We start from the raw sequence: 144179 nt of genomic DNA, 5'->3' as shown, positions 1-144179 counted from the left end.
CCCTCCGGGGCCAGATCGCCCTGCGCCCCCCCCAGGACCCCGGAGCCCGCCCGCGCCGCCTTGTCCCGCCGGTAAGGTAGGTGGTTTAATCTACGCCGGCGGGACAGGCATTTTAGCGGCAGGACTTCGGCCCATCCGGGGCAGAGAATCGCGGGGGGGGGGGGCCCGCCAACCGGCGCGGCGCGATTCCCGCCCCCGCCGAATATCCGGTGGTGGAGAATTCGGCAACCAGGCGGGGGCGGGATTCACGCCAGCCCCCGGCGATTCTCCAACCCAGCGGGGGGTCGGAGAATCTCGCCCCTGGTTTCTGTTCCTGTCGCATCAAAATGGATCCTTATCAAATCATACCTCTGTAACAGCGACACAATGGAGTGTCTCTTCTTGCCCTGTTTTACCTCTCTGCAGTCTGTAACACAGTCAAAACCATAATTTTCCACCATGGTTTAGCTCTGTGAGACTGTGCTCATTTTAGTTCCACTCTTGCCTGTCCACTTACAGACAGAACATCTCGGGTAATGCTTTCTGAATCCACCCTGTTACCTCTGAAGATCCCAAGCATTTACCCTCCCATTCTTCATGTGCACACTTCATCTTGATAACAAGTATCCAAAGTTATGGCTGTGGTGATATGCATCACTGTAAATACACAGGGGGTTAATGTAAATACACTACAACTAAGTAAACACTAGAGGGAGCACCAGAGACGTCATGACATGCAGACATACAGCTAATGAACACATAGAATAGGACACGACCAATGGACAGTCAAGATACCCAGAGGTGACTACACCACAAGGGGGCATTACACAACCCATATGTAAGGACAGGGCACACATGTTCTGGCTCCTTCCACAGGCGACACTTAGAGAGTAGGACAGGGGCAGATCAAAAGCATCACACCCACCACGTGGCTTAGAGCAGACTGATTAGTTAGACTGAGTTACTATAGCAAGATTAGCAGGAGAGTCGAACTCATAGAGAACTGTGCTAATGGTTCAATGAATCACATTGAACTTACTTCAAGGTCTGGAGTATTGTTTGGTCAAAGCTGCATCGAGTTGCAGCCTGCATTATCCCAGAGTACATAACACAACAGCGACTTCAGGTTCCACATGAAAGCTCACCTCACCCAGCTCATCACTTGTCTCAAACTCTCTACTACCACATCGTTGGCAACCTACTTGTCTGATAGCTAATCCCAACTCTGTAGCAGTTCTATCCAGTTATGCAAGACTGAAAACATAGGACAGGATTTTCCAACCCTTCCCGTTGGCAGGCACTTCCAGTATCCCCAAAGGCGATTCCCCACAGCAGGTTCCCAGGCGAGTCATGTGAATTAGCGTAGACTTCGGTGGGACTGGAAGATCATCGGCGGCCAATGGTGAGCCGCCTCTGCTACAAGAAAACACAACGAGATGGTGGGGTGAGTAGTGGAAAATCCCACCCAAGCTGCAATCCACAGGGTAATTCTCTACTCTTGTCAACTCACTCCCTTGCCACTTGAAGTCATCTGTTCACACTGAGCTGAGCTTCAGGCCCTAGGTCTTCTCCATCAAATGAACTGCCTATTTCCACCTCTATAACTTCACCCATCTCCATCCATACCTCCACCAATCTACTGCTAAAGTCTTTTAATTTATCCAAATTTGCCTATTTCAATATTTTCCTGGTTCAATCCCATTCTCTAATGTCCATTAACTTCAAAACTTTAAAAACAAACTTGCTTCACTGATGCATCACTTTTTGTGTTAGCTGACCAACATGAGCTTCTGGTCCTTATACCTACTCCTCTTCCTTCCATCCTCACAGAACTTCCCCTCTCTGCCTTCTCCATTCCAATTCCTGTTCATGCTACAGACCTAGAGGTAGTGCAACAACTGCCCTCATGCCTGGATCAGGTAGCCCTCTTTTTTTTGCCTGCATTCAGAAACTGGCAAAAAGCACCTCCAAGTACCCAGTATGTTGCTTCCACCAACTCTGCCTCAGCAAATGTTACTCAAAAAAAAAATCCCTCACCTATAACTTGTTGGATTGGCCATGGTTAGGTGGATTGGCCATGATAAATTACCCTTGTTAGGTGGAGCTACTGAATTATGGGGATAGGGGTGGAGGTGCGGGCTTAAATGGGGTGCTCTTTCCGGTGCAGACACAATGGGCCGAATGGCCTCCTTCTGCACTGCAAATTCTATGAATGGTACTCCGGTTAGCACTGGTCCAAATGTCACCTTGCGGCAGAAGGCCTGTTATTTGATGAATGATATACAAATTTGTTGCCCAAATTAGGGATCCTGAGAGCGATGATAGGAATCGGCCGCCTCACATGTTTTCAGCGGCCTCTGTAGACACCTGTCTGTACCCGGTCTGAGGAGGCCTCGCCCACAGACCATGCCAGAAGATTCTGGTGGTTGCAGTGAGCAGCCACAAGTGGCGCCAGACTTCAGTAGCTTCACTGGAGCTGGTGGTATGCAAGGCCATTTTGTATGCTTTATCTTTTGTTTGTATTCCTTGATTTTTTTATGGTGTGCGCATTAATTAGGTGAAAACTATTTCATTTTTTCTAGCACTTTATTACTGAACAACCCCATGATGCCACGCTGTTACTTTTTGTGTGCGCATTAATTAGGTGAAAGCAATTTCATTTTTTCTAGCACTTTATTACCCCATAATGACCACACTGTTACTTTTTTAATCATTATTTTTTCATTTACAATGTCACCCCTATTATGCAACAATACCCAACTCCTGATATCTGTGACTTGCCCATAATATATTCCTATAGTGTATCGAAATAGTGTGTGTTTATGCACATGCAGTAATCCAGTAGGATGGGGTGCAATAATATGGAAAAATATCTGTTTGCTGCAAGTCAACTTTCGGTCATGTACCCTTAGGTGTCTGAGAGTAACAGACTAAGTAAGTACAATATTGCAAAGTGTTACGGTTGATTTGTTGAAATCTAATCCAGAAATCTAAAAGTACATCACATTTTAAAAAAGCAATTTTCATTTCTTCGAAAAATTCCATTAATAATTAAAATGTTATTTCCTCAGACGTTCTTAAACTTGGATGGGGTCAAAAGTAGTGGTCAGGAATCTCAAAAATACATTGCGACACAGGTTCCAGATCAATCAATACATTATCCCCGAAAATTTCCGATTATCTGTGGAAAGCCAACGGCAACCGGTTCCGGGATAGAAAACAGCGCACTTACGTGCCCTCAGCGCGACAAACTTTCCCTCTCCAGCAGCAGCCTTGGGCCTCCAGCGAGACGGTCTGGACAGGCTGCAGCGCGGTACAGCGTCAATGCACCCAAAGGAAATGGCAGCAGCGCAGTGGTTAGCACTGTTGCCTCACAGCACCTGGGTTCAATTCCGGCCTTGGGTAGCTGTCTGTATGGGGTTCGTATGTTCTACCCATGTGTGTGTGGGTTTCCTCTGGGTGCTTTGGTTTCCCCCCACAGTCCAAAGATGTGCAGGTGAGGTGCATTGGCCATGCCCCTGAATGTCCAGGGATATGTAAGTTAGGAGATAGGGCGGGGTGAAGTCTAGGCAGGCTGCTCTACAAGACGGTCAGTGCAGACTCTTTGGGCCGAATGGCCTCCTTCTGCACTGTAGGAATTCAAAGGTTCTATTCTGTTTCTAGGAAATCCATACAGAAACAGGGAGAATATGCAAACACCATTTAGTCACCCAAGGTCCAAATTGAACATGGGCCCCAGTATGCGCCATGTTCTTCGTATTATTATGTTTAAGCCTTGTTTACTTCACATTTATTCATTCACAATTATCTCAGAATTAAATGTTGTGTTTTGATGTTTCAGTAAGACATTTGTAGAAGCTTGTAAAGTTTAATGGAAAACATTTATTGACAAAAATAATTTTATAAATACCAATCTTTGAAACCAGTTAACCTTTAACTTCATGTTTCACTTTATCAGCTGAACAATGGTCTGAACCGACCACAATCTTTGATAATTTCTTGCAACAAAATATATTTTCTCACTGAACACAACAGTTCTGTTTATTTGAAAAGGGAAGGGAAAAGGGGCTAACAGGAGGGGAGGGGAGGGAAGAGGGAGTTAGTGTTTTGACATATCAATTGTCAATTTTATAAGCTCAGTATCCAAAAGTAGCAGCTGCCAGGCAATGTCGAACAGCCCTTGCATCACCTTGAGCCTGGGCTTGCACACCTACACCAGGTGGTATGCCTGCATCAGGCTCCATATTACCTTCCTTCAGCTCATCCATTTCTGGTAGCAAGACATCTTCTGACTGCTCAGTCCATGCTGAATGGCAAAGTTTGCAATGCACAACACATTATAACAATCTCAATCTCTGGTGCATAGTGTAACGTGCCCCCTGACCTCTCCAGATATCGAAAACCTCCACTACCTGACGTGTTTCTACATGTGCACAATAGTATTTTCCTGTGCTTCATTGCTGGTCCTCTGGAATGGTGACATAAATCATGTTCTCAATGGGTATCGTTTATCGCCCAGTAACCATTGTTTCATTCCTCATGTTGTCATGGACCGATGTAATATTGAACTTTCAAGGACAAATGGGTCATGCGCATTTTTCTGGTTGTTTGCATTTACATAATGAGGACACTCATTTGTGTATCACATATTATCATCACATTTATGAAACCCCTTCCTGTTGACGAATGAAACAGTGTTGTTTCTTGATGCCTTCAATGCAATATCGGATTGGATTGGATTTGTTTATTGTCACGTGTACCGAGGTACAATGAAAAGTATTTTTCTGCGAGCAGCTCAACAGATCATTAAGTACATGGGAAGAAAAGGGAATAAAAGAAAATAGGGCAACACAACATATACAATGTAACTACATAAGCACTGGCATCGGATGAAGCATACAGGGTTAGTGTTAATGAGGTTAGTCCATAAGAGGGTCATTTAGGAGTTTGGTGACAGTGGGAAAGAAGCTGTTTTTGAGTCTGTCCGTGTGTGTTCTCAGAGTTCTGTATCTCCTGCCTGATGGAAGAAGTTGGAAGAGTGAGTAAGCCGGGTGGGAGGGGTCTTTGATTATGCTGCCCGCTTTCCCCAGGCAGCGGGAGGTGTAGATGGAGTCAATGGATGGGAGGCAGGTTCATGTGATGGACTGGATGGTGTTCACGACTCTCTGACATTTCTTGCGGTCCTGGGCCGAGCAGTTGCCATACCAGGCTGTGATGCAGCCTGATAGGATGCTTTCTATGATGCATCTGTAAAAGTTGGTCAGGGTAATATGGACATGCCGAATTTCCTTAGTTTCCTGAGGAAGTATAGGCGCTGTTGTGCTTTCTTGGTGGTAGCGTCGACGTGGGTGGACCAGGACAGATTTTTGGAGATGTGTACCCCTAGAAATTTGAAACTGCTAACCATCGTCACCTCGGCCCCGTTGGTGCTGACAGGAGTGTGTACAGTACTTTGCTTCCTGTAGTCAATGACCAGCTCTTTAGTTTTGCTGGCATTGAGGGAGGGATTGTTGTCGCTACACCACTCCACAAGGTTCTCTATCTCCCTCCTGTATTCGGACTCATCGTTACTCGAGATCCGGCTCACGATGGTATCGTCAGCAAACTTGTAGATGGAGTTGGAACCAAGTTTTGCCACGCAGTCGTGTGTGTACAGGGAGTAGAGTAGGGGGTTAAGTACGCAGCCTTGTGGGGTCCGGTGTTGAGGACTATTGTGGAGGAGGTGTTGTTGTTCATTCTTACTGATTGTGGTCTGTTGGTCAGAAAATCGAGGATCCAGTTGCAGAGTGGGGAGCCAAGTCCTAGGTTTTAGAGCTTTGATATGAGCTTGGCTGGGATTATGGTGTTGAAGGCGGAGCTGTAGTCAATAAATAGGAGTCTGATGTAGGAGTCCTTGTTTTCAAGATGCTCCAGGGATGAGTGTAGGACCAGGGAAATGGTGTCTGATGTGGACTGGTTGCAACGGTATGCGAATTGCAGTGGATCAAGGCATTCTGGGAGTATGGAGGTGATGCGCTTCATGATCAACCTCTCGAAGCACATCAACAACCCTGATTACATTTGGGAAACCAGTAATCCTGTAGAATGGGATGGATCTGTCCTTCATCTTCACAGGAGATGTGTCAAAGATATTAGGCGCCAAAGCCTGAGGATAAATTGCATGAAATACTTGGTGAATGCAGGTACTCGGCGCATTCTGTGAAATGTTACATATTGATTGACTGATATTTATTGGCACGTGTACCGAAGTATAGTGAAAGTATTTTTCTGCAGCCAATGGAACGTACATAGTACGTACATCAGAGGCAAAAAAATAATCGACATTGAGTACATTGAAAAATCGTACATCAACAAATAGTGATTGGTTACTGGTTGCAACGGTATGCGAATTGCAGTGGATCAAGGCATTCTGGGAGTATGGAGGTGATGCGCTTCATGATCAACCTCTCGAAGCACATATGTGTTCCATCAACAACCCTGATTACATTTGGGAAACCAGTAATCCTGTAGAATGGGATGGATCTGCGGAACAAGGACCAAATATGTAAATAAGTATAAAAAGTTACCTAACATCGAAGGCAGTTAACCAAGTTAGCACTCTCCCAGGATTTCTAATACAGGCAGTTCAGCGCAGCGCATGCAGTCAAGCCGGTTAAAAACAATAGGCATGGGGCGGGATTCTCTGACCCCGCGCCGGGTGGGAGAACCGCCAGGGTTGGGGGGGGCAGGAGGGGGGGGGGGGGATCACGCCGTTTCGCAATTCTCTGAGGAAGCGAAAACGGAGTGGTTGTGAACGGCGCCGCACGGCCCAGAGAATCGCCTGAAGGGGTCCACTGAGCGTTTCTCCTCGGTCTTGCTGGCTGACGATGCGGCAGCAGGAGGTGAGTGGTCGGTGTGGGGGTGACCTAGGGCTGGCGGGGCGGGCATGAACGTGGCTGGGGGGCGGGGGGTGCGAGGGAGAGAGGACTTCCATGTTGAGGGGGTTGGTGCCTGGGGAGGACCGCTCCACCGGCTGGGAACGGCCCACCATGGCAGGGCGTGCCAAAGCCACGGCCGCCATTATGGCAGCCAGGCTGATGGGCACCGAACCCGGGCGCTGGCTGAGTGCGAGCCCCCGGCCGTGCGGATGGGTGCCGGACCATCCAGGGGCGGCCCTCCCAGTCGGCAGCACCCACTGGCGGGTAGGTCCAGGGCCGCACCCACATAAGCCCCCAATGCGGGCAGTGCCATCCAACGTTGGCACGAGCAGGAGGTACAGGCAACAGGAGTCAGAGCACCGAGGGTGCGGGCAGTGGTGGGGGGCATGCATGGCCGGGGCACAAGCTGGCAAGCAGGGCGGCAATGTAGCCCATTGCAGCTGGTTGTGGAGAGGGGTCATGCAACATGGTTAAACCTGTAACCTACCCCTCCACCCCCTGCAGATCACAATGTTTGGGCACCAGCCAGCGATGTTGGTGGGGGTCGCTGCCCTTCATGCAGCCCTGTGGCAACGTCAGCTCAGGCGGCTCAGAGAGGCAGCGGAGGCTGCAGCAGAGGGACGGGCTGCAGGCGGCCAGGTGGCACCCGCTCAGGCTGGATGGCCGCCCGCCAGGCGCAGGAGGAGGAGGAGGACACTAACGAGGGCGAAGCACAGGGTGATGATACCGATGAGGATGAGGGGGTGAGTGGGGAAGAGGAGGGGGTGGTGGTGGTGCCACGGCACCTGAGGCGCCCGATGAGGCCTCGTGTCTACCGGCGCCGCATGTCCTTCCAGGACCTCCCGGATAGAGCATGCAAGAGGAGACTCCGGATGAGCCGGGAAACTGTCACCCATATCTGCCACCTGATGGCACACCTGGCACCGCGTGGAATTGGGGGGGGGGGGGGGACATGCTCTCCTGGTGGCCGTCAAGGTGATGGTGGCCCTGAACGTTTAAGCCACGGGATCGTTCCAGTCGCCGAGTGGGGACCTGTCCGGCATCTCCCAGGCATCGGCGCACCGGTTCATCCGTGCAGTGAAGGACGCCATGTATGATATCGCGGACCGCGACATCCAGTTCCCTGTGGACCGCGCCCACCAGGATGCCCAGGCAGCGGACTTCCCTGCCGTAGCCAGGATACCCATGGTCCAGGGGGCGATCGATGGGGTGCACGTCGCCATGTGGCCACCAGCGGATAACAGGGCCGTGTTCATGAACAGGAAGGGGACCTACTCCATGAACATTCAGGTGGTCTGTGACCACCAGATGAAGATCCTGCTCGTCTGCACCCGGTACCCGGGTACTGTGCATGACACATTTATCCTGGCACAATCATTCATCCCCGCCATGTTCGAGGGACCCCCCCCCCTCTCCCAGCTACAGGGCTGGTTGCTGGGCAACAGGGGTTACCCATTGCGTTTGTGGCTGATGACGCCTATACGGAGGCCACAGACCGACGCGGAGACCCGCTACAACGATGCCCATGAAGCGACCAAGGGTGAGGTCGAGAGGTGCTTTGGGCTGCTGAAGACGTGATTCAGGTACCTGGACCACTCTGGAGGGGACCTCCAGTACCCGTCAGATAAGGTCGGCCGCATCGTTGTGGTTTGCTGCGTCCTGCACAAAATAGCCCAGCAGAGGGACGAGGTACTGGAGGAGAAGGAGGGGGAGGCAGAGGGGCAGAGGAGCATGAGGAAAGGCACGCCTACCCAGATGAGGAGGATGGGGAGGGAGGGGTCAATCGATGGGACATGGGGGCTGGATATGGACGGGAGGCTGCACAGCGCCACCGGCAGGGCCAGCGAGCATGGGAGGCATTGATCGCCGCACGTTTCACCAACTAGGGGGGTGGGGGGGTTCGCTGAACAGGGACAATGACACCACTGATTTGCACCTCCCCCACCACCCTTAGCTCCCACATGACCGCATGCACAACACCTCTCCATTGCAAATCCACCTGCGGCACAACGGGCTGGGCTTGTGGAAGTGGGTGTGGTCCATGCCATGGAGGATGATGACAACCGGCTCTGCGATGGGCTCTGAGCTCCAAATCGTGAGACAATGGCTGACTTATGGCCACAGTTACACCCTCCACCTGGGTGGTCCCTACATGCAGGCTGGACATTCCATCACATGGCCCTGTTGAATCGCTGGGGGCGGAGTAGCGTGGACGTCCGGGGGGGCACATTACACCCACCGGGGTTCAACGTTCCATCACCCCTCGACCACTCAGTCCCCTATCTGACCCTGCAGGCATTGGACATATCACAGAGGCAGCTTGCATTGGTGTAACAGTGAGTTTAACTGGAAAGGTTACATACACGTGCCCTAGCCCCTATAACTAAACTGTGCCTTGCACCCGTGCCAACTTACTAGGTATATGACTTCCTGGCCTTACGGGCCCTACCACTATGTCTCAGTGCTTCCCCAGATGGTACAGCAGGAGTGGAGGCGGACTGCTGAGGCTCCTGCCCTGCGACTTGGCTCCCTGTTGGCACTCGTTTCCTGGGGCAGCCCAACCTAGATGGGCCAGGCTGCTCCTCAGGCATCCTGGATTGCGTGGTGCCACCCTGTTCTGCTCGCTGTCCACCAGATGCACCAGGGACGGAATGGGGGGAGTCCGAGGTGCTGCGGTGTTCCGGGACCTCCCTGTAGGAGTCACCGGCACGGGCCTCAGCACCTCCTTCCCCTCGGGGTGCCTGGTGGCCCCCGACCTCTGCATGGGATGGGGGTGCGAGCGGAGACAAGCCCCGAGGCACCACCAACACCTGGCGCTGCCAGTCCTGGAGACCCGCTGTGGTATCGACCAGGGTCCTAACATCAGCTGCGATGGAGCTCAGGGAGTGGGCCATCCATGTCTGGGGCTGCGCCACCTCCCTCAGGGCTTGTGCGACGCCATCCAGCACCTGGGCAATGCCACCGATGCTCTCAGTGATGGTCTGCTGTGACTGGGCCATCACCGGGCAATGCTGGGGATGCTCTCAGCGATAGTCTGCTGAGACTGGGCCATCACCTGGGCAATGCTGGGGATGCTCTCAGCGATGGCCTGCTGAGACTCCGCCACACTGTGGAGCGCCACTGCAATCTCCAGCTGGCTCAGGCACATGGCTGCCGTTGAGAGGGCAGCCCTGTCCTGGGCTATGGATGATGCATGCATATGAACCCCATGCCTTGCATGACCTGACCCATGGCCGACACCATTGCCCCCATTGCCTCCACGTGGACGCCACCCGTGCAGTGTCGGCCTGGGTGGCAGCCATGACCGGCACCACTCCCTGCTCCTGGATGCGTATTGATTCCTCCACCTGCATCTTTAGCTACTGGAAGCCGGCCGTCATCCCGTTGTCTAGTCCCTGGGTGTCTGACTGCATCGGGTCTCTGGGTGGGTCTGGTAAGTCCAGGAACCTGTGAACCGTCTGGGCGGCAGCTGGTTGCTGGGGCCGGTCTGCCCTCCGGCTGTCCGGCCCCTCGGCTGCTCCTACCTCCACCTGCTGTACCGGTACAGCTGTGTGGTGCGCACCAGTGAGTGTCCCAGGAGCCTCATCACTAAAATGCCGAACCGAGGTGAGAGTCAAGTTCGTCATCGGAGCCAAAGTCCGGGGTCTCCTGCGTCGACCCTTGGCCCAAATGGTCCATGTGTGTCGACCCCTCTGCATGTCACTGTCCGGTCTGTCAGTCCTCTATGTGTCCGTTCTCTGCGTGTCCATCCTCTGTGTGTCCGTCCTCTGTGTGTCCGTCCTCTGTGTGTCCTCCGCTGGGTGGCAGTCCTCTGTGTGTCAGTGTCCTGGGTGTCAGTGTCCTGGGTGTCAGTGTCCTGGGTGTCCGTCCTCTGGGTGTCAGTGTCCTGGGTGTCAGTGTCCTGGGTGTCCGTGTCTTGGATGTCAGTGTCCTGGGGGTCAGTGTCCTGGGTGTCAGTGTCCTGGATGTCAGTGTCAAGAACAAAGAACAAAGAACAAAGAAATGTACAGCACAGGAACAGGCCCTTCGGCCCTCCAAGCCCGTGCCGACCATACTGCCCGACTAAACTACAATCTTCTACACTTCCTGGGTCCGTATCCTTCTATTCCCATCCTATTCATATATTTGTCAAGATGCCCCTTAAATGTCCCTATCGTCCCTGCTTCCACTACCTCCTCCGGTAGTGAGTTCCAGGCACCCACTACCCTCTGCGTAAAAAACTTGCCTCGTACATCTACTCTAAACCTTGCCCCTCTCACCTTAAACCTATGCCACCTAGTAATTGACCCCTCTACCCTGGGGAAAAGCCTCTGACTATCCACTCTGTCTATGCCCCTCATAATTTTGTATACCTCTATCAGGTCGCCCCTCAACCTCCTTCGTTCCAGTGAGAACAAACCGAGTTTATTCAATCGCTCCTCATAGCTTATGCCCTCCATACCAGGCAACATTCTGGTAAATCTCTTCTGCACCCTCTCTAAAGCCTCCACATCCTTCTGGTAGTGTGGCGACCAGAATTGAACACTATACTCCAATTGTGGCCTAACTATGGTTCTATACAGCTGCAACATGACTTGCCAATTCCTGGGTGTCCTGGGTGTCCGTCCTCTGGGTGCCAGTGTCCTGGGTGTCAATGTCCTGGGTGTTAGTGTCCTGGGTGTCCGTCCTCTGGGTGTCAGTGTCCTGGGTGTCAGTGTCCTGGGTGTCAGTGTCCTGGGTGTCCATCCTCTGGGTGTCAGTGTCCTGGGTGTCAGTGTCCTGGGTGTCAGTGTCCTGGGTGTCCGTCCTCTGGGTGCCAGTGTCGTGGGCTGGGTGTCAGTGTCCTGGGTGTCAGTGTCCTGGGTGTCAGTGTCCTGGGTGTCAGTGTCCTGGGTGTCCGTCCACTGGGTGTCAGTGTCCTGGGTGTCAGTGTCAAGTATAACTTTGCATAAAGGCCTAAATTGCATATGAATCTGCTTGTTGGAGCAACAATCCATGAATAAAGATGGGATTTTTTTTTTACATCACTAAGATGTACAGGAACATCCTTGAATTAACCTTATTGGGAACAGGAAATCCTTTGGTAGAGTCAGAGAGGTTTACAACATGTAAACAGGCCCTTCGGCCCAACTTATCCATGCCTCCCAGTTTTTACCACTAAGCTAGTCCCAATTGTCCGCATTTGGCCTATATCCCTCTATACCCATCTTTCCCATATAACTGTCGAATGCTTTTTAAAAGACACAATTGTAATCGTATTTACTACTGCCTCTGGCAGCTCATTCCAGACACTTACCACCTTCTGTGTGCATCCCACTGTTTCTCAGATATGTATCAATTAATCATATTTCCGATGTGCATCAACAAAACTCCATAATACTGATTTCTGCAACAAAGTTTTGAATCCAAATTCAGTAACTCCAAGTACTCGCCTGTCATCAACATCAAATATTTGCCAGCGCAGTTCCCTCTGGGTCAGGGTATTGAGGTCACAGGGTTCATACAAAAGGTTTTGTGAAATGGCCTGAGGTAACATGAAAGTCCAAAACTGATCGATTTTAGCAATGTCAAAAGGGCCATCCTTCAGATAAGACATTGAAGCAAGCTCTTCCAAGAACGGTTCCAGATTTTGGGGGCCAGGTGTGAGAGTGAAGTTAAGGCCATGATAACACTGAGTCGGCTCAAGGGGCTAAATGGTGTATTCCTGCTCCTATTTCCTACCATCGTATGGAGGTTGGCTAACATTCAGGATTTCAAAAATGTCAACAAGAACTTTTAATTTACATTTTTCCAATTCCTACCTTATTCAAAATTGTTCACCTTTTCATAGCAATTGTAGGAGAGGCAAAGGTGTTGTTTTTCTAATTAGATTTTCCTGACATTTCACAACCTTCAGTGGTGCTGCAGGTGTGAACATTAAGAGATTTGAGTCTACTAATCATTAGGGTGGCTATGTCTACTAAGATTAATTGGGAGAGCGTGCATGTGAAAGTTAATCTATTCTAGCTACCGACAGTACTAAATTGTTTCAAAGTTGAAAGATTAAATTCCAGCCAGAGAGAGAGCGGATCATTGTACCCGCAGATAACAAAAGACAGTCAGCGCTCAAACAGAGCTTTGCATTTATATACTGGCTTTTAAGTCCTCGTGAATTCACAAAGTGATTTACTGCCAAAGAAATACTTTGTAAAACTGGAGTTATTACTGTTGCATGGATTAGCAGAGCAAGCAGTGAATGCAAAGCAAGATCCACAAATAGCAATGTCACAAATAAACTGGCAGCATTTACAACTGGAGAAGATGGTGTCATCAATGAAATGACTCTGCTGAAGCTTCCATTACTTTTTGGAGATTTCTCGGGGGGGGGGGGGTGGTGGGGGGGGGGGGGGGGGGGGGGGCTATTGTGTTGGGCACTCTGGATCCATGGAACACATACAGGTCACCAACACTTGAAATAGTGCAACACTATGTTATTGAGTCATTAACAGTTTAACATACTCTCACTGTGGGTTAACACGATACTAGCTTGAACAAAAGACCTTTGCCTTGTCCTAGCCAGTCAATGCACTCAGCACATGGTGAATGTCTGTGCTGCAGGCTGTGAGCTCTGTCCTACTAAGAAGCTGCAGCTTGAATGAGCAGGAACTCTGATGCCCGTGTCTCTATAATGTGTGTGCTCTAACTGGTGATTGGCTGTGGTGTTGTGTGTGTTGATTGGTCCCACTGTGTGTCCATCAGTGTGTGTCTGCACCATGATATACTGGTGCATATTGTGACATCCCCCTTTTATAAATGAATGTATATGTGTGGCAATAAATAGTGTATGGTGAGAATGTCCCTAACTATGTGTGTGCGAAAGACATATTTACAGGACTATGTACATGAGAACTAAGCTATTTACATGGGAAGGTGCCTGGTGCCGAAAAACAGTGTGTCACAAGAATAACGAGATGAACACTATATACAAACCAGGGAAACGATCAATTAAAATGAAAAATGAAAATCGCTTATTGTCACAAGTAGGCTTCAATTAAGTTGCTGTGAAAAGCCCCTAGTCGCCACATTCCAGCGCCTGTTCGGGGTGGCTGTTATGGGAATTGAACCGTGCTGCTGGCCTGCCTTGGTCTGATTTCAAAGCCAACGATTTAGCCCAGTGTGCTAAACAGCCCCTCAAACGATCAAACGGAAGAACAGAACAATTCAGAAAGTCTATAAGTTCACAAAGTTCACAAATTAAGTCTCTGAGGTGGACGACGCATTCTGGTTGACCGCCTCAAGGGTGGGTCGGGAGCCGCCGGCTGAGGAGCGGGCTGGACTGCGTCAGAGAGAGGAGGATGCATAGTGACAGGGATCTCTGCATAGTCCAAGGCAGAGTCAGCAGGAGGGCGAGGCGACAGTGGAGGATCACGTAGCGAGCGTGGAACGAGACGAAGGGTGCGTCGATTGCGGCGCAGAATGGAGCCATCCGGTAGACGAACCAGGAACGAGCGGGGGGGCCACCTGCCGAAGGACAACAGCGGTTGCAGACCAGCCACCATCCGGAAGATGGATGCGGACGTTGTCATCTGGAGCCAGAGCAGGGAGATCAGCTGCATGGGAGTCATGAGCCGCCTTGTGCTGTGCACGAGGCAGCTGCATCCGTCGAAGGACCGGAACGTGGTCGAGGTCTAGGACATGAATGGACGGCACCGTCATCCTCAGGGTACGACCCATGAGCAATTGGGCTGGCGACAGGCCAGTGGACAGTGGGGCAGAGCGATAGGCCAGCAAGGAGAGGTAGAAATCGGACCCAGCATCGGCAGCCTTGCAGAGGAGCCGTTTGACGATATGTACTCCCTTCTCCGCTTTGCCGTTGGGTTGGGGGTACAGGGGACTGGATGTCACATGGGCAAAATTGTACCGCCTGGCAAAGTTGGATCATTCCTGGCTTGCGAAGCAGGGGCCATTGTCCAACATAACCGTGAGTGGGATGCCGTGTCAAGCAAAGGTGTCCTTACAGGCACGGATGACTGCAGACGATGTGATATCTGTTGTGTTGGGTGTTCCGATGCACAAATGATCCAACACAGTTGTAGATGGTACAACTCTGTTTTATTGTCTTAAACAATGACAGCTACTAACTGCTGGTTTAGGTTCGTGCTTCACCAGCTAACCTGTGGACCCAGCCCTATGACTATCTTGGTGAGGCACTCAGCACATGGTCCATGTCTGAGTGGCACGCTGTGAGCTCTGTGCTCTGAGCTATCTCCTGGTAGAATGAGCGGGAATTGTGATGTTCCCTGTATTAGAGTGCATGTGCTCTCACTGGTGATTGGCTGCGATGTTGTGTGTGCATTGGTTGGTCCAATTACCTGTCAATCAGTGTGTGTGTGATTGCACCATGATATGCTGATGTGGATATCATGACAATATTGTGCAACCGTATCACCTCCGGATAAGTTGAAAAGTCGTCCACGATCAGGACATAACCTCTACCCAGCGCGTGGAACAGGTCGATGCCCACCTTGGTCCAAGGTGACGTGACCAACTCATGGGGCTGCAGGGTCTCACGTGGTTGGGCCGGCTGGAAGTGCTGAAAAAATAGGGCAGTTGAGCACCGTGTTGGCTATGTCTTCATGAATGCCGGGCTAGTACACTGCCTCTCAGGCCCGTCGGTGACACTTTTCCATGCCAAGATGGCCCTCGTGTAGCTGTTCCAGGACGAGCTGGCGCATGCTATGCAGGATGACAATGCGGTCCAGTTTCAGGAGAACCCCATCTGCTACCACCAGATCATCTCTGACATTATAGAACTGAGGGCATCGGCCCTTGAGCCACCCTTCTGTTAGTTGGCGCATGACACGCTGTAGCAAAGGGTCAGCCACCGTCTCGCGGCGAATTTGGACGAGACGTTCATCCGTGGCAGGTAGATTGGAGGCCACAAAGGCCACATGGGCGTCAACCTGGCAGACCAATCCCACTGGGTCACATAGAGTGTTGACTGCCCTGGAGAGAGCGTCAGCAATGATGAGGTCTTTGCTTGGGGTGTATACCAGCTGGAAGTCATATCGCCGGAGCTTGAGAAGAATACTCTGGAGGCGAGGCGTCATGTCGTTCAAGTCTTTCTGTATTATATTGACCAGCAGGCGATGGTTTGTCTCGACGGTGAATTGAGGAAGTCTGTACACATAATTGTGAAACTTAACCACACCGGTCAGAAGGCCCAGGCACTCCTTTTCTATATGCGCATAGCGCTGCTCCGTGGGGGTCATGGCGCGTGACGCATACGCAACAGGGGCCCATGATGAGGCCTCATTGTGTTGCAGGAGCACTGCCCCAGTGCCGGATTGGCTGGCATTGGTCGAAATTTTGGTCTCTTTTGCTGGATCAAAGAAAGCTAAGACCGGGGCCGTGGTGAGTTTGGTTTTGAGTTCTCTCCATTCGGGCTCGTGGGCAGGGAGCCATTGGAAGTCTGTCGTCTTCCTGACCAGGTTCCTGAGAGCCGTGGTATGAGAGGCGAGGTTAGGGATGAACTTCCCTAAAAAGTTGACCATGCCCAGAAATCGGAGGACCGCTTTCTTGTCCTCTGGCTTTTTCATAGCTGTGATGGTAGCTACCTTGTCCGTGTCCAGCCGCACACCCAACTGGGAGATGTGGTCCCCGAGGAACTTGAGTCCCGTCTGCCAAAAGAGCATTTGGCCCTGTTGAGGTGGAGGCCCTGCTTATGTATACGTTTGAATAACTGCGGGGTGGTGGACCAAATGTTTATGTCATCGACATAGACGGGAACACCTTCAATGCCTTCCATCATTTGTTCCATAATCCTATGGAACACTTCTGAAGCAGATATGACCCCAAACGGCATGCTGTTGTAACAATATCTGCCAAAGGGGGTATTAAATGTACAAGTTTCCTGCTGGATTTGTCGAGCTGGATTTGCCAGAATCCTTTTGAGGCGCCGAGTTTGGTGAAGAGCTTGGCACGAGCCATCTCACATGTGATCTCTTCGCGCTTGGGAATTGGATAATGCTCCCTCATGATATTGCGATTTAGATCCTTGGGATCAATGCAAATTCTTAATTCGCCGGAAGGCTTGTTTACACATACCATGGAACTGACCCAGTCGGTTGGTTCCGTGACTCTGGAAATCACTCCTTGGTCCTGGAGGTCCTGCAGCTGCTGCTTGAGGCGGTCCTTAAGGGGTGCTGGGACACTGCGAGGTGCGTGCACCACAGGCGTGGCATTCTGTTTCAATAAGATCTTGTAGGTGTATGGGAGCGTGCCCATGCCTTCGAAGACGTCGTGGTGCTGGTTGATGATGGCGTCAAGTTGCGCCCAGAAGTTGGTGTCCTGAAAGGCAGACGTGTCATCTGGAGAGAGAGAGTGAACTCTCTGAACTAGGTTCAACAGCTTGCATGCCTGCGCGCCAAGCAGGGAGGCTTTCGAGGAGCCCACGATTTCAAAAGGAAGGATGGCTTTGCATGACCTGTGCGTCACTTCAAGTTGGTATGAGCCGCTGGCAGCAATGGCATTGCCAATGTAATCCAATAGCTGGCAGGCTGATGGAAGGATGGCTGGTTTGACACGAAGGCTTTGGAAGTCAGACTGGGCAATGAGATTGGCGGAGGCACCAGTGTCCAGGTGGAATCGTATTTGGGATCGGTTGACCGTCAGGGTGGCACACCACTCATCGTCTGGATCGATGCTGTATACCAACAGCGGCAGGTGGCTTTGCTTTGGGGACCCCTGTTTTTTGTCACGATACTGACTCGAAAAGGCGCCTTCGGGTCCTCGGTGTCACTGCTATGTGGGAGGTCCGCATCGGACTCAGTGACCGTGGGCTGAATTGCCCGGACATTCCTGTGAGGCTGGCTGAAGCGATATGAATTGGCAGGCTGAGCTGCTTGGCATAAGGCAGCATAGTGGCCAAGTCTGCCACATCTTAGGCATTGTCGAGATTTGGCAGGGCATTGCCGTTTTAAATGGGCAGAGCCACAGTTGCCGCACGTCGTAGCGTCAGCACGTTCACTGCGCTACCGCACATGCGCGGTGAGGTCGTGCGTGCCTGCGCATTACGTTCTTCGACGTCAACGTCCCTCGTTTGATGCGCGCAAGCGCGGGAGTCCGCGAAAAGTGCGCGAAATGGCCGCCCTCATCCAGGCTGCGGCCCTGGAGTTGCTCAATTGCTTGGACCCGTTCCGCCTCGTGGGGACCTTGCCGCGCCGTTTCAGCCGCTTGGATGTGGGAATACCGACTCGTGGCGTTTTCGTGTAGGACACAGGTCTCAATGGCGGTCGCTAGGCTGAGCTGCTTTACTTTGAGGAGCTGCTGTCGTAGGGGGTCCGACTGAACACCAAAAACTATCTGGTCGCGTATCATGGAGTCGGAGGTGGGCCCGCAGCTGCAAGACTACGCAAGGATGCGGAGGTGAGTGAGAAAGGATTGGAAAGGTTCATCCTTACCCTGCAAACGCTGTTGGAACATGTAGCGCTCGAAACTTTCATTCACCTCTACGCTGCGGTGAGTGTCAAACTTGAGGAGGACCGTCTTGAACTTTGTTTTACCTACATCATCCGCAAAGGTGAGAGAATTGAAAATGTGGATGGCATGGTCCCCGGCCGTGGATAGGAGGAGAGCAATCTTCCTGCTGTCCGAGGCATCCTCCCTGTCTGTGGCCTCAAGGAAGAGCTGGAAGCGCTGTTTGAAAATCTTCCAGTTGGCCCCGAGGTTACCGGTGATGTGGAGCGGCGGCGGCGGGCTGATGTTATCCATGTTGCAGGATGACGGAATGCTGGCGGAAGGCAGATCACTTGCAGGTAGGTCTAAGAAGTACTAATATCCCTCAACTCCTGGTATCATGTTGTGTTGGGCGCTCTGGATCCGTGGAACACATAGAGGTCACCAACACTTGAAATAGTGCAACACTATTTTATTGAGTCATTATCAGTTTAACATACTCTCATTTTGGGTTAACACAATACTAGCTTTAACTAAAGACCTTGGCCTTGTCCTAACCAGTCGATGCACTCAGCACAGGGTGAATGTCTGTGCTGCAGGCTGTGAGCTCTGTCCTACTAGGAAGCTGCAGCTCCAATGAACGGGAACTCTGATACTCCCTGTCTTTATAGTGCATGTGCTCTAACTGGTGATTGGCTGCGGTGTTGTGTGTGTTGATTGGTCCCACTGTGTGTCCATCAGTGTGTATGTCTGCACCATGATATACTGGTGTGTATTATGACAGGGGCTAAATTTATTCATCCTGAAAATGGGAAGTTAGGGGGTTTTGATGCACAATTAACCCGTGCCCATTCCTTCCGATGCAAGGCAGCACCTAGTCTTCCTGCTGCCTGTTCATTCAAAGGATAATAGCGGCACCCCTGCAGTAAATGTGCTGTGAGTAACTGCATGCTTAGAACACCAAGGTTTGTGCAAGGCTACAGCTTCCCCTAAAGCGAAACTGTACCTCTCAAATAGGAGGTGCATTCTGGCTAGAGCAGATTTTGGAATTGACTGGGAAGATGTTTTGAACAATAAGACTAATGGCAGAACAGGGCAGAGAACATTCGCCAAGATTCCCTGATGCAGCACTGGAGCACTTGGTGCAGGAGGTAGTCGGGAAGACAAGGTAGTGGGGACAGATAATTGTTGTGCGCAATGCTAAGATTGCACCACCAATATCGAGATGCAGTGCAGTAAGAATTCTAATGACTGTACACAAATGGTTATGGTCAGAGAATTCATCTTCTAAGTACCATATCCTTCCATCTGAACCACTAGGCTCATATGCTGTTTTCTTCTCCCCCAGCACCCACACACCTACCAAAATCTCTATCAATCATGACTCAGATTTATAGCTTCCCAATGTGGTGCATAATTGGAGCTGGCAGCACATGACTGATGGGCAACTGCATGGCTGTATGTCCTTACTCCCAAGGAGACCGTGCTTGCTATCATTGGTACAACCCTGGCCAAAGGCAGAACTGAAACTATCAAAGTTGACTGTGTACTTAATCCTGTTCTCACATCCTACTCACCCTATATTCCACAATCTCTTCTGGTTTACAAACTGCACATGATATAAGCATGCACCACTGGATTTCTCCTCCATCCTCACCACAAGCCTATCTTTGTACCTTTTATCCTTTCAGAGACCCAAGAACCCTCGCCCGGCCAGAGAGTGGTGAAAGAGCAAGAGATGAAAGAGCAGGAAAACAATGCTGAAGAATAAATGCCATCATTGACTTCCACACTCTCAACCATGAGATTAGGTCCTGGTCCTTTTTGATGGTGGCTGAGAGGTGCAATCTGCACACGGTGAGAGAATGGAAATGATCAATGTTACAAAATATAACCCATGTGGCTGTGACAAAGGTGAGCTATCCCTCCTTATGCTTCTCAACCTGTCTGCCACCTTCAGCACAGTTGACCATGCCCTCTTCCTTCAATGCCTCTCCACTATCACTTGTTTCCCTTCTTATCTTCCAAATGTAACCAGGATGAAAGCAAAATACTATGGATGCTGGAAATCCAAAATATGGGCAGAAAATGCTGGAAAGACTGGGCAGGTCTGGCAGCATCTGTGAAGAGAGAAATAGAGTCAATGTTTTGAGTCTGAATGCCCCTTCTTCAGAGAAAAATTGCTTACCCAACCATGATGAAAGGTTTGATGGCTGATGTCTCAGTTTTAGTGCTACACCCCCATAGAAATGGCGCAGGGTCCATTGAGCATGAACCTCTGTCTAGCCTCAGGAAGACAGCAGTTGTCCTCGCACTGTTGTCATTTATCCACTGCCCTTGCTGTTGTATGTCAGCCAGAGAGTGTGGACTGCTGCTGTCCAGCTGAGGTACTGCAGTCAGAGAAATGCATGAGGCCTTACGACAAGGCCATCTGCTGTCTCCCCCTTTGAAAGTTAGCCTTCCACTAGCTATGAAAAAGTGACTGGGATAGCAATGGATAGGAGGAATAGGACAGGTAAAGACACATGGAAGATATGTACCAAGGGAATGCACACTTTTAGATGGAATATTGAATGGCTTGACTGATAAAGTTGGTGTGGAAAGGTTGTTTTATAGAACATAGAAAATAAAACATACAGTGCAGAAGGCAGCCATTCGGCCCATCGAGTCTGCACCGACCTACTTTAAGCCCTCACTTCCACTCTACCCATGTCACCCAATAACCCTTCCTAACCTTTTTGGACATAAGGGGCAATTTAGCATGTTCAATCCACTTAACCTGCACATCTTTGGACTATGTGAGGAAACCGGAGCACCCGGAGGAAACCCACGCACACACGGGGAGAATATGCAGACTCCGCACAGTCAGTGACCCAGCAGGGAATCGCACCTGGGACCCTGGCGCTGTGATGCTACAGTGCTAACCACTGTGCTACCGTGCTGCCCATGGTGACTTTTATTTCAGGTATGTGACCAAGAGGATGCTGTGATGGCCAGCACCATAGGGAAGGGAAGCTATGGAATATCCATGAACTTAAAATTGAGGTTCCACTCATTGGTCTGTTGGATGCATTGGTCATGAATGGCCCATTTAGAAAGTGTTGTCTCATCCCTTTCTTCTACATATCTTCTTTCTCCTTTATCCTCTTCAACTACTTACCATACACCTAATGGAAATGACTGGTGGCAGGTAGCTAGCCATAGTAAACCTTAGCATGCCGAGTACTTCAGGGCTCCTCCAGAACAGTCAGGAAAGTTGAAGCTTGTTCAAGTATATGACAAATACCCAGTTTATGGTTCATGTTAATATTTTGGAGGGAATGTTTAGTTCTGGGAAGAAATGAAATGAAATGATTAACGTTTCACTGTAGAAAATGGGATAAATGCAACTAAAGGAATTAGAAGTCTATTTTACTTGAAAGGTTGGAGCCATTTTAACTTCAAGGTGTCAACAGCTAGAAAAATAGCCATAAAACAGCAGATGAGCTTACTTAGCTATAGAAATTTTAAAGTAAGGACAATTGGTTTGGAGGTCAGTTTAAGAACAGATACATCAATGCATGATCATGGAGATGGGTGAGCTTAAGAAGGTTCTCTGGTTTCAATTTATCTTGTCTGTTGGATGAGAGAGTGATTGTTCTGCAGTAAGGGAAGTAGCTCCTGACCAAAAGGGTGCTGCTGTTTGTAGGCTCCAGGCAATTAGGGCTCAGAAAAAGCTCTGGGAGCTGTTTGATGCATACTTTAAAGAACTATTGGTCCAAAACTAAATTGTTAAGTACCACAATGAATTTCTCAGTCACATTTTTTTGTGGCATATGGCTTTCATTATTTGCCACTTGTACCGGACCTAATCATGAACCAACTGGTTAGCAGAATGCCCTTGTCATCCAGTATTCACCCTTTGGTTTGTTGAGCTGAATCTAAGGCTGGTGGTGTCATGGACTATGATAGAATCATGGAATCTACAGTGCTGAAGGAGGCCATTCGGCCAGCGAGTCTGCACCTGCCCTTGGAAAGAGCACTATGACATTATACAAATATACAGCTTGTGAAGAGTTAATGTCATGTTAAGCCTAGCCACTAGAGGGAGCTAAGGGACAGTACTATAAATAGCACTGGCTCTTGGGCTCAGGGAGGAGACAAGATCTGGAGCTGACAACGATAAGATTCATAGCGTATTGCAGAGTAAGTTCAAATATAATTGTTATAGTAGTAGATAGAGATAGTGTTAGTGAGTGTAGTTTAATTCTTACATATATGTTTGCTATTCAGAATAAGTGTCAAACTCAAATTTAGTAGCGTTAATAAAATTAATTTAGGTCTTCAAAAGAGTTTTGTGTATCTTTGTGATCACTATGCCTTTCAAAGAGAAAATGCTGGAAAATCTCAGCAGGTCTGGCAGCATCTGTAGGGAGAGAAAAGAGCTAACGTTTCGAGTCCGATGACTTTGTCAAAGCTAACAGACAGAGAAAGTGGGAAATATTTATACGATGGAGTGAGAATGAAAGATGAGTCATAGCCACAGAAACCCAGGGAAACCGGGTGCTATTGGCCCCAGAAATCAAGGGCAAAGAGTGCTAATGGCAGTACCCAGAGAGAACAAAAGATGTAAAAGGTCAAACAGCAGAGAAACTAACATCAGAGGATGAACTGTAGATGTGGGTGAAGGGGAAGGAGGAAGCAAAGAGGAGAAAGGTTAAGGAAAGGTGGAAAAGATTGGGGTTAAATATATATTAAGAAAGAAAGAAATGGTAAAAGTCAGTAAGAATGAAATGGGATGAAACCAAATGGGTCGAGGTGGGGTAGAGCTGATCATCTTAAGTTGTTGAATTCGATGTTGAGACAGGAAGGCTGTAGCGTGCCTAACCGGAAGATGAGATATTGTTCCTCCAGTTTGCACTGAGCTTCACTGGAACACTGCAGCAGGCCAAGAACAGACATGTGGGCATGGAAGCAGGGTATTTTGTTACAATGGCAAGCAACGGGAAGGTCAGGGTCCTGAATGCGGACAGACCGAAGATGCTCAGCAAAGTGGTCACCCAGTCTGCGTTTGGTCTCTCCGATATAGAGGAGACCACATAGAGGACAATATCGAGGTCAATTTCCCTGGGTTTCTGTGCTATGACTCATCTTTCATTCTCACTCCACAGTATAAATATTTCCCACTTTCTCTGTCTGTTAGCTTTGACAAAGAGTCATCGGACTCGAAATGTTAGCTCTTTTCTCTCCCTACAGATGCTGACAGACCTGCTGAGATTTTCCAGCATTTTCTCTTTGGTTTCAGATTCCAGCATCCACGGTAATTAGCTTTTATACACTGCCTTCCAACCTGGAAACCCCTCACAAAGATCAGCACAAGCACTCCACTTAAGCCCACGCCTCCACCCTCAACCCGTAACCTAGTAACACCACTTTACCTCTTGGACACTAAGGGGCAATTTAGCATGGTCAATCCACCTAACCTGAACACCTTTGGACAGTGGGAGGAAACCGGAGCACCCGGAGGAAACCCACGCAGACACGGGGAGAAAGTGCAAACTCCACACAGACAGTCACCCGAGGCCGGAATGATGCCAGGATAACTGGCAATGGTAGACACGATGTGCGGAGTAGATTTGCTCACACATATGGTGTTGAGGGAACATCTGAATCTACCTACAGCACAAAACTGTGTACTTGCTCGAATTGCTTCTCCCTGGCAATGAAATGAAACTGAAAATATATCTAACTTTTCTTTTTGCATTAGGGAATGAGCCTCCAATTATGGGACAGCTTGTTTTGCAAGAGAGATGGAAGTATGTCAGTGCAATGTCTGGGCGTTATGCCTGTCATGGTTGAATAGCTGACTGTGTGAAAACTGTGTGATGCGAGAGTGGGGATTGCAGCAGTTGAGTGTGTGTGCGTGAGGTGAAGTAAATTAATGTTGGACGTGAATTGTGCTTGCTAAAAGCTGTGGTAGGTCTGTGAAGTGGGAGATGGTGAATGGTGGACTGTGTGCGTCTCGTGATTCACTAGTAAGAATGTGGATACGTGGCAGGTTGTTGAATTATATGTGGGGCTGAATCCAGCTTTTCAGAGTGAGACTGCTGGCTGGTACTGCCACGGTTATCTGATCCCACCTCCTTCATAATTCCCGTTTGGAGTATATCCTGGCCCCATGAAGGAAGAGGTCTTTCCCCTTCTGTCCTGCACCAAGATCTCAAGACCTTCGAGAACCTTGGAGCTTTTTCAATACTTTTCCTGATCTTCTTTAATCCATTTCAGCAGCTGTTGAAATCAAAATGCAATTTGCATTTAAGAGGTTCAGGTAGACTTTAAATCATTCAAGCCAGCTTGAAGTGATGCTAGCCTGCCATAATAAACTTGGGTGTCTTGTGGAGGCACGTAGCCACTCAGCACCATGCCTAACACTGGACTGCATGCTATTATCATTTAAATTAACAGACAGCAAAGGTTTGTGCGCTACCTCCATCATTAATATTGGGCAGAGTTTAATTACTATCCCCATATCGATTAGCAATCTTTCTCCTACAACTTGAGAGGAGTCTAATCACAGTTTATTCGTTGATTTGGCCTTTCACGTGGAGTTAGAGTTCTCAAGCTGAAAGTCTTGTTTGCCTCCATAACCTGTTCATTAGAAACATGCACAGGACTCTCCTCTATTTCTGACAAAAATTAAGGGACACTTAATGGCCTGAAACCTCTTGGATCAGACTTGTTTAATTCCACCAGCTAATCACTAAAATAATAGAGAAATGTACCATGACATTTGTCGTGTTATGTACTCTGGGATAACACAGGCTGCAACTGGATGCAGTTCTAACCAAAAGATACTCCAGACCTTGAAGTTAGTTCAATCTGATTTATTGAACCAGTAGCACAGTTAGCACAGTTCTCTATGACTTTGACTCTCTGCTAACCTAGGTTAATCTGTCTGACTGAACCAGACTAGTTCTTAGCCACGTGCTGGAGGTGTGATACTGTACAAACACCCTGGCTCACTCTATAGATGTTCATCAGTGGAAAGAGGCGGAGTGTGAGTGTCTCGTGCCTTTTATAGTGAGATACCACACCTGAGTGTCCTGCCTGCTCATTGGTCATTATTGTTCTCTGTGTTCATTAGTTGCCTGTCTGTGCCTGTCTGTATATCATTGTCTGCACATCATGACAAAATTCAACATAAAGAACTGGATGTTAAAAGGCGCCTGCATATACTGCTATCTGATTAAGAGCTACTTCACAATGTTTGGCTACCCATGATTTTGTGTTGGGAGAAATATATTAGCAAAAGGAATAAACCATCTTGCGAGTAAGAGACACTCTATACTGATCAACATCTTCAAAGGAGCTTTCCATTCTTTATAGATTTTATCCAATCAGTATCCTCACTCAAAGGATGAATAGATAGCGTGAGATCAGCTGTTTTTTCTGACTGATCATGCCAGCGGGATCCTCCAGTCTTGCTGATGGCATACCTCACTGTGGGTTCCCTTGCAGCGTGGATTCAATGGGAAATCCCATTGACAGCAGCGGGCCTAGAAGATCTCATCACCGGTGTTATGGGCGAGGCGTTTCAGAACCCCAAAATGTATCATGGAGTTCAACCAACCTCCCCTTTACTGGATTTGTTGCTTTTCCGAGCACACGGCTTTTTCCCAAGGTGTGGGATTACAATTATGGACACGTGGGTTTTTTTAAACACAAAACACTGTTTACTCCATGAAGTCAACTTAACATCTTAAATAAACATTGGATCTCTTAACACCCCTGAATTCAAAGATAACTCAGAAAATATTGCAACAGTAAATACTTCCTTAAAATGTTCCTTCAAACTTCCAAGAGACTTAACACCTTTAAACAGTATCACATCAGGTTAAAGGATATATATATTTTCTGTAGAATGGCAGAGATATATTAGCTTGGTTGATTTCAGCTCCAGCACCTTGCTTTTCTTCATGCAGCTCTCTGGAAACCCACAGACACACCCAAACTGCTTTCTCAAACCTGGCTTTCTACTTTTGAATCAGCTCACAGCAAAACAGCCAGGCACTTTTTAAACTGCTCTCAGCAAAACCAGCCAGGTTATTTTTTTAGCTGCTCTTAGCAAAACCAGCCAGGTTCTTTTCAAAACTGAAAGTAAATACCTGCAAAACACAGACTGTAAAATGGCTGAACTGAGCTGAGCCCCACCCACCCTCTGACATCACTGTTTTCTTAAAGGTACATTGCTTAAACATCCATGTCTTAAAAGTACTCTCACATGACACCTACCCAAAAGAAAAAAAAATAAACCATCAACTTCAAGATGGTTTCATTTTTCACTTTTGCACCATCCATGAAGAAATGTACACAGTAAATATACCTTTTCGTTTTTAAAAAAAAACAACACATGCAAACAGCTATAATAATATCGTCCATTTTTCTTTGTTCTTCTTCCTCCAACCGAAATCCTTCTCGATTGACAGTCTCTTTGATCAAAGTCTCTGCACGATCCATCCATTCCTCTACTCCTCGGCATTTCTCTTCAGAATCAGATACTTTAGTTCAATCTGACCACAGAGTCCCTTGCAATTCTCCAATACAGGAGCATTGGTGATCACAGTTTTCAGGTGGACTAATGCCTGTTGAAAGTCGGCTGTCCATTGAATTGTTTTATGTTTCTTCAGCAATTCCATCAGTGGAGTAATCACGTCACAAAACGTTTGCAAAACTGTTCGATCAAATTAATTGATGCTAAGAAATTGCATTATTTCCCTTCGTCTTAAAGGTATCGAAAACTCCGCAAGGAAAGTGATTTGGGCTTCTCCAAATTCACTTTCAGCTGGGTTCATCACCAAACCCGCCACCTGAAGTCGATTGACGAATTCCATACGATGGTTTAAATGTTCTTCCCATGTCTGGAAGTTGGAAATAAAAGTAGATTGTCCCACTTTCTCCATGCAATCCTTCAATGGTGGGACAGGATAAGAGTCTGTTCTTGTACCTGCATTCACCTTTCTATAGTCCACACACAACCGTTGGGTACCATCTGGTTTAGGTACTATCACTATGGGTGAGCTCCATTGGCTACAACCCACTTCAATTATGCCATTCTTCAGCATACTCTCAATCTCTCTGTTAACCTGTGCCAATTTTAAAGGATTAAGTCTATATGGATGTTGTTTGATAGGAACAGCATTTCCCACATCTACATCATGTATAGCCATTTTAGTGCTTCCCAATTTATCTCTACAAACTTGCCCATGTGATATCAATAACTCTTTCAGGTGAGTTTGTTTTTCCTCTGGAAAGTAACTGAACAATTCATCCCAGTTTTTAAGAACAGCCTCATTTTCCAATTTAATTTTAAATATGTCAAATTCACAGTCATCTGGGGCGAAATTCTCCGACCCGCCCCGCCACATTTCTGCGCCGACCGGCCGGCGGGAGTCTCCGTAACACCGTCCGGTCAATGGGGTTTCCCATTGTGGGGCAGCCCCACGCCGTCGGGAAACCCCCGGGCGCCGGCAGAACGGAGACTCCCGCCGGCGGAGAATGACGCCCCTGGATTTGGTTTGTCACTTTGAGTTAGAATCAGTAAAACCTCCTTTTTCTCTCCTTCCCTTTCAAAGTACCTTTTAAGCATATTCACATGACACACTCGGTGAGTCTTCCTTCTATCTGGTGTTTTTACCATATAATTCACCTCACTTAATTTCCTTTCAATCTGATACGGTCCACAAAACCTAGCTTTTAAAGTCTCCCCTACCACTGGGAACAACACTAAACGTTATCCCCACTGGCAAAACTACAAACTTTGGATTTCTTGTCCGCTACCCGTTTCATCATATTTTGTGCAACTTTTAAATGTTGTCTGGACAATTCACCTGCTCTATTTAATCGTTCCCTAAAATTTGACACATAATCCAATGGTGTAATTTCCGATTTCTCACCCACTCCTTAATCAATTTAAGTGGTCCTCTTGCCTCATGACCAAAAATTAGTTCAAAAGTACTAAATTTGGTAGACTCATTAGGTGCATCCCTAATTGCAAACAATACGAATGGAATTCCTTTATCCCAATCCTCTGGGTAATCTTGACAATACGCCTTCAACATTGTCTTTAATGTCTAATGCCACCTTTTTAATGCTTCCTGCGATTCTGGATGGTACGCAGTTGATTTAAATTGTTTTATTCCTAAGCTATCCACAACTTCTTTGAATAACTTTGAAGTAAAATTTGTTCCTTGATCCGATTGAATTTCTGTGGGTAGTCCATATCTAGTAAAGAATTTAAGTAACTCCTCCACAATCCTTTTAGCTGTAATATTACATACTGGAATGGCCTCTGGAAACCTAATAGACACATCCATTATAGTCAAAAGATATTGATTCCCACTTTTTGATTTGGGAAGCGGTCCTACACAATCAATTAGGACCCTTGTAAAAGGTTCCTCAAATGCTGGAATGGGTATTAAGGGTGCTGGTTTTATCACTGCTTGAGGTTTCCCTATCACTTGACATGTGTGACATGATTGACAAAATTTAATTACACCCTTATGTAGTCCAGGCCAATAAAAATGTTTCTGGATTTTAGCTTGAGTTTTCCTTATTCCCAAATGACTTCCCACTGGTACCTCATGTGCAACTCGCAACACCTCCTTTCTATACCCTACCGGCAATACTACTTGATGAACTTCTGCCCACTTTTCACCCGCTTGCATATGTACAGGTCTCCATTTTCTCACCAAGACATTATTTTTACGGTAATAACACTCTGGTATACTCTCAGATTTCTCTTCCATATATGCTTTCTGATATATCCGTTTTATTTCTACATCTTTCTGTTGTAACTCCACCAATTTTCCTGAACTAAAAATATCTGCCTCATCCTCCACCTGTTCTTGTTCTTTTTCAACCATCTGATCAAAATCCTTTCTGATAATGACACTTCAACTTCATCTTCACTCTTTGATTTCTCCTCTTGTCTTAACCTGTGACTTTGCGACCTTGTTACTACACAATCCAGAAAAATCCCAGGATATTCGTCCTTCAACACTTCAGTTGTCTGATTTCCCACTGGCTTATCCACAACAGTAGGCATCACTCCCACCTGTGATCCAGCTATGTCATTACCCCAGATAAACTGTATTCCTGGACAAGATAGTTTATCTATTACTCCTACTACCACTACACCACTCTTCACTGGACTTTCCAACCTTACCTTATATAATGGAACGCTACTCCTCTCACCCTTAATTCCACATATCACCACCTTTTCTGGCAACATTCTTCCCAAACTACATAATTCCTCATCTCTTACCATTAAAGATTGACTAGCCCCTGTATCTCTTAAATTTGTGACTTCTTTACCTGTTCCTTCTGATACACATGAGTACACTTTACCCACACAAGTAAATTCTTTAAAGACATCTGGCACCTTCTTAACAATTACTTCTTGAACAGGCTGTACAATCATTTGCACCTCCTTTGCTTCCCTTGGGCTTTCCTTTACCACTCCAACAAACCCCACTGTCTTATCCTGTTTTACCACATCAGCCTTCCCAGTGCTTTTCTTCAACCACCAAGACTATGACTTTACATGGCCTTGTTTATTACAGTGAAAACATTTGAAACTTTTCATTTCTTTTCCACCCTCCTGGATTTCTTTTTTAATCTGAGGTACACTCTCTTTATTGTCTCCCATCAGATCACCTTTACCTTTACCACTTGAGTATTTCTCATGTCCCCAGTTTCTATCCCTCACCGGCTGAAACTGATGTCGGAAACCAATCTTTGATTTATGAACAAATTCATAATCATCTGCCATTTCCGCTGCTAATCTCGCAGTTTTAACCCTCTGTTCTTCCACGTGAGTTCTCACTACATCAGGAATTGAATTTTTAAACTTCTCCAAAAGTATAATTTCTCTGAGAGCTTCATACGTTTGGTCTAGTTTCAAAGCCCTTACCCACCTATCAAAATTACTCTGTTTGAGCCTTTCAAACTCCATGTATGTTTGACCAAATTCTTTCCTTAAATTTCTAAACCTTTGTCTGTAAGCTTCAGGCACTAGCTCATATGCACTTAAGATGGATTTCTTCACCTCCTCATACGTTCCAGATACGTCCTCCGGTAGTGATGCAAAAACTTCACTAGCTCTACCTACCAGCTGTGTTTGAATCAGTAACACCCACATGTCCTGTGCCATTTCATTTGTTTAGCTACCTTCTCAAATGAAATGAAAAAAGCTTCCACTTCCTTCTCGTCAAACCTCGGCAATGCTTGGACATATTTAAATAGATCCTCATCACGTCTTCGACTGTGACGCTCTGTCTCATTATCCTCATCCATCTCCTCCAACAGTACGTTTCCCTTTATGTCAGCCAATTTTAACTGATTGTCATATTTCATGGCCATTTTCTGAAGTTCAAACTCCCTCTCTTTATCTTTTCGCTCTGCTAGGGCTATTCTTTCTTTTCTCCTTTCTTCTCTCTCCTTTTCTTTTTCCTCTCTCTCTCTTTCTCTTTCTTTTTCCTCTCTCTCACTCTTGTATTCCAGCCGCTTTAATTCTTTCTGATGTTCCATTTGTTTAATTTGCAACTGAATTTTTGCCATTTCCAATGAGTCAAAATTTATCTCAGGCAACTTTAAATGCTTAACCACCGCCATAATTACCTCATCTTTTCGCATTTTGTCAGGTAATGTTAACTGCAATATTCTTGCCAAATCTAACAGTCTGCTTTTCGTTTCTGTCCGTAAGGTACTACGTGTAACATTCTCCACCCCCAAAAACTTTTGAGCCTCTGAAAGAGCCATTGTTCACAACACTCTCCTCACTTAAACTAAAATACCACAACGGAAAAGCAACAATCTTTCACTGTCTTTAAGTTCACAAAAGCTAATCGAATAGATAGACTTTTATCCCGGACGAGCCCCCAATTGTTATGGGTGACGCGTTTCAGCACCCCAAAATGTATCATGGAGTTCAACTAACCTCTCCTTTTAATGGATTTGTTGCTTTTCCGAGCACTCAGCTTTTTCCCTAGGTGTGGGATTACAATTATGGACACGTGGGTTTTTTAAAACACAAAACACTGTTTACTCCATGAACTCAACTTAACATCTTAAATAAACATTGGATCTCTTAACACCCCTTAATTCAAAGATAACTCAGAAAATATTGCAACAGTAAATATTTCTTTAAAATGTTCCTTCAAAATTCCAAGAGACTTAACACCTTTAAACAGCATCACATCAGGTTAAAGGATATATATATTTTCTGTAGAATGGCAGAGATATATTAGCTTGGTTGATTTCAGCTCCAGCACCTTGCTTTTCTTCATGCAGCTCTCTGGAAACCCACAGGCACACCCAAACTGCTTTCTCAAACCTGGCTTTCTACTTTCTAATCAGCTCACAGCAAAACAGCCAGGCACTTTTTAAACTGCTCTCAGCAAAACCAGCCAGGTTCTTTGCAAAACTGAAACTAAAAACCACTAGTGGAAATAGATCCTTTGACCAGTGTGGCGATGTACCTGTGCACAGTTTTGTATATAGTTGCCCATCAATATCTATAGTTATTGATGCAACCTCCAACCAGCTGGTGGCGATAGAGATCTACAATGTGACTTGAGATATCCAGCATTTGGTAATAGGCTGTACTAGATGATAGTCGCACTGGACTTTACAGGGGCTGGTTTAGCACACTGGGCTAAATCACTGGCTTTTAAGGCAGGCTAGCAGCACGGTTCGATTCCCGTACCAGCCTCCCCGAACCGGTGCCGGAATGTGGCGACTAGGGGCTTTTCACAGTAACTTAATTGAAGCCTACTTGTGACAATAAGTGATTTTCATTCATTTCAAGTAACAGGCTTCATAGAACGAAACATCAGGAGGAAGATAAATTATAAATATAATAAATGTGTTCATCATGTTCACTGTGTAAGGGTCCTTCATGTTTGGAGTCTGCACATCCTCCCCGTGTGTGCGTGGGTTTCCTCCGGGTGCTCCGGTTTCCTCCCACAGTCCAAAGATGTGCGGGTTAGGTGGATTGGCCATGCTAAATTGCCCATAGTGTCCAAAATTGCCCTTAGTGTCCAAAATTGCCCTTAGTGTTGGGAGGGGTTACTGGGTTATGGGAATAGGTGGAGGTGTTGACCTTGGGTAGGGTGCTCTTTCCAAGAGCCGGTGCAGACTCGATGGGCCGAATGGCCTCCTTCTGCACTGTAAATTCTATGGAAGTAGCTGCAGGAGAATTCACTGAATTCATTTATTTTGTTACCGTTTATGTCACAATTCATTAATTATCTTTCCATGTGTTCATCTTGTTAATAAAACTATCTTCCTAGTCAAAGAACTAGATGTCCTGTGCACATCATTACCATGGCCATACACGTGACATAACAACCAGAACTGTACATTGTACCCTAGTTGTGATTTGATCTAACTCGTGTTTTATTCAGTTTGGGCATAACTTCCTTGCTCTTATTCGCCGGGCCTCCGTAGGTCATCAACCTGACAAGCTAACTGTTTCTTGCTGAACAGATGCTGGATGATCTAATAAGTATTTCCAGTACAAAAACAGAAAATGCTGTAATATATCAGCAGGTTTGACAACATCTGTAGAGAGAGAAGAGAGTTAATATTTTGAGTCCCAGTGACTAATCGTCAGAGTAGGAGAGAACTAGGAATAGGATGAAAAGTCATCCAGACTTGAAACATTAGCTATGTTCTCTCTCCACAGATGCTGTCAGACCCATTGAGATTTTCCAGCATTTTCAGTTTTTGTTTCAGATTCCAGCATCCACAGTAATTTGCGTTTATCTGAGCATTTCCAGTATTTTTGCTTTCATTTCGGACTCCCAGTATCCTTAGTATTTTATAGGAACATAAGTACGTACAAAACAGGATTAAGTCATTCAGCGCGTCAGGCCTGCTTCGATATGATCATGGCTGATATGAATGTGGCCTAAGTCCACTTCCCTACCTGCTCCCATAACGTAGACTCCACATATTTCTCCAGCTCAACCTTGAATATATTGCTCAAGAATCCTTGAGACCATCTTTTTCTACCAGTCCGGCTGCCTTCTGGGATCTGTAGACATGGAATTCAAGTCCACATGTCCTTCTACACTTGTCTCATACCTACCATGTGTTGTGTATTTCCTCGCATGGTCGATCCGCCTCAAATGTATTACCTCGCAGATTGTATTTAATCTGCCACTTTTCTGCCCACCAGACCAGTACATTGATGCTTATCATCAGTCTATATATTTCTTCCCCATTATCAACCAAATAAATTCAGAACAAACTGAACTGGTTGCCTTTTCGCAGCTCCAGGAAACCCAAGAGGGAATCACCTGTGAATTCCCTCTCCACAGACTCTGGCTATCATTTGAAGACTTTTCAATGTTTCTCAGAACGCTCTACTGAACATATGCAGGTGAAAAAATTAATTGTGGAGAATCTGCTAGATGCAGGTGTGGCATGTTTGGAGTCCTGTCCAAAATTGAAGAATCTGAGAGGATTCTGAAACACGTAAATTCTTACATAATTGGTAGTAATTTCGGGTTCGTTACATCTAAAAATGTTTCATTTATTTACACATTGGCATGTGAACTGTTCTGCATTCATGTTCTGTAAATTCAGGTGTGCAGCGCATGTTTGTTGAGCGTAAACCAGTCAATATAGCATGCAGGAAGAGCTCAAATATTTGCAGCCGTAAGTTCACCGCCCGCTGGGCAGGATTTGGAAAAAAAAAAATTGTTCGACAGAGCCGAAAGCCTGTTTTGATGTGCCCAACGAAGAATGATATTCCCTGAGTCAGCCAGCAGTAAAAGCAAAGATCTTAGGGTTGCCTGCTACCAAAAATATAAAGGAAATTTATTGACTGGAATGTGGCACCTCAGTGAGTGGGGATGAGGATAATGAGGAGAAAGTGGTTCAAATTTCAGTGTTGCCTCATACATTTTTATCCACATTAATATTCAGAAATGTTATACTCTATTTCACAAAATAAATTATCAAGTATGATAAAAAACATAACTTCAGGCGGTTGACTGGTTAATATTTTATAAGCATTTAATGTTTTACTGCTTGTGAAGTAATGATGAAAGGGAAATTAATGTAATTTTTGTAGCAGACATCTGCCATTTCTTCCTTTTATTCAATTTATGCATTTCCATTATATTAACACGATTTTTTTTCGATGAACAAAAAACCAATCGAGTTCCATTAAATAATCATGCTTTCTGTCTATTTTATAAAGGTTGAGTAGAAACCCATTGCAGTAAAGGATTGTAATTTCTAATTAATGAATCAATTTGCATGGTACAATTCAACACTTCCGGCTTCCCAATAGCAGCAGAGTGGATGCCATTGGTTTCTACGTCAGATCTCTCTGTGCATCTGGTGTCTGTACACAGGTGGGTTGCAGTGGTTCAAGAAGGTTGCTCACCACCACCTTCTTGAGGGAAATTAGGGATGGACAACTGTAGTAGGGAAAATGGAGGATCTGAGGTCAATATGGGACAGCAGGGAAGGGAATGCCTGGAAAGGGTTAACCTGACAATCTCTGAAACCCAAAATGTGGACAAATGTAAATTAGCATACTAAATGTAGGCATATCTCAGGTAACACATTTCATAGCCTACAAATGTAAAACGCTCAGCCTGCCTCCTGAATGTCTGGAAGGGGCATTGTGGACCCACCCACATACATGTATCAGGTAAACAGGGCACTCACCACCTCATTATGGACTGACTGTATAAAGGACTTTACTTTGTATTGCAAAGCAGTTGGACAAGATGTGTCCACTGAACAATTAAAGATAGAGTATGCCAGACAATGTACCCACGTCATTTAATCAGGGAAGTGACTGTAACCTAATCAAACTGCCGGTACCGATAATCGGTTGTATTGTAGTACTTTGAATCGCTTTTGTATTCCTTTGAATTAGTCTGTACTATCCAAAACTGTATAAGATGTGTAAAGACAGCTTTATGGGCCAGAACGACTTGGACCAAGCTGCAGTTACAGCAGACGAGTTCCGTTCTCCCGCATGCGTATGGCATTAAAAGACGTTTTGTTAAAGTTTCATACGGTCTGAAGAACTCGACTCATTTAATTCCGCTAACAACAACAAATGCTGCCCCTGCCTATCTTGCCAAAATCCATAGGTGTGGCAGGTACCAAGAACACCAGGTGAGGGAAGAGGGATAACGAGCGCCTGAAAGTCACCTGCCCTTCTGCACGAGAATTTGTGGAGCCAAATCAGCTTGTAAGTCAGACGATTGTGAAGAACAGGTGGGCAGATTGATTGGGGGGTCCAAACGGATTGGTGCTGCACAAAACTATATGTCAGTTTTCTCAGTGTCAGAAAGGTCCTAACTGAGGAAATGCTCAATGATTCCCCTCCCATCCGGCCCTCCTGTTGGGATGAGCAAGCATTAATCATTCTCCAATCCTATTAGTGTTCATGCTGGGAAATTCTGTAAACTGCAATATCAGTTTACACAGATGTTTTGAAAGCTCTTGCAATTTAGATATAGTTAAGAGATGTTAAACATGTTGGATACCTTAATTAAACCACAGTAAAAATATTGCATTCAGTTATGGGGTATTTTATTGTAGGAAAGATTAAAAGTCTGCATCAATAATAATAATCCTTATTGTCACAAGTAGGTTTACATTAACACTGCAATGAAGTTACTGTGAAAAGCCTCTAGTCGCCACATTCCGCCGCCTGTTCGGATACACGGAGGGAGAATTCAGAATGTCCAATTCACCTAACAAGCATCTTTCGGGACTTGTGGGAGGAAACCCGAACACCCGGAGGAAACCCACAGGGAGAACGTGCAAACTCCATAGAGACAGTGACCCAAGCCGGGAATCGAACCTGGGACCCTGGCACTGTGAAGCAACAGTACTAACCACTACATTCAATATTTAATCCCTTTTCTGTTGTAACTGTGTGGTAAAGGAGATGAAACTATTTTGGACTTGTGTTGGGTTTGGGAAACATGAGTCTGCCCATTTCCTGACTTCAGAAAGTTGAGGCCGTCATGTCTGCCTATCACCACCACACTCCATCTCCTGAAGATGTGGGTAGACAGAGTTCAGATTTTCTGACTCGTGGAGGTGTGTGGGTACTAGGTAATACCGGTTAGAAGGCCGATCATGGTTTGTGGTAACATCGGCCCAGTTCTCCAACAACGTTCTTATGCCCGCTTACCTTTGTTATGTACAGGAAAGACAGTGAGCAACTGTACTTCTTTCCTGTCATCAGAAGTCCATCAACAGAAGGTGATTTGAATTAGTGTCAAACAATGTTATGGTGTGCTTTCCCAAGTCCTTAGTTTGTGTGATCCAACTCACTTTTGAAATAATTTTTTTTTTTTAGCTTTTCCAATTAAGGGGCAATTTAGCGTGGCTAATCCACCTACCCTGCACATCTTTGGGTTGTGGGGGTGAGACCCACGCAGACACGGGGAGAATGTGCACACTCCACGTGAACAGTTGTGGCCATCTAAAATGGCCGCCCTCAAAGGATAAAGGGAATTGTGGTCAAGTTGGAACACAGACAGTTCACAGCCCCTGTGTATTGTGCAAAGGAAAACCAGAGTGAACTGAAACTTGCACCTGTTGAAGGTCAATCACTGATTTCCCCAGGACAATAGACTCAAATTAAGGAATAGCAACAATAGCAGACTCCCCGGCTCCACCTCCCCTTATTTGGAAATGCCCACATACTTGGAAAAATGGTGACTGGGACCCGACCAGCCATCGAGGTACCCGCCCCTAATTGGCCAGTATCGATGAGAGTGATCGAGACCCTATCGATCCATTGGATCCTGAGTTAACCCCACCCAAAAGGACGCGAAGAGGAGAAGGATAAGAGGCCCTGCGCATTAGGGATTGATCTCTTTTGGGACCGGCCTGTGCCCATAACAATCGCAGCATAACGACCAGCCAAGTTCAAGACCCACGATCGCTACCTGAGAGAGACGAGCCACAGCCGAGACGAACCTGACGATTTTCAGCCGACACACGTGGAGACTCAGATAAAGGCCTTATCTACCTGCACAGAGCCGGTCATCCAGAAGTTAAATAAAGGTCATCTTAGTTGAAAGGTGTAGTTTAGTGCGTAGCCGCGTGCATCATTGCACAGAGAGATAAGTCTTGTCTTTAATAATAAACTGTCTTTTGAACTAACATACTGGATGTGTGGTCATTTGGTCAATACAAGAAACATACCCGCTGCTTGTGGTTTTTAAATAAAGATAACAAGACGGTGACCCGGGGCTGGGAGTGAACCCGGGTCCTCAGCGCAGCTAACCACTGCGCCATCCTGTAGCCTGTGATCTAATTTACTACAAACTCACAGCAAACCCGTGTTATGGTAAACTCAGAGAGATAATTTATTCCACATTCAAAACCCAGGGGAGGAGTGTTCATAACTTCCCACTCCACCATAAGCACATATCGATGGAGGGGAGGTGTGTGGCGGGGTGGGGGGGCAGAGAATAGAAAAATAGTTTTACAAATATGGATAATAATAATACAAGAACCACAGAAATGAATATTGATTTGTATGATTTCCAGAGACCGAAAAGTTCAAGTCCAAAGGTGCTTCAGTTTCAATGAGTTGGAGATGACAAGAAAATCCTTGAAACCAATGACGGTGCAACATGCTGGACTTTCTGCACTTAGACCACCTGGCAGGCATTGATTAGAGACTTTTAAAATCAAGCTTACTGCACGGAGTTGAAAGGTGGTAACCAACAGCCTAGACAATGGTAACCAACTGCCGGTTAAGCTGGACTGCTGGAGGCCTTTCCAGTTGACATTAAAATAGCAGATGAAGGATTTTTTTGACCTCAAAGGAACATAGAGATTTCAAAATGATCACTCAAGTCACGTGGGCTTCATTGTCCTCAACAATTTCAAAAAGGCATGCTTATCCACTGTCTGTTATTGTTTGATGACAGGACTGATGATTTCCCACTCATTAGCTGTTGTAAGATAATTAGGATCAGGAAGCTATTGTCTGGGCATTGTTCTCTGACTCCACTAGAGTTAAGCTTGTCAAGATGCAATGTCCTTTTGTCTCCCTAATGGTCCCCTTTTGAAATTAACCTGGACAGTCCCAGATGTGACGTGAGTCTGCTCACAGCTCTGCAGGCATAATGAGCTTTAATCTGTAATTCCGCTGTTTTGCGGTTACAAGGGGTCTTAAAAATGAGGCGTGAGACTTCACAGACTGAGAAAGGAATCACTTTCTTGCACATCCCAGGCAGACACTTATTGGCAGATGAGAGAGATGAGCCGCAGCCGAGACGAACCTCACGATTTTCAGCCGACACACGTGGAGACTCAGATAAAGGCCTTATCTACCTGCACAGAGCCGGTCATCCAGAAGTCCTGATTGAAGTCCTGATCCACCTGGAATTCTTCAGTTTCCTCTTTTACTGCCAATGAAAGGCAACTTGTTGAAAAAACAATGTTTAAAGAAAAGTAGCTCGGAGGAACAGAACTGTGTTGCATCCAATTGCTTCTGCTCACTATTTTATCTTGGCATATTTTCTATGCTAGATTCAAACTTTGGCCCAGATTTTTCTCTGGTGTCACCCACCCATGTGACACTATGTTTTGGGCATGTCAATGTCAGAGGTTCAAGAACACATGTACAATTCCTGCAAGCTAGCAAACACTGACCCCGCGGGGACAGTGTCTACCCAGCAATGATCCTTAAAACAACTCAATGACTTGCACAACAAATAGTTGCATAAAAGTTGCAGATAACATTATTTATCTCAACAAATGTTCTCCCATACTGAGCTTTCTGCTGCAGTTCACTCCAGAATTTCACTCAGAGAAAATACTGTCAGGTCTGAAAAATTAGTTGGGATTCACCGGCATAGATTGTGATAGATTAGGGAGCAAGAATATTAAGCGGAAATGTGCCTCAAATGGTAATAATTCTAGATAAAATGGAGAAGCAAGGGATCAGATTGAGTATAGATATAGTTAAGAGATGTTAAACATGTTGGATATCTTAATTAAGTCATAGTAAAAATATCAAATTCAGTTTTGGGTATTTTATTATAGGAAGGATTAGAATTTTTCATCAATAATAATAATCTTTATTGTCACAAGTAGGCTTACGTTAACACTGCAATGAAGAATGATGGATATTGGATTTCCAATGAGTTGTATTGTTACAGGGGAACAAGCAGATCATCATCAAGATAGGATTGTTGATTTCAAACTATTTCAGACCTACACTACTTAATATCTAAACAAACAAATTAAAAATTCTTGCAAGTCTGACTCCCAATTTTAAATTCTACTCTGATCTTAATAATACATTTCTCAAATTACCCACTACCACCACAGAAGAAACCATGAACACGCACATCAGAAAATAAAATTACAGTATCTGCTTTTACTTAAAATAAAGTGATTTTCTGATAAACAGTTCTCACCAAAAAGGACCTAACCTTGGAAACATAATTTAGGCCTAGATTTCCCAAACTATGGGTCATAACCTCCCATGATGGCCATGAGCTGACCATTTGGGACTGCGATCTCCAAGGTAACAATGGTGATTGCTGATTGGAAACTCCAGCTAGGATGCAAATTTACTTCTCCAATTGGTTTGTCAATGGGGCAGCCCTGAATGGTTATTCTTTCAGTGTCCTGATTGGCTGTTTAATTGAGCACTCTGGTTAATCAGGGCTTCTTTGGATGTGCATGTAATGGAAGACATACTTTGAATACGTGCTATGGAGAATTGTGGGATATTCCTGGGAATGGCACAGAAGCTCCATTACACACGCAAGCATGATTCTTACTTCCAGGGCCCCATTACAGTCATAGGGGGCGCGATTCTCTGCAAACGGCGCAATGTCCGCTACCCGGCGCCAAAAACGGCGCGGATCAGTCCGGCATCGGGCTGCCCCAAAAGGTGCGGAGACCCGCACCTTTAGGGGCCAAGCCCTCACCTTGAAGGGCTAGGCCCGCGCCGGAGTGATTTTCGCCCCGCCGGCTGACGGGAAAGGCCATGGCGCCACGCCAGCCGGCGCTGAAAGGACTTCGCCAGGCGACGCATGCGCGGGATCGTCAGCGGCCGCTCACGGCATCCCCGCACATGCGCAGGGGAGAGGTTCTTTTCCGCCTCCGCCATAGTGAAGACCATGGCGAAGATGGAAGAAAAAGAGTGCCCCCACAGCACAGGCCCGCCCGTGGATCGGTGGGCCCCGATCGCAGGCCAGGCCACCGTGGGGGACCCCTTGGGGCCAGATCGCCCCGCACCCCCCCCCCAGGACCCCGGAGCCTGCCCGCGCCACCTTGTCCCGCCGTTGAAAAGGAGGTCTAATCCACTCCGGCTGGCGAGGGTTGACAGTGGCGGGACTTCGGCCCATCGCGGGCCGCAGAATCACCAGGGGTGGGCCCGCCGACCGGCGTGATTCCCGCCGACCGGCACGGCGCGATTCCCGCCCCCACCGAATCTCTGGTGGCGGAGTATTCGGGACATGGCGAGGGCGGGATTCACGCCAGCCGCCGGCGATTCTCCGACCCGGTGGGGGGGGTTCGGAGAATCGCGCCCAGGGTCTCCAAAATTATTGGGGACTAAACATTTTTGCTGCTGCTCAACCAACCCCACCCCCACAACACTCAACAGCGCCCCCCACCCACACTCATACTCTGGGATTGCTCCAATTTTCAAACATTAAAACAGGGTTAGAGTGGAACCGTTTGCGAAGCAATGGCTTAGCCTATAGACTCAGTTGTTGAATTCCCATAGTTTTCCTTCTGCATCTACAACATCTTTAGGTGGTTTCTCTCTGAGAAATATCACCCAGCAGACATGTGGCTTTTATGTTGATTGATCTCACATGGTCACGTGGATTTTAAAGGTTACCTTTCCAGCTGTGGGACAGTCCACTCTAATATCTGTATCACCCAGTCACTCTTCAAAATTCTGAGAAACTAGCCTTTTCTTCAGTACAAATCCAATCATACAGTCCATTATCTGATATCTCAAAATAAAGCCCAAACTCTCTGTAACTATTCAATTTCCTTTGTCTTTCATCTTATTAGTTTATCTTGAAGTGGATTGGCAGCACCTAAAATGTCACAATTACGAGGACTTCTGTTTCTTGTTTTGTTTTATTGGGTAATATAGTCTATTAGCATTTAACTGGTATTTACCTATAAAAAAAGTTAAGGATCTAAAGTGAATTTCTTCCAGCCTTAGGCAGGGATGAACAAACCTATTGGAGAGCAGCTGATTAGTCATTGGCTTATTAGTCTGATGCACTAAGCGTCAAGAACCACAAAGACATGTGAGACTTTAACCAAGGCTTTAATACACTACATAGGAAGCTTACCCGACACAGACGACCCCAGACAAAATGGGTCCGGTCTCAGAAGCTGGGTCTTATACCTAACTCCAGGGGGAGTGGCCAAGGCGGAGCTCTCCGTGGCCAGGTCAGGTTACATACAGGTGACCGAACCTCTACAGAGCTACAGTACAATACACAGTACAATACACAGGATTACAGGGCCACGTTACACACAACTATTACATAACTATGTACAATGCTAGGGAAGTACAGTGGTGTATCACCACATAGTCCAAGTTAGTTGCTGTAGACTCAGCTTCAAAGACTATTGTAGAATCCCTAGAGTGCAGAAAGGGCCATTTGGCCCATTGCGTCTGTATCAACCATCTGAAAGAGCACTCTATGTAGGCCCACTTCCCCCCGCCCCCCAACCTCGTATCCTGACCTAATCTTTGGACACTAAGGGACGATTTAGCACAGCCAATCCACCTAACCTGCACGTCTTAGGACTGTGCACACGGAAGAAACCCACGCAGACACGGGAGAGACCATGCAAATTCCACATAGGCAGTCACCCAGGGTCAAAATCCAACCCGGTCCCCGGTGCTGTGAGACAGCAGTGCTAACCACTGTGCCATCCTGGCCAGAACTTTCCGGTTGCTTATGCCAGTTGGATCTTTTGGTCCTGTTGACGGTGTGCACCCTGCAGGTTTCATTGCAGTGAGGGGTGCATTCAGCAGGAAACCATGCGGTGCACGCATGGCGAGTTGTATGGAAAATCCTGCTTCTTAAATATAGGGGTCTGGGGGCAGCTTTGCGAATGAAGTGCAAATACAAGCTGAGTGAGCTGATATAAGTTTGGTGAGTGGGGAAGTTTGGGGTGGAGGGGGGAGGACTGTTGATCTTAACTTTTTCTTACTTATTGAATGGCGGAGCAGGCTCGAGGGCCCAAGTGACCGACTCTTGCTCCTAATTGATATGTTCATATGCTGTCAACCTATGACCTCCTCTTACACTTTTGGTAGTGTCTGGAATTCTACTGCATGCTAGCCCTCTTATGCTATCAGGGGGCGAAATTCTCCGGAAACGGTGCGATGTCCGCCACTGGCGCCCAATACGGCGCCGATCAGACGGGCATCGCGCCGCCCCAAAGGTGCAGAATGCTCCTCATCTTTGGGGGCCGAGCCCCAACATTGAGGGGCTAGGTCGGCGCCAGACGAATTTCCGCCCCGCCAGCTGGCGGAAAAGGCCTTTGGTGCCCCGCCAGCTGGCGCGGAAATGACATCTCCGGGCGGCGCATGCGCGGGAGCGTCAGCGGCCGCTGACGGCATTCCCATGCATGCGCATTGGAGGGAGTCTCTTCCGCCTCCGCCATGGTGGAGACCGTGGCGGAGGCGGAAGGGAAAGAATGCCCCCACGGCACAGGCCTGCCCGCGGATTGGTGGGCCCTGATCGCGGGCCAGGCCACCGTGGGGTCACCCCCCGGGGCCAGATCGGCCCGCGCCCCCCCCCCCAGGACCCCGGAGCCCGCCCGCGCCGCCTTGTCCCGCCGGTAAGGTAGGTGGTTTAATTTACGCCGGCGGGACAGGCATTTTAGCGGCGGGACTTCGGCCCATCCGGGCCGGAGAATCGAGCGGGGCGGCCCGCCAACCGGCACGGCGCGATTCACGCCCCCACCGAATATCTGGTGCCGGAGACTTCGGCAACCGGCGGGGGTGGGATTCACACCAGCCCCCGGCGATTCTCCGACCCGGCGGGGGGTCGGAGAATCTCGCCCTCTTTTTCTCCAGGCGTGATCACTTTCTGATGAAAGAGTCACTTCTGAACTCACTCTCAGTACTTGCATTGTGTTTTTTTACTCTCCACTCTTATACACCATTCGACCAATCCAAGGACCTCACTGCTTAGCCTCGCCCTAACCATTGAATCAATATTTGTGCTTTTTAGTACCTTTGCCTACATGTTCCACAATTGTCACATACCTCTTCCTTGGAATATTCGTCCCATTATTCTTTTTTTTTTAATTCTTGGGAGGTAGACATCATTGGCAAGGCCAAAATTTATTGTCCTTCCCTAAATGCCCTTGAGAAGGAGATGATGAGCCATCTTCTCGAACATCCACAGTCCAGAAGGTACTCCCAAGGTGCTTTAGGAAGGGAGTTCCAAGCTGTTGGCTCTGCAATAGTAAAGGAATGGCAAAAGAGTTCTAACTCCAGATAGTGTGCTACTTAAATGGGAACTTGCAGGTGGTGATGTTCCATGCGCCTGCTGCTGCCTTTGTCAGTCTAGGTGTTGAGGTTGTGGGCTTGGAAGGTGCTGTGTTGGTGAGCTGTTGCAGTATTGCTTGCGTGGTGGTACACATGACAGCCATGGTGCACTAGTGGCGGAGGAATGGGTGTTTAATGTGATGGATACCTGAACAGACAATCGGCTGCTTTGTCTGGATACTGCTGAGCTTTTTGTGTGATACTGGAGTTGCACTTATCCAGGCAAGTGGAGAGGATCGCTTGACATTCCTGACCTGTGCCTTGTTGATGGGTGGAGAGACATTTTGGGAGTTGGGAGGTGAGTTACTCTCTGGAGAGCACCCAACCTTTGATCTGCTCTTGTAACCACAGTTTACATACAATTGATCCAGTGCATTGCTGGTAAAGATGTTGATGGTAATGCCTTTGAACATCAAAGGGAGATGGTTAGATTCTCTCTTGTTAGAGGTGGTCATTGTCTGACACTTGCACACCATGAGTCTTATTTGCCACTTATCAGCCCAAGCCTTAATATTGTTCAGATCTTGAAGCATGCGGGCACAGCCATTATCTGAGACATTGAGAATGGGACCAAACACTGTGCAATCGGCAATGTGCATCCCTACCTCTAAATTTATGATGGAGGATAATTCATTGGTGAAACAATTTAAGGTGGTTGGGCTTAGAACACATAAGGAGCTTGAGCAGTGATGTCTGAGGTTGAGATAATTTTCCTCCAACAACTACAAGCATTTTCCTTTTTGCCTGGTATGACTCCAATCATTGGAGAGTTTCCTCTACTACATCTGGCCGCCACCCTAATTTCTTTTGAGTTCAATTTTCTAGAGATTCTTTTTGCTGTCAAATGCTGCCCTGATATAAAGATGGTCCTGCTCACTCTGTCTTGGAATTCAGCTTTGGACTAAGATTGTCAGAATGCCTGGAGCCAATTGTAATGATACAAAACCAAAATATTGCAGACACTGAAAATCTTAAGCAAAAACATATAGAAACAAGGTTGGGAGGAAAATTGTGTGATCATGTGCTGTGGTGTTCGGGCACCTCCCATGCGGGAGTCACCGGCACGGGCCCCAACACCTCCTCCTCCCTCGGGGTGCCCGATGGCCCCTGGGCTACTCCATGGGATTGGGGTGTGAGTAGAGCTATCTCCTGAAATTCACCCACCACTTGGCACTGCCAATCCTGGAGGCCCACTCTGGTCTCAACCAGGGTCTGCATGCTCGCGGATATGGAGCACAGGGAGCGGGCAATCGCCATCTGGGACAGCGCCACATCATGCCAAGACTGTGCCACATCCTTCTGGGTTTGAAGCACATCAGCCAGTGACTGCACAATCTCCCTCTGGGACTGGGCCACTTCCCTCTGTGTCTGCACCATATTGGCCAGTGCCAGCCCCGAGCGACATGGCGGTCCCACACAGCGGTCTGGCGCCGAAGAAGTAGGCACCCTCCCTCCCAGACCATGCGCACCCGCCAATCAGTGGCTCCCGATCGCGGACCTGGCCATCGTGGAGGCCCCCCTGGTGAAAGATCCCCCTGCCTCCCCACCAGGACGGCCACCGTAGCTGCGACCATGTTAGAACCACGCTAGGGCGGCACGTGGTGCAGTGGTTAGCACTGGGACTACAGCGCTGAGTACTCGGGTTCGAATCCCAGCACTGGGTCACTGTCCATGTGGAGTTTGCACATTTCCACCGTGTCTGCATGGATTTCACCCTCACAACCCAAAGATGTGCAGGTTAGGTGGATTGGCCGTGCTAAATTGCCCCTTAATTGGAAAACAAAAATAATAATTGGGACTCTAAATCTAAAAAAAATAAATGCTAGAACCACGCTGGCGGGAACTCGGCCGATTGTCCGAGGAGAATCGCCGCGGGGGCCTCTTTCAACGGCCCCCGATCGGCGCCGCGTCGACCACACCCACGCGACTGCCGGCAGTTCTCCAGTCGCCGGAGAATCGCGCGAAGGTGTCACGGGTCCAACGCCCCATTCTTCGCCCCCGCGCCGAACACGATTTTCGTTCGGAGGCTCGGAAAATCCCTGCCCATGTGTCGAACATCCCCTTGAACAGGATTGCTGTCTGCAAACAAATTTGGAAGGAGATTCTATTTTCATGCAGTGAATTGTTACAATTTGGAATGCATTGCAGATTCAGTAGTAGTTTTTGAAAGGGAATTGGATAAATACTTGAAAGGGAAAAATAAATTGCAGTGTGGAGAAAGACTGGGATGAGACTAATTAGATGTTTTTTTCAAAGTGCTGCCACAGTCCAGGTGGGCATAAACAGTAACTTTCTCAGCTGTATTGTTTCATGACTCTCGGTGTCAAAGGAAGGCAGATTAAAGCTGAGAATAATTCAGCAGTTGGTCAAAACGTAATTGGAAATGATACGTCAAGAATTGTTTTGTATCGACAATTTTATTTGAATAATTAATTCCGTTAGAAACACGAGTGGGTCTTGAACAAAGATTGTAGCCATCTGGGATGGCCACGTCCCGATTACAAAATGGACACTTGCAAAGAATGCAGGGAAAATTGGACAATACTGAAAAGCAAGCAGGTGCAAGGTCTGTCTGTTGATTAGAGCATTGGCTCTCAGACAGGACCGGTACTGCTAAATCATCTACATACTAATGAGCCATCTCCGGGGACAAAACGGAAACATTTAGATAAATAATGTTAAGGCAGACACCCCGGCGCCAGAGGAGACTCAAACAAAGCAGACCACCGGCCACCTAGGACACGCCCAGCAACCAGGGAACCCACTCCTCTATTGGACGAAGATCGATAAGAATGATTGGGAAAGGCCCAATTAGTTGAGGCCAAGTTCAAGGCCCGCCAAAAAGCACACGAAGCCCTTTCGGGTATAAAAAGTATTCCCCAAGAGAGAATCTTTCTTCTTAGCCTTGGCTCTCAGCGAGGAGAGACCTGCAACTACGCCAGACCAAGTAAGTTCCAAGTCAACGCACGCTATGAGATAGACGCTCCTAGTTGCTATCCTGTAAACAGCTCAACCCAGCAGCCTCAGAACCGAGCAACGGCCTTTGTTCCTCTGACTGAGTGGGCATCTGAAGCTAAGTATAGGCTTTTAGTAATAGTGATAGTTTAGGTTGTAGAGTTTTATGCATGAGTAGATTTGACTGTGTGTAAATAAATGAGCATTGCTTTTGAACTTAGTAACTGGTGTATCGAGTCTTTGATCAGGATTCGGTTTTGAACCTTGTGACGGTATTGAAAGATACCTGGCGACTCTTGAGCAAACGTAATTAAGCAGAACCAAATTAAGAGACAACAGCAAAGAGAGCAACAAGATGCCTCCCCAATGAATGGCATGAAACTTTCCTCTATTTGTAAATTGTGTGGGTTCTACCATCTCTGCGACCAGAGTCATTTTGCTGGGGGTGGGGGGGATACACTTCAGCTTTACTCTGCCTCTAATTATGTTATATGTGATCAAGGCTGTCGTTCTCCGAATGAGGTGGTGGATAAAATAACGGTGGAGGGTGAAGAGGCAGGATTTTTAACTGTCTGTGTGTGGTTCCCATGTGAAGAATGGCCAATAGACAGAAAGAAACTCTGGTGAGGTCCTTGCACATTCAAATGCCTGCCTGATAGAACTTCCTACAATTAATGGTTCCAGAACTTTCCACTATATTTGCTGATTGATGATTTAACAAAACAATTAATGGTTTTCAATTGCGTGGCACATTATCAAATTGTTTCAATCCTTTCTTCAACACCAGAAGGTAATGACATATATGTCTAATGTGTCAGCTCCAGGAAAATAGATATGATGAAATAACAAAAAAGGCAGTGTTTCTCATCACTTTCTAAACAAGAACACATTCTTTCCAGTTCTACTGGTGCTCCAGCACCTGTAAAAGAAAAGTCAAGTTTTCTAATCTTCTTCCATAGTAGCCAGATGAAATCAGAAGAATATTGCTATGAGCACAGCAGATGTTGTTCGCTGAACAAGCCAGACCCCAGAGGGGAACCTGTCTTCCTGACCATGACATTTGTTTGCATTGTGAAAATGAGGAGGAGAAGCTACTAATCCCAGAGGGAATTCCAGCATTTGCAACACAGTCAAAATGCAAAATAATGCAAAGTCCATAATAAGTAAGAAAAGGCCATTCAGTCCTTCGAGCCTGCCCTGCCATTTAGTAAGACCATGGCTAATGTAATACTCACTAAGTGCACTTTCCTACTTAATCACTGGAACCATTAATTCCACTACTCATTAAAAACCTATCGATCTCAACCTTGAAAATATTCGAGGACACGGCCTCCACAGCTTCCTGGGGTAAAGAGTTAAAAAGGTTCCCACACTTTGAAGAAGAAATTCTACATCAACTCCATCTTAAATGAGCACTCAAGAACCCTTGAAATAAAACCCAGAATTCCCTATGCCTTTCCTGTTACATTCTGCACCGCACCTATATGTTATCTTTTTATGTTTCATAAACAAGGACCCCCCCAAGCCCCTTTCTGCTCGAGCTTTCTGCAGTCACTTGTCATTTAAATAATAATCCGCCTTCTCATTCTTTCTTCCAAAATTAAAATCACACATTTTCCCACATTGAGGGGAGGGGGAGGAGGAGGGGGTTGAGGGTCTTCTCATCGTTGAGCTCTTAAAGCCATCTTTAAATATTGTGCATATCCATAACAGGGACAACTACAGATGCTTCCTATCTTTCCTACCAAACACTTTTTGGTTATATACTGAAAGTCACTTTATCAAAGAATTTTACAGTGCAGAAGTAGGCTATTTAACCCATCGAGTTTGCACAGGTCCTTGGAAAGAGCACTCTACTTAAGTCCACACCTCCACCCCAACTCCACAATTCAGTAACCCCACCTAACTTTTTTTGGACACTGAGGACAATTTAGCATGGCCAATCCACCTGACCTGTACATCTTTGGGCTGTGGGAGGAAATCGGAGCACCTGGAGGAATTTCACGCAGACACAGGAAGAACGTGCAGACTCCGCACAGTCAGTGACCCAAGCCGGGAATCGAACCTGGGACCCTGGAGCTGTGAAGCAACAGTGCTAATCACTGTGCTACCCTGCCACCCATTTAACTCCCCTTGACTGTGAGAAGCCTCTAGCTTCACATTTACAGGTTATTGCTAATGAGGAATTGGCCTTGTTAGTTGTAACAGCAGTTTACAGCTGCAGGTTGTGTTTGCTGTTTGCTCCTGTTGGTGCTGCAAATGCCTGGATGCTGCTGTTGCTGTTACCTTCCTTTTCTGGAGCCAGAAAGAAGGACATTTGTCTCTAAGATACCTGGGTCCTGGAACACTGGACTCAGGGGTACATATGAGCCCAGAAGTCAATCCGGTTGAAGCAAGAAGACGCTGTGGGACCTAATTCACAAAACATTTCCAAATGGGCCACCTGATGACACCAATAAAGGAATGATTTTGTAGATTGCTGATGCTTTTGACGCTGGTGTGGTGAGTGCTGCATGTAACCGCAGATGTGAGCGCCAGTGGAATATGTGGATGCCAGGATTTGATTCCGGTGTGATTGGGCCTCGTGGGAGAGGCCTGCACAACTGTGTCTCCTGGACAGCGAACGGTACAGACATGTGGAACAAGTCACACATTGATGGACACATCATTTCTGTGACAAAGTTCTGGACATGATAACACATTCTCAGGTTTATCCTTCATTTCTGTTGAGGCACCTGCGAGAGGTGATACCATGTGTTTTATATCTTTTATGAAAATGAGCTGATATAGCTTTGCATTGGTACCAGTATGGAACGTTCACGTTTCCTTGTTGTTTAATGGATCGTGTGATATGCAATATGTTACATTGTTGATTTTAAAATCTTTGTTACTGTTGACCATTTAATAAACAAAATAGTCTCAGTCCATTCTTGTGGGTACACATGCTATGTTTCAGACAATGATTATTGCATTGCATTTCAATCAATCGTGAAGCCTGAACAGTTTGCCTGACCTTGAGAAGCATCAACACCATCAAGGCAGCAGCCAAGAATCAAATACTCAAGAGCTGGGCTTCAGCACTGGGGTTATACTTGCAATCAAAGTGTGAGAGTGTGGATCAAGGGAGGGCACCTGAGCACAGTCTCCCTAATGTTCCCGGCAGGAGTCTGGGGACTAGGGGCTCCTGCTGTGGCTGGGGGTGAGTGTGCAGAGTGAGGTTTTTCAACTCAGATGGCTCAGTTGATGGCATTCTGAGAAGGTGGGACATGTAAGGCTCGGGGTAGCATGGGGGATTTGAGGGTCCTGGGGGGAGGCCCTAACTGATTGTCAGTCTCTGTCCTTCTTCAATGCCTTACAGAAACCAAAATGGATGGTGGTATCAATCCTGCAGAGGACATCCTCACAGTGCTGATGACAGCCCAGGTAGCCAGACACTAGTGAAGGCAGCAGCATCGATGCAAGCTGGAGGCGGCACCCCATGTGCTGCACACCCTGAAGACCCAGCCACCCATCAGGCTGAGGAGGAACCCAGAGAGGGACACCAGTCACAACCCAAGATGTACAAGCGTCATTGGTCTTTCAAGGAGATGAAGGACAGCATGTGCCACAGGAGAGGTTGTCTCAATAAAAAGGCAGTGTGGCACCTGTGCCATGTCCTCACGGACTTAACACCCACTGGAGGAGAAGGGCACCTGCTCCCGGTGACGTGAAGGTCACCACAGCCCTGAACCTTTATGCAATTGTTCATTCGGGGGCTCAAGCGGGACTTGTGTGACATTTCCCAAGCTACAGCCCACTGTCCCCAGCCCGGGTCCTCAGCGCCATAGTCCCAGTGCTAACCACCGTACCACATGGCATGCATGTCACCTTGCACTACCGGGGCATCAGGAAGTGTCCTTCATTAACAGGAATGTGTTCTACAGCCCACAAGTACATCGGTGAGATCACGGATACCCTGCATGCCCGGGCATCAGACTGTACCAACTTTGAGCTGGACCAAGCCCATCAAGATGCCTGTGCTGCAGGATTCTTCGCCATTGCCGGGATGCCCCAGGTCCGGGGTCATTTTTTGCATAAATTTAGAGTACCCAATTATTTTTTTTCCAAATAAGGGGCAATTTAGCGTGGACAATCCATCTAACCTGCACATCTTTGAGTTATGGGGGTGAAACCCACGCAAACATTGGGAGAATGTGCAAACTCCACATGGACAGTGACCCAGGGCCGGGATTCAAATCTGGGTCCTCAGCGCCGTAGTCCCTGTGCTAACCACTGCACCACATGCTGCCCTGGTGGTAATTTATGGCATGCATGTCACCTTGCACTCACCGGGGCATCAGGAAGTGTCCTTCATTAACAGGAATGTATTCTACTGCCCTAATCTTCAACTCATGTGCGACCACCGCCTTTGGATCATGCACATGTGCAAATGCTTCCCAGGGATCAGACATGACAGCTATATCCTTGGGCACTCGAAGATCCCTGGCATCTTTGACGATAACCCAAAGATGGCAGATTGGCTCTTGGGGATAAGGGGTGCCCGCTGATATCCTGGCTGATGGCGCTAGTGTGGAGACCGGAGACTGAGGCGGATACCTGAAGTAACCAGACCCTTGTTGCCACCCGTGCTGTCATTGAGCAGTGCACCAGACTGCTCAAAATGCAGTTCCGATGCCTGGACCTCACTGGTGGTGCCTTCAGTACATGCCCCAGAGGGTCTCCTGCTTTGTGGTGGTCTGCTGTGCCCGGAGTTGGGGACAGCGATCTCTTCGGAGCTCTCCTCTGAAGTGTTCTCTTGGGTGGCGGGGGTGGTAGGGGGGGTGAGGGGTTGTGGAGGGGGAACGACTCCGGATGCCTTGGCCTCATTGGATGGAGATCCTGCGAGCGAATGGACATGTGTTCAGTTTGGATCATTTTGGCTGACATGAACAACTCACTTGAGGCAAGCCATCTGTGTGAAGGTGCAGTGGACCCACACCTCTGTGACACAGGCGAACCTTGCTGTCGGTAATCACACTCTCATTTATCAACCTCGCAATCTCCATGGCCTGTTCCTCATAGGGGGTGAGGATCTGGAGCTCAGATACCCCGGCCCCAACTTGGCCCTTTCACGCCTATTATGGGCTATCTTCTCCTGTGGGGACAAGAGGAGGCCGTTCTGAACCACACGCTTTATGGATCAGAGGAATCAATGGCAGGTGACATGTCTGGGCACCGCAACTGGACATGAAGAGGTTGTGCTGTTATGGGCCTGGGTTTAGAGAACCCCAATGTGTATCATGGAGTTCACCTGACCCACAACTTTTAATAGATTGTGGCATGGGAAGCCCACGGCCCACTCTACAGGTGTGGTACAGCAGAAATGGAAAAGTATTTTTTAAAGAAAACAATGTTTATTCTATGTACTCAAGTTAACCTTTTTGAAACTGAAGTAGGCCATTTTCCAAGATCATATTTTTATCTCATCTCATCAAACATTCTTCATTCATTGGACTGTTTTATTGGACCGATTGGCACCGTTTATAATGTGCCCACAATGCAGAAGGGGACACCCGATGGACATTCGTTTAAATCCCCTTCTGCACAGCTGAGAGACCTTTAATTCGAAATTGATGGAAGACCCTTGTTCTGCCCAGCAACAGCACGAGGCTGCATCTTAAAACGGCCCCCTGGCCAGGAGATCGGGATATCTGTGAGTCAAGACCCTGGCAGTGGGATACATGGCACAACTGTATTGCAAAGACGTATGAAAGAATGAAATAATATATTAATAAAATGGCCAAGGCAGGCAAAGAAACCAGAATAGGAGGAATAAAAGAAATGTATAAATTAGATTAGCGTCCCCCACACACACAGCAGGACAAAGATGACATTAACACCTCATCTAGCAAACACAGAAATAAACGCATAGCACAGCCACAGACATCGGAGGTCGATTTAGTTAAGGAGACACATCAGGGGGATAATGGGAAACACATTAAAGAAGGGAAGGACACTCGGAGCAAGCACAGATAATCTCATCAACACGAACACACTCCATACAGATGCAAATTGACAAGGGTGGGACACTCGGAGCAAGCACAGATAATCTCATCAACACGGGGACACACCATACAGATGCAAATTGACAAAGATGCATATTCTCAGTTTAAACCTGTCTGAGATATCTAAATCAAAACTACCCTTTGACTATTATGTATGAGCAAATGTTCCCGTTCGAATTTTGATTCCTATAAAAATCCAGAGCGAATGAGTAATTGTTGAGATAAACGTGGACCAAGCCACTGTTTCTGAGCTGGCTGCATGGGTCTCCCTGAAGGCTTCAGTAATTGTACAATAAAGAACAACGCTTTGAACCTTGCCTTGAGACTCGGCCTCTTGACTGCACTGGTACAAGGGATTTTTCCCTACAACAAAACATACAGTGAACCTCTTAGCAACCATGAATTCAAATACAACCCCCAAAGAATACAATACTAAGTAATCCTTAATAACATCCTTTTAACATCCATAAGACTTAAAACACCTTTTACCAGAAGCACATCAGGTTAAAGTCACTACTGTTATTAGTTTTAAATCACCAGGATCGATTTACAGTCTTTAGATTACAGAGAGAGATTCATAAACCTTCTAGCTGTGACACACCCTGCAGCAAACAACCTAAAACAAAAGTAAAAAGCTGATAGACAGCCCAGCTCCACCCACTCTCTGACATCACTGCAGTAACAAACACCCATTTCTTAAAGGTACTCTCACTACAGATATTTATATACACACCCATTTATAAACACCCATTTCTTAAACGTACTCTCACATGACAGCTTGTGGGTGCCAGGGGATGCTGAGGAATATGCATGAAGATCAGATATGGGGAAGGTGCGAGTTGGCAGCCAGTGATTTGGGGGGTTGGGAATTTGAGGGGCGGCAGGTGGAACTGTTGCCTGGTGACAGGTGGTAATTTACCCTTGGAGCTCAGTGCAGTGGAGGTTGTTGATCTTCTTCCTACATTATACGGCGGTCCTCCTACTCATGCTGCCCGCACTGACAGCCACTGCCTTCGGGCGGCATTGGTGGCCCTCCGACCCCCTCGGGGAGACAGGGGGCGCGATTCTCCGAGGCCGCGCCGATTGGGAGAATCGCCGGCCGCGCCATTATATCGCGCAACGCCGGTCCGACGCCGTCCCGCCATTCTCCCAACCGGCGAGAACGGCCCCGTCGGGTTCTGCGCCGCGCCAGCTGGAGAATCGCCCGAGACACTCACAACGGCGATTCTCCGGTACCCCCGCTATTCTCCAGCCTAGATGCCGCTCCGACACGACAGGTTCCCGCCGGCACCGTCCACACCTGGTCGCTGCCGGCGGGAACTGTGTGGGAATGCTGGGGGGGTGATCTGTGGGGGTGGGAGTGGGGTTTCTTCCCCGGGGGGTCCTCCGATGGGGTCTGGCCCGCGATCGGGGCCCACCGATCGGCGGGCCGACCTCTCTAAAGGTGGACCTCCTTTCCTCCGCCATCTTCTTGCGGGGTGGCCTCGGGGAGGACGGCAACCACGCATGCGCGGGTGACTTCATTTATGCCGGCCGCGTCATTTATGCAGCGCCGCTTTTTACGTGGCGTCAAGGCCCAGCGTGAGTAAAATACTCGACCCCGCTCCTAGCCCCCCGGGGGCGGGAGAATAGTGGGCTGGGAGCGGGCTCCGACGCCGGAGTGAAACACTCCGGTTTTCACTCCGGCGTTGGGACTTTTTCTCCCTTTGGAAGAATCGTGCCCAGGATGTCCCGTTTCGCCTCCACAGCATCCGGAAGCCTGACCAGGATCATCAAAGTGGTGCAGGTCTGTGCGGTGCCATTCTTGTGTGTTCACTGAGTGAGTGTTGAGGGAGCATTTAAAAGCAGAGTGACGCTGAGGCATGATTCTAGTGAATCAAACGGTGAGACAGCCAGTAATGGCGAAAAGCTTGTGGGGGCTCATTTCTGGCAGTAAGTGATGTTAAATACAGGCTGCGATCTCGTCAAGGCTGCCGTCAGGAAACACCCCGTCAATTGCACACAAAATGACACCCAAACCGCGTGCAATATGAATGCCAAATTTCTTGTTACTTCCTTTTTAAACCTGAAGGGTAAAAAATTGGTCTGTAGCTGTATTCGGGTGTGAGTGGTCGCCACCTACCACCACCCAGCCCCATTTGAGACAGGGAGCTGCGGAATTTCATGCTCACTCCTCATGTCCCTGGCTGGAGCATGCAAACAAGCGAGATTCATGATGCTGGCTGACTGTAGGCTCATCTCGGTCCCTGACTGCCTCTGAGAATAGCAGCTGTTCCTGCTGGCCTCCACTTCAAATGGAAATCTATCAGTGCAGGTAAGAGAGTAATTAAGGTCATGAGCACAGTGCTGGAGGCTTTAGCCATGGTGGTAGACAGGAGCCAAGTGTTCCTATTTCTGTAGAAATAGAAAATAAAAAACACAAGAGGAGGCCAATCAACCGATTAAGCTGGGACTTTTTGCAGAGACTGGACCCGGAACCAGGTCCCATTTCCCTTTCTCCCAATAGCGATTGTTCATGAGAAAGGGATGGGCAATAAATGCTGGTAGACATCCACATCCCGAAAGTGAATTTTAAAAAAAAGTTCTGAAGCAGTCTAAACATTAACCCTCACATGTTTGTGTTTTTTAATAATGATTAAAGTCCTGTCCATTCGAAACAAAGGTCACATTTTTTTTAAAGCAGCAAATAAAAGTCCGAGTGAAGTGAACTCTTACTTTTTCTCAACTCCGAGAACCAGAGATGGAGTCATCGATGAAATCCCTCTCCTCAGACTTTGCTCTGTACTGTAAGTCACTTGAAGTTGCCTGTGAACAATCCAATGAACATCAGTGCCTGAAAAGGTTCATTGACGAGACTCTGCCACATGTAATAGCCAGGTATGGTGTGTTTGGTTTGCTGAAAAGTGAGGAATCTTGAAGAAATATAATAGCTATACAGCCTCTTACATGTTCAGTAGGAACCGAGATTTAAATTATGTTAAGTTACTGGTAAATGTTTTTGTTTTGGCTTGCAACATGTAATTTCTTGGAAAACAGCTGACCACCAAGTAGATTAACAAATAAACGGTTTATAATGCAATAATTATTGACAGAGAGTGAAATCAAGTGTACTATACTCCATCACTCCTAACTAACAGTAATACCCACACTCAACTCCAGGCTTCGCACACTTCGGTCCCCTTGGCCCTACGTGTCACATTTAATTTAATTTTCATAATCTTTATTGTCACAAGTAGGCTTACATTAACACTGCAATGAAGTTACTGTGAAAAGCCCCGAGTCGCCACATTCCGGCGTCTTTTCGGGTACATGGAGAATTCAGAATGTCCTAACAAGCATCTTTCGGGACTTGTCGAGAATGAAGCTACCAAATTCCTTCCCCTTTACAACAACAGTGGAACTATTTACAATATTGTACAACTAATTGATCTCAGCACAGTCCCTTATAAGGTAAGTCGGTTCAGGGAATTCCAGATTATTTGGTAGCTTTGTAATTCACTGGTGGCTATTCCCGCAGGAGAGAAAACTTTGGTTTGAACCTCAACTTGGAAATGTGCGTCCATGTAGATAACTTCTCCAGTTCCCCCTGGAACATTACTGGGCCCTTCCTCGGGCTAGCTAGCTGCAGCATCACTTTATCATTTCTGCCAGGCATATTAGAGGTGAGCTGCCCCACTGATTCGGTGTGCGATTCTCTCCTCAAATGTGTTTCTTCAACCGTTCTCCTTGGAGATCTATCTCATTTCACACTGGACCTGTTCTGGCCATGACTGTTCCAGGGATCCAATTGGGACCAGCACTAAAATGTTTACATATTCCAAGTTATCCACCTCAAATGTTCTCTCAAGTTTTCTTCAGCGGTGATGTTTCTTCTGTGCGTTCTGTTTTTCCTCCACCCACCCTGCTAATTTGGAAATATCGGGTCCAGCCATGTTCTAATGCACCTGCCCATTCGCAGCTTGGCGGGTGTAACAGGTGGTGACATGAGGTGATGTTCTATAGGTGAGCAGGAAATGGGCCAGTCTGATTTGTAGAGAGGCTGATGACTGTTTATTCACGGCTGCTTTGAATGTTTGAAAGGCTCTCTTGGCAGGTCCATTGCAGGGAGCAGTTTGAATATGTTGATTCTCATGAAATGTTGGCACTTTTGACATGCAAATGCAGTGCCGTTTTCAGGGACCAGCACCTCGGGCAACCCCTGGGGGCGAACGCCTGTCGTGATTTTTCTATCGTTGCATATGAGGCCGTGGACTTGCAACCACTTGTATGTCCAACCACTTGGAGTGTGCATCTATGATGAGCAAGAACATGGGGTCCATGAATGGTTGACCTAGCCACTATTTGTTTTTATTCATTCATGGGATGTGGGCACGCAGGCTGTGCCAACATTTATTGCCCATCCCTAATTGCCCATGAGTATGTAGTTAAGAGTCAACGACATTGCTGTGGGTCTGGAGTGAAACATAGGCCAGACTAGGTAAGTTTGGCAGATTTCCTTCCCTTAAGGACATTAGTGAACCAGATGGGTTTTTAAATAATAATAATCTTTATTGTCACAAGTAGGCTTACATTAACACTGCAATGAAGTTACTGTGAAAAGCCCCTAGTCGCCACATTCCGGCGCCTGTTCAGATACACAGAGGGAGAATTCAGAATGTCCAATTTACCTAACAGCATGTCTTTTGGGACTTTTGGGAGGAAACCTGAGCACCCGGAGGAATAATAATCGCTTAGTGTCACAAGTAGGCTCAATGAAGTTACTGTGAAGAGCCCCTAGTCGCCACATTCCGGCGCCTGAAACCCACGCAGACACGGGGAGAACATGCAGACTCAACATATACAGTGACCCAAGCCAGGAATCGAACCTAAGACCCTGGCGCTGTGAAGCAACAGTGTTACCCACTGTGCTACCATGCTGCCCCAGACAGCATTGTCATTTTACGACAATCAGCAACAGTTTCATGGTCATCATTAGACTTTTAATTCCAGATATTTTAGTGAGTCAGGCCACTACACATGTCCATGTAGTTTTTCGAGTCATAGAGGTCTGTGTCTAGTGGGATCACTCACAGATCAGTGTTGGGGCCCTTGCTGTTTGTGATTTATATCAGTGATTTAGACTTGAATGCTGGAGGGTTACTCAGTAAGTTTGCAATGACACGTAATTTGGTGGGGTGGTAAATAGTGTGGAAGAAAGCCTTAGATTCAAGATAGATTACAATATATTTTAGAGTCATAGAGGACCACTGCACTGAAAGGGCCCTTCGGTCCATCATGTCTGCGCCGGTCAAAAACAACCACTAAACTATTCTAATCCCATGTTCCTGCACTTGGCCCATAGTGTTGTATGACAAGTGCACATCTAAATACTTCTTCAATGTTATGAGGGTTTCTGGCTCCACCACCCTTTCAGGCAACGAGTTCCAGACTCCCAGCACCCTCTGGGTGAAAATGTTTTTCCTCACATCCCCTCTAAACCTCCTGCCCCTTACCTTAAATCTATATACCCTTGTCATTGGTCTTTCCATTCAAGGGGAAAGTTTCTTCCTGTTTACTTTATCTATGCCCCTTATAATTTAATACATTTCAATCATGTCTCCTCTCAGTCTCCTCTGCTTCAAGGAAAACAATCCCAATCTATCCAATCTCTCAATTTAACTAAAACTCTCCAGCCCAGGCCATACCCTGGTAAATCTCCTCACTACCCTTTCCACTGCTATCACATCTCTCCGATAATGCAGATTCCAGAACTGCACACAAATACTCTAGCTGTGGCCTAGCCAACATTCCAATATAACCTCCCGTCTCTTAAACTCTATGCCTTGGCTAAGAAAGGCAAGCATACCTTATACCTTGTTAACCACCTTTTTACACCTGTCGAGCTATCTTAAGGGACCGATGTACATGCACACTAAAGTCACTCTGATCCTCGATGCTTCCCAGGATCCTGTCATTCATCATGAATTCCTTTGCCTTGTTTGTTCTCCCCAAGTGCACCATCTCACACTTATCTGATTGAATTCTATTTTTCACTGATCAGTCGATCTGACCAGCCTATCTATATCTTCCTATAATATAAGGCTTTCCTCCACCCCTCCAAACTTCGTGTCATCCGTAAACTTACTGAACAACCCTCCTGCATTCATGTCTAAATCATTGATGGAAACCACAAACAGCTAGGGCCCCAACACTGATCTTTGAGTAATCCTACTGGACACACACTTTGCTTCCTCCAACACTGGACTTTGCTTCCTGCCACACAGCCAACTCTGGATCCAATTTGGCAAATTTCCTTGTATTGCATGAGCTCTTGGGCGAAATTCTCCGCAAACGGCGCGATGTCCGCCGACTGGCGCCCAAAACGGCGCCAATCAGATGGGCATCGCGCCGCCCCAAAGGTGCGGAATGCTCCGCATCTTTGGGGGCCGAGCCCCAACATTGAGGGGCTAGGCCGATGCCGGAGGAATTTCCACCCCGCCAGCTGGCAGAAACGGCCTTTGTTGCCCCGCCAGCTGGCGCGGAAATGACATCTCCGGGCGGCGCATGCGCGGGAGCGTCAGCGGCCGCTGACAGTTTCCCACGCATGCGCAGTGGAGGGAGTCTCTTCCACCTCCGCCATGGTGGAGACCATGGCAGAGGCGGAAGGGAAAGAGTGCCCCCACGGCACAGGCCCGCCCGCGGATCGGTGGGCCCCGATCGCGGGCCAGGCCACCGTGGGGGCACCCCCTGGGGTCAGATCGCCCAGCGCCCCCCCCCCAGGACCCCGGAGCCCGCCCACGCCGCCTTGTCCCGCCGGTAAGGTAGGTGATTTAATTTACGCCGGCGGGACAGGCAATTTATCGGCGGGACTTCGGCCCATCCGGGCCAGAGAATCGAGCGGGGGGGCCCGCCAACAGGCGCGGCGCGATTCCTGCCCCAGCCGAATCTCAGGTGCTGGAGACTTCGGCAACCGGCGGGGCCGGGATTCACGCCAGCCCCCGGCGATTCTCCGACCCGGCGGGGGGTCGGAGAATGTCGCCCCTTATCTTTGCTATCAGTCTCCCATGTGGGACCTTATCAAAAGCCTTGCTAAAGTCCAAGTAGTCTACGTCAAATGTATTTCCCTCCTCTACATACCTCTTCGAAAAATTCAATCAAGTTGATCAGGCATGACCACCCCTTAACAAAACCATGCTGACTATTCGAGATTAATCCCTGCCTCTCCAAATGCAAATTAAAACTGTCTCGGAATTGTTTTAGATAGTTCCCGCACCACTGAGGTTAGACTGACTGGCCTGTAGTTTCCTGGTTTATTCTTTCCTCCATTGTTGAATAATGGTGCCACATTGGCTGTCCTCCAGTCCTGCAGCACCTCTCCTGTGGCCAGAGAGGAATTGAAAATTATCCCTCCCTTGCCCCACTCAACAGCCTGCGATACATTTAATCCGTCTATGTTAATTTATTTAACTGTAATACTCTCCTCCCTGATTTCTATCCCCATATTGTCCCTCTCATTCGCGAGCACGAACACAAAGTATTAATTCAGAATCCTATCTACATTCTCCAGCTCCACACACAAATTACCAACTTGGTCCTTAATGGGCCCTACTCTTTCTCTAGTTATCATTTTACCCTTAATGTACTAATAAAACAATATAGGATTTTTCTTTATTTTACCTGCCAGTATCCTTTCATGTCCCTTTTTTTCTCTCCTAATTTCCTTTTTACATTCCCTCTTGCACAGTCTATATTCCTCAAAGGCATCCCCTGTTTTGAGCCCGCAATATCTGCCATAAGCTTCCCCTTTTCTCTTTAACCAATACTGTATACCCTCTATATCCAAGGTTCACTCGAACTGTTGGTCCCACCCTTTTTCTTTTTTGGAACATGTTGGCCCTGTACTCTCCCTATTTCCTTCAGGAAGTCGTCCCACTGTTTTGTCACACATTTACCTAAACGTGTCTGCACCCAGCCCACCCTCGGAAAATCAAATCTGATCTTATTAAAATCTGCTTTCCCCCAGTTTAGAGTTTTGATTTCAGGCCCATCCTTGTTCTTTTCCATAACAATCTTGAATCTAATGGAGTTATGATCACTGTCTGCAAAATGCTCCCCTGTTGATACTTTAACCACCGGCCCGGCTTCATTACCTAATTTTAAGTCCAGGACTGCCACCTCTCTTGTCGGATTTTCTAGGTACTGACTTAAAATGTTCTTCTGGATGCATTTTAAGAATTCCGCTCCCTTTAAACCTTTCACACTATGACCACCCCAGTTAATGTGGGGGAAGTTGAAATCCCCCACTATCACTACCCTATTACTTTTACTGAAACTTGCCTGCATATAACAAAGAACAAAGAACAATACAGCACAGGAACAGACCCTGCAGCCTCCAAGCCTGCGCTGATCACGTGTCCTATCTAGACCAACCGCCTGTATCCTTTGTCTGTTACCCCGTCTGTTCATGTGCCGTTCCAGATAAGTCTTAAAGGTCGCTAAAGTATCTGCCTCAACCACCCCACTTGGCAGGGCATTCCAGGCCACCACCACCTTCTGTGTAAAAAACCTCCCCCGCACATCTCCACTGAACCTGTCCCCCCTCACCTTGAACTTGTGCACCCTTATAATTGTCATTTCCGCACTGGGAAAAGCCTCCAACTGTTCACCCTATCTATACCCTAATAATTTTATAAACTTCTATCAGGTTGCCCCTCAGCCTCCATCTCTCGAGGGAGAACAATCCTAGTTTATTCAATCTCTCCTCATAGTTAATACCCTCCATATCAGGCAACATCCTGGTAAACCTTTTCTGTACTCTCTCCAAAGCCTCCACGTCCTTCTGGTAGTGCGGTGACCAGAATTGGACACAATATTCCAAATGTGGCCTAACCAATGTTCTATATATTTGTAACATCATTTTCGAGCTTTTATACTCGATACCCCGTCCTATGAAGGCAAGCATGCCATATGCTTTCTTTACCACCACTTCCACATATACTGCCACTTTTAAGGATCTGTGGACCTTCACGCCCAGATCTCCCTGTGTCTCTATGCTCCTGATGGTTCTGCCATTTATTTTATAGCTCCCACCTGAATTGGATCAACCAAAATGCATCACCTCGCATTTGTCCGGGTTAAATTCCATCTGCTATTTTTCTATCAATTTTGTAGCCTATCTATATCCTGTTGCATTCTCTGACAATCTTCATCACTATCCGCAACTCATGCAATCTTAGTATCATCCGCAAACTTGCTAATCAACCCCACTACGTTTTCTTCCAAGTCATTTATATATATTACAAAGAGCAGAGCTCCCAGTGCTGATCCCTGTGGAACACCACTAGTTACAGACCTCCATTCGGAAAAACACCCTTCCACTGCTACCATCTGTCTTCTTTGGCCAAGCCAGTCCTGAATCCATCCTGCATGTTCACCCCTGACCCCATGTGATCTAATCTTTTGTACCAGCCTGCCATGAGGGACCTTATCAAATGCTTTACTAAAGTCCATGTAGACAACGAGCACAGCCCTACCCTCGTCAATCATTTTTGTCACCTCCTCAAAAAATTCAATCAAATTAGTAAGACATAACCTCCCTCGTACAAAATCATGCTGTCTGTCACTAATCAGACCATTCACTTCCAAATGTCCTATCACTGAGAATCTTTTCCAACAATTTCACTATCATTGACGTCAAGCTCACTGGCCTATAATTACCCAGATTATCCTTGCAACCCTTCTTAAATAACGGTACAACATTGGCTATCCTCCAATCCTCTGGGATCTCACCTGTGGCCAATGAGGACACAAAGATTTCTGTCAGAGGCCCAGCCATTTCATCTGTTGCCTCCCTCATTAATCTGGGATAGATGGCATCTGACCTTGGGGATTTGTCTACCTTAATGCTTTTTAACACACCTAATACTTCCTCCCTCATAATAACGACCTGTTCTAAAGTGTTTACACAACCCTCTGACACACCACCAATCAACATGTCCCTCGCCTTTGTGAATACCGATGCAAAATACTTATTAAGGACCTCATTTACTTCCTCTGGTTCGATACATAATTTCCCTCCTTTGTCCTTGAGTGGGCCAATTCTTTTTCTAGCTACCCTCTTGTTCCTAATATACGTATAAAATGCCTTGGGATTCTCCTTAATCCTGCCTGCCAAGGACATTTTGTGACCCTTTTTGCTCTCCTTACCCCCTGCTTGAGCTCTTTTCTACTTTCCTTGTATGCCTCAAGTGCTTTATCTGTTTTTAGTTGCTATACCTCACATATGCATCTTTTTTCTTATTGACAATATTCTCAATTTCCCTGGTCATCCATGATTCCCATATCCTGCCTTTCCTTTTTACCGGCACATGCCTGTCCTGCACTCCCATCAACTGCTCCTTAAAAGACTCCCACATGCCAAATGTAGATTGATCCTTAAACAGCCTCTCCCAAACAACAGCCTTCAAATCCTGCCTAATCTGGTTGTAGTTAGCCTTCCCCAATTTAGCACCTTAACCCGAGGACAACACTTGTCCTTTTCCATGAGTATCCGAAAGCTGATGGAATTGTGATCACTGTTCGCCACATGTTCTCCCACTGCAACCTTGATGACCTGGCTGGGCTCGTTCCCTGGTACTAGGTCCAATATAGCTCCCTCTCTAGTCGGACTATCCACATATTGTTCCAAAAAACCTTCCTGGACACACTTAACAAATTCCTCACCATCCAACCCCCCCCGCCCTCAGGGATTTCCAGTCAATATGAGGAAAATTAAACTCTCCCACTATAACAATCCTATTATTTCTACATCTATCCAGAATCTGCTTACATATCTGTTCCTCAACTTCCTGTGGGGTGTTGGGAGGCCAGTAGTACACCCCCATCACAGTGACTGCCCCCTTCCTGTTTCTGATCACTACCCACAGTGCCTCGTTACTTGATTTTTCCATGGTGTTCTCCTTCTATACAGATGTAATATGTTCTCTAACCATATTGCCACTCCCCCATCTCTTTTACCTTCCTCCCTGTCTCGTTTTAAACATCTTTTTCCTGGAATATTTAGCTGCCAGTCCTGTCCTTTTTTAACCAAGTCTCCGTTACAGCAACCACATCCATGTTCCATGCATGAATCAAGGCTTTAAGTTCATCAGTCTTACCTGTTATAGTCCGTGCATTGAAGCAAATACACTCCAGACATCCGATCCCACTGAGTTCGACATCCTCCAGCCTACCCTTCCTCTTAGCCAGCCTGACCCTGGTACCATGCTCATCCCAGCTCTACACTTGCTGACTTACTATCCTGATTCCCACCCCCCTGCCAAATTAGTTGAAACCCACCCGAACCATATTAGCAAACCTCCCAGCCTGTCCTTCTATTTTTCCTGGATTGGTAGGGAGCCTATAGAACACTCCTAGATATATGATTGCTCCCTTTAGTTTTTAAGTTCTCCCCATATCACTTAAGTTGAAGAGCCTTCTAAGATGTTGTCTTCTTTACTGCTGTAATTCATTCCCTGAACAAAATTGTGACATAGCCTCAAAATAAGGGGAGGTAGATTTAGGACGGAGTGTAGGAGGAACTTCTTCACCCAAAGGGTTGTGAATCTCTGGAATTCTTTGCCCAGTGAAGCAATTGAGGCTCCTTCTTTAAACGTTTTTAAGAAAAAGATAGATGCCTTTCTAAAGAATAAAGGGATTCGGGGATATGGTGTACGGGCCGGAGACTGGAGCTGAGTCCATAAAGATCAGCCATGATCTCATTAATTGGCGGAGCAGGCTCGAGGGGCCAGATGGCCTACTCCTGTTCCTAGTTCTTATGTTCTTATGTTCTTATGTTCTTATGACATCTTCGCTTTTACCTCTTTCCCTGTCACAGCTGAAGATCCTAGATCCTGGAATATTGAACATAGAACATACAGTGCAGAAGGAGGCCGTTCGGCCCATCGAGTTTGCACTGACCCATTTAAGCCCTCACTACCACCCTATCCCCATAACCCAATAACCCCTCCTAACCTTTTTGGACCCAAGGGCAATTTATCATGGCCAATCCACCTAACCTGCACACCTTTGGACTGTGGGAGGAAACCCGAGCACTCCTCACAGACTCCGCACAGACAGTGACCCAGCATGGAATTGAACCTGGGACCATGGTGCTGTGAAGCCACAGTGCTAGCCACGTATGCTACCGTGCTGCCTACGGTATTGAGCTGTTAATCCTGCCCCTCTCTCAACCATGTCTCAGTGACAGCAATAACATCGTACCCCCATGTTTTAATTTGTGCCCTCAACTCATCTGCCTTGTTCGGCTGACTCCTTGTACTAAAATAAATACCATCCAATCTTGCAAAACTCTCTTGTGCTTTAACTGGCCTATAATCTTATGCCTTCCTGACTCACTTGTTGTTTCTTCTAATTTTGGCTATGCATCGCTCCCTGCAGAAACTCCTCTCAGGATCCCACCTCCCTGCAAAGATAGTTTAAAGTAAAACTAAATTCACCAGTCCCAGATGACCATAGGTTGCTGTCCCCTTTGAGGGGAGAGAGCTGACTTGTGGTGATTTAACCTGAGGATCACCACACCTCTGGCAAGAACAAGGTTGAGAAGACAGGTCTTCATGAATAACCTCGGCTGGTACGAAATCTTCAGAGACCACTGAAATTTCCATGATTTGCCACATAGCCCAGGAAGAGCCTAAACGGGCGCAATTCTCCTGCTAAATATTAAGCCCTCATTTACTCACTTTATGCTTCTGTAGGAATACTATTTACTTGCCTCCCTTATGTTAACTTTACTTATTCTACTTTGCTTACTTGTGTTATATTGCAATGACCCTAACGTTCACTTATTATGTGTTGTTCCTCACTGGATCCTCCTTCTAAAAAAACACACTTTTAAAAATCGCAACTGCTTCTCTGCAAGCTGGAGCGAGGACACTGTTCCCAGACTGCTTCATTGCAATGCTGACTGTAAGGACACTGTTCACAGACCACATCACTGCGCTGGTGGCTGAGAGGATGCTGGACCCATACAGTTTCACTGCGACGATGACTGCAAGGACTTCATTCCTGGACCGCTTCATTACAATGCTGAGTGTGAGGACACCGTTTCCAGACCCTTTTCATTCTTGTCATCCCAAGATGGGAACAGTCCGGCTCTTGCAATGACAGCTGTCTAGCGAAAGTGGGCATGACCATTCTTGCTCCCCATAATAATACCCACCCTCTTGCCCCACCGCTTGGAGTGCAAGCCACAAGATCCCTGTTTCTCAGGATTTTCACCAATTTATCACAGCAGGCCTCCAAGCTGTGAATCGCTTTGCATCCCAGGAGCTGGGTGAATCGGGCGTCCTTCCTGATAATAATATTTAAATCAGGTTCAATGAGGTGTCTTCATGTTCCTGGCAGTTCTGGACGGGGAATCTTACTGGGGCTCGTGGGAACCTCGTTGGGGCCAGTGGGGCCGGCTGGGAGATCTTCAATGACATTGATGCTCAGCGTCAATCCCGCTTTTGGCCTTGCATCCAATTCACCGGGCCATCGTGATTCCCTTTGCTGGCTGGTGGCCCCCGGGAAACCCTTCCCCACTTCAGAGATTTCTGTCAGTTTCAGAGATGCTACAACCACAGCAGATGTTATTGCTGAACAAGACTGAGGGAAGCTTGTCTGATTATAACTTGGTTTGTATTCTGAAAGCAAGGAGGAAGATTGACTGACCTCAGAAGCACAAGCTCCAGTAAAAACTGTAAAACTAAAAATTTTTTCCAGGTAATTAATGTATATTGTAAAAAGTTGTGGTCCCAGCACAGACCCCTGAGGCACACCACTAGTCACCGGCTGCCATCCTGAAAGATTGATTGAGAAGAAACAATACATACGCAGATAAGATTTTAGCCACACAATTAAAACATTGCTGCAGAACAACCTCCAAAAACACATGCTTGGTCAAAAATGCACAGGTCAACTTCCTTCTTGGCAACAGCTCATGTACACATTTTTGACGGGAAATTATAGGCCGGTTAGTTTAACTTCGGTCATTGGTAAAATTTTAGAGTCCATTATTAAATATGGGATTGTGGAATACTTGGAAGTGCATGATAAAATAGGACTGAGTCAGCACAGCTTTGTCGAAGAGAGGTCATGTCTGACAAACCTGCTTGAGTTATTTGAGGAGGTAACAAGGAGGTTAGACAAAGGAGAACCAGTGGACATGATTTATTTAGATTTCCAGAAGGCCTTTGACAAAGTGCCGCATAGGAGTTTGTTAAATAAGTTAAGAGCCCATTGTGTTAAAGGTAAGATCCTTGCATGGATAGAAGATTGGCTGATTGGCAGAAGGCAGAGAGTGGGGATAAAGGTTTTTTTTCAGGATGGCAGCCGGTGACTAGTGGTGTGCCTCAGGGGTCTGTGCTGGGACCACAACTTTTTACAATATACATTAATTACCTGGAAAAAGGAACTGAAGGCACTGTTGCTCAGTTTGCAGATGATACAAACATATGTAGAGGGACAGGTAGTATTGAGGAAGTAAGGAGGCTGCAGAAGGGTTTGTACAGGCTAGGAGAGTGGGCAATGAAATGGCAGGTGAAATACAATGTAGAAAAGCATGAGGTTATGCACTTTGGAAGGAGGAATTTAGGAATAGACTATTTTCTAAATGGGAAGATGCTTAGGAAATCAGAAGCACAAAGGGACTTGGGAGTCCTTGTTCATGATTCTCTTAAGGCTCAAGTGCAGGTTCAGTCAGCAGTTAAGAAGGCAAATGCAATGTTAGCATTCAAGTCAAGAGGGCTAGAATACAAGACCAGGGATGTACTTCTGAGGCTGTAGAAGGCTTTGGTCAGACCTCATTTGGAGCATTGTGAGCAGTTTTGGGCCCCATATCTAAGGAATAATGTGCTGGCCTTGGAAAGGATCCAGAGGAGATTCACAAGAATGATCCCTGGAATGAACAGCTTGTCGTATGAGGAACGATTGAGGACTCTCGGTCTCTACTCGTTGGAGTTTAGAAGGAGGAGGGGGGATCTTATTGATCTTACAGGATATCTTACAGGATACTTCGAGGCCTGGATCGAGTGGACGTGGAGAGGATGTTTCCACATGGAGGAAAAACTAGAAACAGAGGACACAATCTCAGACTAAAGGGACGATCCTTTAAAACTGAGATGAGGAGGAATGTCTTCAGCCAGAGGGTGGTGAATCTGTGGAACTCTTTGCCACAGAAGCCTGCGGAGGTCAAATCACTGAGTGTCTTTAAGATCGGGTTAGATAGGTTCTTGATTAATAAGAGGATCAGGGGTTATGGGGAGAAGGCAGGAGAATTCTAACATTGTATTTGCCTTCCCAACTGTCGTCTGAACTTGCACATTAACCTTAAGAGAATCCTGAACAAGGACTCCCAAGTCTCATAGAATTTAATTCTCATAGAATTTACAGTGCGGAAGGAGGCCATTCGGCCCATCGATTCTGCACCGGCTCTTAGAAAGAGCACCCTACCCAAGCCCACACCTCCACCCTATCCCCATAACCCAGTAACCCCACCCAACACTAAGGGCCATTTTGGACACTAAGGGCAATTTATCATGGCCAATCCACCTAACCTGCACATCTTTGGACTGTGGGAGGAAACCGGAGCACCCGGCGGAAACCCACGCACACATGGGGAGGATGTGCAGACTCCACACAGACAGTGACCCAAGCCAGGAATCAAACCTGGGACCCTGGAGCTGTGAAGCAATTGTGCTATCCACAATGCTACCGTGCTGCCCTTTGTGTCTTTGTCCCTTTGTGCTTCTGATTTCCTCAGCAGTTCCCATTTAGAAAATAGTCTTTGCTTCCATTCCTCCTCCCAAAGTGCATAACCTCACATTTTTCCACATTGCATTCCATCTGCCACTTCTTTGCCCACGCTCCTAGCCAAGTCGTTCTGCAGCCCCCTGCTTCTTCAATATTACCTGTCCCTCTACAGATCTTTGTATCATCTGCTAGATCTGTACATAACTCGCATCTGTGTCGTTTTACCTTTGCGATTCCTCAACTCTATCCACAGAGATTCTGTGCCTTCTGCTTCTATATTACTCCATGCTATCGATTTAACTTCATTCCTTACTAACAATGCAACCATGCCCCCTTGCCCATCTGCCTGTCCTTTCGAGAGGAAACATATCCTTGTATATTTAGATCCCAGCCCTGATCCTCTTGCAGCCACGTCTCTGCGATGCCCAGAACATCATATCGGTCAATTTCAATGTGCGTAACAAGCTCATTTACCTTGTTCTGTATACTGCGCGCATTTAGGTACAACACCCTCAATCCTGCATTGACCACCTCCCTTCTCACACTTCTCAACTTTTTTGCTCTGCCTGAGGGTGATGTTGTTCTCTTAATTTTGTTCTGTATTTCCCATCTGTTATGACATCTTCTAAGAAAACGCCCTGGTCCCCACCCCCCGCCATACTCGTTTAAATCCAAACTCCCCAGCCAGGATATATGTGCCCCTCCAGTTTAGATGCAACCCATCCTTCTTGTACAGGTTCCACCTGCCCTGCAAGAGACCCCAATGATCCAGAAATCTGAAACCCTCCCTCCTACACCACCAGTTTAGTCACATGTTTAGCTGCACTATACTCCTATTTCTAGCCTCACTGGCACATGGCACAGGAAGTAGTCCTGAGTTTACAACCCTAGAGATGTTGCTTTTTAACTTACTGCCTAACTCCCTGAACTCCTTCTGTAGGACCTCATCATTCTTCCTGCCTATATCGTAAGTATCTATGTGTACTATGACATCTGGCTGTTCACCCTCCCCCCTCAGGGCGTCCTGTGTAGCGCCAGAGACAAATGGGGGGAGGGGGGGTGTCCGTGGTGCTGCCGTGTTCCGACACCTCCCTTACCGGAGTCACCAGCATGGGCCTCATCACCTCCTCCTCCCTTGGGGTACCTGATGGCCCCCTGGCTACTCCATGGGATGAGGGTGCGTGCAGAGCTAAGCCCTGAAGTTCCTCCTCCACCTGGCGCTGCCAGTCCTGGAGGCCCACTCTCACCTCGACCAGGGTTTGCTTGCTGGTGCCATGGAGTATAGGAAGTGGACCAACTCCATCTGGGACTGACTCACATCACGCTGCAACTTTCTGGGTCTGTGACAATTTTACCAGTGACTGCACCATCTACCTTTGGGACTGGGCCGCCTCTATCTGGGTCTGTGCCACATCAGCCAGCACCTGGGCAATGCCGTTGACGCTCTCAGCCATGGCCCGCTGTGCTTGGGCCATGCTCAGGAGCACCGCTGCCATGTCCAGTTAGCTCTGGCTCATGGCTGCAGAGATAAGGCAGCCCTCTTCTGGCCTCGGCCACCATCTGCACAGTTTGCCCCAGGCCTTGGACATCTTGACCCATGTCCAAAACCTTTGCCAACAAGGCCTCCATTGCGGACGCCACCCGTGCAGTGTTGGTCTGGGTGGCACACATGGTCGGCACCACGTCCTGCTCATGAACGAGGTTGGACCTGCAGGTACTGGATGCTCACCGACAACCCCTCATGTAGTCCCCGGCTCTGCGATAGCATCTCCCCAATCGATGGGACTGTCCGTTCAAGAAGCCAGAAACCCGTCTGGATGGCAGCTAGTTCCTGGTGTCAGCCCGCCCCTCCTACCATCCGCCCCCTCAGGAGTTCCTATCTCCACCTGCTGTACCAGAGATCATGTGTTCTGCACACTGGATAGTGTCCCAGGAGCCTCTTCACTAAAGTGCCTAATCGAGGAGAGTGTCTCTGGGATGGTAGATGGCAGTGAAGACAACTGTGATGGGAAGTCCGTGTCATTCTAGACTCGAGCACTGGGGTGTCTTGGGATGCGGATGACACAGACGTCTTTCTCGCTGGTCAACACACCGGGTTCTGGCTGTGCCTGGAGTCAGGGATGGGGGACTCCTAAAGGGCCCACCCCATCACCAGCAACACCTGCAAAACAAGACACATGATTACATCACGGGTCTGGGTAGGAGTAGGTATGTATGGGGAGAGGGCGTTGGGTGGCGGTAGTGGAGTGGGGCTTGGGGGTAGTGTGGTGGAGAGGGGTGTGGTGGTGGTGGTTGCAGGGGTGCTGGTGAGTGTGTGGGTGGGTGACACACGTGCCATGGGGAACCACAACTCACCAGGGTTTCACTTCCTCGCCCGATGCCAACCTAAGCCCCGATGACTGCCCTTTCCTCGGGCCCTCCGACCACATCTATGTCCTCTGCTTTGCTATGGAGAGGGGCCACAGATTTGGCGGCCCCCTCCAGTCTTCTCCCACTCATGGCGGTTGTGTACGGCCATTTCCTGTGGGGTGGGGGGAACAGAAAACGCACAGTGTTAAATATTCTGACGCATTCAGCCGTGGGGGTGGGTAGCTGGTGGCTTCAGTGGCCAGGGCACCTGGTCGTGAATACAGCCCTGTCCATCACACAAACCTGCCTCCCATCCATTGACTCCATCTACATCTCCCGCTGCCTGGGGAAAGCGGGCAGAATAATCAAAGACCCCTCCCACCCGGCTTACTCACTCGTCCAACTTCTCCCATGGGGCAGGAGATACAAAAGTCTGAGAACACGCACAAACAGACTCAAAAACAGCTTCTTCCCCGCTGTTACCAGACTCCTAAATGACCCTCTGATGACTGACCTGATTAACACAACGCGCCTGCATGCTTCACCCGATGCCGGTGTTTATGTAGTTCCATTGTGTACCTTGTGTTGCCCTATTATGTATTTTCTTTTCTTTTCATGTACTTAATGATCTGTTGAGCTGCTCGCAGAAAAATACTTTTCACTGTACCTCGGTACACGTGACAATAAACAAAATCCAAATTCAAATCCAAATCCATGGCAGCCAGTCTGGGTGCTGGATGTGGTGCAGGGTGGGGGTTCGGCCGGCCACCAGGTGGTGGTGGTGGTGGGGGGGGGTGCGGTGGTGGGGGGGTAATGGGTGTGTGGGACGACGGTTGGTGCTCGGGCACAGTGCTGCCTACTTACCCTGGCCACCCTGAGGAGGTTGTGCAGTTTCTTCTGGCACTGCTGACCAGTCCGGACGATGTTGCCCAAGGTGCCGATGACCTCTGCCACCTGCAAACGGTACAGCATATGATGGCAGCTGGCAGCCTCCTTTCCACCCCAGGGAACAGGGTGGCCTGGCTCTCTCCACGGCATCCAGCATGGTCTGCAGGTAAGCGTCAGTGAATCTCAGGTTGCGCTGCCATCTTGTTGGCTGGGATGGTGTGCGTGGGGAGTGAAGAGTGTGAATATGCGGCTGCATCTTGTCAGCCTCCTGAGTGTCAATCCCGGACCCGGCGAATCCAGCACCGTTTCTCATTGGAATTGACTGTGTTCCACTTGGCGCCGGTTCTAGCCCCTTAACGGATGTTGAATTGGTCCAGTTGCGGTGCCAGTTTTGTTGTCGTAAAAGTCCGCTAAACCTGCCCCGGATCAACACTTCATCTCAGGAATGGAGAAGATGACCGTATGAGTTTTGCCTTCACTTCTATTGCAAAATTGAAGCAATTTCTTCTTGATTATGAGCTAAAATACTTCAAATGCTTTGGTAACAGTTGCTTTTCAGAAGCTCAGATGAACCATTGGGTTTTTTCATGTTAAAATTAAAATTTGAAAGCCTGTTGGAGAATGAAGCTGTTTGTTACTAATGTCATTGTAGGTTGGTAAAGGTCAGTTCAAAATAAAACTCTTCTTACTTTGCAGAATTGGCAAAAACGGAGGATCCAGTCTTGAGGTCCTGGGAATAGGAAGTGGTTCAGGTAGGCCCTGCAGTGTCCATTGTTGAGTATCTAATGATTAAACAATGTATTCTTGATGCATTTGTTTTAACATCTTATTCAATCAAATGCACATTTACCACAACATTCTAAGAAAAGTGATTATGTATAGAATGTTGATGGATCTTTCCATGTTATCCTGTAGTTAATATTAAAACATTGTACCTGGATTTCCAATTTATAGTGAGCAGAAAATTACAAATGGAACATAGTTTTTTCACTACAACCTTTACTCTAACATTGTCTGCCATTATCTTCAGGCTGACTTTGTCAAGCAAAATTATTAAGTTACATTCTGTAGTGGTCACACAGAGGAGTCAGGTATGAGAGTACAACAAAAATGATGGTGGATTGGCCATGATAAATTGCTCTTAGTGTCCAAAATTGCCCTTAGTGTTGGGTGGAGGTGTTGACTTTGGGTAGGGTGCCCTTTCCAAGAGCCGGTGCAGACTCAATGGGCTGAATGGCCTCCTTCTGCACTGTAAATTCAATGATAATCTATGATTAATCTAGGACAAAGGTTCGGCACAACATCGTGGGCCGAAGGGCCTGTTCTGTGCTGTATTTTCTATGTTCTATGTTCTATTTATTGTTAAAGCAAACTGTGTACACGTCACAATCCAGGTCCCAGCCGGGACCTCTCTGCCTTGGCTCCATCTGGGCTAATTTTTATGTCCGTAATCAATTAGCACACTATTAAGCCCCTGCCCCTCAGCGTGGGAGCTCGGTATTCCATGAGGCTTGGGGGGAGGGGAGGGGTAATCAGTTCCTCCCCGTAGGTCTCGTGAGGGTTATAGCACCTTCCTTTGACAAAGTTATCCTGTATATGGAACAAAGAGTGGATATAAATTGTTAAAACTTATCTGTCGGTTTTATAAAATCTTGAATAGATATTACACACACGAGCCAAATTGAACAAATTAATTTTTGTGTTCCAGGGAGAAATATTGAAAAGGCACAGTAGGTGAAATATTCATATTAACACTGCCACCCTGAGGGCAGCATGGTGGCCCAGTGGTTCGCACTGCTGCCTCACGGCGCCAAGGACCCGGGTTCAATCATGGCTTGGGGTTCAATCCTGGCCCTGGGTCACTGTCCGTGTGGAGTTTGCACATTCTCCTTGTGTCTGCGTGGGTCTCACCTCCACAACCCAAAAGACGTGCAGAACAGGTGGATTGGCCACGTTAAATTGCCCCTTAATTGGAAAAAAATAAATGGGTACTCTAAATTTATAAAAAGAAAACACTACCACCCTTGCACTTTTGCAAACTTTCTCCCAATGGTTATTGGCTCAAAACGTACTGTAAGGACAAAGGTTGGAGGAAGGGGTCTTCAGTGGATCTAAACCCTGTTTGCTTCAGTAGTGGACCTTGCCATTGTTCTTTTACTCAGCCACAACATTAGCAATCCATTTCCTGGTTTCCTGACCAATGGCAACGTTCGGCCATGTTGATGACTGATATTGCATTTAATTTAATAATCTTTATTGTCACAAGTAGGCTTACATTAACACTGCAATGAAGTTACTGTGAAAAGCCCCTAGCCGCCATACTCCAGCGCCTGTTCGGGTACAAAGAGGGAGAATTCAGAATGTCCAATTCACCTAACAAGCACGTCTTTTGGGACATGTGGGAGGAAACCAGAGCACCCGGAGGAAACCCACACAGACACGGGGAGAACGTGCACACAGACAGTGACCCAAGCCGGGAATCAAACCCTGGTCCCCAACACTGTGAAACAACAATGCTAATTACTGTGCTACAGTGCCGGCCATCCCATTTGAGGTAAGATGTATTTTTAAAGAGCCCAGTCAGGGGAGTTAAGCCAGCCACTGCTGCTCAAAAATTAAGAAAATGAAGGATTAAAGGAAGACATGGGAATGCTGTCTCCCCTCCCCCATGCCCTTTTGCAGTTCTCTTACTCTAACCACAAGCTCAGGCTTGGAGTAATTATGGCACATGTATGAAAGTGGCCAGCCACCCACACTATACAATCATGGCTGGTGGCCAGAGAAAGTGTGAACAGCAGACCTGTCATTACTCACTGTAGCACAATCAATCACTCACGAGGCGAGAAGAGATGAAGTGAATCGATGGCTTCATTACACTGACTTGTTCCCCAGCAGCTCGGTTACAGAATGCGGCTGCTGGGAGAACCCGGGTTCTTATACTCCGCCTTACTGGGTGGAGCCAGCAGGCGGCAGATCCAGCAGGACCCAGTGTCTGTCCACCAATAGCCTCTCGGCATCACTGGGTACCATGCTACCCCTAATACATACCACCACATTCACTACTTGCTGCAGTGCCACAAAAGGTTTAGTGGCCAAATAAGGGCAGGAAAGGTGAATTGAACGTCACATTTAGGCGCCAAACCCCAGACTGAAGTCAATGGGAATCAGCAGGAAGATCCTCCTCTGATTGGAGTCATATCTGGGACAAAATAAGATGATAATGACAAATTACTGCAGATGCTGGAATCTAAAACGAAATGGAGATTGACAAAGATGGCGTGGACAGAAAGACGAAAGGACTGTCAATGGCGTCATCAAGGCTAAGAAAGGTGCTGATGTTGGCACATTAAGAGATCAGAATGTGTTATGGCAGAACAAAGGTAAGCAGTATGTCAAAGGACAGCTAGGAAAAGGAAACAGGTGGCCTAAGGTGGGATGGGAGGAGGGGGACAATGGTGAGAGAAAAACGGATCGATGGAAGAAATGAAAATGAATTGATAGAAATGAAAATGGGTGAAGGTGGAAGAAAGAGTTCACAGTCTCAAAATTCACAAGATGAAATGATTGTGGTTGTGCACTTTTACATTTTAGAGAAGAGTGGAGCCCTGTACACATTATAGGAAGCTAATTCCCTTTTTGCTTTGCGCACTTCTCCTGTCCAATTTATATCAAGGTGGTTGAAATCCCCAATAATTATTCAATCTCAGTTGTGTATGCTTATTTCAATGTATTGATCATACTCGTTTAGCACAGTGGGCTAAACAGCTGGCTTGTAATGCAGAATAAGACCAGCAGCGTGGGTTTAATTCCTGTACCGGCCTCCCCGAACAGGTGCCGGAATGTGGCGACTAGGGGCTTTTCACAGTAACTTCATTAAAGCCTTCTTGTGACAATAAGTGATTATTATTATTATTACTGTACATTCAGAAGTGTTCTGTTTCTTCATTCAGGTGAAATAGACATTGAAATTCTTGGCAAAATTCAGTTGCAACATCCAGGCCTTTCAATTCATAACGAGGTGGTGGAGCCGAATCCTAAGCAGATCTCCAAATACAAAGGTTTTTCCTTTCGAAATAAATATTTATATTTGCCACATATATTTTGAGGTAAAAAGCAGCAATTTTGTTTGAGGTGTTAAATCAGCTTTGACCTGTTTCCAGATAGTGAACACGTATGGGTGAGACATCACTATCCTTTTGATTGATCACAGAACCATTGTTTGTACTAAGACGTGTAATGACGGCTAGTGACCACGTTCAGCAAAAATAACTTAATTTAGGAATTATTATCTTCTCTGATTATATGTTGCAATCAGTGTTCAAAAAAGTTCATTATCTTTAGTAAAATCTATTTTTGAATAAGATTTTGTGCTCCCTGGACTGAGCCAGTTAATAAATGTTTCAAAACAAACAGATGGGGAGGGCACAATGTTGTTCAGTCCGGAACATTAAATCTCTGAACTTAAAATAAAGGATCAAAATAAATGCATTCCCTGTTTCTGAGCTGAAGCATGGTCAGAGGTGAAGAAAACAGTGTGGGATTTTCCGATTGGCGACACTGAAATCACGTTCGACGATCGGCCGGAGAATCCATTTTTACGCTGAAATCGGGGGGCGGTGCTGTTTTTCTGATGCTCCGACCCTCAAAACCGCCGTACTCCCACACCATCGGGACGGCCTCAGGGCATCACCTGAGGCCCTCCCTCGATGCTCCGTCCCCATGGCCCGACTTCCCGACGTGTGGTACACATCATCTCACTTTTCGTAAACCTGGCATGGCGGCTGCAGACTGTGTCCAGCTGCTGTGGGCCACGGACCTGGCCATTCTGCGCCCATATTGGCAGATAACGTGGCGCGGCTACTAGCCCCCCACACCGGGCGGAACACCTGTGCAGGGGCGGCGGCGACTTTTTGTAAGACCAGATGGATTCTGTGGACATAGCCGCAGAATCGGAGAATCTAGCCTGCAGTGTCTTCCTGGAGGAGAGAAGGAATTTTGCAAGGGGATGTCCTGTCTGAGCATTTTCCAAAAGTTTACTGCCAGATGGCCAAGTAGATGCTGTGGGCAGACTTCAACACATCTGTTTGATTGTTTTTTCAAAGTGAGTTATGGTCACTTGTAATGCGCTGCGTGAAAGGATGTGGGAAGCAAATTGAATAGAAACTGTTCACAGGGAATGAGGGAAACATTTCAAAAGGAAAACAAAATATAGAGCTATCCAGGAGCGGGCTGTGAGTTGATATTGCCCATGTTTCTCATTGATTGGGGTCAGTGCATGATGGACTGCACTTTAGCAGCCCTTTAAACAGATGTGAGGCTGTGAGAGCAGAAAAATAGGGAGCGATGGTGCGAGATGGAGCGCTCGTCATTTTCCCACTGCCATAACACTACCAGTTGTGGGTGGTCCCTCCAACTGTGGATGGTCCCTCCACCACATGGCAAGACCACCAGGTGAACCCTGAAGGCCTCGCTGACAGCTCGGAGAGGAGCTATTATTGTTGACATGGATGGGGCACAAGGAGTGTTAAGATCCCAGTTGTTGTTACTACTGGACAGCAAGATATCAGAATGGAACTCTGGCTCAAAAGATCACTTTTCCTTTTTTTTGGAAAACGTGGATGAACAGAGTCAAAGTGCTGTCAATTAGTTTTGAACAACAAACTTTTGTTATTCGGGATGAAAAGTTTGACTGTAATACAATACTCCTTGACTCCTACTTATCTTCACAATGTACACATATTTGAAGGATAACACAGGTTACAATATATATCTTATGCTTTAAATCTCTTCGTAAACCCACAGGCAGACAGTGGTCTGACTCATTCCACTCCGAACCAAGCGGCACATGCCACCTCATAGAATCATAGAATTTACAGTGCAGAAGGAGGCCATTCAGCCCATCGAGTCTGCACCAGCCCTTACAAAGAGTACCCTACTCAAGCCCACATATCAACCCAATCCCCGTAACCCCCACTTAACCTTTTTTGCACACTAAGGGCAATTTAGCATGGCCACTCCACCTAACCCACACGTCTTTGGACTGTGGGAGGAAACCGGAGCACCTGGAGAAAGCCCACGCAGACACAGGGAGAACGTGCAGACTCCGCAAAGACAGTGACCCAGCCGGGAATAGAACCTGGGACCCTGGAGCTGTGAAGCAATTGTGCTAACCACTATGCTACCGTATTGCCCGATAATAACCTTTTAATGTCACAAGTATGAACTTACTGTGAAAAGCCACATTACGATGCCTGTTTAGGTAAGCCGCTACGGGAATTGAACCCGCGCTGCTGGCCTTGCTCTGCATCACAAACCAGCTGTCTAGCCCGCTAAGCTAAGCCCGCCCCTCTGAAGCCCATCTAAATGATCTTCTGTGGATTTCTCTTCAAATCCCACCACATGATTGTCACATGAATGTTTTCAAACTCCACTCTCAAAAGGACACGCTTTAAAATCTTCTTTCAAACAATAGTTTCCTTCCACTTTTTTCATCAAGGATCCACCTCCAGGTTTTCCACCTATCATTTCAAACAAAGCTTTCTGTCGGTTAGTTCAGCAAGGATCCCCATCCAGGTTTTCCAACTCTCCTTTCAGTATACCTTTGTCTTGAATTGCCGCAAACATCCAAACTTCTACACAAAATTCAGGTTCTCGGTCGCCAACCGAGTGCTATTGTTTTCAAAGGCTGGAAATTAGGACACCAAAATTACAATTGCTTCAGGTATCTGGGGCTGGATTCTCCGATTCTGTGGCTATGTCCGCAGGATATGTCTGATCTTACAACCAAAAAGGCGGCACCGCCCCGCACTGATGCTCCGCCCGGTGGGGGGCTAGCAGCCGTGCCACATGAAGTCCCCGGCTTTACCTGTGGATACGGCTGCAAAATGGCCGGGTCCGTGGCCGCGGCATGCGCAGGGTGGTGGTTTGATTCGCCCGACTCGCAGCTCAGCAAGCAACTAACAAGGGGGTGGTTGCATCATTTAAGCGGTCCCTCAGCACTCACTCCCAGTCAAGACACAAATTTGGCAGCAAGGAGTCCTCCTCCCCGATTTGTGGGTGCTGACCTGGTCAGGCTTCTAGAAGCCATCGAGGAGAGGCAGGTCACCATGTTCCCCCGGGGCAGTAGGAAACCCAGCAGAATGGTGACAAATGCCACCTGGGCAGCAGTGGTAGCTGTAGTGAGTGCGGGCATCATGACCAGAAGGACCGCCATCCAATGTCGGAAGTGGATGAACAGCCTCCCACGAACTGCAAGGCTAAGTTACCCCCTCTCTCCTCCTGGCATCAGCTCCACCTGCCATCCACTGCCCCTTCACCCAGATGACCTGTCTCAAGAGAGTTGTTGATGTCCCACAACATTAATATTTCCGTTTCACTGATTGCATGTCCATTGTCTTGAAGGGTCACCACTTGATGATGCCAGGCCACCCAGAGTTGTACCACCCCCATTCCACCCAAGAGACCAATTCGGAGGAGACCGCTCAGCAGAACACTGACAATGCGCCACAGCTTTCACCCGCCCCTTCCACCATCGCAGAGACACACACCGCATTGGGCAACATTAGCATACAGTCTTCTGCATCACTACCTGGTGAACACCACAAAGCTGATGATGCACATCAGTTGGAGGCAGGAATATCTAAGGGAGACAGCAGTTGGAGGTCTGCGGGATCTCAGGACACAGCTGATCTCTAGTCAGGTGCGCTATGGACAAGGTTCTCGCTGAGCTGCGAGAGATGATAAGCCAGAGCGGTGTCAGCAACATTGCTGTGACCGCAAGGCCAATTGGAGTCCCAAAGGCTTCAGGCACAGGAGATGGTGCCAACATTGCGTGGCACCCAGGTCAACATTGGGTGGCGACCACATGGAAAATGTGGAGTACAACGTCCACACAATGAGTGGTGGTGTGCAAGGCATGGCTCAATTTCTGACAACCACAGCTGAGAGCATCAACATCATGCCCATTTCACTGAGGAACGTGTTCCAGATGCAGGTGGACATTGCCAAGGCACTCCAGAGCACTGAGGAGCATTTGTGAGGGTGTCAACACCATGGTGCAGACAATGGGGAGTCTCCATGACTGACAGCGCCAGATGACACATGGAGTGTTGTGTGCAGTTTTGGTCTCCTTCTCTGAGGAAGGATGTTCTTGCTCTGGAGGGAGTGCAGCGAAGGTTTACCAGACTGATTCCAGGGATGGAGGGACTGTCATATGAGGAGAGATTGACTAGGTTGGGATTCTTCTCGTTGGAGTTCCGAAGAATGAGGGGGGATCTCATAGAGACTTATAAAATTCTAACAGGACTAGACAGGGTAGATGCAGGGAAGATGTTGCCAATGATGGGTGTGTCCAGAACCAGGGCCGGGATTCTCCCTTACCCGGCGGGGCGGGGGAATCCGGCGTAATGGAGTGGCGGGAACCACTCTGGCGTCGCGCCGCCCCAAAGGTGCAGAATTCTCCGCACCTTTAGGGGCCAAGCCCTCACCTTGAGGGGCTAGGCCCGCGCCGGAGTGATTTCCGCCCCGCCGGCTGGTGGGAAAGGCCTTTGGCGCCACGGCAGCCGGCGCCGAAAGGACTTCGCCGGGCGACGCATGCGCGGGAGAGTCAGCAGACGCTCACGGCATCCCCGCGCATGCGCAGTGGAGAGGGTCTCTTCCGCCTCCGCCATAGTGGAGACCATGGCGGAGGCGGAAGAAAAAGAGTGCCCCCACGGCACAGGCCTGCCCGCCGATCGGTGGGCACCGATCGCGGGCCAGGCCACCGTGGGGGCATCCCCCGGGGCCAGATCGCCCCCCCCCCAGGACCCAGTAGCCCGCCCGCACCGTCTGCTCCCGCCGGTAAGGTAGGTGGTTCAATCCACGCCGGCTGGCGAGGGATGACCGTGGCGGGACTTCGGCCCATCGCGGGCTGGAGAATCGCCGGGGGAGCCCGCCGACCGGCGCGGCGCGATTCCCGCCCCCGCTGATTCTCTGGTGGCGGAGAATTCGGGACACGGCGGGGGCGGGATTCACGCCAGCCCCTGGCGATTCTCCGACCTGGCAGGGGGTCGGAGAATCGCGCTCCAGGGGTCACAGTCTGAGGATTCAGGAGAACAATTTTGGACAGAGATAAGGAAACATTTCTTCACACAAAGAGTGGTGAGCCTATGGAATTCATTACCACAGGAAGTAGTTGATGCTAAAACTTTGAATATATTCAAGAGGCGGCTGGATATAGCACTTGGGAAGAATGGGATCAAAGGCTATGGAGAGAAAGCAGGATTACGCTATTGAGTTGATGAATGGCGGACCAGGCTCGAAGGGCCAAAAAGCCTCCTCCTGCTCCTATCTTCTATGTATCTATGTATCTGTGACCCAGAGGCTTCTGGAGCTCATTCCAGCTGGCCTCCATCCCATGGAGTTCCCCAGGTCCTGACAGGCACCCTCTTGAAGGAGGATGCACCGGAGCCCATCCCGGGTCCTTCCACCAAGGAGATTCCGGCAATCTCCTCCAGTGCTTCTGAATCACCCCCCTCACCCCCCCCCCCCTCCCCCCCACCCCCTCATAGGGCATGGAAGGCAGCAGACTGCCTCCACCTCTGATGTGCATCCTGGCAACACACCTCGACGTAGCACTAGACCACGGAGTATCAAGAAGTTTTCGGAGCACTGAGCGGTCACTAGTGAAGTCAATATCTGCAGCTACGGGAATGGATAAATTGTCACATTAAAATGTTCACCAATAAAACTTTTCACCTGAAACCTCTAATGCCTCTGTGACTTTAATCCTCACAATGGGGTGGGTATCTCACAAGAGTCACTTCGTGTTACCGGCTCTCCAAGAAATAGCACCGGTGAGAGTATAGGAAACCACCAGTAGCAATACCCATCACTCACTGGACATAGAACCCATCACTCACTGGACATAGAAGACCCCCCCCCCACCACGCAAAATAAATAAGCTCTGATGCAGACTCCGTCATGAGGGTGGATGTGAGTGCACTGTCAGCAGAAAGACAGGATCCAGACATAACCAGACCCTGAGGAGCACCACAGCTTCCCTCACAGCGAGTGGTCATCACTCTCCTACCAGCTGACAGTGCCAATATAGGCCCATCACCCTGGTGTCATATACTCCAGAATCTTGGATGGGGGAGTGGGGGCAGGGGGATCGAGGATGGGGCGGTGTGCTGGAGCAGTGATGTATAGAGTTGACGGACACACAATCTCATCTCATGGAAATCTAGAGAATGTGAGATCCTCCTTGATTCTCCTGGCGTGTCGGAATCTTACTGCCGCCTGACCGCATTCCTCTGGATCCTCTTCAAGCTCGTATGCCAGCCCCACCTGATCCTCCTCTTCCTCAGAAAAGACTGCATTTTCACCCTCCACTTCATCCAGCATGTCGCCTCACTGCTGTGCCAGGTTTTGGAGGGCACAGCAGACCACCACAAGGTGGGAGACCCACTGGGGCCTGTACTGCAAAGAACTGCCAGAGTGGTGGAGGCATTGGACCCGCATTTTGAGTAGCCCGATGCACTGCTCATGACAGAATAGGTGGCTCATTGTATCGGGTCTCCATCTCTGTCCCAGGCCTTCGCACTGGTGTCATCAGCCATGACCTTATCAGGCATCCCTTTTCCCCCACGAGTCAACTTGTCATCCTGGGGTGGTCCTCAAATACACCGGGGATCTCTGATTACCTCAGGATGCAGCTATCATGCATGCTCCCATGGTAGTGTGCGCACACTTGCATGATCCTGAGGTGGTGAGGTGGTGGTCGCACAGGATCTGTACATTCAGGGATTGGAACCCCTTCCTGTTAATATAGGACAAACCCCTACAGTGCAGGAGGAGGACATTTGGCCCATTAATTCTGCACCGACCCTCTCAAAGAGCACCCTACCTAGGTACCCGATCCCCCACCCTATCATCCATAACACCACCTAACCTACACACCACTGGACACTACGGGGCAATTTTATCACGGCCAATTCAATTTACCTGCACTTCTTTGGATTGTGGGGGAAACCGAAGGAAACCCAGGAGACACAGGGAGAAAGTGCAAACTCCACACAAACACCCAAGGCCGGAGTTGAATTTGGATCCTGTAATACCCAGTATGGGACATACAATGGTGGCATGTTTGCTTTCCCCCTACTCATTGAAGAGTATAAGCTCCCCCACTAGGGACAGGGTAGCTTACCCATGCTTGTATAAAAGCTCGGCCAATTTGCAACCGACTGACGGGAGGGTGTATCTTGTGAGGTTCCACCAGCACTCATGCATATCATCACTATAAAATAAATGTTGTTTACTTTTGCTTACTTTGGACTTCCCTTATTAAAGGTCCCTGCTGCTGGGAGGCAGCAGTGCTAACCACTGTACCACCGTGCCGCTCATGCATGCCATCGATGTTCTCCTGGATGTGGTGCATCACAGCGATGGCAGCAGATCCTGCAGCCCAGGCATCTTGGCGTACCTGATGCAGGTCGAAGGTGATGTTGTTGAATGCCTGGGTATGCAGAGCATCCATCAGCTCCCAGATGCACCTTTGGACTGACAACTGTGAGACACCACACAGGTACCCACCCGAGCCCTGCAGTGACCCAGGGGCATAAAGATTAGAGCTGCAATGACCATCACAGCCACTGGGAGCGGGTGTCCTCCTCTTCCAAGGGGTGCCCTGTCTGCAAGGACGTGGCACAGCTGGTGCACTGTCTCTTTATTGAGAAGCATCTTCTGTGGCACATGGTGTCCATCAGCTCATTCTAGGATCATTGATTCCTGTACACCCTTTCTCATCATTGGTCTCCCCTTCTGGATGCCTCCTCAGTCTAATAGACAGCAAGATATTGAGGGTGTCAACCTCGGCTACGACAATCAGAACAACGGCCATCTCCGTGGGATCAGCTTCAACATTCATCGTTGTATTTGGAAGGATTAGGAGAAGGAGAGACATTGGCAATCAGTTAGGTCTTCCATCCCAGTACCCTCAAATTCCTCAAGCCTCTCCCGCCCTTACCATGATAATCCGCCTTCTCTGAGTGCCAATTCTGCTGGCACCCTTCGCTCTGTGCACTCACTCCCGCCCAGACCTGGGGCCCTTAGGCCTAGGCCTCTGCCCAACTGTCATCCGCTCATCCAGCCAGTTACCCTTTGGCCGCGAGATAGTGCTCAGTGGTGAACCCCTGCTCTTTACTGTTTGATTGTTGACAGCTGCTGCAATGGTGCTGATGCACCGAGAGTACAGGCACGCTACTCAGGCATCAAAGCTTGCAGGACACCCAGTCCACGAATTATTCTCTCAGACAGGCCACCTGTTGTTTTGAGAAGGCACTTGAGAGTTCAGAGACCGTGAAGTGCAAACACAACTAACACGCTTTATCCCTCCTTTTGAGATAACCTTCAGCTGTTAAACTAGAGGCTGGTCACAGTCAAAGGGGTGTGAAATGGAATGTGAACACCCAAGTACAAAGGTAGAAAAGAAGGTAGACTGCTACATTGCAATGACAGAGACTCTTAGAACCACAAGGGGTCAAATGGACTTTCATCAGGCAAGCTGCAGCATTGCTCTGTTCTGGGAGAATTTGGTAGGACAGGCAGGCTTCAGCTAAGGTTTCCCCTGTTTTGCATCTGCACAATATTTAAAGATGGCTTAATGACTCAATACGCCCGGGGCGACTCAAGACTTGACCCCCTCCAGCACTCCAAAACAGCCCCAGCCTACCTGGAGGTTCCCCCACCCCCTCACAGCACTGGGGCACCAGCTATGGTACCTTGAGCAGCATGCCAGTTCATAGTAGGCGCTACTCACCTCCTCGCGCCCCTTTGTAACCGGGGTTGGCACCGGGCGCAGCGCGATGGGAAATTCGTGTCTGTTTATCATTTTGTTAACATGAGTGTTTTTTTAAAACTCCAGCACTTGTGGAAGAAAAGTGTTCGGGCCTTAACATCTCATTCCGTTGGAACCAGATGAGCTCTGAAGAATATGAAAGGCAAAACAAGGAAAAAAATGAAAGCAAAAAGTTTGATTTTATTCACATGATTGAGGTAACTGCAACTAAAGATAAATTTGCAAGCAACAGTAATGGTGGACATTGAACCCATCAGTCAGGGCTGTATGTGAACCCAGTTCCAGCCAAATACCTAACTCTGCCACTTTATGTCCAACATACTGATGGTTGTATGCATCATTGTATCATGTGAGTGTCCCTTTAAGAAAAGTTTAGTTTCTTATCATGTGACTTGTAGCACATTGGGCTGTGGCTGTGAGGTGAGAGGGGGGTTCAGTTTCAGTTTGACTGCTTTGGACTGCAAAAGGGTAAAGAAGTGTTTTCTCTGTCTTCATTTAAAAGCTGTTCCAGTAACAAGCCCTATGGTTGTGGCTAACTGCCTTGGTAACTTTACAGATATAGCTGCTTTCCAGAAGGTGTTTGAATCTGCTGGTTGGACAGGATCAGTCCCATTCAAATGAGAATACAGTGTGCTGGATCACACCCTTCAAAAGAGGTTTTGGTTTAATTGGATGTTTTTATTAAATTGGAACAGCTAAGGGGGAATTCATTAAGTGTTATACATAGATCATTGTAGCTGTGTGGTGTCTCTATGTCCCCCACCATCCCCCACTATCTGGCCTGCAAAATCCTACCAACTGTCCTGGCTTGACACAATTCACACCTCTTTAACCTGGGGTTACCCCATCTCTGGACCTGTAAAGATTTAATCACCTACTAATGCTCGCATTCCAAGCATTGTCTGGCATCTTTGAATCTGTCTATATATATGTTTCTGGAACATACCTCTTCATTCCCCTGAGGAAGGAGCAGCGCTCCGAAAGTTAGTGACATCGAAACAAACCTGTTGGACTTTAACCTGGTGTTGTAAAACTTCTTACTGTGCTCACCCCAGTCCAACGCCGGCATCTCCACATCATGTCTCTATGTTTGTAATTGATAAAACAATTCTTGCTGTGTTTATATATATATATGTTAACTACATTCTTCGAATAAACCTTGTTTTGATTAAACTGTCCAGGACATCTGTTGAATCACACCTGCTCATTCCAGCCAAAATCAATATAAAGCTTACATAGAACATATAACATATAACATTACAGCGCAGTACAGGCCCTTCGGCCCTCGATGTTGCGTCGACCTGTGAAACCATTCTAAAGCCCATCTACACTATTCCCTTATTGTCCATATGTCTATCCAATGACCATTTGAATGTCCTTAGTGTTGGCGAGTTCACTACTGTTGCAGGCAGGGCATTCCATGCCCTTATTGCAGGCAGGGCATTCCATGCCCTTACTACTCTCTGAGTAAAGAACCTACCTCTGACATCTGTCTTATATCTATCTCCCCTCAATTTAAAGCTATGTCCCCTTGTGCTAGACATCACCATCCGAGGAAAAAGTTTCTCACTGTCCACCCTATCCAATCCTCTGGACAGGTCAGGTGAACTTCATAATACACTTTGGAGTTTTGAAACCCTGGCCCATAACAATAGTCATCAATGTTCTTTTTGTCATTATTCCTTTGTTAGTTGATCTGTCTGCCATTGACACAACTGGAGCAGGCAAAAGTGTATTATAAAGAACAGTACAGCACATTACAGGCCCTTCAGCCCACGATGTTGTGCCGACCATTTATCCTAATTTAAGATCAACCTAACCTACACCCCTTCAATTTACTGCTGTCCATGTGCCTGGCCAAGATTTACTTAAATGTCCCGAATGACTCTGACTCCACCACCTCTGCTGACAGTGCATTCAACGCACCACCACTCTCTGTGTAAAGAACCTACCTCTGACATCTCCCCGATACCTTCCTCCAATCACATTAAAATTATGTCCCCTCGTGACGGCCATTTCCACCCTGGGGAAAAGTCTCTGGCTATCCACTCTATCCATGCCTCTCATCACCTTGTACACCTCTATCAAGTCACCCCTCTTCCTTCTTCACTCCAGTGAGAAAAGCCTGAGCTCCCTCAACCTTTCTTCATTAGACATGCCCTCCAGTCCAGGCAGCATCCTGGTAAATCTCCTCTGCACCCTCTCCAAAGCATCCACATCCTTCCTATAATGATGCGACCAGAACTGGCCACATTATTCCAAGTGTGCTATAACCATGTTTTATAAAGCTGCAGCAAAACCTTGCGGCTTTTAAACACAATCCCCTTGTTAAACTCAATCCCCTTGTTCATGAAAATCAACACACCAGACGCCTTCTTAACAACCCTATCAACCTGGGTGGCAACTTTGAGGGATCTATGTACGTGGACCCCAAGATACCTCTGTCCCTCCACACTTCCAAGAATCCTGCCTTTTACCCTGTATTCAGCATTCAAATTTGACCTTCCAATATGAATCACTTCACATTTTTCTAGGTTGAGTTCCATCTGCCACTTCTCAGCCCAGCTCTGCATCCTGTCAATGTCCCGTTGTAACCTGCAAAAGCCCTTGACACTAACTACAACTCCACCAACTTTTGTGTCATCGGCAAACTTACTAACCCACCCTTCCACTTCCTCATCCAAGTCATTTATAAAAACCACAAAGAGCATAGGTCCCAGAACAGATCCCTGCGGGACACCACTGGTCACCGATTTCCAGGCAGAATACTTTCCATCCACTACCACTCCTGGTCTTCTTTCGGCGAGCCTATTCTGTATCCAGACAGCAAAATTTCCCTGTATCCCGTGCCCCTTGACTTTCTGAATGAGTCTACCATGGGGAACCTTATCAAATGCTGTACACCATCCATATACACCACCCCCACCCCCGACCTTCATCAATGTGTCTCGTCACATCCTCAAAGAATTCAATAAGCTTGTGAGGCATGACCTGCCCCTCACAATGCCATGGTGACTATCTTTAATCAAACTATGTTTTTCTAAATAATCCTGAATCCTATCTCTCAGAATCCTTTCCAGTATTTTGCTCACCACAGACGTAAGACTGACTGTCTGTAATTCCCAGGGATTTCCCTATTCCCTTTCTTGAACAGGGGAACAACATTCGCCTCCCTCCAAGCATCCGGTACTACATTGAATGTGGCTTGGGCCTATCCACCAGCTTAGTGGTGGTAGAGACGGGTTACCTCACATCATTTAAAAAGTACCTGGATGGGCAGTTGGCACGTCTTAACATTCGAGGCTATGGGCCAAGTGTTGGCAAATGGAATTAGGATTGACAGATCGGGCGCCTTTCATGCAGTGGTGCAGACTCGATGGGCCGAAGGGCCTTTTCTACACTGTATTTTTTTGTGATTCTGTAATACTCCAGTGGAGAGTGAGGACACAAAGATCATCGGCAATGGAGCAGAAATCTCCTCCTTCGCTTCCCATCATAACCTTGGGTATATCCTGTCTGGCCCAGGGGACTTATCTATCCTGATGCTTTTCAAAATTTCCAGCACATCCTCCTTCTTAATATCAACCTGTTTGAGCCTATTAACCTGGTTCACGCTGTTCTCACGAGCAACAAGGTCCCTCTCTCTAATGAATACTGAAGCAAAATACTAATTTAGGGTTTCCCCTACCTCCTCAGATTATAGGCACAAGTTCCCTCCACTATCCTTGGTTGGCCCTACTCTCACTCTGATCATCCTCTTATTTCTCACATAAGTGTAGTACACCTTGGGGTTTTCCTTAATCCTTCCACCAGGGCTTTTTCATGCCCCCTTCTAGTTCTCCTAAGTCCATTTTTGAGTTCCTTCCTAGCTACCTTGTAACCCTCTAGAGCTGTGCCAGATCCTTGCTTTCTCAACCTTATATAAACTTCCTTCTTCCTCTTGACTAGAAGCTCCACTTATCTTGCCATCCAAGGCTCCTTCACCTTACCGTTCCTTCCTTGTCTCAGTGGTACAAAACTATCCAGCACTCACAGCAGTACTCCTTAACCAACCCCCACATTACTTTTGTGCATTTCCCTGAGAACATCTGTTCCCAATTTATGCTCCTCAGCTCCTGTCTAATAGCAGTATAATTTCCCCTCCCCTAATTAAATACCTTCCCATACTGTCTGTTCCTATTCCACTCCATGACGATGATAAAGGTCAAGGAATTGTGGTTACTGTCACCGAAATGCTCTCCCAGCGAAACATCTGACACCTGGCCTTGTTCGTTGCCGAGCACCAAATCCAATATGGCCTTTCCCCTCGTCGGCCTAGCTACATATTGAGTCAGGAATCCTTCCTGGACACACCTGACAAAATCTGTTCCATCCAAACCATTTGCACTAAGGAGGTTCCAGTCAATATTAGGGAAGTTGAAGTCACCCATGACAACAACTCTGTTATTTCTGCATCCTTCCAAGATCTGCCACCCAATCTGTTCCTCCATATCTTTGCTGTTTTGGGGGATCTATAGAAAACTCCCAATAAACTGGCCGCTCCTTTCTTGTTTCTGACTTCCATCCATACTGACTTAGTGAACAAATCCTCCTCGACTACCTCCTTTTCTGCAGCTGTGACGCACTCTCTAATTTACAGTGCCACTCCCCCTCTTTTATCTCCCTCCCTAGTCTTCATAAAACATCTGAACCCTGGAACATCTAACTACCATTCCTCCCCCTCTGAAACCCATGTCTCCATAATGGCCACAACATCGTAATTCTGAGTACTGATCCATGCGCCAAGTCCGTCTCCCTTATTCCTGTATAACGTGAAGATGCAGTAGGATTGGAAATGTGAAAGAATGATCTGAAATCGACTAAAGGGCCACTTTTGATAAAACCTTGGGTTGACAACAATGGACATGAATCTCTCCCTCCACATGTTAAGATTTATCAAATAATCTCTGAAGAAAGCAATCACCTGCCCAGCCAGTTTGACTCCTGTACCTAAAGATTTCACAATATCATATTTCAATCAGCAAAACGGAGATTCCGGCGAAACTGAACACCAAATTATTAGAAACTTGAGTGTGAAACTGTTGGTGCCTTCAAAGAGCTGACACAGGCACAGTGGCCTGAATGGTCCCCTGCTCTAGCTGCATGATTTATTTCAGGAATTTTGTGGTGGGATTCCTTCTGGGATTAATTACTGATGGCTGAGGCTCTGGGGCTTGTCTAAAGCTCTCTGCTGAGACTTCACAATGTTATTCCAGATGTAATTCCCATGGAATGCAAAACCCAGCCAGATGTAGATGTTTGGGGAAATAAAAACTTTGCCCACATTTAACTGTGACTAGAAAGTGTCAAAACAGGTATGATCCTTTTTTTAAAAGTCTCTCTCCCATGGGGTGTGGGCATCGTTGTGAAGGCCAGCATGTGTTATCCATCCCTAGTTACCCTTTAACTGAGTGGCGTGTGAGGCCATTTCAGAGGGCAGTTAAGAGTCAACAACATGTCCGGAGTCACATGTCGGCCAGACCTTGTAAGGATGGCAGATTTTCTTCCCTAAATGTCATTAGTGAACCAGATGGGATTTTATGACAATCGACAATGGTTTCATTCATGGTCACCATTAGACTTTTCATTCCAGATTTTTATTGAGTTCAAATTCCACCATTGGCCTTAGTGGGATTTGAATCCAGTTTCAGAAAGGATTACCCTGGGTCCCTGGATTAGTAGCCCAGTGAAAATGCCACTATCGCCACCGCCTGCAGAAGTAAGTCTGCCCTACATTCAGACCATCCAATTAGAAGTCTGCATGATTCCACCATTGCCTGAATGAAAATTACAATGCCAGTGCCTTCCAGCACCCTTAGAGATGGATCACAATTAATTTTGAGAAAATGAAAGTAACTTATTGAACAATATATTCATATTTCTGAAATTCTATTTTCTCGTCTAGATGTTGTATTATGTAGAAAGTGTGCCTGACACCCTCAAGTACTTCCACAGTCTTCTGGAAACCAATGGCAAACTCCTAATAACACAGACAGCAGGTAGGTGATTGTCCTGCGTTCTGATACGTGGACACGTCCGGTGTTTCTGATATGTGAATACGTCCAGTGTTTCTAATGAGTGAACACATCTGGTGTTTCTAATGAGTGAACACGTCCAGTGTTTCCAATGAGTGAACACATCTGGTGTTTCTAATGAGTGAACATGTCCAGTGTTTCTAATGAGTGAACACGTTCAGTGTTTCTAATGAGTGAACACGTCCAGTGTTTTCAATGAGTGAACACGCCCAGCGTCTTTCATGAGTGAACAGGTCCAGTGTTTTCAATGAGTGAACACGTCCAGTATTTCCAATGAGTGAACACGCCCAGTGTTTCTAATGAATGAACACGTCCAGTGTTTCTGATGAGTGAACACGTCCAGTGTTTCCATTGGGTGAACACGTTCAGTGTTTCTGATGAGTGAACACGTCCAGTATTTCCAATGAGTGACCACGTCCAGTATTTCCAATGAGTGAACACGCCCAGTGTTTCTAATGAATGAACACGTCCAGTGTTTCTGATGAGTGAACACGTCCAGTGTTTCCATTGGGTGAACACGTTCAGTGTTTCTGATGAGTGAACACGTCCAGTATTTCCAATGAGTGAACACGTCCAGTATTTCCAATGAGTGAACACGCCCAGTGTTTCTAATGAATGAACACGTCCAGTGTTTCTGATGAGTGAACACGTCCAGTGTTTCCATTGGGTGAACACGTCCAGTGATTCCATTGGGTGAACACGTTCAGTGTTTCTGATGAGTGAACACGTCCAGTGATTCCATTGGGTGAACACGTCCAGTGTTTCTAATGAGTGAACACATCCAGTGTTTTCAATGAGTGAACACGCCCAGTGTTTCTAATGAATGAACACGTCCAGTGTTTCTGATGAGTGAACACGTCCAGTGTTTTCAATGAGTGAACACGTCCAGTGTCTTTCATGAGTGAACACGTCCAGTATTTCCAATGAGTGAACACATCCAGTATTTCCAATGAGTGAACACGCCCAGTGTTTCTAATGAGTGAACACGTCCAGTGTTTCTGATGAGTGAACACGTCCAGTGTTTCCATTGGGTGAACACGTCCAGTGATTCCATTGGGTGAACACGTCCAGTGTTTCTAATGAGTGAACACGTCCAGTGTTTTCAATGAGTGAACACGTCCAGTGTTTCCAATGAGTGAACACGCCCAGTGTTTCTAATGAATGAACACGTCCAGTGTTTCTGATGAGTGAACACGTCCAGTGCTTTCATTGGGTGAACACATTCAGTGTTTCTGATGAGTGAACACGTCCAGTATTTCCAATGAGTGAACACGCCCAGTGTTTCTAATGAATGAACACGTCCAGTGTTTCTGATGAGTGAACACGTCCATTGATTCCATTGGGTGAACACGTCCAGTGTTTCTAATGAGTGAACACGTCCAGTGTTTTCAATGAGTGAACACGCCCAGTGTTTCTAATGAATGAACACGTCCAGTGTTTCTAATGTGCGAGCATGCCCGGTGTTTCTGAACTGGGAGGTGGCACAGTGTTTCTGAAGTTCGAGAACGCCCGATGTTTCTGAAGTGCGAGCACGCCCGGTGTTTCTGAAGTGCGGGCACGCCCAGTGTTTCTGAAGTGCCAGCACGCCTGGTGTTTCTGAATTGCCAGCACGCCCGGTGTTTCTGAAGTGCCAGCACGTCCGGTGTTTCTGAAGTGCGAGCACGCCCGGTGTTTCTGAAGTGCGAGAACGCCCGGTGTTTCTGAAGTGCGAGCACGCCCGGTGTTTCTGAAGTGCGAGCAAGCCCGGTGTTTCTGAAGTGCGAGCAAGCCCGGTGTTTCTGAAGTGCTAGCACGCCTGGTGTTTCTGAAGTGCGAGAACGCCCGGTGTTTCTGAAGTGCGAGCACGCCCGGTGTTTCTGAAGTGCCAGCACGCCCGGATTTTCTGATGTGCGAGCACGCCCGGTGTTTCTGAAGTGCGGGCACGCCCGGTATTTCTGAAGTGCCAGCACGCCCGGTGTTTCTGAAGTGCGAGCAAGCCCGGTGTTTCTGAAGTGCGGGCACGCCCGGTGTTTCTGAAGTGCGAGCACGCCCGGTATTTCTGAAGTGCGAGCACGCCCGGTGTTTCTGAAGTGCGGGCACGCCCGGTGTTTCTGAAGTGCGAGCACGCCCGGTGTTTCTGAAGTGCGAGCACGCCCGGTGTTTCTGAAGTGCGAGCACGCCCGGATTTTCTGATGTGCGAGCACGCCCGGTGTTTCTGAAGTGCGGGCACGCCCGGTATTTCTGAAGTGCGAGCAAGCCCGGTGTTTCTGAAGTGCGGGCACGCCCGGTGTTTCTGAAGTGCCAGCACGCCCGGTGTTTCTGAAGTGCGGGCACGCCCGGTGTTTCTGAAGTGCGAGCAAGCCCGGTGTTTCTGAAGTGCGAGCACGCCCGGTGTTTCTGAAGTGCGGGCACGCCCGGTGTTTCTGAAGTGCAAGCAAGCCCGGTGTTTCTGAAGTGCAAGCAAGCCCGGTGTTTCTGAAGTGCGAGAACGCCCGGTGTTTCTGAAATGCGAGCACGCCCGGTGTTTCTGAAGTGCGAGCACGCCCGGATTTTCTGATGTGCGAGCACGCCCGGTGTTTCTGAAGTGCGGGCACGCCCGGTATTTCTGAAGTGCGAGCAAGCCCGGTGTTTCTGAAGTGCGGGCACGCCCGGTGTTTCTGAAGTGCCAGCACGCCCGGATTTTCTGATGTGCGAGCACGCCCGGTGTTTCTGAAGTGCGGGCACGCCCGGTATTTCTGAAGTGCCAGCACGCCCGGTGTTTCTGAAGTGCGAGCAAGCCCGGTGTTTCTGAAGTGCGGGCACGCCCGGTGTTTCTGAAGTGCGAGCACGCCCGGTATTTCTGAAGTGCGAGCACGCCCGGTGTTTCTGAAGTGCGGGCACACCCGGTGTTTCTGAAGTGCGAGCACGCCCGGTGTTTCTGAAGTGCGAGCACGCCCGGTGTTTCTGAAGTGCGAGCACGCCCGGATTTTCTGATGTGCGAGCACGCCCGGTGTTTCTGAAGTGCGGGCACGCCCGGTATTTCTGAAGTGCGAGCAAGCCCGGTGTTTCTGAAGTGCGGGCACGCCCGGTGTTTCTGAAGTGCCAGCACGCCCGGTGTTTCTGAAGTGCGGGCACGCCCGGTGTTTCTGAAGTGCGAGCAAGCCCGGTGTTTCTGAAGTGCGAGCACGCCCGGTGTTTCTGAAGTGCGGGCACGCCCGGTGTTTCTGAAGTGCAAGCAAGCCCGGTGTTTCTGAAGTGCAAGCAAGCCCGGTGTTTCTGAAGTGCGAGAACGCCCGGTGTTTCTGAAGTGCGAGCACGCCCGGTGTTTCTGAAGTGCGAGGACGCCCGGATTTTCTGATGTGCGAGCACGCCCGGTGTTTCTGAAGTGCGGGCACGCCCGGTATTTCTGAAGTGCGAGCAAGCCCGGTGTTTCTGAAGTGCGGGCACGCCCGGTGTTTCTGAAGTGCCAGCACGCCCGGTGTTTCTGAAGTGCGGGCACGCCCGGTGTTTCTGAAGTGCAAGCAAGCCCGGTGTTTCTGAAGTGCGGGCACGCCCGGTGTTTTTGAAGTGCGAGAATGCCCTGTGTTTCTGAAGTGCCAGCACGCCCAGTGTTTCTGAAGTGCGTGCACGCCCGGTATTTCTGAAGTGCGGGCACGCCCGGTGTTTCTGAAGTGCCAGCACGCCCGGTGTTTCTGAAGTGCGAGAACGCCCGGTGTTTCTGACGTGCAAGCAAGCCCGGTGTTTCTGAAGTGCCAGCACGCCCGGTATTTCTGAAGTGCGAGAACGCCCGGTGTTTCTGAAGTGCCAGCACGCCTGGTGTTTCTGAAGTGCCAGCGCGCCTGGTGTTTCTGAAGTGCCAGCACGCCCCGTGTTTCTGAAGTGCGGGCACGCCCGGTGATTCTGAAGTCCGGGCACGCCCGGTATTTCTGAAGTGCCAGCGCGCCTGGTGTTTCTGAAGTGCCAGCGCGCCTGGTGTTTCTGAAGTGCCAGCACGCCCCGTGTTTCTGAAGTGCGAGCACGCCCGGTGTTTCTGAAGTGCGGGTACGCCCGGTGTTTCTGAAGTGCCAGCACGCCCCGTGTTTCTGAAGTGCGAGCACGCCCGGTGATTCTGAAGTCCGGGCACGCCCGGTGTTTCTGAAGTGCGGGCACGCCTGGTGTTTCTGAAGTGCGAGAACGCCCGGTGTTTCTGAAGTGCGGGTACGCCCGGTGTTTCTGAAGTGCCAGCACGCCCGGTGTTTCTGAAGTGCGAGAACGCCCAGTTATTCTGAAGTGAGGACGCACCCAGTGGTTCTGAAGTGCAGGCACACCCAGTGGTTCTGAAGTGCGGACGCACACAGTTATTCTGAAGTGAGGACGCACCCAGTGGTTCTGAAGTGTGGACGCGCCCAGTGGTTCTGAAGTGAGGACGCGCCCAGTTATTCTGAAGTGCGGACACGCCCAGTGGTTCTGAAGTGCGGACGCACACAGTTATTCTGAAGTGCGGACGCGACCAGTGGTTCTGAAGTGCGGACACGCCCAGTGGTTCTGAAGTGCGGACGCGCCCAGTGGTTCTGAAGTGCGGACGCGTCCAGTGGTTCTGAAGTGCGGACGCGTCCAGTGATACTGAAGTGCGGACGCGCCCAGTGGTTCTGAAGTGCAGGCACACCCAGTGGTTCTGAAGTGCGGACGCGTCCAGTGATACTGAAGTGCGGACGCGTCCAGTGGTTCTGAAGTGCAGGCACACCCAGTGGTTCTGAAGTGAGGACGCGCCCAGTTATTCTGAAGTGAGGACGCGCCCAGTGGTTCTGAAGTGAGGACGCGCCCAGTGGTTCTGAAGTGCGGACGCACCCAGTTATTCTGAAGTGAGGACGCACCCAGTGGTTCTGAAGTGCAAGCACACCCAGTGGTTCTGAAGTGCGGACGCACCCAGTTATTCTGAAGTGAGGACGCACCCAGTGGTTCTGAAGTGCGGACGCGCCCAGTGGTTCTGAAGTGAGGACGCGCCCAGTTATTCTGAAGTGCGGACACGCCCAGTGGTTCTGAAGTGAGGACGCGCCCAGTTATTCTGAAGTGAGGACGCGCCCAGTTATTCTGAAGTGAGGACGCGCCCAGTTATTCTGAAGTGAGGACGCGGCCAGTTATTCTGAAGTGAGGACGCACCGAGTTATTCTGAAGTGCGGAAGCACCCAGTGGTTCTGAATTTCGGATGCGCCCAGTGGTTCTGAAGTGCGGACGCGCCCAGTGGTTCTGAAGTGCGGACACGCCCAGTGGTTCTGATGTGCGGACGCGTCCAGTGGTTCTGAAGTGCGGACGCGTCCAGTGGTTCTGAAGTGCGGACGCGTCCAGTGATACTGAAGTGCGGACGCACCCAGTTACTCTGAAGTGCGGACGCACCCAGTTATTCTGAAGTACGGACGTATCCAGTGGTTCTGAAGTGTGGACGCACCCAGTGGTTCTCAAGTGCGGACGCACCCAGTTATTCTGAAGTACGGACGCACCCAGTTATTCTGAAGTGCGGACGCACCCAGTGATACTGAAGTGCGGACGCACCCAGTTATTCTGAAGTACGGACGCATCCAGTGGTTCTGAAGTGCGGACGCACCCAGTGGTTCTGAAGTGCGGATGCACCCAGTTATTCTGAAGTGCGGACGCACCCAGTTATTCTGAAGTACGGACGTATCCAGTGGTTCTGAAGTGTGGACGCACCCAGTGGTTCTGAAGTGCGGATGCACCCAGTTATTCTGAAGTGCGGACGCACCCAGTTATTCTGAAGTACGGACGTATCCAGTTATTCTGAAGTGAGGACGCACCCAGTGGTTCTGAAGTGAGGACGCACCCAGTGGTTCTGAAGTGAGGACGCACCCAGTGGTTCTGAAGTGCGGGCACACCCAGTGGTTCTGAAGTGCGGACGCACCCAGTGGTTCTGAAGTGCAGGCACACCCAGTGGTTCTGAAGTGCGGACGCACCCAGTTATTCTGAAGTGGGGACGCACCCAGTGGTTCTGAAATGTGGACGCGCCCAGTGGTTCTGAAGTGAGGACGCGCCCAGTTATTCTGAAGTGCGGACGCGCCCAGTGGTTCTGAAGTGAGGACGCGCCCAGTTATTCTGAAGTGCGGACGCGATCAGTTATTCTGAAGTGAGGACGCGTCCAGTAGTTCTGAAGTGCGGACGCGTCCAGTGATACTGAAGTGCGGTCGCGCCCAGTGGTTCTGAAGTGCGGACGCACACAGTTATTCTGAAGTGAGGACGCGCCCAGTTATTCTGAAGTGCGGACGCGCCCAGTGGTTCTGAAGTGAGGACGCGCCCAGTTATTCTGAAGTGAGGACGCGCCCAGTTATTCTGAAGTGAGGACGCGGCCAGTTATTCTGAAGTGAGGACGCACCGAGTTATTTTGAAGTGCGGAAGCACCCAGTGGTTCTAAATTTCGGACGCGCCGAGTGGTTCTGAAGTGCGGACACGCCCAGTGGTTCTGAAGTGCGGACGCGCCCAGTGGTTCTGAAGTGCGGACGCGTCCAGTGGTTCTGAAGTGCGGACGCGTCCAGTGATACTGAAGTGCGGACGCGCCCAGTGGTTCTGAAGTGAGGACGCGCCCAGTTATTCTGAAGTGAGGACGCGCCCAGTGGTTCTGAAGTGAGGACGCGCCCAGTGGTTCTGAAGTGCGGACGCACCCAGTTATTCTGAAGTGAGGACGCACCCAGTGGTTCTGAAGTGCAAGCACACCCAGTGGTTCTGAAGTGTGGACGCACCCAGTTATTCTGAAGTGAGGACGCACCCAGTGGTTCTGAAGTGCGGACGCACCCAGTTATTCTGAAGTGAGGACGCGCCCAGTGGTTCTGAAGTGCGGACGCACCCAGTTGTTCTGAAGTGAAAGCACACCCAGTGGTTCTGAAGTGCGGACGCACCCAGTTATTCTGAAGTGAGGACGCACCCAGTGGTTCTGAAGTGCGGACGCACCCAGTTATTCTGAAGTGAGGACGCGCCCAGTGGTTCTGAAGTGCGGACGCGCCCAGTGGTTCTGAAGTGAGGACGCGCCCAGTTATTCTGAAGTGCGGACGCGCCCAGTGGTTCTGAAGTGAGGACGCGCCCAGTTATTCTGAGGTGAGGACGCGCCCAGTTATTCTGAAGTGAGGACGCGCCCAGTTATTCTGAAGTGAGGACGCGGCCAGTTATTCTGAAGTGAGGACGCACCGAGTTATTCTGAAGTGCGGAAGCACCCAGTGGTTCTGAATTTCGGATGCGCCCAGTGGTTCTGAAGTGCGGACGCGCCCAGTGGTTCTGAAGTGCGGACACGCCCAGTGGTTCTGATGTGCGGACACGCCCAGTGGTTCTGAAGTGCGGACGCGTCCAGTGATACTGAAGTGCGGTCGCGCCCAGTGGTTCTGAAGTGCGGACGCACACAGTTATTCTCAAGTGAGGACGCGCCCAGTTATTCTGAAGTGCGGACGCGCCCAGTGGTTCTGAAGTGAGGACGCGCCCAGTTATTCTGAAGTGAGGACGCGCCCAGTTATTCTGAAGTGAGGACGCGGCCAGTTATTCTGAAGTGAGGACGCACCGAGTTATTTTGAAGTGCGGAAGCACCCAGTGGTTCTGAATTTCGGATGCGCCGAGTGGTTCTGAAGTGCGGACGCGCCCAGTGGTTCTGAAGTGCGGACACGCCCAGTGGTTCTGAAGTGCGGACGCGCCCAGTGGTTCTGAAGTGCGGACGCGTCCAGTGGTTCTGAAGTGCGGACGCGTCCAGTGATACTGATGTGCGGACGCGCCCAGTGGTTCTGAAGTGAGGACGCGCCCAGTTATTCTGAAGCGAGGACGCGCCCAGTGGTTCTGAAGTGAGGACGCGCCCAGTGGTTCTGAAGTGAGGACGCACCCAGTTATTCTGAAGTGAGGACGCACCCAGTGGTTCTGAAGTGCAAGCACACCCAGTGGTTCTGAAGTGCGGACGCACCCAGTTATTCTGAAGTGAGGACGCGCCCAGTGGTTCTGAAGTGCGGACACGCCCAGTGGTTCTGATGTGCGGACACGCCCAGTGGTTCTGAAGTGCGGACGCGCCCAGTGGTTCTGAAGTGAGGACGCGCCCAGTTATTCTGAAGTGCGGACGCGCCCAGTGGTTCTGAAGTGAGGACGCGCCCAGTTATTCTGAAGTGAGGACGCGCCCAATAATTCTGAAGTGAGGACGCGCCCAGTTATTCTGAAGTGAGGACGCGGCCAGTTATTCTGAAGTGCGGAAGCACCCAGTGGTTCTGAATTTCGGATGCGCCCAGTGGTTCTGAAGTGCGGACGCGCCCAGTGGTTCTGAAGTGCGGACACGCCCAGTGGTTCTGATGTGCGGACACCCCCAGTGGTTCTGAAGTGCGGACGCGTCCAGTGGTTCTGAAGTGCGGACGCGTCCAGTGATACTGAAGTGCGGACGCACCCAGTTATTCTGAAGTGCGGACGCACCCAGTTATTCTGAAGTACGGACGTATCCAGTGTTTCTGAAGTGTGGACGCACCCAGTGGTTCTGAAGTGCAGACGCACCGAGTTATTCTGAAGTACGGACGCACCCAGTTATTCTGAAGTACGGACGCACCCAGTGATACTGAAGTGCGGACGCACCCAGTTATTCTGAAGTACGGACGCATCCAGTGGTTCTGAAGTGCGGACGCACCCAGTGGCTCTGAAGTGCGGATGCACCCAGTTATTCTGAAGTGCGGACGCACCCAGTTATTCTGAAGTACGGACGTATCCAGTGGTTCTGAAGTGTGGACGCACCCAGTGGTTCTGAAGTGCGGATGCACCCAGTTATTCTGAAGTGCGGACGCACCAAGTTATTCTGAAGTACGGACGTATCCAGTTATTCTGAAGTGAGGACGCACCCAGTGGTTCTGAAGTGAGGACGCACCCAGTTATTCTGAAGTGAGGACGCACCCAGTGGTTCTGAATTGTGGACGCACCCAGTGGTTCTGAAGTGCGGGCACACCCAGTGGTTCTGAAGTGCGGACGCACCCAGTGGTTCTGAAGTGCAGGCACACCCAGTGGTTCTGAAGTGCGGACGCACCCAGTTATTCTGAAGTGAGGACGCACCCAGTGGTTCTGAAGTGTGGACGCGCCCAGTGGTTCTGAAGTGAGGACGCGCCCAGTTATTCTGAAGTGCGGACGCGCCCAGTGGTTCTGCAGTGAGGACGCGCCCAGTTATTCTGAAGTGCGGACGCGATCAGTTATTCTGAAGTGAGGACGCGTCCAGTAGTTCTGAAGTGCGGACGCGTCCAGTGATACTGAAGTGCGGTCGCGCCCAGTGGTTCTGAAGTGCGGACGCACACAGTTATTCTGAAGTGAGGACGCGCCCAGTTATTCTGAAGTGCGGACGCGCCCAGTGGTTCTGAAGTGAGGACGCGCCCAGTTATTCTGAAGTGAGGACGCGCCCAGTTATTCTGAAGTGAGGACGCGGCCAGTTATTCTGAAGTGAGGACTCACCGAGTTATTTTGAAGTGCGGAAGCACCCAGTGGTTCTGAAGTGCGGATGCACCCAGTTATTCTGAAGTGCGGACGCACCCAGTTATTCTGAAGTGAGGACGCACCCAGTGGTTCTGAAGTGTGGACGCACCCAGTGGTTCTGAAGTGCGGGCACACCCAGTGGTTCTGAAGTGCGGACGCACCCAGTGGTTCTGAAGTGCAGGCACACCCAGTGGTTCTGAAGTGCGGACGCACCCAGTTATTCTGAAGTGAGGACGCACCCAGTGGTTCTGAAGTGTGGACGCGCCCAGTGGTTCTGAAGTGAGGACGCGCCCAGTTATTCTGAAGTGCGGACGCGCCCAGTGGTTCTGAAGTGAGGACGCGCCCAGTTATTCTGAAGTGCGGACGCGATCAGTTATTCTGAAGTGAGGACGCGTCCAGTAGTTCTGAAGTGCGGACACGTCCAGTGATACTGAAGTGCGGTCGCGCCCAGTGGTTCTGAAGTGCGGACGCACACAGTTATTCTGAAGTGAGGACGCGCCCAGTTATTCTGAAGTGCGGACGCGCCCAGTGGTTCTGAAGTGAGGACGCGCCCAGTTATTCTGAAGTGAGGACGCGCCCAGTTATTCTGAAGTGAGGACGCGGCCAGTTATTCTGAAGTGAGGACGCACCGAGTTATTTTGAAGTGCGGAAGCACCCAGTGGTTCTGAATTTCGGATGCGCCGAGTGGTTCTGAAGTGCGGACGCGCCCAGTGGTTCTGAAGTGCGGACACGCCCAGTGGTTCTGAAGTGCGGACGCGCCCAGTGGTTCTGAAGTGCGGACGCGTCCAGTGGTTCTGAAGTGCGGACGCGTCCAGTGATACTGAAGTGCGGACGCGCCCATTGGTTCTGAAGTGAGGACGCGCCCAGTTATTCTGAAGTGAGGACGCGCCCAGTGGTTCTGAAGTGAGGACGCGCCCAGTGGTTCTGAAGTGCGGACGCACCCAGTTATTCTGAAGTGAGGACGCACCCAGTGGTTCTGAAGTGCAAGCACACCCAGTGGTTCTGAAGTGCGGACGCACCCAGTTATTCTGAAGTGAGGACGCACCCAGTGGTTCTGAAGTGCGGACGCACCCAGTTATTCTGAAGTGAGGACGCGCCCAGTGGTTCTGAAGTGCGGACGCACCCAGTTGTTCTGAAGTGCGGACGCACCCAGTTATTCTGAAGTGAGGACGCACCCAGTGGTTCTGAAGTGCAAGCACACCCAGTGGTTCTGAAGTGCGGACGCACCCAGTTATTCTGAAGTGAGGACGCACCCAGTGGTTCTGAAGTGCGGACGCACCCAGTTATTCTGAAGTGAGGACGCGCCCAGTGGTTCTGAAGTGCGGACGCGCCCAGTGGTTCTGAAGTGAGGACGCGCCCAGTTATTCTGAAGTGCGGACGCGCCCAGTGGTTCTGAAGTGAGGACGCGCCCAGTTATTCTGAGGTGAGGACGCGCCCAGTTATTCTGAAGTGAGGACGCGCCCAGTTATTCTGAAGTGAGGACGCGGCCAGTTATTCTGAAGTGAGGACGCACCGAGTTATTCTGAAGTGCGGAAGCACCCAGTGGTTCTGAATTTCGGATGCGCCCAGTGGTTCTGAAGTGCGGACGCGCCCAGTGGTTCTGAAGTGCGGACACGCCCAGTGGTTCTGATGTGCGGACACGCCCAGTGGTTTTGAAGTGCGGACGCGTCCAGTGGTTCTGAAGTGCGGATGCGTCCAGTGATACTGAAGTGCGGACGCACCCAGTTATTCTGAAGTGCGGACGCACCCAGTTATTCTGAAGTACGGACGTATCCAGTGGTTCTGAAGTGTGGACGCACCCAGTGGTTCTGAAGTGCGGACGCACCCAGTTATTCTGAAGTACGGACGCACCCAGTTATTCTGAAGTGCGGACGCACCCAGTGATACTGAAGTGCGGACGCACCCAATTATTCTGAAGTACGGACGCATCCAGTGGTTCTGAAGTGCGGACGCACCCAGTGGTTCTGAAGTGCGGATGCACCCAGTTATTCTGAAGTGCGGACGCACCCAGTTATTCTGAAGTACGGACGTATCCAGTGGTTCTGAAGTGTGGACGCACCCAGTGGTTCTGAAGTGCGGATGCACCCAGTTATTCTGAAGTGCGGACGCACCCAGTTATTCTGAAGTACGGACGTATCCAGTTATTCTGAAGTGAGGACGCACCCAGTGGTTCTGAAGTGAGGACGCACCCAGTTATTCTGAAGTGAGGACGCACCCAGTGGTTCTGAAGTGTGGACGCACCCAGTGGTTCTGAAGTGCGGATGCACCCAGTTATTCTGAAGTACGGACGCACCCAGTTATTCTGAAGTGCGGACGCACCCAGTGATACTGAAGTGCGGACGCACCCAGTTATTCTGAAGTACGGACGCATCTAGTGGTTCTGAAGTGCGCACGCACCCAGTTATTCTGAAGTGTGGACGCACCCAGTGGTTCTGAAGTGCGGATGCACCCAGTTATTCTGAAGTGCGGACGCAACCAGTTATTCTGAAGTACGGACGTATCCAGTGGTTCTGAAGTGTGGACGCACCCAGTGGTTCTGAAGTGCGGATGCACCCAGTTATTCTGAAGTGCGGACGCACCCAGTTATTCTGAAGTACGGACGTATCCAGTGGTTCTGAAGTGTGGACGCACCCAGTGATTCTGAAGTGCGGATGCACCCAGTTATTCTGAAGTACGGACGCACCCAGTTATTCTGAAGTGCGGACGCACCCAGTGATACTGAAGTGCGGACGCACCCAGTTATTCTGAAGTACGGACGCACCCAGTGGTTCTGAAGTGCGCACGCACCCAGTTATTCTGAAGTGCGGACGCACCCAGTGGTTCTGAAGTGCGGACGCACCCAGTTATTCTGAAGTACGGACTCACCCAGTTATTCTGAAGTGCGGAAGCGTCCAGTGATACTGAAGTGCGGACGCGCCCAGTGGTTCTGAAGTGAGGACGCGCCCAGTTATTCTGAAGTGAGGACGCGCCCAGTTATTCTGAAGTGAGGACGCGCCCAGTTATTCTGAAGTGAGGACGCGCCCAGTGGTTCTGAAGTGCGGACGCACCCAGTTATTCTGAAGTGCGGGCACACCCAGTGGTTCTGAAGTGCGGACGCACCCAGTTATTCTGAAGTGAGGACGCGCCCAGTTATTCTGAAGTGAGGACGCGCCCAGTTATTCTGAAGTGAGGACGCGCCCAGTGGTTCTGAAGTGAGGACGCGCCCAGTTATTCTGAAGTGAGGACGCGCGCAGTGGTTCTGAAGTGCGGACGCACCCAGTTATTCTGAAGTGCGGACGCACCCAGTTATTCTGAAGTGTGGGCACACCCAGTGGTTCTGAAGTGCGGACGCACCCAGTTATTCTGAAGTGAGGACGCACCCAGTGGTTCTGAAGTGCGGACGCGCCCAGTGGTTCTGAAGTGAGGACGCGCCCAGTTATTCTGAAGTGCGGACGCGCCCAGTTATTCTGAAGTGAGGACGCGGCCAGTTATTCTGAAGTGCGGACGCGCCCAGTTATTCTGAAGTGCGGACGCGCCCAGTTATTCTGAAGTGAGGACGCACCCAGTTATTCTGAAGTGAGGACGCACCCAGTGGTTCTGAAGTGAGGACGCGCCCAGTGGTTCTGAAGTGAGGACGCGCCCAGTTATTCTGAAGTGCGGACGCGCCCAGTTATTCTGAAGTGCGGACGCGCCCAGTGGTTCTGAAGTGCGGACGCACCCAGTTATTCTGAAGTGCGGACGCACCCAGTTATTCTGAAGTGCGGGCACACCCAGTGGTTCTGAAGTGCGGACGCACCCAGTTATTCTGAAGTGAGGACGCACCCAGTGGTTCTGAAGTGCGGACGCGCCCAGTGGTTCTGAAGTGAGGACGCGCCCAGTTATTCTGAAGTGCGGACGCGCCCAGTGGTTCTGAAGTGAGGACACGCCCAGTGGTTCTGAAGTGAGGACGCGCCCAGTTATTCTGAAGTGCGGACGCGCCCAGTTATTCTGAAGTGAGGACGCGGCCAGTTATTCTGAAGTGCGGACGCGCCCAGTTATTCTGAAGTGCGGACGCGCCCAGTTATTCTGAAGTGAGGACGCACCCAGTTATTCTGAAGTGAGGACGCACCCAGTGGTTCTGAAGTGAGGACGCGCCCAGTGGTTCTGAAGTGAGGACGCGCCCAGTTATTCTGAAGTGCGGACGCGCCCAGTTATTCTGAAGTGCGGACGCGCCCAGTGGTTCTGAAGTGAGGACGCACCGAGTTATTCTGAAGTGCGGAAGCACCCAGTTATTCTGAAGTGCGGACGCGCCCAGTGGTTCTGAAGTGAGGACGCACCGAGTTATTCTGAAGTGCGGAAGCACCCAGTTATTCTGAAGTGCGGACGCGCCCAGTGGTTCTGAAGTGAGGACGCACCGAGTTATTCTGAAGTGCGGAAGCACCCAGTTATTCTGAAGTGAGGACACACCCAGTGGTTCTGAATTTCGGATGCGCCCAGTGGTTCTGAAGTGAGGACGCACCCAGTTATTCTGAAGTGCGGAAGCACCCAGTGGTTCTGAAGTGAGGACGCGGCCAGGTATTCTGAAGTGCGGATGTGCCCAGTTATTCTGAAGTGAGGACGCACCGAGTTATTCTGAAGTGTGGAAGCACCCAGTGGTTCTGAATTTCGGATGCGCCCACTGGTTCTGAAGTGCGGACGCGCCCAGTGGTTCTGAAGTGCGGACACGCCCAGTGGTTCTGATGTGCGGACTCGCCCAGTGTTTCTGAAGTGCGGACGCGTCCAGTGGTTCTGAAGTGCGGACGCGTCCAGTGATACTGAAGTGCGGACGCACCCAGTTATTCTGAAGTGCAGGGGTACCCAGTGGTTCTGAAGTGCGGACGCGTCCAGTGATACTGAAGTGCGGACGCACCCAGTTATTCTGAAGTACGGACGCATCCAGTGGTTCTGAAGTGCGGATGCACCCAGTTATTCTGAAGTACGGACGCACCCAGTTATTCTGAAGTGCGGACGTACCCAGTTATTCTGAAGTACGGACGCATCCAGTGGTTCTGAAGTGCGGACGCACCCAGTGGTTCTGAAGTGCGCACGCACCCAGTTCTTCTGAAGTACGGACGCACCCAGTTATTCTGAAGTACGGACGCACCCAGTTATTCTGAAGTGCGGACGCACCCAGTGATACTGAAGTGCGGACGCACCCAGTTATTCTGAAGTACGGACGCATCCAGTGGTTCTGAAGTGCGGATGCACCCAGTGGTTCAGAAGTGCGCACGCACCCAGTTATTCTGAAGTACGGACGCACCCAGTTATTCTGAAGTGCGGACGCACCCAGTGGTTCTGAAGTGCGGACGCACCCAGTTATTATGAAGTACGGACGCATCCAGTGGTTCTGAAGTGCGGACGCACCCAGTGGTTCTGAAGTGCGCACGCACCCAGTTATTCTGAAGTACGGACGCACCCAGTTATTCTGAAGTGCGGACGCGCCCAGTTATTCTGAAGTGCGGACGCGCCCAGTTATTCTGAAGTGAGGACGCACGCAGTTATTCTGAAGTGAGGACGCACCCAGTGGTTCTGAAGTGAGGACGCGCCCAGTGGTTCTGAAGTGAGGACGCGCCCAGTTATTCTGAAGTGCGGACGCGCCCAGTTATTCTGAAGTGCGGACGCGCCCAGTGGTTCTGAAGTGAGGACGCACCGAGTTATTCTGAAGTGCGGAAGCACCCAGTTATTCTGAAGTGCGGATGCGCCGAGTGGTTCTGAAGTGCGGACGCGCCCAGTGGTTCTGAAGTGCGGACACGCCCAGTGGTTCTGAAGTGCGGACGCGCCCAGTGGTTCTGAAGTGCGGACGCGTCCAGTGGTTCTGAAGTGCGGACGCGTCCAGTGATACTGAAGTGCGGACGCGCCCATTGTTTCTGAAGTGAGGACGCGCCCAGTTATTCTGAAGTGAGGACGCGCCCAGTGGTTCTGAAGTGAGGACGCGCCCAGTGGTTCTGAAGTGCGGACGCACCCAGTTATTCTGAAGTGAGGACGCACCCAGTGGTTCTGAAGTGCAAGCACACCCAGTGGTTCTGAAGTGCGGACGCACCCAGTTATTCTGAAGTGAGGACGCACCCAGTGGTTCTGAAGTGCGGACGCACCCAGTTATTCTGAAGTGAGGACGCGCCCAGTGGTTCTGAAGTGCGGACGCACCCAGTTGTTCTGAAGTGCGGACGCACCCAGTTATTCTGAAGTGAGGACGCACCCAGTGGTTCTGAAGTGCAAGCACACCCAGTGGTTCTGAAGTGCGGACGCACCCAGTTATTCTGAAGTGAGGACGCACCCAGTGGTTCTGAAGTGCGGACGCACCCAGTTATTCTGAAGTGAGGACGCGCCCAGTGGTTCTGAAGTGCGGACGCGCCCAGTGGTTCTGAAGTGAGGACGCGCCCAGTTATTCTGAAGTGCGGACGCGCCCAGTGGTTCTGAAGTGAGGACGCGCCCAGTTATTCTGAGGTGAGGACGCGCCCAGTTATTCTGAAGTGAGGACGCGCCCAGTTATTCTGAAGTGAGTACGCGGCCAGTTATTCTGAAGTGAGGACGCACCGATTTATTCTGAAGTGCGGAAGCACCCAGTGGTTCTGAATTTCGGATGCGCCCAGTGGTTCTGAAGTGCGGACGCGCCCAGTGGTTCTGAAGTGCGGACACGCCCAGTGGTTCTGATGTGCGGACACGCCCAGTGGTTCTGAAGTGCGGACGCGTCCAGTGGTTCTGAAGTGCGGATGCGTCCAGTGATACTGAAGTGCGGACGCACCCAGTTATTCTGAAGTGCGGACGCACCCAGTTATTCTGAAGTACGGACGTATCCAGTGGTTCTGAAGTGTGGAGGCACCCAGTGGTTCTGAAGTGCGGACGCACCCAGTTATTCTGAAGTACGGACGCACCCAGTTATTCTGAAGTGCGGACGCACCCAGTGATACTGAAGTGCGGACGCACCCAGTTATTCTGAAGTACGGACGCATCCAGTGGTTCTGAAGTGCGGACGCACCCAGTGGTTCTGAAGTGCGGATGCACCCAGTTATTCTGAAGTGCGGACGCACCCAGTTATTCTGAAGTACGGACGTATCCAGTGGTTCTGAAGTGTGGACGCACCCAGTGGTTCTGAAGTGCGGATGCACCCAGTTATTCTGAAGTGCGGACGCACCCAGTTATTCTGAAGTACGGACGTATCCAGTTATTCTGAAGTGAGGACGCACCCAGTGGTTCTGATGTGAGGACGCACCCAGTTATTCTGAAGTGAGGACGCACCCAGTGGTTCTGAAGTGTGGACGCACCCAGTGGTTCTGAAGTGCGGATGCACCCAGTTATTCTGAAGTACGGACGCACCCAGTTATTCTGAAGTGCGGACGCACCCAGTGATACTGAAGTGCGGACGCACCCAGTTATTCTGAAGTACGGACGCATCTAGTGGTTCTGAAGTGCGCACGCACCCAGTTATTCTGAAGTGTGGACGCACCCAGTGGTTCTGAAGTGCGGATGCACCCAGTTATTCTGAAGTGCGGACGCACCCAGTTATTCTGAAGTACGGACGTATCCAGTGGTTCTGAAGTGTGGACGCACCCAGTGGTTCTGAAGTGCGGATGCACCCAGTTATTCTGAAGTGCGGACGCACCCAGTTATTCTGAAGTACGGACGTCTCCAGTGGTTCTGAAGTGTGGACGCACCCAGTGATTCTGAAGTGCGGATGCACCCAGTTATTCTGAAGTACGGACGCACCCAGTTATTCTGAAGTGCGGACGCACCCAGTGATACTGAAGTGCGGACGCACCCAGTTATTCTGAAGTACGGACGCACCCAGTGGTTCTGAAGTGCGCACGCACCCAGTTATTCTGAAGTGCGGACGCACCCAGTGGTTCTGAAGTGCGGACGCACCCAGTTATTCTGAAGTACGGACGCACCCAGTTATTCTGAAGTGCGGACGCGTCCAGTGATACTGAAGTGCGGACGCGCCCAGTGGTTCTGAAGTGAGGACGCGCCCAGTTATTCTGAAGTGAGGACGCGCCCAGTTATTCTGAAGTGAGGACGCGCCCAGTGGTTCTGAAGTGAGGACGCGCCCAGTTATTCTGAAGTGAGGACGCGCGCAGTGGTTCTGAAGTGCGGACGCACCCAGTTATTCTGAAGTGCGGACGCACCCAGTTATTCTGAAGTGCGGGCACACCCAGTGGTTCTGAAGTGCGGACGCACCCAGTTATTCTGAAGTGAGGACGCACCCAGTGGTTCTGAAGTGCGGACGCGCCCAGTGGTTCTGAAGTGAGGACGCGCCCAGTTATTCTGAAGTGCGGACGCGCCCAGTGGTTCTGAAGTGAGGACGCGCCCAGTGGTTCTGAAGTGAGGACGCGCCCAGTTATTCTGAAGTGCGGACGCGCCCAGTTATTCTGAAGTGAGGACGCGGCCAGTTATTCTGAAGTGCGGACGCGCCCAGTTATTCTGAAGTGCGGACGCGCCCAGTTATTCTGAAGTGAGGACGCACCCAGTTATTCTGAAGTGAGGACGCACCCAGTGGTTCTGAAGTGAGGACGCGCCCAGTGGTTCTGAAGTGAGGACGCGCCCAGTTATTCTGAAGTGCGGACGCGCCCAGTTATTCTGAAGTGCGGACGCGCCCAGTGGTTCTGAAGTGAGGACGCACCGAGTTATTCTGAAGTGCGGAAGCACCCAGTTATTCTGAAGTGCGGACGCGCCCAGTGGTTCTGAAGTGAGGACGCACCGAGTTATTCTGAAGTGCGGAAGCACCCAGTTATTCTGAAGTGCGGACGCGCCCAGTGGTTCTGAAGTGAGGACGCACCGAGTTATTCTGAAGTGCGGAAGCACCCAGTTATTCTGAAGTGAGGACACACCCAGTGGTTCTGAATTTCGGATGCGCCCAGTGGTTCTGAAGTGAGGACGCACCCAGTTATTCTGAAGTGCGGAAGCACCCAGTGGTTCTGAAGTGAGGACGCGGCCAGGTATTCTGAAGTGCGGATGTGCCCAGTTATTCTGAAGTGAGGACGCACCGAGTTATTCTGAAGTGCGGAAGCACCCAGTGGTTCTGAATTTCGGATGCGCCCACTGGTTCTGAAGTGCGGACGCGCCCAGTGGTTCTGAAGTGCGGACACGCCCAGTGGTTCTGATGTGCGGACTCGCCCAGTGTTTCTGAAGTGCGGACGCGTCCAGTGGTTCTGAAGTGCGGACGCGTCCAGTGATACTGAAGTGCGGACGCACCCAGTTATTCTGAAGTGCAGGGGTACCCAGTGGTTCTGAAGTGCGGACGCGTCCAGTGATACTGAAGTGCGGACGCACCCAGTTATTCTGAAGTACGGACGCATCCAGTGGTTCTGAAGTGCGGATGCACCCAGTTATTCTGAAGTACGGACGCACCCAGTTATTCTGAAGTGCGGACGCACCCAGTTATTCTGAAGTACGGACGCATCCAGTGGTTCTGAAGTGCGGACGCACCCAGTGGTTCTGAAGTGCGCACGCACCCAGTTCTTCTGAAGTACGGACGCACCCAGTTATTCTGAAGTACGGACGCACCCAGTTATTCTGAAGTGCGGACGCACCCAGTGATACTGAAGTGCGGACGCACCCAGTTATTCTGAAGTACGGACGCATCCAGTGGTTCTGAAGTGCGGATGCACCCAGTGGTTCAGAAGTGCGCACGCACCCAGTTATTCTGAAGTACGGACGCACCCAGTTATTCTGAAGTGCGGACGCACCCAGTGGTTCTGAAGTGCGGACGCACCCAGTTATTATGAAGTACGGACGCATCCAGTGGTTCTGAAGTGCGGACGCACCCAGTGGTTCTGAAGTGCGCACGCACCCAGTTATTCTGAAGTACGGACGCACCCAGTTATTCTGAAGTGCGGACGCGCCCAGTTATTCTGAAGTGCGGACGCGCCCAGTTATTCTGAAGTGAGGACGCACCCAGTTATTCTGAAGTGAGGACGCACCCAGTGGTTCTGAAGTGAGGACGCGCCCAGTGGTTCTGAAGTGAGGACGCGCCCAGTTATTCTGAAGTGCGGACGCGCCCAGTTATTCTGAAGTGCGGACGCGCCCAGTGGTTCTGAAGTGAGGACGCACCGAGTTATTCTGAAGTGCGGAAGCACCCAGTTATTCTGAAGTGCGGACGCGCCCAGTGGTTCTGAAGTGAGGACGCACCGAGTTATTCTGAAGTGCGGAAGCACCCAGTTATTCTGAAGTGCGGACGCGCCCAGTGGTTCTGAAGTGAGGACGCACCGAGTTATTCTGAAGTGCGGAAGCACCCAGTTATTCTGAAGTGAGGACACACCCAGTGGTTCTGAATTTCGGATGCGCCCAGTGGTTCTGAAGTGAGGACGCACCCAGTTATTCCACAGTGCGGAAGCACCCAGTGGTTCTGAAGTGAGGACGCGCCCAGTTATTCTGAAGTGCGGATGCGCCCAGTTATTCTGAAGTGAGGACGCACCGAGTTATTCTGAAGTGCGGAAGCACCCAGTGGTTCTGAATTTCGGATGCGCCCAGTGGTTCTGAAGTGCGGACACGCCCAGTGGTTCTGATGTGCGGACTCGCCCAGTGGTTCTGAAGTGCGGACGCGTCCAGTGGTTCTGAAGTGCGGACGCGTCCAGTGATACTGAAGTGCGGACGCACCCAGTTATTCTGAAGTGCAGGGGTACCCAGTGGTTCTGAAGTGCGGACGCGTCCAGTGATACTGAAGTGCGGACGCACCCAGTTATTCTGAAGTACGGACGCATCCAGTGGTTCTGAAGTGCGGATGCACCCAGTTATTCTGAAGTACGGACGCACCCAGTTATTCTGAAGTGCGGACGCACCCAGTTATTCTGAAGTACGGACGCATCCAGTGGTTCTGAAGTGCGGACGCACCCAGTGGTTCTGAAGTGCGCACGCACCCAGTTCTTCTGAAGTACGGACGCACCCAGTTATTCTGAAGTACGGACGCACCCAGTTATTCTGAAGTGCGGACGCACCCAGTGATACTGAAGTGCGGACGCACCCAGTTATTCTGAAGTACGGACGCATCCAGTGGTTCTGAAGTGCGGACGCACCCAGTGGTTCTGAAGTGCGCACGCACCCAGTTATTCTGAAGTACGGACGCACCCAGTTATTCTGAAGTGAGGACGCACCCAGTGGTTCTGAAGTGCGGACGCACCCAGTTATTCTGAAGTACGGACGCATCCAGTGGTTCTGAAGTGCGGACGCACCCAGTGGTTCTGAAGTGCGCACGCACCCAGTTCTTCTGAAGTACGGACGCACCCAGTTATTCTGAAGTGCGGACGCACCCAGTGGTTCTGAAGTCCGGACGCACCCAGTTATTCTGAAGTGCGGACGCGTCCAGTGACACTGAAGTGCGGATGCACCCAGTTATTCTGAAGTGCGGACGCACCCAGTGGTTCCTATGCGTGGGGACACGCCCAGTGGTTGTTGACGCTTGGGCGCGCACTGAGGTTGCTGACGCATCCAGTGTTGCAGACGCGCGGACCCGTCCAGTGTTGCTGACGAATCCAGTGTTGCCGACGTGTCCAGTGTTATTGACACATACAGTATTGCGGTCACGTCCAGTGTTGCTGATGTGCAGACGCGTTCAGTGTTGCTGACGCTCGGACACGTCCAGTGTTGCTGATGCTCGGACACGTCCAGTGTTGCTGATGCGCAGACGCACCCGGTATTTCTGACTTCCAGTAGGTCTGAAGTGCGAGCACGTCCAGTGTGTCTGACGTGCAAACCCTTCCAGTGCTTGTTTTTTTTAAGAACTTAGAGTACCCAATCTTTTTTTCCAAATGAGGGGCAATTTGGGGAGTTCAGTGTTTCTGACGTGCGAACAAGTCCAGTGAGTGAACACCTCCCTTGCTTTCCATATGTTTACAGAGGCGCTGATTCTTTTACAGAATTTACAGTGCAGAAGGAGGCCATTCGGCCCATCGAGTCTGCACTTGCAAAGTGCACCCAAGTTAAGCTCACACCTCCACCCCATCCCCATAACCCAGTAACCCCACCTAACCTTTTTGGACACTAAGGGCAATTTATCATGGCCAATCCACCTAACTTGCATGTCTTTGGTCTGTGGGAGGAATCCGGAGCACCCGGAGGAAACCCACGCAGACACGGGGAGAACGTGCAGACTCCGCGCAGGCAGTGGCCCAAGCCGGGAATCGAACCTGGGACCCTGGAGCTGTGAACATATGTAAATATTTCCAGTGTTTCTTTTTATAATAAACTTAGAGTACCCAAATATTTTCTTTCCCAATTAAATTTCCCAAGGGGCAATTTAGCATGGCCAATCCACCTACCCTGCACATCTTTGGGTTGTGGGCATACAAATGGGCAGAATGTGAAGCTCCAGATGGACAGTGGTCTGGGGCCGAGCTTGGAGCCGGATCCTCAGCACCATGAGGCAGCAGTGCTAACCACTGCACCAGCATGCCGCCTAACATCCCTTATGTGTGAACACATTCAGTGTTTCTGATGTATGAACACGTCCAGAGTTTCTGAAGTGCAATATTGACTCGTGTTTCTGAAGTCCGAAAGCGTCCAGTGTTTCTGATGTGTGAACACGAAATATGTTTCTGATGTGTGAACATGGCCTGTGAAAAATGAAATGAAATGAAAATCGCTTATTGTCACAAGTAGGCTTCAAATGAAGTTACTGTGAAAAGCCCCTAGTCCCCACATTTCGGTGCCTGTTCGGGGAGGCTGGTACGGGAATTGAACCGTGCTGCTGCCTTGGTTTGCTTTAAAAGCCAGCGATTTAGCCCAGTGTGCTAAACCAGTGTTTCTGATGTGTGAACACGTCCAGTGTTTCTGAAATGCGAACGTGTCCAGTGGTTCTGTCATGCGAACGAGTCCAGTGGGTCTGACGTGCGAACATGTCCAGTGGGCCTGGTGTGCGAACGCATCCAGTGTTTCTGAAGTGCGAACGTGTCCAGTGGTTCTGTCGCGTGAATGCATCCAGTGGGCCTGACATGTGAATGCGTCCAGTGGGCCTGACGTCTGAACACGTCCAGTGGGTCTGATGTGCGAACACGTCCAGTGGGCCTGGTGTGCGAACGCATCCAGTGTTTCTGAAGTGCGAACGTGTCCAGTGGTTCTGAAGTGCGAACGTGTCCAGTGGTTCTGTCGCGTGAACATGTCCAGTGGGCCTGACGTGTGAGCACGTCCAGTGGGCCTGAAATGTGAACACGTCCAGTGGGCCTGACGTGCAAATGCGTCCTGTGGGTCTGACGTGCAAACGCGTCCAGTTCTGCAGGGGTCAGTGTAATATAATTGTTTTTTATTGTCACAAGTAGACTTACAATAACACTGCAATGAAGATTTTGTGAAAAACCGCTAGTCACCACATTCCGGTGCCTGTTCGGGTACAGCTGGTACAGGAATTCAACCCGCACTGCTGGCCTTGTTCTGCATTACAACCAGCTGTCTAGCCCACTGAGCTAAACCAGCCCCTGTGTCGGGACTGTAGCTATTTACCATACACATTAATGATCTGGAAGAAGGAACTGAGAGCCTTGTTGCTAAGTTTGAATACAATGTCGAAAAGTGTGAGTTTATGCACTTTGGTAGGCAGAATAGAGGGATAGACTATTTTCTAAATTGGGAAATGGCTTCGGAAATCAGAAATACTTTGGAATCCTAGATCATGATTCTCTTGAAGTTAACATGTAGGTTCAGTTGGCAGTTAGGAAGTCAAAATCAATGTTAGCATTCATGTTGAGAGGGTGAGAGTACAAGAGCAGGGATGTACTGTTGAGCCTGTATTAGGCTGCGGCCAGACCCCATTTGGAATATTGCTCACACATCAGAGCAGTTTTGGGCCCAGTATCTAAGGAAGGGTATGATGGCCTTGGAGAGGGTCAAAAGACGTGCACAGGAATGATCCCCGGAATGAAGGACTTGTCATATGAGAACCGGTTGAGGACTCTAGGTCAGTACTCAATGAAATTTAGAAAGATGGGGAGGATCTCATTGAAACTTAGTAAGTACGTGGCGAAGATGTTTCCACAAGGAGGAAAAACTAGAAGCCAAGGACAGAGCACAGACTGAAGGGACAATCCTTTGAAACTGAGATGAGAAGGAATTTCTTCAGCCAGAACTCACCATCACATATCCCCCCCAACCCCCTCCCCCCCCCCCCGGATCGGCCACCTCGAACGCTATCCGCTTATTAACCAACACCAACACCCCCCTTGTCTTCATATCCAGCCGCGAATGAAACACCTGCCCACCCATCCCTTTCTCAACATTGTCTGGTCCCCTATCTTCAGGTGCATCTCCTGAAAAAAAGGCCACATTCACCTTCGAATTCCTCAGATGCGTGAACACTGTTTATCCAGCCCATTCAAACCCCTCATTTTCCATGTGATCAACGTGCAGCATGCCTCCGTTTTCCTCCACCATCTTTTCCGTGGTGCACCACGAAGAATTCCTGCTCCCGCTGCTTTCTTTCTTGTGTTACTCCTTGTTTGTGGATCCATACACCAGCCACACCAAAGGAGTATTACCTTCCCCAGGCACCCCTGTGCCTTTTGACATCAAATACCTTGCCCTTTGGGCAGGAAAAGACTGAAACCAATCTGCTTTGAGCGGGAGCCACCAAATGTGTGACCCTTCACTCCATGGTCGCCCCCGGAATTCGTGGGAATGTATTTTGCATATATCCAAACTGTCTCCCATTCGAAAGCAGTCCATTGTTCCAATTCTGCCAGCCTTTGATTTACATTTACCTGGGCCAGATCCGTTCACACTCCATGGAATGCTGCACTCCCCCAACTAATGATTTTTACCCTTTATTGTACCTTTTCCTTTCCATAGCTAGCTTAAACCTCTTTGATGTTGTGAGTTCTCTCCCCTAAATATGATCAATGCATACATATTTTACAGAGGCATCTTATAATAGCAGCATTTCAATTCAATAAATTATTTTTCACAATTATGTTTCAAATATTTCTAGATGAAGGAGGATATCATTCACTTTGGAAGAAATTTGGATCCCGGTTTGTCAGCAGTTGTCGTTTCTTCGATGTCCCCAAAGTGCTTGATGCAATAAGAAAGAAGTATCAGATCTACAAACTCTCCTCTGACATGGATATCACCGAGTGTTTCATTGAAGGGAACAAAAATGGGGAACGCCTGTTAAATTTCCTCACAGATACAGTAGATTTCAGGAAAAATGCCCCAGCGAATCTGAGGGATGAAGTTCTTCATTATCTACGTCATCCTCAGTGCTCAAGAGAGGAAAATGGGAAAATTATTTTCAACAATGATTTGTGTTGCATGGTGGTTGACTACTAAATATAATTCTTTCAGCCAGTCATTATCCAAATAAATTCATTGAGAATTTATATTCTTGCTCAAGGTTTATTCCTATTGAGATCAAGTAATTAATAGATTGTGCTTTGAATTAACCCATTATTGGATTGGATTTGTTTATTGTCACGTGTACCAAGGTACAGTGAAAAGTATGTTTATGCGAGCAGCTCAACAGATCATTAAGTACATGGGAAGAAAACGGAATAAAAGAAAATACATAATAGGGCAACACAAGGTATACAATGTAACTACATAAGCACCGGCATCGGATGAAGTATACAGGGGTGTAGTGTTAATGAGGTCAGTCCATAAGAGGGTCGTTTCGGAGTCTGGTAACAGCGGGGAAGAAGCTGTTTTTGAGTCTGTTTGTGCGTGTTCTCAGACATCTGTATCTCCTGCCCGATGGAAGAAGTTGGAAGAATGAGTAAGCCGGGTGGGAGGGGTCTTTGATTATGCTGCCCGAGTTCCAGAATGTCAGCTTCCCGTGCGTGTAAAATTTGTGCTCACCTGCCCTCTAATCCTACATCCAATCGCTTTAAATCATTGCTCCAAGGTTATTCACCTCCCTTAGAATCAAATAGAATTTTCCATTCCACTTTTTCTAGGCCCCTCATCATATACAATTCAATTATATCTCCCCTCAGTGACCTGTTACAAAGAAAACAACTCCAGTTTATCCTCTTTACTCAAAGCTATTGTAAATCTCTTCTGTACCCTTTATAGTGTGATCACGTTCTTACTGTAGTCAGTGGCCGGAATGTACACAGTAATCTAGCTGTTCCAATGTTTTCCACCGTGCTGGCACGCCTTCCTGCCCTTATATCCTGTTTCTTATCTAAAAGAGGAAGGTATTGCACATATCTTGTTCACCACCTTATCTACCTGTCCTATTATCTTCAGGAAACTACAGATATGAGCTCCAAGGGCCGTCTGTTCCTCAACCCTAACATTCATTGTGTATTTCCCTGTCTTTTTTCCCTCCCTATATGAATCATCACAAACTCTCTGAATTGATTTCCATTTGCCACTTCTTTCCTTCCTGCCTGGCCCATTAACACCTTCCTGCAATGTAAGTATTCTTTAACACTATCAACTACATGGCCCATTTCTGTATCATCTGCAAAATTCTTAAGCAGGCAATCTACATATAATCATTGATAGATATCTGGTATTGAACACTGCAGAACCCCACTGGAATTAGCCTTCCAAACAGAAAAATCCCCATGAACCATTACCCCATAGGCTTTTATTTTCCTGCCAAATGTGCATATGGGATTTTGCCAAATGCCTTGCTATCACAACATGTAGGGTACATCAAATGTGTCATCCGCTACCAATGGCCCCCAACTGGTGTGGCGGGAGACCCGACCCGCCCGAAAAACGGAGCAAGAGGATACGGTAACCGGCATCGGGGCGGCGGAGCAGGATTCTCGCCTCTCCCCCCCCCTGGGGATTCTCCGACCCGGTGTGGGGTCGGAGAATCCCGCCCAGAATGTTTCTGTTCAGGAAGTAGTAACAAGAGGCTACATTTGCAAAGCTTGGGCGTCATTCTCCGACCCCCCGCCGGGTCGGAGAATGGCCGTTGGCCGCCGTGAATGCCGCCCCCGCCCCCGCCGAAGTCTCCGAAGGGAGAAAAGTCGGCGGGGCGTTAATGGCGCCGCTGCCGCGGAGAATGTCACGGGTCTGCGCAAGGCAGCCGATTTTCGGCCTGCCGATATTCTCCCTTCCGGATGGGCCGAAGTCCCGTCGACGTGATGACCGTTCACGTCGACGTCAATCAAACCTCCTTTTCATCGGCGTGACCCGGTGCTCCAGGCTCACGCCGACCAGCGAGGAGGTGAGTGACGGCCTGGGGGGTTGGCTCTGGGCAGGAAATGGCGTGGCCGCAGACTGATTGCCTGAGGAGAGGTGTGTCTCGGCTTGTGTGTGTGTGCGGCGGGGGGGGGGGGGGGGGGTGGTTAGAGTAGGCTGGGCTCCGGGGGAGTGCCGGGAGGGGGTCCGTGCCGGGGTGGAGGTTGGGGGTTGGGGAGGGGGTCCGTGCCGGGGTGGAGGTTGGGGGTTGGGGAGGGGGTCCGTGCCGGGGTGGAGGTTGGGGGGGGGTCCGTGCCGGGGTGGAGGTTGGGGAGGGGGTCCGTGCCGGGGTGGAGGTTGGGGAGGGGGTCCGTGCCGGGGTGGAGGTTGGGGGTTGTGGAGGGGGTCCGTGCCGGGGTTGAGGTTGGGGGGGGGGGGTCCGTGCCGGGGTGGAGGTTGGGGGTTGGGGAGGGGTTCCGTGCCGGGGTTGAGGTTGGGGGGGGGGGGTCCGTGCCGGGGTGGAGGTTGGGGGTTGGGGAGGGGTTCCGTGCCGGGGTGGAGGTTGGGGGGTGGTCCGTGCTGGGGTGGAGGTTGGGGGTTGGGGAGGGGGTCCGTGCCGGGGTGGAGGTTGGGGAGGGGGTCCGTGCCGGGGTGGAGGTTGGGGAGGGGGTCCGTGCCGGGGTGGAGGTTGGGGGTTGTGGAGGGGGTCCGTGCCGGGGTGGAGGTTGGGGGGGGGTCCATGCCGGGGTGGAGGTTGGGGGTTGGGGAGGGGTTCCGTGCCGGGGTGGAGGTTGGGGAGGGGGTCCGTGCCGGGGTGGAGGTTGGGGAGGGGGTCCGTGCCGGGGTGGAGGTTGGGGGTTGTGGAGGGGGTCCGTGCCGGGGTGGAGGTTGGGGGGGGGTCCGTGCCGGGGTGGAGGTTGGGGGTTGGGGAGGGGTTCCGTGCCGGGGTGGAGGTTGGGGGGGGGTCCGTGCTGGGGTGGAGGTTGGGGGTTGGGGAGGGGGTCCGTGCCGGGGTGGAGGTTGGGGGGGGGTCCGTGCCGGGGTGGAGGTTGGGGAGGGGGTCCGTGCCGGGGTGGAGGTTGGTGGGGGGGTCCGTGCCGGGGTGGAGGTTGGGGGTTGGGGAGGGGGTCCGTGCCGGGGTGGGTGATGGGAGGGCAAATGAGTTGGTCCACCTGGCCAGGTGCCAGCCTCCAACAGTTGGACCCATGCGGTCCATGCCACCTGGCTGGGGGGAGGAGGGGATATGGGCAATGATGACATGTCGTCGTTCCCCTCCCCCCCAGCAGGTCGTCATGTTTTCAGATCATCCAGCGAAGTTGGCCGCCGTGGTGGCAGCCGCTCATGTCTATGTTGCCCTGGATGATGAGGAGGAGGAGGAGGAGGAGGAGGAGGAGCGTGCCAGAGAGGCGGCGCAGGCTGCCGCAGAGGGGCAGGCGGCAGCCGCCCAGGCTGGAGGGACACCTGACCGACAGGACGAGGAGGGGGAGGAGGACGTCGCGGCCCCACGGCAACGGAGGCACCCGAGGGCGCCCCGTGTGTACCGGCCCCGGCAGTCATACCAGGACCTCACGGACCGGGAATGCAGGAGGAGACTCCGGATGAGCCGGGAAACCGTGGCACACATCTGCCACCTGCTGGCACACCTGTCACCGCGTGGCACTGGCGGGGGACACCCTCTCCCCGTGTCCGTCAAGGTTACGGTGGCCCTGAACTTTTATGCAACGGGGTCATTCCAGGCACCGAGTGGGGACCTGTCCGGCATATCGCAGACATCGGTGCATCGGTGCATCCGGGCAGTGACAGATGCCCTTTATGCCATGGCGCACCGCTACATCCGCTTCCCCGTGGACCGGGCCAGCCAAGATGCCCGGGCCGTGGGCTTCTCTGCCATTGCCGGGTTCCCCATGGTCCAGGGCGCGATCGATGGGATGCACGTCGCCGTGCGGCCACCTGCAGATAACAGGGCCGTGTTCACTAATAGGAAGGGGACCTATTCGATGAACGTACAGGTGGTCTGCGACCACCGCATGATGATCCTGCACGTCTGCGCCCGTTACCCAGGCAGTGTACACGACTCATTCGTGTTGTCGCGGTCATCCATCCCCGGCATGTACGAGGGACGCCATCCCCGGCTGAGGGGCTGGTTGCTGGGCGACAGGGGCTACCCATTGCGATCGTGGCTGATGACGCCTATACGGAGGCCACGCAATGAGGCGGAGAACCGCTACAATGATGCCCATGTAGCGACAAGGGGAGTGATCGAGAGGTGCTTTGGCGTGCTGAAGATGCGTTTCAGGTGCCTGGACCTCTCTGGGGGCGCCCTCCAGTATCGGTCAGATAGGGTCGGCTGCATCATTGTGGTGTGCTGCGTCCTGCACAACATAGCCCAGCAGAGGGGCGATGTGCCGCAGGCAGAGGAGGGCGGAGTGGAGGAGCAGCAGGAAGAGGCCCAGTCCTCCCCAGATGAGGGGGATGGGGGCAATGGTCAGGGCAGACGGGGTAGACACAGACGGGTGGCTGTCCACCGTTACCGGCTGGCCCAGCGGGCACGGGACAGACTGATAGACGCCCGCTTCACTGACTAGATGGGCGTGGGAATCGGGTAGTATGGCCACAGACCGCACACCATGACAACAGCCGACCACCCACACCCCCCACCCATCCATCCACCCAGCACCATCACCCCCCTCCCCAACCCCACACACCCCACCCGCATGCACACCACCCCCCCACTCCCAATTGCCGATCCACCGGCGGCACAACGGGCCGGGCTCACCCAGTTGCGGGTGGACGCGTGTCTATCGCAGGCCATGGAGAATGATGACAACCCGCCTCCGATGAGCTCCTGGCTCTACATCGTTGGACTATGTCTGACCCATGGCCACAGTACCACCATCCACCCGGACCATCCCTGCATGCGGCTGTGACACTGCAGCGCACGGTCCCGTCCTCTGCCCGGGGGATGTTGATGGCGGCCCAGGGGGAAGGGGGCAGACTCACCTGGGGCTGAGGTAAGACCATCCCTCACACACACACTTGCGCTCAACGTACATGACACCCCCGCACACTTTGGACAGAGCACAAAGGCAGCTTCGGTAGGTGTAACATTGACTTTAATAACCAAAGGAGTTCATGCACGTGCCCTAGCGCCTAAAACTCATCTGTGCCCTGCACCCGTGCCAACTTACTCAGTGTCTAATTGTTTGGCCTTACGGGCCCTTTGACTACGTCTACGTGGTTCCCCAGACGGTACAGCAGAACTGGAGGTGGACTCCTGTGATTCCTGCCCTCTGACACTGGATCCCTTTGGCGGCCGTTTCCTGGGGCGTCCTGGCCTAGATGGGCCAGGCTGCGGCCCGGGCGACTGGGATGGCGAGCTGCCAGCCTGTCCTGCCCGTTGCCCACCCGATGCACCTGGGACGGAAGGGGGGGAGTCCGAGGTGTCGCGGTGTACCGGGACCTCCCCTACAGAGGGAGCCGGGACGGACCACACCACCTCCTCCTCCCTCGGGGTGCCCGATGGCCCCCAGGCCTCTACATGGGTGGGGGATGCGAACGGACTGGCCATCCGACGCGCCCCCGACATCTGGCGCTGCCAGTCCTGGAGGCCCGTGCTGGTATCGACAGGGGTCTGCAGGTTTGCAGCCATGGAGCCCAGGGGGTTGTCGAACCCTGTCTGCGACAGTGCGACGCCAGCTCGCACATGGCCACTGGCGCCGATGCCCTCAGCGATGGCCTGCTGAGACTGGGCCATGGCCTGCAGAGACTGGGCCATGGCCTGCAGAGACTGGGCTATGGCCTGCTGAGACTGGGCCATGGCCTGCTGAGACTGGGCTATGGCGTTGAGCGCCTCTGCCATCTGGCGCTGGCACTGGCTCATGGCCTCCTGTGAGAGGGCAGCCATTTCCTGGGCCACAGACGCCGCCTGCACGGAAGGCCCCAGGCCTCGCAAACCGTTCCCCATGTCTGACACCGTCGCACCCATTGCCTCCACCGCGGACGCCACCCGTGCGGTGTCAGCCTGGGTGGCACGCATGACCGGGACCACTCCCAGCTCCTGGACGCGGGTGGACTCCTCCACCTGCGACCGCAGCCGCCGCAAGCCACCCGTCACCCTATTCGCTCGTCTCCGTGTCGGTGGTTGCATCGGATCTATGTGTGGGTGTGGTAACTGCAGGAACCCGGGATCCATCTGGGCGGCAGATGTTCGCTTGGCCTGGGCTGCCCTCCGACCGCCCGGTCCCTCTGCTGCTCCTACCTCCACCTGCTGTACCGGGACGGCTGTGTTGTGCGCACCAGTGAGTGTACCAGACGCCTCATCACTAAAGTGCCCAACCGTGGTGAGTGTTTCTGCGATGGTGGAGGGTGTTGGTGACAGCAGTGGCGTTGTGTCGTGCTCTTCGTCCCACTCTGAGTCCATGGCACTTTGGGGTGGGGGTTCGTCTCCACCCATCCACTCTGAGTCACTGTCCGGTATTTCGTCTTCCCGGGTAGGGGTGTCCTGGGTAGTGCTGTCCCGGGTAGTGCTGTCCCGGGTAGTGCTGTCCCGGGTAGGGGTGTCCTGGGTAGTGGTGTCCCGGGTAGGGGTGTCCTGGATAGTGGTGTCCTGGGTAGTGGTGTCCTGGCTCGGATGTGACGGGGGCCTGTGGCTGCCACCCTCATCGCTGGGTGGTCGCTCCCGCACGTGACGGGGGTGTCGTCTCCCTGTTGCTCCAGGTCTCTCCGTCTCCCGTGGTCTCCGAGGGGCATCCTGCGGGCGTCGCATGCTGGAGGGTTCGGGTCTCTCCGTCTCCCGTGGTCTCCGAGGGGCATCCTGCGGGCGTCGCATGCTGGAGGGTGCGGGTCTCTCCGTCTCCTGTGGTCTCCGAGGGGCATCCTGCGGGCGTCGCATGCTGGAGGGTGCGGGTCTCTCCGTCTCCTGTGGTCTCCGAGGGGCATCCTGCGGGCGTCGCATGCTGGAGGGTCCGGGTCTCTCCGTCTCCCGTGGTCTCCGAGGGGCATCCTGCGGGCGTCGCATGCTGGAGGGTGCGGGTCTCTCCGTCTCCCGTGGTCTCGGAGGGGCATCCTGCGGGCGTCGCATGCTGGAGGGTGCGGGTCTCTCCGTCTCCCGTGGTCTCCGAGGGGCATCCTGCGGGCGGTCTGCATCTGCGGGGATGGGTGCCTGGACGTTTGGTCCTGCGATACACAATGAAGCATGCATGGTTAGACATCAGGCAGTGATCAGGTGATACGGGAGAGGGGGATATAGGGGAGGGGGGATATGGGGACGGGCTGTTGGTGGCTCACTTGCTCGTGGGGCCCCGACCTCTGCATCAGCAACCTCCCGGTCCTCAGGTCCGCCAGCCAGTTCCAGGGCCCTTTCCTCGTGTACGGTCAGTGGCCTCTCATCAGCGGGCCCTCCTCCAGTCCTCACATGCTCCCTATTGTTGTGTGCGCGCTTCTCCTGGGGGGGGGGGGGGGGGGGGGTGGTGGCAGGGGTAAAAGGCAACAGTGTTAGGCAGGTATATGAATGCACGCCATCGGTTGCGCGTGCATTGCAGAGGTTAAGGTTAGGGCTGGATTCACTTGGGGATATGGGGGAGGGGGGATATGGGGGAGGGGGGATATGGGGGATATGGGGGAGGGGGGATATGGGGGATATGGGGGAGGGGGGATATGGGGGATATGGGGGAGGGGGGATATGGGGGATATGGGGGAGGGGGGATATGGGGGATATGGGGGAGGGGGGAATATGGGGGATATGGTGGAGGGGGGATATGGGGGAGGGGGGGATATGGGGAATATGGGGGAGGGGGGATATGGGGGATATGGGGAGGGGGATATGGGGGAGGGGGGGATATGGGGGAGGGGGGATATGGGGGAGGGGGGATATGGGGGATATGGGGGATATGGGGGATATGGGGGACGCTCACCCTGCCTGCTCTGACGAGGTCGTTCACCTTCTTGTGGCACTGGGTGCCTGTCCGTGGTGTTAGGGCCACAGCGGTGACGGCCTCTGCCACCTCCCTCCACAGACGCCGGCTGTGGCGTGGGGCAACTCTGCGGCCGTGCCCGGGATACAGGGCGTCCCTCCTCTGCTCCACCGCATCCAGGAGCGCCTCCACATCGCGTGACTCGAACCTCGGGGCTGAGCGACGGCCAGCCATCAAGTCGGGTGTTGCGGTCGGCTGTTCCGGTCGGGTGGGGGGGAGCTGCGCGGCCTTATGAGCCGTCACGCCGTGCAGCGCGTATGACGCTGCACGGCGTGAACCACTGCGCAAGCGCGGATCCCGTTACGTCGCTGCTAGCCCATTTCGGGCCGCAGACTATCGGCCCATTTTTATGACGTGACGCAAGTGGGATTTGCGCCGTTTTTTGCGCCGATCGGCGGAGTTTCCGCCGATAACGGAGAATTTCGCCCCTTATCACCAGATTTTAAGGCCAGAAAAAAATGCTATACATAGAATGCAGAATTCCGATGTTTGAGCCAGAGTCAATAGGTACTTTCCGAAGGGTGAACTTTTTGAAAAAGGGGTACGTTATGGGGTATGGGAAAGGTTAAAGGCAACGGAGAATAAGCAGCAGTGGGATTGGAATGTGAGATGAATATAGGGATTTCAGGGGTGGGATTCTCCATTGGTCGACAGCAAAATCGGGAAAGGCGATCGGGCGGAGAATAGCTTCCGACGCCAAAATCACGCACGTCCCGATTTGACGCCAAATCATGATTCTCCGTCACCTCGAAAACAGCGTCAATGAGTTTCACTCGGCATGTACAATAGACACCGTTTGCATATCATTAGTGGGCCCGACCTCGTACTCTCCGGGACTGCCGCGATTCTCCGCCTCCAATGGGCTGAGTTCCCGAAGGCGCGGTTCGCTAGTGCTTTTAAAAATCGTGAAACTGGCGTGTTGGCTGTTGATGGAGAGAGAGAGAGGAAATAGGACACCGAGTGGAGCTGCTGGTCCAGACACTGGCCTTGCGAGCTGGGGTGGGGAGCTCTGCCAGGGCCGGAGGATGGGGGTGGGGGGTCGGGGGGAATGGGGGGGGGGAGCGGGAGGGGGTGGCGGCAGACCGAGTGGCCAGGGTGACCTCCCCCACGGGACTGGGGCGGTGCCAACGCATGGACCGCCTTTATAGCTTGATAGCCGCCATCTTGCTGTGCAACCACTGGCCACCCACCTTGGCCCTTGGTTCTGACCTGTCTCACCGGCCATATGGGTGACCCCACCCATGCATCCCACCCTATCTCCTTGCCATACCACCCTGCCTGCCCCAATCCCTCCCCCACCCATCTGCCACCCACCGGAGGCCCAGGGCAATACCCACAGTAGCCCCTGGCGAGGGCAGTGTCAGCCAACGGTACCCTTGGCATCAGGGACAGGCGCTAGGGCCAGAGTCCTCCATGGTGCCGGCCACGGACGGCGCCAGGGGTGAGGGGATGGGGGACGGGGAGGGAGATGCAGGGGCGTATCCCGCAGTGCCAACCGGGACCACTGTGTAGCCCGGTGGACCTGGTTGGGCACGGGGGTACACACCATGCTAACATGTCGACCTTTCACCTCCTGTAGACAATAGGTATTGGAATTCAACCAGCAATGGTGGCCTTCATGCTTGTCGCCGCAGACCTGGGGGATGTTCCGCAGCTGTACGAGTGAGAGCTCCTCAAGGAAGAGGAGGGAGCTGCAGCAACAGAGGGGGCAGCGGTGGTGGGTGCAGCAGAGGGTCAGTTGGCAGCCTCCCAGGATGGAGAGCTGACTGCCCAACAGGCTGAGGAGTTGGAGGTGACAAGGAGGCGCCACATGAGGCCTCGTGTGTTCCAGCACTGCCTGTCATTTGAGAAGCTGCCAGACCGGACATGTCATCGAAAACTCCAGCTGAGCAGAGAGACAGTGCGTCATATCTGCCAGCTAATGGCACAACTGGCACCGCGGGTGTATGGGGTGATGCTCGATCAATAACTCCTGAGACGAGGTTGGAGACAATTGAAGGCTTTATTGCACTAGATGTTTACCCCAGCAGCTCAGGTACATAATGCAGCTGCTGGGGAGACACAGGCTCTTATACTCCGCCTTACTGGGTGGAACCAGCAGGCAGGCTTCACCAATGAAATAGCAGTCTCAGGTACCTCCCACACCAATGGTCTTACAGCATTATTCAGGGTACCGTAATACCCCTAATAGTGTGCATGATGCCTTTGTCCTGGCATACTCAACGATTCCTGACATGCTCGAGACACACCCCCGGCTGGAGGGTTGGCTCCTGCGTGACAGGAACTATCCATTGCGGTCGCGGCTGATGACACCTATCCGGAGGCCACAGACCAACGCGGAGACCTGCTCCAACGATACCCATGCAGCATCCAGGGGTGCGATTGAGCAGTGCTTCGTCCTCCTGCCCAGCCAGGCACGAGAGGTTGCACGACGTGTGCACCAGGCCGAAGTGCACGGGACGATCTGATCGCCTCCATGGTCACCAACTAGGAGGGGGGGGGGGGTGGTAGATGGGGGGGATTGGCCAGGGGCACGGACACCGCATCCCAATCCCACACACCCTCACTCCCCCCTCCCCCCCACCTGCAACCCCCTCCATGATACATACCTGCCGCACTATGGGGTGGTGGCCCTGGGTTGGCAGTAATACTGGGTCTTGTCCAAGAGATGGAGGATGATGACAACTCTCTCTGCTGCTCCACATTATATGACAACGTCTGACTCCTGCCCACGGCAGCACCGTCCACCTGGGTGATCGCTGTGTGCGAGCTGCACATTCCATCACACGGCTCCATTGAATCCCTGGGGTGGTGATGGTGGGAACAATTGAGGGGTGGGAGGAGGGTGGGGAGCACGGGCCACCCTCAGGATCCACACCATTCCCCCCCCCCCCACACAAATGTTCACCCATTTCCCCCCACCCCTCGGTCAGCCCAGACTAGCCCACCCATCAGAAAGAACACGAGGCAGGTTGTAACAGTGATAGCAGGTGTTTATTGTGAACAAATATATACAGGTCTGTGCCCTAGCCCATATAACAAAACTGTGCCCTGCATCCATACCAACTTAACTGGTGTCTACCTTTCTAGCGTTACAGCCCTAAATCTATGTCTCCCCAGATGATACAGCAGGAGTGGAGGTGGCCTGCTGTGATTCCTGCCCTGCGACCTGGGTCCCCATTGTGAGGGTCGTCTGGAGGCCCACTCTGGTCTCGACCAGCGGCCAGGGAGCACAAGGAGTGGACCATCTCCGTCTGGGACTGTGCCACATCACGCTGTTTGTGACATGTGTTTGTGTCACAGCAGCCAGTGACAGTGCCATCTCCCTCTGGAATTGAGCCATCTCCCTCTATGTCTGCATCACGTTGGCCAGCACCTGGGCAATGCCACCAATATCCCCAGCCATGGCCTGCTGTGACTGAGACACGCTCAGGAGCGCTGCTGCAATTTCCAGATGGTGCTGGGACATGGTCGCCAACGAGGCGGCAACCCTGTCCTGGGCCTCGGCTAGCACCTGCACAGAAGGCCTTGGGCATGCCGATCCATAGCAAAAACTGTCACCCCAATGCATCCACAACGGACGCCACCCATGCAGTTCACAGTTCTCAATTCTCTACAAATTTGTGCTTTTTGAAAAGGTACATGTCCTTCTAGGTCGAGGTCTAGGTGGGCGGCATGGTAGCACAGTGGTTAGCGCTGTTGCTTCACAGCGTCAGGGTCCCAGGTTCAATTCCCTGCTTGGGTCACTGTCTGTGCGGAGTCTGCACGTTCTCCCCGCGTCTGCGTGGGTTTCTTCCGGGAGCTCTGATTTCCTCCCACATGTCCCAAAAAACGTGCTTGTTAGGTAATTTGGACATTCTGAATTCTCCCTCAGTGTACCCGAACAGGCGCCGGAGTGTGTCGACTGGGGGATTTTCACAGTAACTTCACTGCAGTGTTAATGTAAGCCTACTTGTCACAATAATAAAGATTCGGGCAGGACGGTGGCCTCGTGGTTAGCACAGCTGCCTCACGGCGCTGAGGTCCCAGGTTCGATCCCGGCTCTGGGTCACTGTCCGTGTGGAGTTTGCACATTCTCCCTGTGTCTGCGTGGGTTTCGCCCCCACAACCCCAAAAAAATGTGCAGAGTAGGTGGATTGGCCACACTAAATTGATCCTTAATTGGAAAAAATAACTGGGTAATCTAAATGTCCAAAAAATAAAAAAAGACAATAATAAAGATTAAAAGATTAAATCTAGGTTTTGTACAGCAGCGATTCTAACACTGTCTCCTGGAAGTCCCAATATATACCTTCCTCTGGTCTGAAAAACAACGGGTGGGATTCTCTGTTGCCTGTCGCCGATACCATAATTGGTGATCGGACGGAGAATCCCTTCTGACTCCCAGGTCGGGGGCAGCGCCGGTTCGATGCCGGTTTTCAAGTCTCTGCCCCCTCGGAAATGGCATCAACACGTCGCACGCCGCACGCTGTTGGAATGGCGTTGGCGCGTCATCAGAAGACCCTCCTTTGATGCTCCGCTCCGATGGGCCGAGTTCCCGATCGCACGGTTGACGTGTGGTCTGAGTGGTCGGGAACCCAGCGTGGTGGCTGTGGACTGTGTCCAACGCCACCACAGTCGGCCAGGAGCCATGCCGCTGGCTGGGTGGAGGCTTCCGTGAGTCTGGGGGGACTGATGGGGTGTGGCCATGAGGTGACCTGAGGGTCTGTATTTGGAATATCGGGCCCGCGCACAGCTGGCACCACGTTGTAAGACACAACCGCTGCAGGTCGTCACCGTGCACATGCATGGCCACGGACCCAGCCATTCTGCGGCCGAGAATGGTTGGGTCCGTGGCCCTGCATGCGCATGGCGACTTGGCCGCTGAAACAGAGAATCCAGCGCAACATTTTTTGCTACTCTGTTTCCTGTCACTCAGCCAATCCATGCTGCTTATTTCCAAAAGCGTTCCCACCACTAAGCTTAAACCTACTGGCCTGTAGTTGTTGGGTTTATCCTTGTATCTTCTTTTGAATGGAGATGCAGCATTTGTAATTCTCTAATCCTCTGGCACCACTCTTGTTTATTTTATTACAAGACCTCTATTTGACATTTTATCAAATGCCTTTTGAAAGTCCATGTGGACAACACCGATTGCATTACCCTTATCTCTACCTCAGCGTAACAATTCAGTTCGCTATAATTTACCCTTAACAAATCCATGCTTGTTATCACATTTGTCCAAGTAGCTGTTAATTTTGATCCAAATGCTCATTTCCAAAAGCGTTCCCACCACTGAGCTTAAACCAACTGGCCTGTAGTTGTTGGGTTTATCCTTGTATCTTCTTTTGAATGGGGATGTAGCATTTGTAATTCTCTAATCCTCTGGCACCACTCTTGTATCAAAGGAGGATTGTAAAGTTATGGCCTATATGTCTCACAGTTTCCATTCTTATTTTAACTCAGTGTCCTTGAATGCATCTTGTTTGGTCCAGTAACTTAGCAACTTTAAGTACAGCCAGCCTGTCCAGTACATCCAAGCTCATCCAGTCAGTCAACTACCTCTTCTTTCACTATGACTTAGGAAGCATCTTTTTCCTTGGCAACGACAGATACTAAATGCTCATTTAGTATCCCAGCCATACCTATTGCCGACATTGTAAATTGTCTTAAGTGTCTATAATTTCCCCACTCCTTCTTTTACCATTTTTATATTACTAGTATCATGTCTAAAGAAGACTTTTGGTTCTCATTTTTGTTAGCTACAATTTGATTTTTCTTTCAATTTTCCATTGTATTCAGTTTAATTCTCAATTGTATTATCTATATGGCACTTGTCAAATGCAAACATTTTCTGTTTAATCGTATTCAGTAACTCTTTTGCCATCCAGGGAGCCCTGGATTTTTTTTGCTCTTACTTTCCCCCTTGAGGGAATGTATTTTTTTTTTTTTAAATTATTGGCATTTTCCAAATTATATACATTGCCGTTCATTTTCATTTATTGTACAGTACGTAAAGGCTTTTTCTTAGGTCTCTCTATTTACAGTCTGCCGCCATCCGACTCGGCATACAATCCTCCCTACTTCCCCCCTAGCCCCCCCTCTCCCTTGCCCCTCCCATCCACCCCCACCCCAATGCCCTCCCTGATCGATCGAGGGAGATATTCCCCCTTCCTGCTCGTTTCTCCTCTTCCCGCCCCCTTTCTTTTCTCCCCCCTTCGGCTTTGGCCGAGTCCATCTTGTGGATGGTGAGTGGGGGGGGGGTTGCCCCATTCCCCTCGAGGGAATGTATTTTGACTATACCCAAACTATTTCCCATTAACAAATAGCCCATTATTCCAATGCTGCCAACCTTTGATTCTAGTTGAGCTGGGTCAATTCTGTTCTCATTCTATGGAAGGTTGTGCCATGCTAACTGGTGACTTTTACTCTGGATTGTCCTTTTTCCTTTTCCATAAACCCTCTTGATACTATGACCACTGTCCACTAAATACTATCAAGACAGAAATATTTTACAGAGGAATCCTACATAAAATCAGCATTTCAATTATTTTTATTTTTACAAATATATTTCAAATATTACTATTACCAGATGACGGTGGATATCGTCTGCACTTCAGAAAAAAATTGGATCTCAGTTTCTTAGCTGTTGTCTTTTCTTTGATATCTACAAAGCACTTGATGAAATAAGAATGAAAGGTCTATGACCTTTCCTCTGACATGGATATCACAGAGTGTTCCATTGAAGGGAATGAAAATGGGGCCGTCTGTTGGATTTCCTCACGTATATAGTAGATTTCAGGAAAACTGCCCCAGCGGACCTGAAGGCTGAAGTTCTTCATTATTTACATTGACCACTGTGTTCATGAGAGGAAAATGGGAGAATTCTGTTCAACAATAATTTATATTTCACAGTGGTTGACCGTTAATTGGATTTCTGTTAGTCTGTTATTATCCGATTAAATTCACTAAGAATGTTCTTTTTTTTAAAATTAAGAGTACTCAATTCATTTTTTTCCAATTGAGGGGCAATTTAGGGTGGCCAATCCACCTACCTTGCACATCTTTGGATTGTAGGGGCGAAGCCCACGCAAACAAAGGAGAATGTGCAAACTCCTCCCGGACAGTGACCCAGAGCCGGATTTGAACCTGGGACCTCGGCTCCGTGAGGCAGCAGTGCTAACCACTGCGCCACCATGCTGCCCACTACTAAGAATGTCCTTGATACTTATATATTATTGCTCCAGATTTGTTGCTGTTAAGATCAAACAATTATTAGATTATGCTTTGAATTAATTCATAATATTGCTCACAAACTTATAAAATGATTATTCATGAAGCTTAAAATTTAATTCCTGCGTTAAGGAGTGGGGCTCTTCAAATATCATCTCGTAGCTAAATCATTTTGATAAATCTTACAAATAATCACTCAATTCTACGTTTTACATTGTGTCATTGCTCTAAGCTCTTTGTGGAAGCCTCATTTTAATTCACACAATATGTGCTATCAGTTTTTTAAAAAATTGCTACAGAATGCATTAATGTTTTCTATTTATGGCATCTTTATCCTCATTATCAGTTACATTATAAGTTGAAGGTTAATTGAATCAGCGATATTTGTGATGCTTGGATCAAGAATTGAAATACACATTACCACGTACTAACTTTTGTGCATTTTGTATTATGTTCAATATATAGTTAGAGAATATTTTTGTCGTTAGCATAAATAATTTGCATAATTTATTCTTGCTTGATGAATATTTGCTTCTTGTCTGAACGTGTCCATGTAAAGTATCAAAGCTTACCAAACATCAAGCTTTGAAATATTTTCACCAATGAGTTCAAACTATAATACATGTTATTGCAGCCTGTCTATGATAATAATCTTTATTATTGTCACAAGTAGACTAACATTGACACTGCAATGAAGTTATTGTGAAAAGCCCCTAGTCGCCACCCTCCAGCGTCTGTTCAGGTACACTGAGGGAGAATTCAGAATGGCCAATTCACCTAACCGCATGTCTTTCAGAACTTGTGGGATGAAACCGGAGCACCCGGAGGAAACCCGCGCAGACGCAGGGCGAATGTGCAGACTCCGCACATCAATTGACCCAAGCAGGGACTTGAACCACAGACCCTTGTGCTGTGAAGCAACAGTGCTAAATACTGTGCTACCATGTTGCCCATGCTATTGACCTCCATGCTAAGGAAATAGAAACATTGAAAATAGGTGCAGGAGTATGCCATTTGGCCCTTTGAGCCTCCACCACCATTCAATATGATTGTGGCTGATCATGCAAATTAAATATCCCTGTCCTGATTTCTCTCCATACCCCTGGATCCCTTTAGCCGCAAGGGCCACGTCCAGCTCCGTCTTGAATATATTCAACGAACTGGCCACAAGTTCACAACTCTGAGAGAAGATGTTCTTCCTCATCTCAGTCCTGAATGGCTTACCCCTTACTCCTTAGGCTGTGACCCCTAGTTCTGGACATCCCCAACATTGGCAACATCCTTCCCGCATCTAGCCTGTCCAGTCCCATCAGGAGTTTATATGTTTCCAGGAGAACCCCTCTCATTCTTCTCAACTCCAGTGAGTACAAGCTCATTCATTCCAGTCTTTCTTGAAATGTCAGTCCTGGCATCCCGATAATTAGTCTGGTGAATCTTCGCTAGACACCCTCAATAGCAAGAATGTCCTTCCTCTTGAGTTTGCACATTCTCCCCTTGTTTGCGTGGGTTTCACCCCTACAACTGAAAGAGATGCAGTGTAGGTGGATCGGCCACTCTAAATTGCCCCTTAATTGGAAAAAATGAATTGGGTACTCTAAAATTAAAAAAAAGAATGTCCTTCCTCAAATTAGGAGACCAAAGCTGCACATAATACTCAAGGTGTGGCCCACCATGGTCCTGTATAACTGCAGCAAGATACCTCTACTCCTATCCTGTCCACGCTTTGCAAATTCTCAATTATTTCATCCTTAATAATTGACTGCAGCATTTTCCCCACAACCGATGTCAGGCTAACCGGTCTATAATTCCCAGCTTTCTTTCTCTCTCCTTTTTTAAAAAGTGGGGTTACATTAGCTACCTTCCAATCCATTGGAACTCTTCCAGAGTCTATAGAATGCTGGAAAATGATCAGCAATGTGTCCACTGTTTCTCGGGCCACTTCCTTAAGTACACTGGGCCCTGAGGATGCATTGGGTTTTAATCTCATCAATTTCCCCAATACAATTTACTGACTAATAAGGATTAAATTCAGTTCCTCCTTCATGCTAAATCCTCTGTCCCCTAGTATTTCCAGAAAGTTATTTGTGTCCACCTTAGTGAAGACAATCTAAGGTATTTGTTCAACTGCTCTGCCATCTCTTTGTTGCCCATTATGAATTCACCTGATTCTAACTGTAAGGGACCTACATTTGTCCTCATTAGTCCTTTTCTCTTCACATATCTATAGAAGCTTTTGCAGTCAGTATTCATGTTTTCTGCAAGCTTACTCTCATTTCCCCTTCCAAATTAATCCCTTTGTCCTGCTCTGCTAAATTTTAAATTTCTCCCAGTCCTCAGGCTTGCTGCTTTTTCCGGTCAATTTATATGCCTCCTCTTTGGCTTCAACACTGTCCCTGATTCCCCATGTTAGCCATGATTGAGCCACCCTCCCCGTCTTACTCTTGCACCAGACAGGGAAGTACAATTGTTGAAGCTTATCCATGTGTTATTTAAATGTCTGCCATTGTTTGTTTGATGCCATCCCCAACCTCACAACTACTGTTTGATGGTCTGTACACAACTCCCACTCATATTTCTTGCTGTTTGGTGTTCTGCAGCTACACCAATACAGATTCCATATTGTCCTGGCTAATGTCCTTCCCTATTGTGTAAATCTCCTCTTTAACCAGCAACGCTACTCCACTGCCCTTTCCTTTCCTTCGATCTTTCCTGAATATTGAATACCCCTGGATGTTGAGTTCCCATCCTGGGTCACCCTGGGGCCAGGTCTCTGTGATCCCAATTACATCATATCCGTTAATGATTGTCAGCGCAGTTAATTCAATAACCTTATTACAACCTTATTACAAATGCACCTCGCATTGATACACAGAGCCTTCAGGCTTGTATTTTTGACATTTACATAAGAACATAAGGACTCGGAGCAGGAGTAGGCCATCTGGCCTACAGTCCCAGTCTACTCAACCTCTCTTCATAATCTAACCCCTTCAGCTCTGGGGTTAACCGAGTGAATCTCCTCTGCACACCCTCCAGCGCCAGAATGTCCTTTCTCAAGTAAGGAGACCAAAACTGAACACAATACTCCAGGTGTGGCCTCACTAACATCTTATACAATTGCAGCATAACCTCCCTAGTCTTAAACTCCATCCCTCTAGCAATGAAGGACGAAACTCCATTTGCCTTCTGAATCACCTGTTGCACCTGTAAACCAACTTTTTGTGACTCATGCACTTGCACACCCAGGTCTCACTGCACAGCAGCATGTTAACCTATCCAAATACCTCTGCAGACTTCCGGTATCCTCTACACTTTTTGCTTTACCACTCATCTCAGTGTCGTCTGCAAACGTGGACACATTGGAACCAGTTCGATGGGAGTTGGGATTTGTTGCCCTTTTAGAATTATAATGTAATGTGGCCCTTTTTGATTTTTGCCATTGGTTTCTCTGCCTTCCACTTTTCCCTTTACTGCCATTTGTTTCTGTCCCCATCTTCCTTTCCTCCAACTTTCTGCACCGGTTCCCACCCCACTGCCATATGAGTTTCAACCCTCCCCAACAGCACTAGCAAATACTCCCCCGAGGACATTCATTCTGGTCCTACCCGGATGCAGACCATCCGATTTGTACAGGTCCCACCTCCCATCAAACTGGTTCCAATGTCCAAGGAATTTAAATCCCTTCCTCTTCACCAGCCCTCAAGCCACATATTCATCTTGACTATCCTGCCATTCCTACTCCAACAAACATATGGCACTGATAACAACCCTGAGATTACTACTTTTGAGGTCCAGCTCATATTGCTTTCCTACTCTTCATCTGACTGGTGGTCACCAAGTCCCTATCGTCCTCAGTAATCTTTACCTGTGGTATGACCAACTTACTGAACATGCTATCCATGATTTCCTCAGCACCGCAGATGCTCCGAAGTGAATCCACCTGCAGTTCCAGAGCCGTCAAGCGGTCTGACAGGAGCTGCAGTTGGACACACTTCCTGCACGTGGAGTCAGGGAGACCAAAAGGGTCCCTGAATTCCCACATCGCAGAGAACATAGAACATAGAACATAGAAAATACAGCACAGAACAGGCCCTTCGGCCCACGATGTTGTGCCGAACCTTTGTCCTAGATTAATCATAGATTATCATTGAATTTACAGTGCAGAAGGAGGCCATTCGGCCCTTTGAGTCTGCACCGGCTCTTGGAAAGAGCACCCTACCCAAACTCAACACCTTCACCCAACACCAAGGTCAATTTGGACATTAAGGGCAATTTATCATTGGCCAATTCACCTAACCTGCACATCTTTGGATTGTGGGAGGAAACCGGAGCACCCGGAGGAAACCCACGCAGACACGGGGAGGACGTGCAGAGTCCGCACAGTCAGTGACCCAAGCCGGAATCGAACCTGGGACCCTGGAGCTGTGAAGCAATTGTGCTATCCACAATGCTACCGTGCTGCCCTTGAGAACAAATAAATCTACACTATATCATTTAACCGTAATCCATGTACCTATCCAATAGCTGCTTGAAGGTCCCTAATGTTTCCGACTCAACTACTTCCACAGGCAGTGCATTCCATGCCCCCACTACTCTCTGGGTAAAGAACCTACCTCTGATATCCCTCCTATATCTTCCACCTTTCACCTTAAATTTATGTCCCCTTGTAATGGTTTGTTCCACCCGGGGAAAAAGTCTCTGACTGTCTACTCTATCTATTCCCCTGATCATCTTATAAACCTCTATCAAGTCGCCCCTCATCCTTCTCCGTTCTAATGAGAAAAGGCCTAGCACCCTCAACCTTTCCTCGTAAGACCTACTCTCCATTCCAGGCAACATCCTGGTAAATCTTCTTTGCACCTTTTCCAAAGCTTCCACATCCTTCCTAAAATGAGGCGACCAGAACTGTACACAGTACTCCAAATGTGGCCTTACCAAAGTTTTGTACAGCTGCATCATCACCTCACGGCTCTTAAATTCAATCCCTCTGTTAATGAACGCGAGCACACCATAGGCCTTCTTCACAGCTCTATCCACTTGAGTGGCAACTTTCAAAGATGTATGAACATAGACCCCAAGATCTCTCTGCTCCTCCACATTGCCAAGAACTCTACCGTTAACCCTGTATTCCGCATTCATATTTGTCCTTCCAAAATGGACAACCTCACACTTTTCAGGGTTAAACTCCATCTGCCACTTCTCAGCCCAGCTCTGCATCCTATCTATGTCTCTTTGCAGCCGACAACAGCCCTCCTTACTATCCACAACTCCACCAATCTTCGTATCATCTGCAAATTTACTGACCCACCCTTCAACTCCCTCATCCAAGTCATTAATGAAAATCACAAACAGCAGAGGACCCAGAACTGATCCCTGCGGTACGCCACTGGTAACTGGGATCCAGGCTGAATATTTGCCATCCACCACCACTCTCTGACTTCTATCGGTTAGCCAGTTCATTATCCAACTGGCCAAATTTCCCACTATCCCATGCCTCCTTACTTTCTGCATAAGCCTACCATGGGGAACTTTATCAAATGCCTTACTAAAATCCATGTACACTACATCCACTGCTTTACCTTCATCCACATGCTTGGTCACCTCCTCAAAGAATTCAATAAGATTTGTAAGGCAAGACCTACCCCTCACAAATCCGTGCTGACTATCCCTAATCAAGCAGTGTCTTTCCAGATGCTCAGAAATCCTATCCTTCAGTATCCTTTCCATTACTTTGCCTACCACCGAAGTAAGACTAACTGGCCTGTAATTCCCAGGGTTATCCCTAGTCCCTTTTTTGAACAGGGGCACGACATTCGCCACTCTCCAATCCCCTGGTACCACCCCTGTTGACAGTGAGGACGAAAAGATCATTGCCAACGGCTCTGCAATTTCATCTCTTGCTTCCCATAGAATCCTTGGATATATCCCGTCAGGCCCGGGGGACTTGTCTATCCTCAAGTTTTTCAAAATGCCCAACACATCTTCCTTCCTAACAAGTATTTCCTCGAGCTTACCAATCTGTTTCACACTGTCCTCTCCAACAATATCGCCCCTCTCATTTGTAAAGAGCATGTCATGGGTCTGGGATCTCCTGCCATGTTCCAAAGAAAACAATATTTAAGTTAACTTTCCAACAACGCCAAGCAAGAATGAGAGACAGGAAAGTAGAAAATAAAAATACAATTATGGGGCAATTTAGCATGGCCAGTTCACCTACCTGGAAGCATTGCGCTGGTCAAGGAGACACAGCCTGAGTGAGTGAGACACATACAGAGTGAGAATTTGGTGCAGTGAGGTAATTCGGTGAAGAGTGGGAGAAGGTGCTTTTTCCCGACTGTTTTGTTCTCTCTCTTTCTTCGGGCCTAATTTTGGGAGCCGTTCGGAGGAGGAGGAGCCGTCTCTGTGAGTATAAAAACCTAACGGTAACTTCCTGTTGTCCAGTTTTTTTCTTCCAAAAGTGACGCCAGAGGGAAGCTGTGATCTGATTGGTTGATAGCAAATCTGCCCCAAATTTTACAAAAAACACAGCTAAACTCGTAAACTTAAATTCAACTAATTAATTAATTAGTGATGGCTGGTCAGAGATGTGCTTGAGCTGCTTGATGTGGGAGCTGGCAGATCCCATTGCGCGCTGCAGGGACCACATCTGCAGTAAGTGTTGGCTGCTCGAAGAGCTCCGGCTCAGAGTTGATGAGCTGGAGTCTGAGCTTCAAACACTGAGGCACATCTGGGAGGGGGGAGATTTACCTGGACACTGTGTTTCAGGAGGCAGTCACACCTATCAGAGTAAGTAGTTTAAATCCTGCCAGTGGCCAGGGACAGCAGGGTGTGACTGCAAGTTAGGCAGGTAAAGGGAACCAGCAGTCAGGCACTCAGGAGCCTCAGCCCTTGACCCTGTCCAACAGGTATGAGGCACTTGCTCCCTGTGTGGATGGCGAACAGGGCGGCAGGAAGGATGAGTCAGGTGACCAAGGCACCATGGTTCGGCAGGCCATTCAAGGGGAGGGAGTAAATAGGCAAGTTGTAGTTGTAGGGGATTCTATTATCAGGGGGATAGATAGTATCCTTTATACGCAGGATAAAGAGTCCTGCATGGTATGTTGCCTGCCCGGTGCTAGGGTGCGGGACATCTCTGACTGGCTTGAAAGGATACTGGAGAGGGAGGGGGAGGATCCAGTTGTTGTGGTCCATGTCGGTACCAACAACATAGGAAAAGTCTAGAAAAGAGGACCTGTGTAGAGATTATAAAGAGCTAGGATTCAAATTAAAAAACATGTCCTCAAGGGTCATAATCTCCGGATTACTGCCCGAGCCACGTGCGAATTGGCATAGGGTGGCAAGAATAAGGGAAGTTAACATGTGGCTGAAAGAGTGGTGTGGGAAAGAGGAGTTCCTTTTCATGTGACACTGGCATCAGTTTTGGGACAGGGGGGACCTATACCGTTGGGATGGTCTCCACCTGAACTGAGCTGGGACCAGTGTTCTGGCGAAAAGAGTAAATAGGGTAGTCAATAGGACTTTAAACTAGAGATTAGGGGGGAAGGGAAAGTCAGGGAACCAAGAGGTGAAGTAATCAGTGGGAAGCGTAGCTGCTTAGGAATACAAAAAAGCACGAAAAGATAGAACTCAGGAGAGGTTACGATAGTCCCCATCCCACAAAATATGACACAGTGTATGGAAAGGCTCAGGAAACCAAGGTCCACCACACTAAGAAAACAAAAAGGGACGGTCAATATAGAATTAAAGGTGCTATATTTAAATGCGCGCAGTGTACGGAACAAGGTAGATGAGCTTGTGGCCCAGATTATGACTGGCAGGTATGATGTGGTAGGCATCACAGAGACGTGGTTGCAGGGGGTTCAGGACTGGCATTTAAACATCCAGGGATTCGCAACCTACCGAAAAGACAGAGAGGTGGGCAGAGGGGGTGGGGTTGAATCAATAGCATTAAACGACATAGGGTCAGATGATGTGGAGTCTGTGTGGGTAGAGTTGAGGAACCACAAAGGCAAAAAAACCATAATGGGAGTTATGTACAGGCCTCTTAACAATGGTCAGGACCAGGGGCACATAATGCACCACAAAATAGAAAGTGCATGTCAGAAAGGCAAGGTCACAGTTATCATGGGGGACTTCAATATGCAGGTGGACTGGGTAAATAATGCTGCCAGTGGACCCAAGGAAAGGGAATTAATTGACTGTTTACAGGAGGGCTTTTTGGAACAGCTTGTGATGGAGCCCACGAGGGGACAGGCCATTCTGGACTTAGTGTTATGTAATGAGCCAGACTTGATTAAAGATCTTAAAGTAAGGGAACACTTAGGGGGCAGTGATCATAATATGGTAGAATTCAATCTCCAATTTGAAAGAAAGAAGATAGAATCAGATGTAAAGGTGTTACAGTTAAATAAAGGTAACTACAGGGGCATGAGGGAGGAACTGACCAAAATCGACTGGGAGCAGAGCCTAGTGGGAAAGACAGTAGAACAGCAATGGCAGGAGTTTCTGGGAGTAATTGAGGACACAGTACAGAGGTTCATCCCAAAGAAAAGAAAGGTTATCAGAGAGGGGATTAGGCAGCCATGGCTGACAAAGGAAGTTAGGGAATGCATCAAAGCAAAAGAGAAAGCCTATAATGTGGCAAAGAGTAGTGGGAAGTCAGAAGATTGAGACGGCTACAAAAACAAACAGAGGATAACAAAGAGAGAAATAAGGAAAGAGAGGATCAATTATGAAGGTAGGCTAGCCAGGAACATTAGGAATGATAGTAAAATTTTCTTTCAATACATTAAAAACAAATGGGAGGCAAAAGTTGACATTGGGCCGCTCCAAAACGACGCTGGTAATCTAGTGATGGGAGACAAGGAAATAGCTGAGGAACTAAATAAGTACTTTGCGTCAGTTTTCACAGTAGAAGACATGAGTAATATCCCAACAATTCAGGAGAGTCAGGGGGCAGAGTTGAATATGGTAGCCATCACAAAGGAGAAAGTGCTGGAGAAACTAAGAGGTCTAAAAATTGATAAATATCCGGGCCCAGATGGGCTACATCCTAGAGTTCTAAAGGAGATAGCTGAAGAAATAGTGGAGGCGTTAGTTATGATCTTTCAAAAGTCACTGGAGTCAGGGAAAGTCCCAGAGGATTGGAAAATCGCTGTTGTAACCCCCCTGTTCAAGAAGGGAACAAGGAAAAATATGGAAAATTATAGGCCAATTAACCTAACCTCGGTTGTTGGCAAGATTCTAGAATCCATTGTTAAGGATGAGATTTCTAAATTCTTGGAAGTGCAGGGTCGGATTAGGACAAGTCAGCATGGATTTAGTAAGGGGAGGTCGTGCCTGACAAACCTGTTAGAGTTCTTTGAAGAGATAACAAATAGGTTAGACCAAGGAGAGCCAATGGATGTTATCTATCTTGACTTCCAAAAGACCTTTGATAAGGTGCCTCACGGGAGATTGCTGAGTAAAATAAGGGCCCATGGTATTCGAGGCAAGGTACTAACATGGACTGATGATTGGCTGTCAGGCAGAAGGCAGAGAGTTGGGATAAAAGGTTCTTTTTCGGAATGGCAACCGGTGACGAGTGGTGTCCCGCGGGGTTCAGTGTTGGGGCCACAGCTGTTCTCTTTATATATTAACGATCTAGATGATGGGACTGGGGGCATTCTGGCTAAGTTTGCCGATGATACAAAGATAGGTGGAGGGGCAGGTAGTATTGAGGAGGTGGGGAGGCTGCAGACAGATTTAGACAGTTTAGGAGAGTGGTCCAAGAAATGGCTGATGAAATTCAACGTGGGCAAGTGCGAGGTCTTGCACTTTGGAAAAAAGAAGAGAGGCATGGACTATTTTCTAAACGGTGACAAAATTCATAATGCTGAAGTGCAAAGGGACTTGGGAGTCCTAGTCGAGGATTCTCTCAAGGTAAACTTGCAGGTTGAGTCCGTAATTAAGAAAGCAAATGCAATGTTGTCATTCATCTCAAGAGGCTTGGAATATAAAAGCAGGGATGTACTTCTGAAGCTTTATAAAGCATTAGTTAGGCCCCATTTAGAATACTGTGAGCAATTTTGGGTCCCACACCTCAGGAAGGACATACTGGCACTGGAGCGGGTCCAGCGGAGATTCACACGGATGATCCCAGGAATGGTAGGCCTAACATACGATGAACGTCTGAGGATCCTGGGATTATATTCATTGGAGTTTAGGAGGTTGAGGGGAGATCTAATAGAAACTTACAAGATAATGAATGGCTTAGATAGGGTGGACGTAGGGAAGTTGTTTCCAGTAGCAGGGGAGACTAGAACTCGGGGGCACAGCTTTAGAATAAAAGGGAGTCACTTTAGAACAGAGATGAGGAGAAATTTCTTCAGCCAGAGAGTGGTGGGTCTGTGGAATTCATTGCCACAGAGGGTGGTGGAGGCCGGGACGTTGAGTGTCTTTAAGACAGAAGTTGATAAATTCTTGATTTCTCGAGGAATTAAGGGCTATGGAGAGAGAGCGGGTAAATGGAGTTGAAATCAGCCATGATTGAATGGGGGAGTGGACTCGATGGGCCGAATGGTCTTACTTCCGCTCCTATGTCTTATGGTCTTATGGTCTTATGGTCTTACCCTGCACATCTTTGGGTTGTGGGGGTGAAACCCACACAAACACGGGGAGAAAGTGCAAACTCCACAAGGACAGTGACCCAGGGCCGGGATCGAACCCGGGACCTTGGCCCGTGAGGCAGCAGTGCTAACCACTGAGCCACCATGCTGCCCCAACCCAGAGTCCTATTCTGCCGCCTCTTCTAGATGATCTTCCTCGGTTTGTCAGTGGAGGGGTTCTTCGGCTACCCACAGTAGAGGCTAACGAGGTGGCGGAGTTGACTGCACCCAGAATCCTCTTCTGCTGCACCTGCTGGAAATAGAATATTTTATTTCACTCTATCCAGATTCTTCGGGGAGAACAAACAAGTCCAACTGATACACAATGAATGTTTAGATTCCGCTAAATACAGAGGAACATTGTAACCTGTGGTGTCTGTCTACAGATTCCTGAAGGAAACAGGACAGGTAGGTAATATTGGGAATGTGGGATATGGGAGTACTTTCCTTTATTGGGGAGGCCAAATCACTCATTAGTCTTGAGCTAGAGTACAGCACAAAGTTCGAGTTACCACAATGGAAGGATGTGATCACATAGAGAGGATCCTGTAGAAATGTACAGGGGTGTTACCAGAATAAAGAATGACCACGACGAGGAAAGATCAGATAGACTGCAGGGTTGTTTTCTTTGGAACAGAGGAGGTTGAGGTAAATAAAATTAAAAGGAGCTGCGATAGAGATGATCAGATGGACCTATTTTTGTTAGCAGAGAGAGCAATAACCAAGGTGCATATACTTAAAGAAATTAGAGAAAAGGTTAGAGGACAGCTGAGAAGTATTTTTTTTAATTGTTGGGAATTAATTGGCTGAATTCTCCATCGTGCGTCGCCGATAGCGGAGTTCCAAGTGCAACGGAGAATCCAGTGTCGGGGAAAAAATGGCCAGTCCCCAGTGACATCAGGATCGAGGTTGGAGTCCTACACAAATGGGAGGGTGAAAATTGAGACCCATTTATATCCTATTACCTGGCCGGACACCATATTCTCTGGGCTCTCAGATTCTCCTGTCTTTTCATAGAATTATAGAATTTATAGAATTTACAGTGCAGAAGGAGGCCATTCGGCCCATCTATTCTGCACCGGCTCTTGGAAAGAGCACCCTACCCAAGCCCACATCTCCACTCTATCCCCATAACCCAGTAACCCTACCCAACACTAAGGGCATTTTGGACACTAAGGGCAATTTAGCATGGCTAATCCACCTAACCTGCACATCTTTGGACTGTGGGAGGAAACTGGAGCACCCGTAGGAAACCCACGCGGACATCGGGAGAATCTGCAGACTCCGCACAGACAGTGACCCAAGCCGGGAATCGAACCTGGGACCCTGGAGCTGTGAAGCAATTGTGCTAACCACTATGCTACCATGCTGCCCAGAATAACATGGGTGAGATTTGGTGCTGGTCCTAACAAGCATATGCCTAATGCGGTGGACCTTGTGGTGGGCCAGGAGGGTAACTCTTTAAGGGAGTTGCCCAAAAGTCTATTTTAGGGCCACCTTTCCACCACCCCCTCACAATGCAAGATTGCCCACCAAATTCTCACCAAACTCTCCCACCGCTCCCCCACCAGAAACCCCTTAAAGAGAACGCATCAAAGAACCCCTAAATAAAGAGACCTCCTAAATAAAGAGACCACCCCACAAAAACTCCCTAATTTAAGAGACCCACACACGAGACCCCCTAATTGAAGGGAGCCTAGAGCCTAGAGACTCACCAGGAGCTCAAGAGCAGTCTAGACAGTGGCACATTAATTGTTTTAAAACTCACCTGGGCAATACACCGGCTGGCTCAGGCAGAGGAAGCAGCACCTGTCACTTATTGGGAAGATAGAACCAGTCAGCTGGGTTTAAACCTCCTCAGATTTTTGATCTACAAGCCATTCATTCATTTCTCTTTGATATTGATTTTACCAAGCGGAGATTGACAGTTTACACACATCCAGCTGTCGACATTGTTCCCTTAATCTCACTTCATGACTGAGTAACTTTGAAGTGGTCAGCTGTGAAACTGACAATAATATTTACAAACATCAAGCTTTGTTTGACAGCTCCTGGACCACTTCAAATGAATTAAGTGCTTTCCATTCATCTCCCTTCACAATTGAGTGACTTTGAAGTATTCAGCAGTGACATTAAGGTAAAGGGAGGTGGGGGCTGAATTGCATTGCAGGGGAATTTTAATCAGCTGGCCCGATAGCGGGATTCCCTAGCGAATCCCTCACAACCCTCACCATGCCAAAATATGCATGGCTAAAGATTGGGAATTCTTCCTCATTTGTGCTCCCAACGGAACCGCAAACAGGTACATTCCAGCTCCAGCGGGAGAACATAGGGTCACCGTCAACTGTCGCCAAAATTGCAAAATGCAATTGGGTGGAGAATAGCCTCTGATGCCAAAATCGTGGTCGGTGCCGATTTGACGGCAAATCGGGATCCTCCAGCACCCTGAAAATGGTGCAAATGTATCACTCGCCTCAGGAAGTTTAAGTACTGTTGGCATATCACTAGCGGGCCTGACGCTCTATTCTTCAGGGCCTCCACAATTCACCGCCGTCAATGGGCCGAGTTCTCGACGGCACAGTTCACTTGTGGTCTCAGCGGTTGGGAACCGCCGTGGCAGCTGCGGACTTTCCAGCTCCACCACAGACGGCCAGGAGCCGTGCTGCTGGCGGGGGAGGGGGGGGGAGAGGGGGGGGTGGGCTTCCGCGAGGGCTGGGGACTGGTGGGGGCTGGGGGGCAGTATTTGGCCTGTGACTCTGACACTCACTGCCTGAAAGCGTGGTAGAGCCAGAAACTGTCAACACATTCAAAAGGTGATCGGATGTACTCTTAAGCTGCCGTGGCCGACACGGTTAATAGCCATAGCTCGAAGTGTAGTTAGACTGGATAGATGTTTTTTGGCTCGCATGGTCATGACAGGTTGAATAACTGACTTCGGAACTCTCTATCTTTCTATGTTTTTCTGCTTCTGTTTTAAACTGGGGCCGGAGTTCCAGTGCACAATTTGGCCAAGAACCAAGGAGTTCATTCAGTGTCCAGGTCAATATTTATCCTTTGAAAAATTGACA

General features: G+C 49.4%; 1 protein-coding gene across 2 annotated transcripts; it reads left to right on the top strand.

Annotated features, from left to right (window-relative positions):
• Window positions 1-55186: 55186 nt before the first annotated feature.
• Window positions 55187-115525, top strand: LOC140388286 (histamine N-methyltransferase-like). Of its 2 annotated transcripts, none has more exons than XM_072472178.1 (6): window positions 55187-55221; window positions 72612-72667; window positions 75866-75973; window positions 84817-84947; window positions 90695-90788; window positions 115135-115525. In XM_072472178.1, the coding sequence occupies exons 1-6, from the start codon at window positions 55202-55204 to the stop codon at window positions 115473-115475; spliced, it is 750 nt and encodes a 249-aa protein (XP_072328279.1). In that variant the 5' UTR covers window positions 55187-55201; the 3' UTR covers window positions 115476-115525. The 2 variants fall into 2 exon arrangements, with proteins under 2 accessions (XP_072328279.1, XP_072328274.1); XM_072472173.1 differs by lacking the exon at window positions 55187-55221 and adding an exon at window positions 55622-55784.
• The last annotated feature ends 28654 nt before the right edge of the window (window positions 115526-144179 follow it).

This window comes from Scyliorhinus torazame, chromosome 2 (assembly GCF_047496885.1).
Source record: "Scyliorhinus torazame isolate Kashiwa2021f chromosome 2, sScyTor2.1, whole genome shotgun sequence".
In the NCBI taxonomy this organism is placed as follows: domain Eukaryota; kingdom Metazoa; phylum Chordata; class Chondrichthyes; order Carcharhiniformes; family Scyliorhinidae; genus Scyliorhinus; species Scyliorhinus torazame.
This window is presented reverse-complemented; position numbering and strand designations above follow the sequence as displayed.

What these genes read in the sequence shown, in the direction of transcription:
- LOC140388286 (XM_072472173.1), top strand. Translation starts at nt 55,648, where the DNA reads ATGGAGTCATCGATGAAATCCCTCTCCTCAGACTTTGCTCTGTACTGT. An exon ending in GGGAATAGGAAGTGGTTCAG is followed by an intron (nt 72,668 to 75,865) that starts GTAGGCCCTGCA and finishes TTCTTCATTCAG; the next exon opens with GTGAAATAGACATTGAAATT. An exon ending in GCAGATCTCCAAATACAAAG is followed by an intron (nt 75,974 to 84,816) that starts GTTTTTCCTTTC and finishes TTAAAACTCCAG; the next exon opens with CACTTGTGGAAGAAAAGTGT.